We start from the raw sequence: 112,115 nt of genomic DNA, 5'->3' as shown, positions 1-112,115 counted from the left end.
CAACTTTTGTATCCTTCCCTTCAAGGCTCAGGGGTCCAAGATTATCTTCTGTGTCTGTGTTAATTGGTTTCCCTTTTCTTTATTGAAGAGGGTCTGTGTAGTCCTTCTGCCTAGTCTGCCATCTTGCCAGAACTCCGGAAAGCCGAAAATGAGTATTTTAAGATTAGAGTCATTTTCTTTACATGGAGGTATTCCCAACAACCCACACTGAAACTGCACAGATTAACTCCATTAACACCATGTCCTCTTCTTTAAACTCCCAGTTTTTTAAGATAGCAGCATTTAATCTGAATAGTTCAAAGTATAAGAGGATATCTCAAATGCTAATGTAAGTATCATTTAAGGATTCAAAATTGGATGCTGAGGTCAAGTAACTGGGTGCTGAGAGGTCGAGTAACACATTATTGGTCATATAGTGAGCTGTGGGGAGCTCTGGTGGTATAGTGCCTAAGGCATTTGACTGCTAACCAGAAGGCTGGCGGTTCAAACCCACCAGCCACTCCTCAGAAGGAAGACTGGGCTATCTACTTCTGTAGAGATAACTGCCTCAGAAATCCAAGGAGGAGTCTCTATGAATCAAATTGACTCGATAGGAGTGAGTTTGGTTTTTTGAGTTTAATGAGCTGTAAGTGAAATGGAAAACGCTGCCTGTTTTTCTCTCTGCCATTTAGTCTCCTAGTATTTTTTTTTTTTTTCTCTTAAATTTTATAGTGATTTGGGTGAAAAGTTTACAGGGCAAATTCATCTTCCATACAGCAGTTTACATACACTTTGTCTCATGACATTGACTGTAATCTCCCACAATGCAACAGCTCTCCTTCCACTTCCGCCCCATTGCCACCTCTTCCCTGTGTCCTTCCCTCTCATGCACTCTCGTCGACTCCCCCACCAGCTGTCTCCCTGAGCATACACAGCCCTTCTATTCTCCCATGACTGATCTCTCCTAGGAATGTATCTACCTAATGTAAATGTTCAGCTCATAAGCCTGTCTTTTGTTTGGCTGGAAGCCACAGGAGTAGGTTCAATTACAGACCTGAAGGGTAGCTAGGGGCCATAGTCTCAGGAGTTTCATCAGGCTCTATCAGACCAGCACACTTCATCCCTTCTTTTTACGATTTTGAGTTTTGATCCACATTGTTCTCTCACTTTATCCAGTTTCCTAGTCTTTTTGTAGATGATATTTCCAATCAAATTATATCTTAAAGGATATAATCTCTGTTAATCTTTCAAAGGCAGGAATAATATTTATTTTTGTCCTTCACATAGCATTTTGTAGAGTGTCTTTAACTTAGGGTCACTCAAGTATTTTTTTTTTATTATTATGCCATATATTTAACTTTGCTTTGTGACCTTCTGAAGAGCTTAGAAAACAGTTGAATTCATAGCACAGATATTAAACTTATAACTATATTAACTGCCATGGATGCTATTAAAATATACAATGCATACATTTGTCTCTCTGGGAATATGTTGACATGAGGCACCAAAAGCATTCTGAACAAATACAGTTCAAATCTATCATTTCCCCCACATTATCCTCTAAAAACGTAAGTAATCTTGAAGGTTTTTATTTATAAAATACAGAAATACACTCTTATTTAAAAACTTAAATATTTGAGACATGACCAGAGGAAAAAGAAAAGTCCTATTTTCCTCCCTTCCCCATATTGTCATGCAGCCTCTTTCCCTACCCTTATATAAATGCAAGAAACCTTTGCATTAAGGTATACAGACAGCTTCATTTTCTTTTGAGTGTCTTAATGGTAGTTCCCAGGGGGAAAATACTGGGGAACACTAACCTAGGCAGTTCTAAAAGATCCTGATTTGACCAAACTGCTGAATCCCCAGATTTAGAAATAGTTACTTCCACTTACAGGAAAAAAAAAATCTGAAAGTGTGCTGAACTACTTTACTTTATGCTAAAACGGAGTCAGACCAGAGTTGAAGAAAGTCATTAGCCATTCAATTACAGAACTTTCACCCAAGAGCACAATGAAATAATATTAAGTATAATAACACTAGCTGACATTGGCATTTATGAACACTTTACTAGATGCCAGACACCATTCTGTTTCATAGGATTTTCTATGTCAGTCCCTATCTATGAATTTTAACATGGCCTGTGGTCATCAGTACCTATTCAAAAGGTCTTGAATTTGTATATTTTTCCTGACATAATATTGTCTAGACTGGAAAATGATCACTGATATTATTTCAAACCTGAGAATACCATAACAGAGAAATTCAGTGGATTACTGAATTCATACACAAAGTCAGTGGTGCAGCCTTTCTCTGAGTTCAGGGATTGTCTAGTATACTTGTATTTCCCAAACTCCAATCATTCATACATTGCTGTCTTAATTACTACTATATTTACACTGTTGTTGTTGTTATGTGCCGTCGAGTCAGCCCTGACTCATAGCGACCCCTCCTTGGGTTTCCAAGGCAGTATCACTACGGAAGTAGGACTGCCCAACCTTCCTTCCGAGAAGTGGCTGGTGGGTTTGAACCGCCAGCTGTCTGGTTAGCAGTCAAGTGCCTTAGCCACTATGCTACCAGAGCTCCCATATTTACACTAGTATTGACTTAATGCCTTTAAATTTATTTCTCCTTTTTTGAAATTTATTTTTAAAGGAAACATTATGTCACTACATAAAAAAACAAAAGGATTATTTGTCATAAACAAATACATGAAAAAAAAATAAATTTAATAAAGGAAAGCAATGTTTTTATAGTCAGATATTATTGCCTGCTGATATTTCTGAGCCCAAGGCCTGCACTTTCTGTTAAAAAGATAAACTTGCATTACTGATAATGTAAACTAACATCAAACAACTTTCTCATTATCCTAAAGAATAAGAGGTCTAAAATAAAACTGGAAAAGGAGCAACTTTTTCACTAATATTGTACCACATACCATCTAAAATAACTTCCTAAGAATTATAATGAGTTTTCATATCATTGTGATACACAAAAATACTTTGGTAAATACCCCAAAATGATATGGGGATTTCCTGAAGGGCTCTCTTTGTCTCATAATCTCAAAAGGAATTTTGTTTTTTTCAAAACATGCCTCAGTAAAATGTCCATTAATCAATGGCAAGAAACATCAAGTTGATGGGCACTTACTCAACTATGCCAGGAAATTTGGAAGACAGCTACCTGGCCAACTGACTAGAAGAGATCCATATTTATGCCTATTCCAAAGAAAGGTGATCCAACAGAATGTGGAGATTATCAAACAATATCATTAATACCACATACAAGTAAAATCTTCTGAAGATCATTCAATAATGATTGTAGCAGTATACTGACAGGGAACTGCCAAAAATGCAAGCTGGATTCAGAAGAGGACATGGAGGAAAGGCTATCATTGCTGATGTCAGACATATGGCACAGTGAATTACTTGGTATGGCTTTTCTAACCAGTCTTTGTGACTCCTACCAGATTACTGGATGGGACCATAAAAATAAGGTATATGGAACTCTATTGTCAGAGTGGTTAGTTTTGCTACGCTGCTGGGCTTAAAACAAACTCTCCTAGAGGCAGAAGAGAGTATCCACTGCTATCAAGAGAGAAGAGCTGGAGGTGGAGTGGAGCACATCCTTGGACCCAACATCTCCATGCTAGACCTCCTTGGCAGAGACAACTGGCTGAGATGAGACAGAGCAAGATGATGCACGGAGCAAGAAAGTTGAGCAGAAGGCTTTCCGGCTGAGTGGGGTGCACCTAGATGTACCTATCAACAGAGCTAAAAGACCTTTGTAACATTTGCCAAAGCAGGGCAAAGGCCAGGCTGAGAGGGCAAAGGCCAGAGAGGCATGCCTGAGGGCACAGCAGAGGGGAGACTGTCCTGATAGAATTGTATCCTGAGTGAGTTCTTGAACCTAAATTGTAGCCTGTTACTTCCCCAATAAACCCTATAATCCTTGAGTATTGTCTATGAGTTCTGTGTGGCTACTGCGATTATGGAACCCAACAGAGAAGTAGTGAGTGCTGTGGGAGGGGCGGTTGGTGTCAGAGTTAGTAAAAAGGTTGAAGGGAGGTGGCACGTCTGGCTTCATAGGAATAAGCCTTGGGCAGATGATGGTGATTCTGTTTCCCTCTTGTGAAGTTAGAAGAGGTCAGATATGCTGTCCTCACGTACTTTTTTACAGATAAATCTTAGCTGAGAGCAAAAAATGCCAGAAAGATGTTTACTTGTGTTTTACTGACTATGCAAAGGCATTCAACTGTATGGACAATAACAAATTATGGATAACATTGCAAGGAATGGGAATTCCAGAACACGTAATCATGGTCATGAGGAAACTGCATATAGACCAAGAAGCTGTCATTCAAACAGAACAAGGGAATACTGAATGGTTTAAAATCAGGAAGGGTATGCATCAGAGTTGTATTGTTTCACCACACTTATTTAATCGTATGCTGAGCAAATAATCTAAGAAGCTGGACTATATGAGGAGCACAGCATCAGGAGTGGAGGCAGACTCATTAACAACCAGTGACGTGAAGATGATACAACTCTGCTTGCTGGAAGTGAGGATGACTTAAGGCACCTACTGATGAAGGTTGAAGAATACAGTCTGCAGTATGGATTACATCTCAACATAAAGAAAACAAAAATCCTCACAAGTGTACCAGTAAGCAACATCACAATAAATGGAGAAAAAAATGAAGTTGCCAGATTTCATTTTACTTGGATCTACAAACAACACTCATGGAAGCAGCAGCCAAAAAATCAGATATCATATTACACTAGGCAAATGCGCTGACAAAAACTTCTTTAAAGTGTTGAAGAGCAAAGATGTCACTTTGAAGACTAAGGTATGCCTAACCCAAGTCACGGTATTTTCAATCGCCTCATATTCACATGAAAACTGGACAATGAATAAGACCGACCAAAGAATTGGTGCCTTTGAATTGTGGTACTGGTGAAGAATACTGAACATACCACGGACTTCCAGAACAAACAAATCTATCCCATAAGAAGTTCAGACAGAATGCTCCTTAGAAGTGAGAATGGCCAGACTTCGTCTCACCTGCTTTGGTCATATTGTCAGAAGGGACCATTGCTTGGAGAAGGATATCATGCTTGGTAAAGTGGAGGGTCACAGAAAAAGGGGAAGATTCTCAACAAGATGGATTGACACACTGGCTGCAGGAATGGGCTCAGGCATAGCAAGTATTATGAAGATGGACAGGACAGGGAAGTGTTTCATTCTGTTGTACACAGGGTCACTATGAGTCAGGATCAACTCAATAGCACCTAACAACAACAACAAGTTTATAGAAATTGTATTCTATCAAAAATATGTTTTCAGAATGAAAATATTAGGTAGATGGAAATAGAATTGATCTAGGAACCACAACCAAGTTCAAACACTTACTGTCTGCATGATGATCAAGGCCGTCTGTCAACTTGACTGGACCATGATTCTCAGCAGTTTGGCAGTTATGTAATAATGTAATCATCCCTCATGATTTGATCCGATGTGATCACCCAATCAGTGTGATTGCATCTAATATGTATATGGATGTTCTGGCAAAGCTCACTGGCTTGCTCTAGATCCTGCATCTGGCTCATCATCATCTGACCTCTGGTTCTTGGGATTCATCAGCCTCTGCAGCCTAAGTCAGCTGCCTGCCATCTGACCTGCTGGTCTTGGATTGATCAACCTTGCAGCTGCATGAGTTGGGAAAAGTCTCCAGCTTGGGACTTGGGACTTGGGACTTTCCAGCCTCTGTAACTATGTGAACCATTTTCTTGATACACATACACACACACACACACACACACATTTCAATGCTTTTGCTTCTCTAGAAAACCTAGCCTAAGATAATCTGTTTAACTTCGAACAGATCAATAAACTATTCTGATATTTCTCATCTGCAAAAAGGTAAAATACTACCTACCTATAGAGTATATAAGAAGCTCTGGTAGTGTAGTGGTTAAGGCATTTGGTTGATAAGCAAAAGACTGGTGATTTGAACCCACCAGCTACTGCACAGAAGTATGAGACAGTCTACTTTTATAAAGATTTACAGCCTTGGGAACCTAATGGGGGTTTCTATGAGTTGGAAGCCACTTGATAGCAGTGAGTTTGGTTTGATTTGGTTTATAGGGTATGGTGGGAATGAAAATGAGACATGTGGAAGTGCTTGACATAGTAAGTGTTAGTTGGATCAAAAGTTACAAATGACTTTCAGTCTATTACAACTCACAAAAAAAAAAAAAATGTGTTTTTACCTTAATAAAAAAGCCCTTAAATCTGTTTTATCTTACTGAAATTGAGGCAGTATCACTGATAATTAAAACTAATCCAAACTTCATCCTTCTAAAGGCATTTTGATCCCAAAAAATTCTGGAAACTAAGGTGACTGGCATTCAGTTTGTCCAAAGTATATCAAAGTCCTTAAACTTAAAAACTAATAACAAGGCAAATAGTATTGGCATATAAAACAATTTTCCGTATCAATAACATCTGAATATGTTACATGGTGACTTGAAATACATTTAGTAATCCTTTCTTTACACATAGCCATAAACCAAAACCCAATGCCACTGAGTCAATTCCAATTCATAGTGACCCTATAGGACAGAGCAGATCTACCCCATTAGGTTTCCAAGGCTGTAAGTCTTTAGGAAATAGCCTGCTTCCTCTTTCTCCTGCAGAGTGGCTAATGGGTTTGTACTGCCAAGCTTTTGGTTAGCAGCTGAATGCTTTAACTACTGCACCACCAGAGCTCATTACATGGCCACAGTATTTACAAATAATACAAATATATATATATTTGATTTGGCTTCACTGAAATCTCTAAAATTACAGTGCCATCTACAGGTAATAAAATATATATTTTAATGATAGTATATTTTAATGCTTTCATATTTTCTAACTGCTACACAGCATATTAAAAAGACACCAGTTTTTAATAATTTATAACTACTCTTCTATTACATTTATAGAAACAATGCATCACAGTATATAAAGTTAAAACATTTTTTCTAAAATTTATTTTGTAACTACTTAATATAGCATCACTTAATTCTCAATAAACATTAAAACTATTTCTAATGTTTAATTTAAGGTAATTAAAAAAAATTAATAATACTAAAATCTCTAATTTTTGTGTCCTTAAATTTATTGTTAAAAATACATAATGCCAAAAGTGAAATTTTTAATATTTAGAAAAATCCTAACACCTGTCATCTTAACAGAACATTTCATTTTTTATGTTCCCTTCCAAACTTGTCATCTGCAAATACTTACATAACAATAACTAAGTGTCAGACACTGTTTGAAGCTGCTTTACATATACTGACTCACCAAATCCTCCCAATACACTTATGAGGTAAGTAATATTACCATCCTCATTTTATAGATGTTGAAACAGAAGCATACAAAGCTTAATAAATAACTTTTCCTAGGTCATACTGACATAAATGGCACAGGCAGGGCTCAAACTGGGGGAGTTTGTCTCTAACATCCATCCATGCCTTTAATAACTATGTTAAACTACCCTTTATTTATAAAAGCTGCATACACAGTACATTTGTATTACATATGTGTGTGTGTGTGTGTGTGTGTGTGTGTGTGTTTTCTTCTTTTGGGAGGGGACATTTTTAACATAATTAAAATCATCACCACTATTTTTAATAGCTACGTTTTTCCATCAAGTTCATCACCATTTACTTATCTAATGCTGGCCTTTGAAATTATTTCTAATTTATCCCATTATATATAAAAATGCTGCAATAGTAAATTTTGCATTGCATATAGCTTTTCTCCATCTTTGAATTTTATTTCCTTGTGCTAAAATCCAAGGAGGGGTCACTACGAATCAGGTCTGACTCGACGGCACATAACAACAAAAACAACAACATCCCCTAAAGGATTGGACTGACTTAAATATATAAAAATCCCAGGTTGCTGACATATAATACTCTACACTGATTTTTAAACTGCATCATGATAGAATGCTGCCAGCAATGAAAGAGTGCTCAGATCTTCTCTACCAATACCTATCAGTCTTTTTTGCCTCCAAATTTAACTGGTCTAAAAGGGTTAAGGATAATGATGTATAATGTGGGGCAGTGAAGGCAAATCAAATAAAATTTTCAAATGAGAAAAGTATTTTATCCCACTAGCAATACAAAAAGTAGAAGACAATCCTATTATTTGCTGCCTGTAAGGTTGGTATTTTCTTAGTTCTGCAAGGGAACCTTAAAAAGAATCAGAAATATACCCAAAGCTACTAGTAAATGTCAAAACTGGAGCCTGACCCATATCTAGCTGACTCTAAAGTCTGTGCTTAATGTAATAGAAAAAAATAACAGGAAATCAAGAAGCCAATGTATGTCAAGATACAGAAATTATATGAAAACACTGATGTCAATCTTCATCAAAGATTATCTACGTCAAGGTATAATGACCACATGGAGTAGCTATCATTAACAGGGGGATGATATTGCCCTTGTGTATTTTTTCAATCAATAATTTCAAAAATAGGAAAGAAAGACCATAATAAATTACAGTATGTTTCATCTCTCTTTCTCTACAATCATGTTTTTACTGTAACCTAATTTCACCTACATTTTAAGCAAGCAGCTAGAAGCTATAACCATTACTTAAATTTTTCTTCCTTAAATATTATTTTGGGGTACTATATGTTTTTGTTGTTGTTGTTGTTTGCCGTCAAGTCAGCCCCGACTCATAGCGACCCTTCCTTGGGTTTCTGAGGCAGTATCACTACGGAAGTAGGATTGCCCAACCTTCCTTCCGAGGAGTGGCTGGTGGGTTTGAACCACTAGTCTTCTGGTTAGCAGTCTAGTGCTTTAGCCACTATGGTACCAGAGCTCCTAATGTTTTTAGCACTATGTTTTTAGTGGTTCAAAAATGTTGTAGCTTTTGACACAGAATAAAGGTTACTAAACACAATATAATAGAAAGAGCTCAGGCTTTGGAATCAGGCAGACCTAAGCTTAAATTCAGATATGGCCACTTACTAGCATACTCCTCTGGAACGGTACAGCATCAAATTACTAATTCATCAAGATGCTGTGTAGAAGATAACAATTAGGAAGCTTCCAGCACATGCTAGATGCTCAAGCAATTTTACCTTCCTTTCCTTCAAACAGTAATATATATATAATTCTATCAAGGGTATTATCTTAAACATCATGCTTCATTATTTCCCTCAGACAAACAGTAGCATAACACGAAGAGTCAAGATCAAAAGAGACCAAAAGAGATGAAGTTGCTTCATTAATGTAAGAATCTTCTGTTTTGACATCAATATCATGCTCTTCTATTAGCTGGTAAGAGAGATTATGAGGATATTTCAGTATCTGTCTATAGCATCCTGGTGCATTCAATTTCAGAGCAGGTACTTTAAACCTACATGCCTGTAGTCCATCTCTGCTAAGTACTTCATGGTACCATTGTCCTACTTTGTTTGTTGGGTACTGAATATTGTATCCAAGTACTGGAAGAACCACCTGTCAAATGGGGAGAAGAAAAGATACATAATACAGCCTTCAGTTAGGTATATGATCATAGTTTAAATTTACTTTTATAGGTGAGATCTAGATCAATAAAAACAGTAAGTGTGGTGGTGAAGTTTGTGTGTCAACTTGGCTGGGCCTGGTTGAGTGGCTGGGCAGCTGGATGTAGTATTCCCTATGATGAGACCGGTAATCAACTCCATGGTGGAATCTACCATGAGCAGCTGAATAGCTGCCATAGGGATGTGGTCTACTTCCTGTATATAAGAAGAAACCTTGAGGAACTGTCTTTAGTTTATGGCACACTTGAACTCTGCATGTAGCTGAGTCATTGTTCAGGAGCCTGCCATGCTCTGCCGACCTTAGGACTTTTAATGAACTTGAATTAATGGTCTGCCATGTGGTTTGGTAACATCGGGACTATGCCCTTTTACTTGTCAACCTTGGGCTAGCCAGCCTCAGCAGCCAGCAGCTGTCTGAGTGAAGAAAAGCCTCTAGCTTCAGTGGGCTGGGAGCAGGAGGTAGAGCTGAAGCCAAAGGTTGCGGGGCTTTCACCCAGCCCCTAGAGCCTGGCACTTTGAACTTGGACTCATAGCCTCCAAACTGTAAGAGAATAAGCTGCTGTTTGTTCAAGCAACCCATTGGTGGTTTATTGCTGTCAGAGCAGCACTAGGTAACCAGAAGAGTAAGGTTAACAATTTAAATCAGATCTTATTTGGCAAATCACTATTAATACAGAAGAGATGAATCAAGAAGTTTAAGTACATTTAATTAGTCAACAAAAACTTAATCTTTACTCAATCGTGCAATATTATACACATATTCTTTCTGTAACACAAAGGGTAAACATTCTTTCTGAATGTAATGGGTATTTTGGTTGACAAATTTAAATTCTTCCTTATTTAAAAACAAGAAAGCAAACAAGTAGCACCAAATATAATGTTTATTTTCTCATCTACCTATAAGCAAACACTGCAGTCTGTGGGGTTTTAGTTCTCTGCTGCTGACTTCTAGATACTTTCTCTTGATTTGTACCAAAAAAAGTAGTCAGAAGAAGGAACAAGGTAAAAAAACTCAAATATACACAACAACATGAATGAATCTCAAACTCACTGCTAAATGAAAGAAGCCAAATACAAAAGGCTATATACTGTATGACTCCATTTATACAACATTTTTTCAAAGGCAAAACCATATGAACAGACAATAAATCAGTGGTTGCCAGATGCTGGGGATGTAGAGAAGGGTTAACTACAAAGAAACATGGGAAATTTTAGGGAGATGTAGAATTGTTCTATTGTTGATTTCAGTGGTAGTCACACAACTCAATAAATTTACCAAAATTCAAAGAACTATAAACTAAGAAGGGTGAATTTTATTATATATAAATTATTCCTTAAACATAATTTTTAAAAGGGAGTAGTCAACATTTTTTCTTTTGGGAATAAATGTCTACACTTAGACCTAAGTGATACTAATTTTTAAGCAAATTACCTGATGCATTGCATAAGTATTAGCTGATTCCTCTTCTTCAGTTACTAGATGAACCTATTTTAAAAAATAAATTAAAAATACAGTGATTCCCAAGTTTTCCAAATTCCCTCAATTTTTCCTGTTATGTTTAATTCAACTTCTACATAAAATATACACATACCTAAACAAGATCTTTGCACAATTTATCTCTGGAGGTGTAGACTCCAATAAAAATTAGAACGAGTCCTTCTACTTAACAACTAATGACTAAAGTGGTAATGCATCAAAAATGATGGGCAGACTAAGACTCTGAGGTGATACTTTAACCTCAGTCACCAACAATGTTTTTCTAAATTATGGAACTATACTTTATCATGCTAAGTCAAAAATCCGCTCCTTTGAAACAACTCTGCCCCTAATAAGATCATAATACACTATGCTGGAGTGGTGTTGGCTGCTAGCTGAAAGGTTGGCAGTTCAAACCCACCCAGGGGCCCTGTGGGAGAAAGATCAGACAATCTGTTTCTGTAAAGATTACAGCCTAGAAAACTCTGAGGCAGTTCAATCTGTCACACAGGGTTCCTGTGAGTCAGAATTAACTTGACAGCACACAACAACAGAGTATTAACAGGTGTTATGCAGGAGAAAAGATGTGTGATAAATTAAGTTTGAGTGATGTTCCTCTGAGATATTACAGAATAATCTGCTCTTTCTTCCACATGAGAGCTCAAGAGTAAAGGCAGCTCTCATCTTTCCACCAGGATGAACAGCAGCATCCCCTTACGTCTAAAGCATTCATCATTAATATAGTATCTAGACCCCCTCTACGTCTGCTTGCTTTCCCCTCAGTTCTCCTTACTCATATCACTAATGTCCCTCTTTGGTTTTTTATTTTGAGTTTGTTGGTTGGTTCGGTGGTTGGTAAATAACTACTCAAAAGTAGATGTAAAACCCCAGATGTGGTCTGACCAGGACAAAAATACATGACACTATGAGCTCTCTTGAATTATCACTTCCAGCTTTTTTGTCTTTTAAAAAATCATAGAAGACTACTTACTATTCAGTAAGTTTAGTAAATTTATAAAAATATTGAACAAAACATGGTCAAGTACAGGACACCATGAGTTGTCTTTAGAGAACTCCTTCCAGGTAGCTGTCAATCAGTTAATTAACAAAAATGTTTTGGCTTTATAGTTGCTCCCAAACTATGACTTTACATAACATTTTCACTGTCTAACCCACATTCCTCCATATGACCCACAAAAAAATTATAAGAAAATCTACCTAGTATCTTGAAATAATGATATACCTATCAGTCTAGTAATTTTGTCAAAAGAAAGAATCAGAGTATTTTCCTACAGTTTTCACTTGTAGATGCAAAATATTACATGCCCCATATACAACTTATTAAAAATCTTATTTTCTCCTTTCCGTTTTCATATTTTAAGTTTTGAGCCTCTAAATTCTGTTTTCCTTTTTCAGTGCTAAATAACATAATAAAAATGGCTGGTCTTGAAACACACAGATACTTCTTTCTGCTAATAAAAGGACACTTTTTAGTTATGAAGCTCCAAAAAGAAAAGCAGATACAATTTTGATCACAAAACTGTTCTTGCAAATGTATTTTGAACAAGGAAGTCTTATAAGACATGCACCTCTGAGACTGCTATTATGCCTTGTCAAAGTAACATTTAACCTCTAAAAATCTGACTTAGAAATGGCTTACTTAACAGTGTATTGCCCAGGTCATATTGAAATTGATAGCTGATTTCTACAAAGTATAAAAACCCATGATTTTTGATTATTTATCAAAAAGAAATCAATGACATATTTCTTTCTCCATTCACATGAAGGAAAATAAAACCATGATGGTGCTGGACTTCCTTTTCACAGAGTATGTGATTCTGTATCTTAATTACATTAACATTCTTACTAATTTATGTATGATCCATGGGTGGAACAAATGATTTATATTCAACTACTAACCAAAAGGTTGGCAGTTCAAACTCACCCAGTGGTGTGCCACTGGAGAAAGGACTGGAGATCTGTTTCTATAAAGATTATAGCCAGGAAAATTCTATGGAGCTCAGTTCTACTCTGCACACACGAGGTCACCATGTGTCAGAATTGACCCTATGATAACAGGTTTAGTAATTTATGCTGCCTCCTAGTGATCATTCCCTTTCTACATATTCATAAACCATTCATTTAAAGAAGTATTAAAGCAAAGTTCTATCGTTTTGGCTAGCTCAATCTTCACTCTCTTTTCTGGTAGTAGCACCCACATTTCCCATATGGAGCTTCTGCTCCTGATTCTCAAATGTGGTTTGGGTGGGATGGCACCAGGAAGTAACATAGGTAACATAAGCTTAGCCAATCATATACTCTGGTTCACAAGAGTTAGTCTGGGTCTAGACATGTGATCCACACCAGGCCATTTACTGTCACTAAAATTACTAGAGAAGAAAAGGCCTCTTTCCTGCAGGGGTTCTAAGAAATAAACATTAAAAAAAAAAAAAAAAAACTCACTGCCATTGAGTCAGATCCGACTCATAGCGACCCCTCCTTGGGTTTCCAAGGCAGTATTACTACAGCAGATTGCCCAATCTTTCTTCCGAGGAGTGGCTGGTGGGTTTGAACCACCAAGCCTTCTGGTTAGCCTTAGGCACTATGCCACCAGAGTTCTCAAGATATAATATAAACACAGAGTTATTAATATCAATCTTGCCAACAAAGGAATAAGCTACATCAAAAGTGGATCTAACACACAGGGAAGCAGAACTGAATAATAAAGAAAATAAGATAAATTATTTAGGACACTGGATACAGCTGTGCCTGGACCAATCATACACCTTCAGTTTTATGGGCCAATACATTCCTGTTTGTTTTTCCTTGTTAGTTTGAAACCAAAAAAACTTAATCCATACATCTAAACTGTTTCGTGACTTTACACAAAGCTGCTTTTATGTAGCTTCCCAGAGCCTATTTTTCTCTTATTCTGAAAAACTGGAACATGTTCTAACCAGATCCATGATTTCTCGAGTAGAAACCAATTTGGGGTATGGGTCAGTCCAATGGGGTCATTTTAGATCTCTTACCTATATGACTCTGAAGCTGTCTCCTCTATAATCTGGGTCTCAATTTTTGTTTCTATAAAATGCAAGTGAGAAGAGAAGGTCTCAAATCCTTCTCTTTTTTTTTTTTTTTGCTGTAGTAACCAATGATTTTTAAGATGTTACATATAAAAACACTACTTAAATTCCTTTTACAATTTTTTTAAATTAATTTGCAAGATTGATTTAGGATGATGTCAGAAAATAATTTGTTCTTTTTGCATTAAAATATTGTAACAAATTTTGAAGTTATTGGCTCAATAAAACTTGATACACTCATAGTATCAAAAACTATACAACAATTGAAAGGAATAAGCTAGATTTATATATAATATAAAGAGATCTCAAAAACACTGTGAAATCACATTTATATAAAGGAAACAAAAAATAACTTTTCTGTAGATAGTTACATAGCAAAAGCTCTAGAAGGGCACTGTCAAACAACAGACTCTGATTACCTAGAGCAGAGAGAATCACGATAGGATGCCAGCCTCATCTGTAATGTTTCAATTTTTTTTTTTAAGGGAACTGTTTGGTGTATTACTTATGCAATTTTCTTTAAATGTCTTTAAAGGAAGCTTTACTACCTTTGTACCTTTCATTTCATTCCAATGAAAATTTCCATTTGCTGATAAGCGTTGAGCCTCAGCTGACAGCAGAAAAGAAGCAGGAGAAAAGCAAATGTAAGTGAAAAAATAAAACATCTCTTTAGTTTAAATCTGTTTCTGAAGTAAGGCCTTCTGGTGGGAGGGGAGGGGAGGGAACACTGCCTCCCCAAAAAAACACATTGACTCATGTCACTTTAGTTTTGTGTATCTCACTGTATATAAATTATATTTCAATAAAATGTATTGAAAAAAATAAAGTACAGCCTTCAGAAAATTAATTACCAAAATTAACTCTGGGAACTACATTTGGAATTTATACTTACTTTACTATTTGAGAAATGCTCATTGTCAACATCTCCATCCAAATGGACCAAATCACCCTCCACTACTCTGGATCCATAGGTTGCAAGTCTGTAAGATACTGCTTCGTTCCAAATTTTGCTGCTATATGCATGCACGTAGAATATACGCATAGAATGGGGAAAAGAGAACCATGCCTGGATACAGCCTTCCTCTGTCATGCCAAAGCGATGCAATGACTCTAACATTGCTCTCTCCCGAACTTTGAATTCAGGCATCAGGGAGTGTGTGCCTTTAGCATCCTCTAAAATAAAGAGAAAATCCGTTATTAAGATCTTTGTTAAGCAATCTAAATAGAAGACCTAGAAATGTGTTAGTTTGCAAGCATGAACCTCAAGGTGATGCTCAACATCAATGATCAGTTAAACTTAGTGTGGTAGTTAAGGTTATGTGTCAACTTGGTTGGGCCTGGTTTTAAGTGGCTAGGCAGCTGGATGTAGTTATTCCCCCCGATGAGACTGGTAATCAACACCATGGTGGAATCTAACTATGACCTGCTAAGTAGCTGCCTTAGGGATGTGGTCTGCTTCCAGTATATAAGAAGAAGCTTTGAGAAAGGTCTTGAGCTTTTTGGCACATCTAGATCCTGAATTTGACCCAGTCATCAGTGGTCTGCCATGTTGTCTGTTGATCTTGGGACTGTTTAACTAGTGGCCTGCTGTGTTGCTTGATAATCGTGGGACTGTGCCATTTCACTTGTCAGCCTTGGGTTTGTCAGACTCAGCCACCAGCTACCTGAGTTAAGAGAAGCCTCTAGCTTCAGTGGGGCAATAGCAAGAGGCAAAGCTGAAGCCCAAGGTCAAGGGGCCTTCACCCAATTCCTTGAGCTGGAACTTTGAACTTGGACTTCTAGCATCCAAACTGTAAAGGAAAAAAAATCCCTCTTCACTGAAGCTACCCATTTGTGGTATTTTGTTAGAGTGGCACTAGTCAACCAAAACACATAGCTATGCTTAAAGAGGTTTTTTGGGCTGCTATTATGTTTTTTAAGCAAGAGATCATTTAAACATATGGTCTCCTTTCATTTTCTTCTCTTTGAAAACAAAAATAAAGTAAGTACATTAATAATGTCAGAGTTCCTCATTCTACAATAAGCTGGTATTAAACAAAACAAAATAAAAAATGCACAAAGATTTAAAGACTGACCTGATAAGTACTTGAGATTTTTTAAGCGCTTTTGTGGGCATTTTATAGAAAAATGGTTAAGCATTCAGCTGAAGTTCAGCAGTTCAAACTCATTTAGCAGCATGGTGGGAGAAAAGTCCTAGTGGTCTGCTCTGGTAAAGATTACAGCCAGGTGTACATCATCACTCAGGATCACTATGACTCAAAAGCAACTCGAGGGCATCTAACAACATGGACATGTGTAGACAGAAACTTTCTTAGCATGAAAGGTTTGAGATCTAGATCTTTCAAGTATACTATTGTTGTTGTTATGTGCCGGCAAGCCACACTGACTCATAGCAACCCTATGTACAACAGAACAAAACACTGCCCAGTCATGTGCCAGCCGCACAATCCTTGCCATACTTGAACCCATTGTTGCAGCCACTGTGTCAATCCATCTTGTTGAGGGGCTTCCCCTTTTTCATTGACCCTCCACTTTACCAAGCATGACATCCTTCTCCAGGGAACAGTCCCTTCTGACAACATGACCAAAGTAGGTGAGATGAAGTCTAGCCATTCTCACTTCTAAGGAGTATTCTGTCTGCACTTCTTCCAGGACAGGGTTGTTAGTGCTTCTAGTAGCCCATGGCACTTTCTGTATTTTTTGCGAACCCAACTTAAATGCATCAATTATTTTTCAGTCTTCCTTATTAATTGTCTAGCTTTCACATACATATGAGGTGACTGAAAACACATTGGCTCAGGTTAGGCACACCTTAGTCTTCAAAGACATCATCTTTGCTCTTCAGCACTTTATAAAGAGGTCTTTTGCAGCAGATCTGCCCAATGCAATATGCCATCTGATTTCTTGACTGATGCTTCCGTTGGATCCAAGTAATATGAAATCTTTGACAACTTCAATCATTTCTCCATTTCTCATGATGCTGTTAATTGGTCCAGTTGTGAGAATTTTCATTTTCTTTACATTCAGGGGTAATCCATACTGCAGACCATAGTCTTTAATCTTCATCAGTAAGTGCTTCAAGTCATCTTCACTTTCAGCAAGCAAAGTTGTGTCATCTGCATATAACAGGTTGTTAATGACTCTTCCTCCAATCCTGATGCCAAATTCTTCTTCATATAGTCCAGCTTCTTGGATTATTTGCTCAGCATACATACTGAATAAGTATGGTGTAAGGATACAACCCTGATGCACTCCCTTCCTGATTTTAAACCATGCAGTATCCCCTTTTCTGTTCAAACAACAGCCTCCTGGTCTATGTACAGGTTCCTCATGAGCACAACTAAGTGATCTGGAATTCCCATTCTTCTCGATGTTATCCATAATTTGTTAGGATCCACAGAGTTGAATGCTTTTGCATAGTCAATAAAACACAAGTAAACAACTTTTGGTATTCATTACTTTCAATCAAGATCCATTTGACATCTACAATGATATCCTTCTTTCCTTGTCTTCTTCTAAATCTAGCTTGCATTTCTGGAAGTTCCCTGTCAATATAATGCTGCAACCACTTTTGAATTATCTTCAGCAAGATTCTACTTGTGTGTTATATTAATGATATTGTTTGATAACTTCCACATTGTGTGCCAGAAGATGAGCCCCTCAGTATACTATTAGACTTTGCTAATGGGATGTTTTTTAAAATGTAGACTTACCACTGCAAAGATGCTTATTCAGAAAAGGCCTCAAAGCCAGCTTTTTAGTCATTCACCAGGTTTTTCTTATGCATACTAAAATTTAAGAATCATTGCCAAAAAGAAATTATCTTTTTAGGACTCTACAATAGATATAAGCAAATAAACCACTTAACAATTACTTACATTTAATATGTACATAATTAAAAATAATTAACATAGATATATGAAAAGTGATATCCTTTATTTCAAGATAACTGGAATCATTATACACATTTGTGGACTAGATACATGAATATCTTGAATAAGTCCGAAGTGGTATGGTTTTTATTATTATTTAAATATAAGTAATTTTATCTAGTATTTATTAATTTATTGAAATGTATTTTATCTAGTTTATGTAGTGTACCAGGCACTACTTTAAGAGCATTATATCTATTATTTCATGTAAATTTCATGACAATCTTTTGTTGTTGCCGTTGTTAAGTGCCAGAAAGTCAGTTCGAACTCCTAACGACCCCATGCACAACATAACAAAACAGTGCCCATTCCTATGGCATCCTCACAATTGTTGCTGTGCTTGAGCTCATTGTTGTAATCAGTGTCCTTCTGTCTCATTGTGGGTCTTCCTCTTTCGCTAACCCTCTATTTTACCAAGCATAATATCCTTCTCTAAGGAGCTCTGGTGGCTTCATGGGTAAGGCACTTGGCTGCTAACCAGATTTGTGGTTTAAACTCACGAGCTGCTGCATGGGAGGAAGATGAGGAAATCTACTTCCATGAAGATTTACAGCCTTGGAAACCCAATGGGGGTTACTATGAGTGGGAATCAACTCAATAGCAGTGGGTTAATATCCTTTTCTAGGGATTGGGCCATCAAAATAATATGACCAAATCACAAGAGATTAAATCTCACCATCTTTGTTTCTAAAAAGCATTCCAGCTATACTTCTTTCATGACAGATTCAGTCATTCTTTTGGCAGTCGATGGTATATTCAATATTGTTGGCTAACACTATAATTAGGAGCTCTGGTAGCACAGTGCCTAAGGCACTTGACTGCTAACCAGAAGGCTGGTGGTTCAAACCCACCAGCCACTCCTCAGAAGGAAGGTTGGGCAATCTACTTCCGTAGTAATACCGCCTTGGAAACCCAAGGAGGGGTCACTATGAGTGGGGTCCGACTTGATGGCACAGCATGTAACAGCAACAACACTGTAATTCAAATGCATCAATTCTTCTTTGGTTTTCCTTATGCATTAGCCAGCTTTCACATGTATATGAGGTGGCTTAATCTTCAAAGTGACATCTTTGCTCTTTAACACTGTAAAGAGATCTTTTGCAGATCTACCCAATGCGATACGTTGTATGATTTCTTGACTGCTGCTTCCATGAGGGTTGACCGTGGTTCCATGTAAAATGAAATCCTTCACAATGTCAATCCATTTATCATGATGTTGATTACTGGTCCAGTTGTGAGGATTTTGTTTTCTTTATGTTGAAGTGTAATCATACTGAAGGCTGTAGTCTTAAATCTTCATCAGTAAGTGCTTCAAGTCCTCTTCAGTTTCAGCAAGCAAGATTGTGTCACCTGCATAATGAAGGCTGTTAATCAATGTTCTGCCAATCCTGATGCCACGTTCTTCTTCATATACTCCAGATTTTTGGACTATATGCTCAGCATCCAGATTGAGTGAGCACAGCAAAAGGATACAACCCTGATACATACCTTTCCTGATTTTAACCATGCAGTATCCTTTGTTCTGTTCCAAAGATTGCTTCTTGGTCTATGTACAGGTTCCCCTTGAGCACAACTAAGGTTTCTGGAATTCCCACTCTTCACAATGTTATCCATTATTTGTTTTGATCCACAGTCAAATGCCTTTGCATAGTCAATAAAACATAGGTAATCATCTTTCTGGTATTCTCTGCTTTCAGCCAAGATCCATTTGACATCAGCAATGATATCCCTTGTTCTACATCCTCTTTTGAATTTGGTTTGAATTTCTGGCAGTTCCATGTTGATGTATGCTGTGGTTTAGTAAATTACCAGGTATGGCTTTTCTAGCTATAAGTCTTTGTAAACTCCATGGTGGAATTTGCCATGAGCAACTGAGGAGCTCCTGATTGTTAAAGTTATCCACCTGTTGAGAGTGGCACAAAGCAATGTTCTGGGAAGTTCGCTCTCTCTCAGGTGTTTAGAATTCTGATGTTATGATTGGTTAGTTTAGCCACTCTGCCAGGCTCAAAAGGAGCCCTCCTAGAAGCAGAAAGAGTCTTTCTGACTGCTGGCTAAGAAAGATGTGCTGCTGAGAGAAATGCACTCCTGAGAGACAAGCATTGCTGAGAGAGAGAGACACAAGAGACATACGTTGCTGAGAAAGAGATGCAAGAGACACACATTGCTGAGAGAGACACAAGAGACATGAATTGCTGAGAGTCACTGAGAGACAATCACTGCTGGGAGAGAGACTGAGAGAGACTGTTGGCTGAGAGACAGCAGGCTGAGAGAGACTGAGCATTGTTCCTGAACTTGAATTGTAGCCTGTGGCTTCCCTAATAAACCCCATAATCTGTGAGTTCTGTGTGGCCACTGCAGCAGGAATGGTTGGTGTCAGGGCTGGTGAAAGGGCTGGAGGGAGGTAGTATGTCTGGCCTCGCAGGAATAGGCCTTGGGCTACTGATAGTTTTTCTGTCTTCCTCTTGTGGGGTTAGAGGAGGTCAGAAGATGTGGCCTCCCTTTCCCTTTAGCATATGCCTTCATTGTTTTTTAATTATTTTCAGCAAAATTGTACTTGTGTGTGATACTAATGATATTTGTATTGGTTACCTCTGTGCTGCTCTAATAGAAAATACCATAAATGGAATCGCTTTAACAAACAGAAGTTTATTTTTACAATTTTTGGAGGTTAGGAGTCCGAATTCCAAGTGCCAGGTTCTAGCAGCTGTGTGAAAGCCCCTGAACCTTGGGCTTCAGCTCTGCCTCTTGCTCCTGGCCAATTGAAGCTAGAGGCATCTCTTCACTCAGGCAGCTATTGGCTGTTGAGGTTAACAAGCCCAAGGTCAACAAATAAAATGGCATAGTCCCAATGTTACCAAACAACGTGGCAGACCATTGATTCAAGTCCACTGGAAGTCCCAAAATCAGCAGAGCATGGCAGGCTACTGAACAACGACATGGCTATATGCAGGGTTCAAGTTTGCCATAAGCTAGAGACCATTCCCAAAGCTGCTGCTTATATACGGGAAGCAGACCACACCCCTAAAGCAGCTACTCAGCTGCTTGTGGTAAATCCCACCATGCAGTTGACTGCCAGTCTCATCATGGGGAATAACCACCACCAGCTGCCCAGCCATTCAACCAGGCCTAGCCAAACTGACACACAACTTTAATTATCACAATATTGTTTGATAATTTACACATTCTGCTGATTCACCTTTCTTTGAAATGGGCACGAACATGGATATCTTCCAGTCAGATGGCCAGGTGGCTGTCTTACATATTTCTTGGCATAGACGAGTGAGCACTTTCAGTGTTGCATGTTTGCTGAAACATCTCAGTTAGTATTCCGTCAATTCCTATAGCCTTTTTTTTTTTTTTTTCCAATTCCTTCATTGCAGCTTAGACATCTTCTTTCAATACCATTGATCCTTGATCATATGCTACCTCCTGAAATGGGTGAATGTCAATCAATTCTTTTTAGTACTGTGACTCAATTTCCTTCCATCATCTTTTCATACTTCCTGCATCTTTCAATATTTTGCCTATAGAATCCTTCAGTATTGCAACTCAAGGCTTGAATTTTTTCTTCAGTTCTTTCTGCTTGAGAAATGCCAATAGTGTTTTTCCCTTTTGATTTTCTAACTCCAGGTCTTTGCACATTTCATTATAACACTTTGCTCTGTCTTCCCTAGTTGCCTTTTGAAATCTTCTGTTTAGCTCTTTTACATCATCATTTCTTCCATTTGCTTTAGCTACTCTCCATTCAAGAGCAAGTTTCAGAGCCTCTTCTGACATCTATTTTAGTCTTTTCTTTCTTTCTTGTCTTTTTAATGACCTTTTGCTTTCTTCATATATGATATCCATAATGTCTTCCCACACTTATCTGGTCTGTTGTCACTGGTGTTCAATGCATCAAATCTATTTTTGTGATGGTCTCTAAATTCAAGGATAATGTAATCAAGGTTTTATTTTGGCTCTTGTTGACTTGCTTTAGTTTTCTTTAGCTTCAACTTAAACTTGCATATGAGCAATTGATAGTCTGTATCACAGTTGGCCCCTGCTCTTGTTCTGACTGATAATATTAACCTTCTCCTTCATCTCTTCTCACAGATGTAGTAGATTTGATGCCTGTGTATCCCATTTGGTGAGGGCCACATGTATAGCTGCCACTTATGTTGTTGAAAAAGGTGTTTGCAAAGAGTAAGTTGCTCTTGCAAAATTCTATCATGCTATCTCTGGTATAATTTCTGTTACCAAAGCCATTATTTTCCAAGTATGGTTGCTTCTTCCTTGATTCCAACTTTCACATTCCAATCACAAGTAATTATCAATGCATCTCTATTGCATGCTTGATCAATTTTAGACTGCAGAAGTTGCTAAAAAACTTCAATTTCTTCACCTTTGGCTTTAGTGTTTTGTGCATAAAGTTGAATAACAGTTGTATTACTGGTCTTCCTTGTAGGCATATGGGTGTTATCCTATCACTGACAGCACTATACTTCAGGATAGATCTTCTAACACTCCTTTTTGATGATGAATGCAATGCCATTCCTCTTTGATTTCTCATTCCCAGCATAGACGACCGTCTGTCTAATTTAAAATTGCCAATACCAGTCCATTTCAGCTCATTAATGTGTAGGATATCAATCTCTATGCACTCCATTTCATTTTTCACAACTTCCAATTTTCCTAGATGTACACTTTATACATTCTACAGTCCAATTATTAATTGATGTTTGTAGCTATTTCTTCTCAGTTTTAGTTATGCTACAATAGCAAATAAAGATTCCAAAAGCTCTACTCCATCCACATCATTCAGGTTAACTCTACTTCGAGGAGGCAGCTCTTCCCTAGTCATATTTTGAGTGTCTTCCAATCTGACAGGCTCATCTTCTGGCACTATATCAGAAAATGTTTCACTGCTATTTATAAAGTTTTCATTGTTCAGTTTCTTCAGAAATAGACTGCCACATCCCTTATTCTAGCAAGTCTTAGTCTGGAAGTTCCACTGAAAACTCTACCATAGTTGGCACTGCTAGTATTTGAAATACCAGTGACATACAGCAACATGCAAGCCACCACTGTACAACAATCTTTTAGGTAGCATTATTGGCCTCAATTTACAGATTAGGAAATTAATACAATTAGGTTAAATCCCTTACCAAAGACCATACTTGGGAAGAAAAGTTGAGCATGAAACCCAGGCAGTGTGACTCCAGAACCTACATTCTCAACCACTTTCTTCAGTGTCTCTCACTAAGCATTCTACATGTTATTGTTGTTAGATGCCATCAAGTCAATTCCAACTCATAGTGCCAAATGTACAACAGAACAAAACACTGCCCTGTCCTGTGCCATCCTCACAGTCCTTGCTACTCTTGAGCCCACGGTTGCAGCCACTGTGTCAATCCATCTCATTAAGGGTCTTCTCTTTTTTCTCTAACCCTCCACTTTACCAAGCATGAAATCCTTCTCCAGGGAATGGCCCCTTCTGACCACATGAACAAAGTTGGTGTGGGTCTGCATATTCTCACTCCATGGAGTATTCTGGTTGCACTGCTTCCAGGATAGACTCGTTTATTCTCCTGGCAGACCATGGTATTTTCAGTATTCTTTGCCAAACACCACAATTCAAAGGCATTAATTAATTCTCCATTGCTCTTCCTTATTCACTGTCCAGCTTTCACATGCATATGAGGTGATTGAAAATACCACGGCCTAGGTTAGGTGCACCTTAGTTTTCAAAGTGACATCTTTGTTCTTCAACACTTTAAGGAGGTCTTTTGCAGCAGATTTTTGTACTGCAAAACGACATCTGACTTCTTAACTGCGGCTTCCATGTGTTGATTGTCAATCAAAGTAAAGTAAAATCTTTGACAACTTCAATCTTTTCTCCTTTTATCGTGATGATGCTTACTGGTCCAGTTATGAGGAAGGATTTTTGTTTTCTTTATATTGTGTTATAATCCATACTTAAGACTGTAGTCTTTGATCTTCATCAGTAAGTGCCTCAAGTCATCTTCACTTTCAGCAAAGAAAGCTGTATCATCTGCATATCGCAGGTTGCTAATGAATCTTCCTCCAATCCTGATGCCATGCTCCTCTTCATTTAATCCAGCTTCTCAGATTATGTGCTCAGCATACAGATTGTGTAAGTATGGTAAGAGGATACAACCTTGATGCATGCCCTTCCTGATTTTAAAACATGCAGTGTTCCCTTGTTCTGTTCAAATGACAGCCTCTTGGTCCATGTTCCTCGTGAACACAATTAAGTGTTCTGGAATTCCCATTCTTTGCAATGTTATCCATAATTTGTTATGATCCACACAGTCAAACACCTCTGAGTAGTCAATAAACATCTTTCTGGTATTCTTTGCTTTCAGCTAAGATCCATCTGACATCAGCAATACACCCCTCATTCCACATCCTCTTCTGAATCCAGCTTGCATTTTTGGCAGTTCTCTATCAATATACTGCTGAAATTGTTTTTTTAATTATCTTCAGTTAAATCTTACTTGCATGTGATATTAATGATACTGTTCAATAATTTCCACATTCTGTTGGATCACCTTTCTTTGGAATGGGCATAAATATGGCCATTCAGTCAGATGGCCAGGTAGTTATCTTCCATATTTCCTGGAAGAGATGAGTAAGTGCCTCCAGAGCTGCTTCCGTTGGTTGAAACTACTCAATGTGTATTATTACACTAATTCCTGGAGCCTTGTATTTCAGCAATTCTTTCAGTGCAGCTTTGACTTCTTCCTTCAATACCTTTGATTCTTGATCATATGTTATCTCCCAAAAAAACTGAACACTGACCAACTCTTTTTGGTACAGTGACTCTGTATTCCTTCCATCTTCTTTTGCTGCTTCCTGCATCATTCAATATTTTGTCTACAGAATACTTCATTACTGTAATTCAAGGATTGAATTTTTTTTTTCTTCCCAGTTCTTTGAGCTTGAGAAATGCCAAGCATGTCCTTCCCTTTCGGTTTTCTAATTCCAGGTCTTTGCACATTTTATTATAATACTTTATCTTCTAGAGCTACCCTTTGAAATCTTCTCTTCAGCACGTTTATTTCAACATTTCTTCCTTTCGTTTTAGCCAGTCTCCATTTGAGAGCAAGGTCGAGTCTCTTCGGACATCCATTTTGGTCTTTTCTTCCTTTCCTGTCTATATAATGACCTTTTCCTTTCTTCATGTATAATGTTCTTGATGTCACCCCACAACTCATCAGGTGTTCAGTCACTGGTGTTCAGTGCATCAAATCTATTCTTCAGATAGTCTCTAAATTCAAATGGAATATACTCAAAGTCACATTTTGGCTCTCTCTCATGAACTTGTTTTAATTTTCTTCAGCTTTAACCTGAACTTGCATATAAGCAATTGATGGTCTGTTCCAGTCAGCTCCTGGCCTTGTTCTGACTGACGATATTGAGCTTCTCCATAGCCTCTTTCCACAGATGTATATGTAGCATTCTACATACATACCATTGTATCGACCAAAAGACTTCAAACTTGATAAACCAAAAAAACTCAAACTCATTGCCACTGAGTCAACTCCAACTCATGGCAACGTTATAGGATACAGTAGACCTGCCCATAGGGTTTCCAAGGCTATAAATCTTTATGGAAGCTGACTGCCTCATCTATCTCCTGCAGAGCAGCTAGTAAGTTTAAACCACTAAATGTTTGGTTTGCATCCAAATGCTCTAACCACTATGCCACCAGAGCGCCTTTCAAACTTAACAGTAAGGGCTAAATGGCAAATAGATGGAAAACAATTCACAAGCGATGAATATCAGAAATGAACTTTTATTTTGTTTAAGTCTCACCCAAGTGTCGTGAATCACGGCTATCAGTACCAGTTTAGAATTTAGAACCTCTAAGAAGCTCTGGTGGTGTAGTGATTATGGCATTTGGCTGCTAACCAGAAAGTTGGTATTTTGAACCCACCAGCTGCTCCATGAAAGAAAAATGGAGCAATCTGAATCTGTAAAGATTTACACCCTGGACACCCAACAGGAGTTGCTATGAGTCGGAATCAACTCAAAGGCAATGAGTTTGGTTTTTGTTTTTTTCTAAGAAGCCCTGGTATTGCAAGTTTAAGCTCCTGGCTGCTAACCAAAAGGTTGGTAGTTCCAACTCCCCCAGCAGCTCTGTGGAAGAAAGACCTGGCAATCTGTTATCATAAAGCTTACAGCCTATAAAATTATATGGGGTAGTTCTACTCTTGTCACATAGGGTCACTATGAGTCAAAGTCAATTTGAAGATACCTAATATTAACGTTTCCCCAGAGAATTTAGACCAAGAATAAGAAATTAACTCTTATCCCTAAGCTATTGCTGAAGGGTACAAATCACTTACTTACAGTAAGATTAAGGAAGAAGTCCCAGAGATCTGGCCAAAAATGCAGTGCCTTAGACATTTAATAAAATGATTAAATGTACAATGTACCATAATCTATTTCTTATTACAACATTTATATTGATATGTTCTCCTGCTTAATATTATGTATCTGCAGGGATATACATGAGGTAAAGAAATTTTTAAATACCAGTTTGAAGAAAATATTTCTTTGCTCTATTTACAGGATCATCCAAGTCTTCTGGTGTAAGAAATAATTTTACAGCCTTTACCTTTAAAAACCAAGAAAATAAACATGTGTTAATGAAAATGACAAATACCTTCTTTAAAATTTTTTTTTGAATCTTAAATAGATGAAAAAACATTCTTTAAAAAAAATTTTTAAATGGTATCTATACTTAGTTCCTGTATTTAATCACTGGGATTTATTTCTAAGTATTCATCTTAGAGTAAGAAGAATCTTAAAATAGGCCATTCAACCTAACATCCCACTCCATCTACTTTTATGGTACTCATGTATTCAACAAATATTTGCTAAGAAGCTGTTTCATTCAAATAAATATTAAGCACCTCCATATGTTACCTACAGAGTGTTGGATGCTAGGGACAGAGTGTTGAGCAAACAAGACATGCTCCCTGCCCTACCAAAGCTTACTGTCTACTGAAAAAGATTAAATAAGTAATAATAATGAAATGTTAATAAAACCTAAGATGAGAAGTCCAGGATGCTGCCAGGTCACAGCATAAGGAACATTCACTTTGTCTTGCGAAGTTGGGTGAGAATGTGTAAATTGAGACATAAAAACTATCATGTTTAGAACTGGAGGATGCTTCAAGCAAAGGAAAGAAAGAGTGGCTTTCTAGCTGCAGGAGCCAGCTTTTAAGATGGGCTCCAATCATCCCCACCTCCTGGTACCTCCACCCTTCTGTAGTCCCCTCCTACATGGCATCAGGGTTAGTCTATGTGACCAGTAGACTATGGTAGAAGGGAGGACATATCACTTTCAAGATTGGGTTTTTATTTAAGACACAGTGGTTTCTGTTTTGGTCTCACTCTCTCTCACTTTCTTGCACACTTAGACTCTTCTCTCTGGGGAAAGCTCTGTTGTGAGTAGCTCTGAGGCAATAAATGAAGCCTCCTGAAAAGAGCTACGTGAGGAGTCTGGAAGCAGATCCTCTAGCCTCAGTCAGGTCTTCAGAGACTGCACTCCTGGGCTACAGTCTAACTACAACTTCCGGAGAAACTCTGAGCCAGAATATACAGCTAAGCTGCTCTGATTTCTGATCTGAAAAAATTGTTTGAAATAATATAGGTTTGTTGTTTCAAGCCATTACAGTTTAGGGCAATTTGATACACAGCAGTAGATAACTCTAGATTATTATCACAGCAGTAGATAATACTCTAGCCAACTTTAAAAAAAAATTCAGGAGGGTAGAATATGAAGCTTGAAGAGGGGGGAGGGTGGCCTTTCAGCATTTGCTTAAAATGTTATGAAAAACAGGAAACTCTACTTCTTTGGGGAATGAAGTCCACTCCTTTGGACAATTGTTAGAAGAGCCTTTCTTATATGGCTAAAACTTGGCCTCTTAAACTTCTAAAACCAGAGCATTAACAGTCTAATCACATTTATGTCTCAAGTAAGTATGAAACACAAGAACATCTCAATCAATTTCCTTTTTAATAATGCGTGGCCAAGAATTTAGCAGCTGTTCAGTAAATGTTCAATGATATTATATACATGGCATATGTGTTTGTATATACAAGCGTTTATATGCTGGCATTGAGAAAGCAAGGAGTTGGCTGATGTAACAAGTACAAAATGACAAACAGGTAAGATCATATTTTAAAAGTCCATACCATTTCACTCTTCAGTAAAGCCAATCCAATTTGGTCTGTGTGAACTTTCCTTCCCTTCCCAAATCTCTGAGGTCCATAGTAATTCACAAAACCTTTACTCTATGAATACAAAATTTTTTAATTATTCAAAAGTATGTAATTATTGAGTCAAAAGACCCAAGCAAATCTTTCTCTTCATAATTATTTTAATAAAAGAATCTTGTAATCAGCAATATGCAGACAGGGACCAAATGGTTTGAGAAATGCTATACAGGTAGTTCCCGACTAACGGCAGGGTTCCTTTCCAATAACTCCGTACCAGTTCGGTTATGACGTAAGCTGAATGCCTCATTTTTTTTTTTTTTTTTTTAGTTTTGTTATCGCCTTATAAAAGGCAGTATCTTTTATAAATCTGGCAGTGTTCTGAACAATAAATCATAAAATTGAACATCTGTAAGTGAACATCTGAGAATGAGAACATCAACAAATTATGCAAAGCAACATATTACTAACAGCACATATATAAAAAAAAGATGGTCATAAGTCCAGGTCATCATAACTTGAATACATTATAACTCAAGGACAACCTGTATAGCTAAATAAAAAGAAGAAGAAATGATTAAAAGCTAGAAAATGAGAACAGTGAGGGTGCAGGAGAACCTAGCTGCCATCAAGTCAATTCTGACTCATGGGATGCTATATGTGAAGAGGACTTAAAAAATACATAAGTAGAGAAAGGAAGACACAGCACTTAGGGGACATGTCGCTTCTGTTAAGAGTGATGAAAAAATTTAGGGACAGTAAATGGTGATGGTTGAATAAGATGATGAATATATTTAAGATCCCTGGACTTTTCATATGAAGATTGTTGAAGAGGCAAATGTTTTGTTTCCTATGTATCGATCACAATTGAAGAAAGAATACTCTGCTTTCCAGTCACATCATTGAGAGGTTTTCTGAGATGAGGGATTTTCTGCAAGAAAACCAAAAAGTTCTGGGCAAACTGGGATGAGCTGTTCACCTAACACTTAGATGTGGTCTCTGCCCTGAAGTTCTGTTTTATTTTGAGAATTTTCTACTGTCTGGAAATGCTAAGAATAAAAAAACATAGTTTCAAACCTAGCAAGTCCCTTTACATACAACATTTCTGTCTTTAGTTCTCTGTCTTATCACATTTTATCATAGGTAGTGAAATGAAGCCAGGTGATACTTTCCATATTCTGCCTGGAAATCTCCTTACCCAGAACCATCACATTTCTCGGGTACATTTCCTATTTTCCACATCACTGCAGATGACAGTTGTTGCCTAACTTTCTGCCACAATAATAAAGGATCCATTTTCCCAGGTTTCAATAACATTTTTCTTCCTCTCCTTAGGCTCTCATCAATAGCTTCCTCAAGCTCTTTTAGTTTCTGCTAATACTCTCTTCAAGGCCCTTGGGCTTTCATTAACATTCTCCTGGAGGCCCTATAGACTTTGATTAACACATTCTTCAGAGTTCTTCTGGCTTCTGTCCATTGACTAGTCCAAAGCCAAATGTGCATGTTTTGGGTTTCTGTAACAGAAGTATTGTATTTCCAGGAAACAAAATCTGTTCCAACATCTATTACTCCATAACAAATCACTCCACAACTCAGTAACTTAAAATAACAAACATCTACTTTTTCTTTTTCCCTCAAATCTGTCAATTTTTGCAGGGCTAATGGGGACAGTAAGTTTCTGTTCTATGCAGCATCAGTTAACATGACTTAAGCAGACCTAGAGGATCCACTTACAAGATGAAAATCTTAAAACTCATATGGCTGTCAAGGTTATGCTAGCTGTTAACCTTTTCCACAGGGTGGCTTGGGCTTCCTCACAGCCTGGTGGCCAGTTTTCAAGAGTAAGCACCTTGAGAGAACTGAATGCTTCTAGCTCTTAAAGAATGGACTCAGACAATAGCATCAATTTTCTTGAATCTGTTATTGGACAAGCAATCAGTGTCTAGATTCAAGATAAAGGGACAAGGCCACCCCCTCTTAATAGGAGGTAAATCTTGAGGCTATGTTTTAAAACTGTCACATCACTCAGAAGAAGGAGAAAATTCTAATTTATTTTCACAACCATTAAAAAACTGGTTAGTGGTTAAATATGTTCTCATGAAGAAAAAACAAGCCCAGATGGTTTCTTGAAAGATGAGAGTCCTCCACACTCACTTTATGTGGTGAGTATACATTTATTCAGCCAACAATTATTACTGGGCACCAAATCAGGGACCATTCAATAAAAAATGCTGAGATGATCTGTTAGGCATGGTATAAAAGGAACTATACCCTTACTTCACATTATTCACAAAAAACAATTATAGAATAAGTACTTCTGTTTTAAGTATCATAAACATTTTTAATTATTTTAATTATTTCAAATTTAGAAAAATAATATCAGATAGTATCCTGAAATAGCCAATAAATCAAGCCATTTAAATTATATTGCGTTAGAGACAACCTAAATAATTTTAGGTTTATAACAATCAGAGTTTTAATCCTCTGAACAAAACTTCAAAGGACACCTTGAAGAATCATGATCAAAAGGGGGAAAATATTACCCTGAATAAACCTGAACCAACTATTTTAAACCTTAAATCAAATATATCCCCTGAAGTCTTCTGAAAACCAAATAATAGTTTAACTTAACCAGCAAAGAATGTCTGCCTTGAGCATTGTGCTGTTTGAAGTTCTGTCTACATGGGATCAAAGGGACAATAGCAACTTGAAAGACTAGATAAGAAACTTAAGGGGCAGTGAGTTTATGTTCAGGAGGAACAAATAAGAAAAGGAGAGTGAGAATAGCTGCACAATTCAAAGAATATAATCAATGTCAGTGAATTCTACATGTAGAAATTATTTAACTGGTATATGATCTGTTATACAAATTCTCAATAACAAAAACAACATAAATTAGATATTTTAAAAATTTCATGTTTTCCCTAAAAATGAAAAAAAAAAAATTTAAAAGACTCCTTGATTTGAGGGATTCTCAACTCCCTTTCCTGATTATGAAAACTAAAGAAAAGTTGGTTAGAGCTAAAATGATTCCTAATGGAAATTTTAAAATACATCTTTAAGTGCCAAATGAAAGATAGGTTTAGAGTTCAAGAAAAATCACCTCCCTTCATTTTTAAAGGACATCATTTTAGTAAGTTTTCCAGAAAAAGAAATTGAGAATTTTAGGGGGAAAAAAAAAAAAACGCCCTGCCATCAAGTTGGGGCTGACTCCTAGTGACCCCTCCTTGGCTTTCCAAGGCAGTATCACTACAAAAGTAGACTGCCCAACCTTCCTTCCAAGGAGTGGCTGGTGGGTTTGAACCGCCAGCCTTCTGGTTAGCAGTCAAATGCCTTGGCCACTACGCCACTAGAGCTCCCAGAATTTTAGGTAAGTTAAAGAAAAAAGCCTATGAAGTATATACAATCAGGGAATTCCTAAAAATAGGTGAACGTATTAGATTCAAAAGATCTTTTGTTGGGAGACATTTCTTAACTGTAAGATATAATATTGATTCAAAACAGTTTTTTGTGTTTATATAAATTGTGCAAAAGGTCTTTACGGTAAGAAACTCAGATCAACTCCATGTTGACTGCAGAAGAATCAATTAGGGAGTTTGTTTTTTAAAAAAAAATAAAATAAATACTAATCCAAAAGCCCCACTCTAAAATGTTCTTACTTAATTGGTATGGCAGTAGAGATTGACCACTGTAACTTTTAAAAGTTCCTGAGGTTGGTAGCTCTGGTGGCGTAGTGCCTAAGGCATTTCACTGCTAACCAGAAGGCTAGCAGTTCAAATCCACCAGCCACTCCTCAGATGGAAGGTTAGACAATCTACTTCTGTAGCGATACTGCCTCGGAAACCCTATGAGTTGGATCTGACTCAACAGCAATGAGTTAGTTTTTTTAGAACCTTTGGTCTAGATGATCAGGCTATGGTTATATGTATACACTTAGATGCTTGGCAAATATCATTTAAAAACAAGTTATTGCTTACAGTAAGACATAATGAAATATATATGGTTTATCATTTATTTACATTGAAAAAAATTGAAGTTCGATTAAAAAGAAAAAAGACTGTACATAATAATTCTAAAAAAGTAATATACACATTTACCAAAGGTTTCTGAAAAAAATTACTGAACACAATTTCAAAAAATAAGTCTCTCTGCCTAAAATTCTACTCTGATAGTGTTGTTGTTGTTGTTGTTATGTGCCATCATGTCGGACTGACTCATAGCAACCCATCCTTGGGTTTCCGATCTAATCCATTGTAAAGATATTTTTCCCTCTGACATACTCCATATGCTCTATTTTTAAAAAAAAATCAAATTACTGATTTGTTTTGTTTTATTTTAATGCAAAAATATATTAAGAAAATAAATATAAGCCATTTATCTCTAAGAAAAGGTAAAAAAGGAAAGCCTCTTTCTTGTTTCAATAGAAAGAAAAGGAATAAAGATTTTCCTATAACATTCTATTTTAAAATCGAGTTTTCTTACCTTAGCATTTTCTATTGCCTCCAAAATTCTTTCTTTCAGAAGTGCAGAATCATTGATTTGGTTTTTTAAATTTCTGATTATGATATCAAAGTGATTTCCTTTGAGCTGACCAAGTCTAAGGGAATCATTTACAGTCCGAATATTAAACACATTTACTCCTTTCTTTTCAATTTCTTTTTCAATATTTTTCAACCTATAAATGGTCAAATAGACTCAGTTAAATTCATATTTAAAAATAACTTTAATATAACTTTTTAAAATGACAATTATGTTTTGTTGTCAGACACCTACTTTCATCAGAATATTAATGCAAGATAGCAAAGTGAGTGGATGCTCCCATGTAGTCTTCCAGCAACTAACTCACCCAACAATGGAAAAAAAAACAAGCACTGACTGAGATTTCCAGACAGCAGCTGAGGTGTTGGCAAGTTGGGGTGAGTCTAGAAGCAAGGGAGACGAGAAGCAGGGATGGTACCGAAGCTTGGCGAACCTAACCGCTAACATTAGAAGCACTAATTCATTGCTATTTTGAGACCAGGCTGGGCAATACCACAAACAGGGAACACAAAAAGGGAACTAATCTGAGGAAGGTGTAGCCAGATTTTTTTTTAAGGCAGTGCAAATAAACCAAGGGAGTTCACCAACTACGCAACTGGGAAGAGTGCTGCTGAATCTTACTGAGCTGCAAAACAGACAACCACTAAGACCAAAAGGAACTGCATGAGCAGCAGGGTAAAGGGAATACCTCAGACTGGCAAGTGACCCAGAGGGAAACAGCTGGCTCCCTACCCACAGTGGGATACAATGGAAGAGCACGTGCATGCTCATGAGGAAAACGCATGGAGAAATCACCCAACCCTCACCAGTGGGAAGCTGTGCCCCACCATTTCCATAAACATCTGAAACCAGCTAAACCTCCTCTCCAGCGCATATTATTGAATTCTAGAACTCCTGAATCAGCACTAACAAAAACAAACACCTAAGGATAACAGTGCCCTCTAGTGGTTCTCAGAAGGTACCAAACCTACTGCTGCTAGGTCAATTCGGCCTCACAGAGACCCTGTGAGGCAGAGTGGAGCTGCCTGGAAAAGTTCCCAAGGCTGTGAGTCATTGCAGAGGTAGGCTGCTGCACTTTTCTCCTTCAGAGTGGCTGCTGGGTGCTGGCCCAGGCCTTTCAGTCCACAGCCAGGCACTTGGTGGCTGTACCACCAGAGCACTCAATCAGAAATGGTTCCACAGAAACCATAATATAAACTTTAAAGGAAAAAAAAAGAAATGCCCCAAGTTCAATAAAAAAACAGTAAAACACACAAAACCACAAGAGAAGAGCTACAAAAGCAAAATATGAAGAAGAGGAAATGTCTCCTATGGAGACCAGATTAACACAAATAATTGATAATTTCCAGACTATGGTGCTGAATATGAAAGCAAAAGCAGACAGAAAAATTAGCAGAGTCAGGAGCAAATGGAGGTCCAAATGAGATTTAACAAGGAAACTGAAAACATCAAAAAAAAAAAAAAAAAGCAAAGAGACTAATGGAACAGAAGAATAAAACAACTGAAATAGAAAAAAGAAAAACACTCAACAAGAGAGTCAAACCCACACCATCACTCTATGTATGTAAATCTTCTGACTTATCCTTGGGTTTCCGAGGCAGTATCACTATGGAAGTAGATTGCCCAACCTTCCTTCCGAGGAGTGGCTGGTGGGTTTGAACCGCCAGCCTTCTGGTTAGCAGTAAAGTGCCTTAGGCACTATGCTACCAGAGCTCCCAGTTCAAGTGCTAAAACCTCATAATTGTACTCCTGTTCTTCCTGCTCCTAGACACTGCCCCTTTCTTCCTCAGTTTCTCTTCCCCCAACATTACAGGAAAAAACATTAGCAACAGAGGATTGTCCTAAAATTCTGCTGTCATCACTTTCTTACTCAGACTTCCAATTGTTCCCCAACATTTGGAGAATAAATTCAATTATCTTAGTGTAATTTTTAAGATCCTCCAAGAACTAATATAAAACTTTCTTTACATTCATATTTCCTTTTCTTACGGGGAACAGTTTTTATTAGGTAGATTCTTTAATTTACTGACTCTCCAAATACACATTCAGCTTTTCTGCATCTACTAAAATTCTACATTATGTAAAGAGTAATTAAAATCCCATTCCTGTAAGGCTAAATAAAAGCACTCTGTCTTCCTAGGAATAATATTTATCATCTTTCATTAGTAAAACCCACTTTCATCTAAAATATCTTTTAACATCTAAAGGCCATTTTCTTTCACCTTAGTGAAATTCTCAATCACAAAGACAAAGACACATACATTTTTTCCTCCTTCACATAAGAGCCTAAAAGAGTAATACTTGAACATCTGGTGACTAAGTGTTAATATAGCAATATTACATCAAATTAGGCTGAATTTTGACTCAGTGATTTCACTTTTAGAAGTTTATCTTAAGAAAATTATCCAAAAGGCACAGATATAAGTAGAAAAACATTCATCACAGTATTATTTATAGTGAAAAACCTGAACAAATTCTGTATCCAAAAATAGAGGAACATTAAACAAATTAGTTTATACGATAGATTAAAAACCATGAATTTGAAATATTTCATGACATAAATTCTCATATTTATTATTTTCCTTATAAAAGTGAAATTTTAAAGAAATTAAAAAGAAAAATATAAACTACATATACAGTATGATATATAAACATGTCATTGTTGGATGTGTGTATGTATAGTATAATCTGGAAGGAAACAGATCAAAATATTGTCATGGTTATTTCTGAGTAGTAGTATTACTAGTGACTTTTCATTTCTTTTTTAGATTTTTTTCTATTTTCTAAATTATCTACAATGAACATATATTACTTTTACAATTACAAAAAATATTTTAAAAATCTGACTGAGCTGAGAAGGCAAGCTAAATCTGTATACTTTACATTCTATTTAATAAGGATTTCTTTTAAATTGTCAGCAACCAAGAAAACAAAGGTTTAAAGTTGTATGATTAGAGAAAAATTATCTATAAGACACAATCCTAAACATAAATATTTATTTGAATATAGTATGAGATGTTATATACAACTTAAGATCATTTAAATTGCTATTTCTTGAAGTCTTTATTCTGAAACTGCCCATATTTTAAATATGAATTTAAAACATAACTCTATTCAGAAGATGACTACATTATAAATGCAAAAGTACTGCTCAGTAAGCCTGTAATCAATTAATTAATATTAATAGCAAGGTTTATATGCTCTATATTATTCTGGGTTCTTAATGTAGTCACGTGATACAATATGAAAAGTAAAATTCTATTTTGTAAAACAATGTTTTATTACCTCTCTGGAGTCACTTTTCTAACAACCATTGCTTGATAGGTGATGGCTTTCTTGTCTTTAAGGCCTGCATAACTGAAATCTGAAGGAATCACACCAAGTTTGATGGCTAAAAGACTAATTGCCTCAAACATTTCCAGATTCTCCTTTCGCAGAGTGAAAGCTGAAATAAAAACAATCCTAGATTACAAACAAGAAAGCTACCATACATCAATTATATTTTAGCAGAATAACAGATTAGTTAAGAGCCCTGCCGGCACGGAGGTTAAGCACTTAGCTGTTAACTGAAAGGGTGCTTGGAACCAATCAGCCGCTCTGCAGTTGAAAGATGAGGCAGTCTGCTTCCACAAATATTTACCGTGTTAGATACCCTATGAGGCAGTTCTACTTTGTCCTATAGCATCTCTGTAAGCCAGAACCAACTCGACAGCAAAGGGTTTGGTTCTGGATTAACAGATTAGTATAACGAATCAAGTCATTAATCTAAAGAAAATATAGAGAGCATTTTTTAATCAAAGAAAACCAGCTTCACAGATTTCAGCTAATGTTATCTGAAATATTCTAATCAGTCATCAAAAGTTTACAGGGAAATCCAAATTCCTTGATTTGACATTCAAATTCCCTTTATTATTGGGCCCCAATTTACCATTACAGCCTCTGCTTGGGCCACTTTCATTCAGATATCCTATAATGCTCACACTGAAATTTTCTCACAATCCCTAATTGTGGTAGTTAAATTTGTACGTCAGCTTAGCTGGGCCCGGTTGAGTGGCTGGGCAGCTGGTGGTGGTTATTCCCCATGATGACACTGGCAATCAACTCCATGGTGGGATCTACCACAAGCAGCTGAGCAGCTGCCTTTGGGATGTGGTCTGCTTCCTGTATATAAGGAGAAGCCTTAGGACTGGTCTCTAGCTTATGGCACCTTGGACCCCACGTGTAACAGCTTGCCATGCTCTGCCGACCTTGGGACTTACAATGGACTTGAATTAATGGCCTGCCGTATGGTTTGGTAACATCAAGACTGTGCCTTTTTACTTGTCAACCTTGGGTTTGTCAGCCTCAGCAGCCAGCAGCTGAGTGAAGAAAAGCCTAGTAGGCCAGGAGCAGGAGGCAAAGCTGGACCCCAAGGTTGAGGGGCTTTCACCCAGCCCCTAGAGGCTGGCATTTTGAACTTGGGTTTAAAGCCTCCAAATTGTAATAAACTCCTGTTTGTTAAGGCCATCCCATTTATGGTATATATCCTTGTCAGAGTGGCACTAGGTAACCAGAATACCAATAGACTAGTATCCCACAGCTTTGTATCTTTGCGTATTTTCATCCCTCTGTAAGAAATATGCTCTCCATTACTTGCTAGTTGCCACTGAGTCAGCTCTGACTCATGTTGGTCCCATGTTTAACAGAGCCAAACTTTGGGCCAGCTGAACCATCTTCATTATTATTATAGGCTCTCAAAATGTGGTCTTCACATCAGCAGAAGTATCATTTGGGAATCTGTCAAAGGGCTACCCCAAACCTTCTGAATCAGAAACTCTGGGAATGGGCCTCAGAAATTTATGTTTTAACAAGCTCTTTGGATGACTATAATGCCTAAACTTTCAAAAATTTTTCTCTAAGACACCGACCCAGCCACGTGAAGGAATGTTCTGTAAAAGTTGTCAGGTTCATGCCTTACCTTGATTAGAGATGTTTAATTGTTTTGGATTATAAGATATTTTCTTTACTTTTCCAAACATAGCATACATATTCTGTTAATTTCCAAATATTGATTTTTAAGATGACTTTCAAAATATGAAAATAATGTTTACCTCCAAAAAAGCTTATGAGACACAAAAGAACTTCTTCAACTTTATATATTTGTAACTATGTTAATTGTACATGTCTGCGTTAAGCATACTTTGATCAGTAAGGCCAGTTTTTACATTTAGTATAATTTGAAAGGTCTTATCATCTATTAAATAATAGACCCATGTATTTTTTTCAAATATCTTTGTCCAAGTCCATTTCATTTTAAAATACTCAATTTTCACACAATTTTAAGCTTATCCAAGAAAATGATGATTTATTAAATTACCTGTATATGTAACTTTTCTTTCTTGGCATTCAAGAAGAGACCTTTTCCTGCGCTTGTGTGCTTTTTCTCGAAACTTCACTGTTATCACTACCTTTGGATTATCAGCATTGTAATTTAGTTCTGGAAAAGATTTAGTTTCCACAAGGTTTCCAAACTTTTTGTTGACAAAATGATGGACAGCTTTTCTGTGCTCTTTCTTTGTATCAGGTTTAAAGGTAAACTTGGAATTTTCTTTCTTTGCATCCAAATACTTAAAAAAGGCAAATGCTTCTTCTTCAGATACCAAGTGACAGAGTTCTTTATACTCAAGATTTGGTTTTACAACAATTTCACTGTTTTTTCCTACAGTTATTAAATAAGGAAATTTCTGCCTAACAGCACTATGTAAACTGGCCCTCTGTTCTTTGTCAATGATTCTGCCTAATGAGAATTCAGGAGATGGTCCCAGTAGCTCAGTTTTAGAATCCCACTTCTCTTTTATGTCACAGGCAAACTGATTCAGTAATTCATTAGTTTTTTCATCTAGTATGCAGTCTAATACATCAGCTGTTTCTTCTTCACCTTTGGAAATTTCATACTCGACAATGCCTTCATTTTCTAAACTAGACTGCTGATTTTGGTCACCATCAGAACACCTAGTTAAATCATCAAGCTCTTGGTTATGTACACCTTCAAAGGGTAAACTCTGAAGATCTAGTTTTGGGTTTTTGGCAAAATTATTTAGCTCAGGTAGTATGTTATTAATCTTGCAAAGATGTTCATCAGTGGCCTTGTTAACTAATTGTCCTTGCTCGTCGATCTCAATAACAACAAAATCACTTGGTGAGCTTTTTATAGTACCACAAAATCCAATATGATCACTAATATAACACAAAGAACTGAACCTGATTCTATAGTCTGTATCTTCTTCCATTCTTAAACAATAATGCCTACAAAAGAAACAAAGAGGCAGTCAGGTACCAGAAAGACAAGTTCTGGAAAACAAAGTAGGAATAGGTTTGCTGGATTTATTTAACTTTCTCCCTTTAGATCCTGAGTTCTCTTAAATAACATTAGTAATTTATGACTACATATCATGTGTTCTTTGACTCTTCTATGCCAAAATGAATGAACAGGCAAATGTTTTCTGATAATAATGGTGATTTGTAAGTTGATTCTTCATCCACCCAGACTTCCATATATTCTGTAGGTTTTAAATGGGTCAATTTCAAGCTTATCTCAAAAATACAATTTGTAGGCCCATAAAAAATAAACTAGAACAAAGGACAGTGATTTGTCCAAATTTTATAATTTCTGAGAACATAGTTGTGGTAGTTAAGTTTGTGTGTCAACTTGGCTGGGCCTGGTTGAGTGGCTGGGCAGCTGGATGTAGTATTCCCCATGATGAGACTGGTAATCAACTCCATGGTGGAATATACTGTGAGCAGCTGAGTAGCTATTTAGGGTGTGGTCTGCTTCCCATATGTAAGAAAAAGCTTTGGGAATTACCTTTAGCCTTTTGGCAAGCTTGAACGCTGCATGTAGCCAAGTCGTTGTTCAACAGCCTGCTATGCCCTGCCGATCTTGGGACTTTATCTGGACTTGAATTAGTGGCCTACCATGTTGTTTGGTAACATTGGGGCTGTGCCTTTTTACTTGTCAACCTTGGGCTTGTCAGCCACAGTAGGCAGCAGCTGTCTGAGTGAAGGAAAAGCCTCCAGCTTCAGTGGGCCGGAAGCAGGAGGTAGAGCTGGAGCACAAGGTTGAGGGTTTTTCACTGAGCCCCTAGAGGCTGGCACTTTGAACTCGGACTTAAAGCCTCCAAAATTTTAAGAGAATAAACTCCTGTTTGTTCAAGCCATCCCATTTGTAGTATATTCTCATCAGAGCAGCACTAGGTAACGAGAACAATAGGACTAGATTTTTATATAGTAGGTGGGCAGGGACAGAACAGGGGACAAGGAGAACATGCAAAGAAATAGTCTAAATTGATAAATAAATGCAGTTATAAATATCAACTTGCAATTTAATTATGCTTTAAATTAACCTTAATTTAGTCCCAGATCTTAAGCCTTCTCTGAAGCCCCCATTAGGACAGGCACAAACTTTTGAGGTTGACCCTGTGATTTCCAAGTGTTTTGGTTACCTAGTGCCACTCTGACAAGGATAAACCACAAATGGGATGGCCTTAACAAACAGGAGTTTATTCTTACAATTTGGAGATTTTAAGTACAATTCAAAGTACCAGGGTCTAGGACCTGAGTGAAAGCCCCTCAACCTTGGGGTCCAGCTCTGCCTCCTGCTTCCAGCCCGCTGGAGCTAGAGGGGTTTCTTCACTCAGACAGCTGCTGGCTGCTGAGGCTGAGAAGCCCAAGGTTGACAAGTAAAAAGGCATGGTCCCGATGTTACCAAACCACATGACAGGCCATTAACTTAAGTCCATTGTGAGTCCCAAGGTTGGCAGAGCATGGCAGGCTGCTGAGCAACAAGACAGCTACATGCAGGCTCCAAGGTACCATAAGCTACAGACCATTCCTAGGGCTTCTCCTTATATACAGGAAGCAGACCACATCCCAAAGCCAGCCAACTCCCACCATGGAGTTGATTCAGTCTCAACATGGGGAATAACTACCACCAGCTGCCCAGCCACTCAACCAGGCCTAGCCAAGTTGACACACAAACATAACTATCACACCAAGCATCATATCTTTGCCTACAGAGAGAAGAGACCCTTACATAACTTTCTGGGAGCAATACATAAGACATTAGTCCAAAGGAAGTGTGTATGTACTCTTCTCACAACCCAAGGCTACCATGCCATAGGTCCCCAGATTATCAGATCACTTGCCCAGGGCCCTAGATTATCAGAAACCCACACTCTCCAAGGAATGTATCATCATGAGGACCTTCATCCCCAATTACACAATGTATTTAGCTAATGTGAACCAATTTACCAACCTCTCCTTCTCAATCCTTTCCATTGTGCCATGTAGAAATAACAGATTTTCTATATCCTAATTTCCTATGAAATATATAAAGATATTTTTCTTAATTCCTTAATTTCCTGCACATTCCCTTCAGTTTCTTGCCCCAACTGGAACCTATTTCCCCAGACTACTACTTCTGAGGTCTTCTCAAACAATGGCTATTTCTCCTTTCACATACTACATGCCTAAGTTCTAGAGGATATAAGTATTTTGTTTCCCTCCATTCAAACTGTTTCTTCCTCCTCTACTTTCAAAATTCCCAGTAACTCTGAAGTTCATCAGGCTTTACTATCTACTGTCATCTTCATTCTGATCCCGAGGCTCTTCATTCACTGATGACGTTAACACTTGGCTTATCTGTATCCAGCATTACTTCCATGAACATCCATCCACATACATCTTCCATTTAACATCACTGTCCATCAGTTCCTCAAACTTACAGGTTTGCTTAACCTCAGTCATCTCTCCCATGGTCATACCCTTGGCTTTCTCATGTCTGCACTTCACAAAACATTGACTTTAAGCACGTGGCTTTCTGATCACCCCTGCTGTCTCTCCATCACTTCTACGTACTACTTCATTCCAGAGATTCTTAGACATCGGGAAGGCCTCTAGTCACTCCTTCTACTGCTGGCTCACTGTAGTCTATTCTCCACATAGCAAGCAGCCAGAATGATATTTTAAAAGGTAAAGTCCTATCAGAACCCTGCTTAAAGCACTCTAATGACACTTATAATAAAATCTAAATTCCTTACCCTATCTATTCTCCAAAATCATCCTGTACCATTTCTCCATTATCCACTACACTCCAGTTATACTAGCCTTCTTCAGTTCCTTTGTACTAACTGTTCCTTCTGCTTAAAATGTTCCTTCCCCAATTATATAGCTCCACATTTTAGTAATCATATGCTCAGAGAGGTCTTTCCTGACTGATAATCTAGAGAAAGGAGCAAATCACTCTCTTCACAAAGCCTTATTTTATTCAACTTTCTTTATAGGTTTTCTATTTAACATTTTTCTTCATAATTTAATCTCTTTCAGTAAAATGTTAGCTCTATGAGAGCAGGAACCTTGCGTATCTTATCCATCATTGATTACTACACATTTAGAAATGTCAAGCACATATTAGGCACACATCAATATTAGCTATTGAATAAATGAAGCAATGAGTAGAAAATAAGAGCTATAAGAGTGAGGAGGAGGAAAGAAGGGGTCACTTTGCCCGTGATAACAAGGAAAGGAATAATGGAAGAACTGGCTATCTCAGTATGGCTTCAAAAGGGTTCAAGAGATAAAGACACAGAGAGAGTATCACTAAATAATGTACAAACAAAAGCTGCAATGTTTTAGAGAAAAATAAACAGCCCAGATACAGAGAAGTAGGGAGGAAAGTCTGCTAGTAGAGTTCTGGAAAATACTGCTGGATTGGAGTCAGCCTATGGAAGACACTGAATGCCCTGCCTAGGACTTAGAATCCACTGAGTGGCCGGCCAATGGATGGCAACTGGAGATGTCTCAATTGAATGACATAATCCACAAGATGTTTTAGTAAGATGACTCTGATAGTCTGATCAGAATGCACTCGATGGAAGAATTAGGGCTTTGAGAAGTGATGTGATCAAGAGTGGGGCCGCAGAAATTGCAAAGAATAATGATCTTCTCTTTCCCCAGGAAAAAGAAGATATAAAGACATTTTAAGCTAGTAGAACAAGGTGTGTGTGTGTGGGGGGGGTAAGAACAGGGAATTCCCACCAAGCATCTTGGTAAAGGGTGGACAAATGCATAGATTAGAGTAGGTTAGGAATGTCAGAAAGGTTTGGAGGGGGGAGTTTGTAAAAGATTTAAAAGGTTTGTAACCAAACTGGAAGGCAGCCAAGGCGTCCACGTGGAGTGATGTATAGATGTGCAAAGTTCCTAAGCAACAGAGTTTGCAGATGAGGGTGCGGGGTGTAGAAGTGTAAGTTAATTTGGTTGACCCAAAGTTGGGGAATTGATGGTTGGGGAATTGACGGGTCCTAAGAATGTGGTAGAAATGGAGAAAGCTCCCTTTTCCACCATGATCCTCCTTCCCAGCTGCCCAAGATCCGCCAAACTCGCTCCCAAAGGAATAGAACTAAAACCTGCTCGTCCCTGAAGTATCCATCCCCATACACTACCAGAAGTTCCATTTGCTTCTTCATCCCTCCCTAACTCCCGGTACAGGCGAAGGATCGGGATAACCAATGCAAATTTTGTCATCTTCCCATACACAAGAACCACAACGTTCAAGCTGCAACACGCAAAACCTCATCTACCTCGCTTCCTGGCGAAGGCATTCCTGCCCACAACTCCCGGAACGCTTCTGCGCATGCCCGGAAGTCATACATTTGCCCGCCGATAGGAGCGTATTTAAAGGGGCAGGCTACCAGACCAAGAAGCTCTTTAACCAAAATTGAAAGTTGTTGGTGGGGCAGCCTGAAGGCGTAGAAAGTAAGATGCGGAGTTTGAAGAGGGCGGGGCCTAGGGCGGGGCCTGACGGGTTGTGCCCGCCCCGCCCCGCCCCTCCGCTTCCTAGTATGCAAGGTACACCGCCGCTGTCTCCACCCGGAGGTACTCTGCCGGCACCCTGTACCCCACGCCCAGGACAGGTAAGGTGTTGCCGCCGTCCGCGCCTCTTTCTATCGGGAGATTGTCCAGGGTCCGCGTCTTGGCTCCCTGTCTACTCCAGGCTTGTCGAGTGACCATGTCGGGACCCAAATCGCCCCAAAAAATTAGAGAGGAAGTAGGTGCTTAAGCTGAATCCAGCATCTTGAGCTGGGGTGGGTCCCATGTGATCCAAAAGTTAGGTCCACTCGAAGAGGAAGCTAAGGCGCTGAGGGCCGTCACCCAGCTATTCAGTGGCAATGTCGGAGCTTGCCTCAAGTTTCTCAACTCTTTGGCTGTTTGTTCTCTGAACCCGTTTACAAAATGAGACTTGTTTCCTGAGAACCAGGAAGTAGGCTGAGCACCCGGCACAAATGCTCGTGATGTGGGAGGCATTCAGAGCCTCAACAGGATTCTAATGAGCTTGTTTCTCCGGCTTCCAAGCTTCCAGGACATTAGAGTGAAGAGGGGTTGTAAGAAACAATGGTAAGTACACTGCCACATAGGAAAAGTGCACGTAACAACCTGGAAGCAAGGGAGGATACAATGGATAAAAGAAACCTTGAAAAACCGAGAAAGCATATAAGCCATTTGGAATGGCAACAAACAGCTCTAATAGTGCGTCGAAAATGTATCTGCCCAAGAAGTCCTAGTAACAGAGGATATTAAATTCTGCATTTCCTCTTTTCTAGGGCTAATTCTTGAAGTCTGTCAGAAATTTGGAAAAAATGTTTTGATGCTAAACATCTGATTTTGCTATCTGTTTAAACAGGAGTTCTGGTGGCGTAATGCCTAAGACATTTGACTGCTAACCAGAAGGCTGGCGATTCAAACCCACCAGCCACTCCTCAGAAAGAAGGTTGGGCAATCTACTTCCGTAGTGATACAATCTAAGAAACCCAAGGAAGGGTCACTGTTGAGTCGGATGCGGCTGGATGGCAGTGTGTTTGGTTTTTGGTTTTCTGTCTAAACACAGCTACTCATCTTCCAGGCCACACTTGCACCTTCTACAGTCTTTTCTCTATCTCAATAAAGTGGCAAATAACTCTTTTGTTCCAGCCTTAAACGTTGGTACTATTCTCTCACCCTCCACTTGAGGACATAGGATTCTATTGGCTCTACCTGAAAATAGATCCTTTTTCCAGGGACTTGCATCTTTTCTTCTACCATCCTAGCTAAACCTCCTACATCTCCTACCTGGATTGTTGGTGTAATCTAGTTGATCTCTCCCTGCTTCTCTGCCTTTAATCCAGTATAGTTTATTCTCAGCAGTTGTTCTAATGTCTTTTAAGACATGATTATAGAGGATGTCTCTCCTCTTCTCAAAACCTCATCTGTTTTCTCACTCAGATAAACCAAAGTCAATATAAATGAGAGCTGGAGACCTTACTTCACTAACCTCATCTGCTGTTCTCCTGTTGCCTGCCCTCCAGCCCCAAAGGGCCCACTTACAGGCCTTGGCATTTGCTGTTCCTTCTGCTCAGGTATACCATAGGCTGGCCACCCTGCTTTCCCAAACCGTTAATCAAATGACACCTTTTTATTGAGGCCTGCTCTGACTACCTTATTGAAAATTGCAACGTAGTTTTTTTTTTTTTCTCTCTCACTACCTTGACACAATCAAACCTATTACTATTATTGTCCCATTGTGGGGCAACTACCAATGACACAAATAATATGATAATGCCAAGGGCAACCTTATGCACAATGGCATAGGTCTGTTGTGACCTGTCGGGTTTTCATTGGCTGATTTTCGGAAGTAGATAGTCACTCATTTCCTCCTGGTTCATTTTAGTCTGGAAGCTCCACTAAAACCTGTTCAGCACCATAGCAACACACAAGCAACCACTAACAAATTGCTTGTGTGTTGGTGTGTGGCCTTCAAGTGCATTGGCAGGAATTGAACCTGGATCTCCCACTCTACACCTGAACCCCACTTCCCCTATAAACATATTTGAGATTTTATTTGCTTATTGCCTATCTTCTTCACTTAAAAAATAAGCTCCCCAAGTTTGGGTGTTTTTGTTCTAATTTGCCTAATGCTTGTAACAATGTCTGGCACAAAATAGATGGTAAATATTTAATGAGTGAATTATGTTATTTTTAATGTATCTAAAGTGTTTTAAAGTACAAGAGATCCAGAAGACGTCACCAGCTTTTGTTCATAATGATGAGTTGAATTGTATGAAAATAAAAGTTATTTATCTGGTATATTTTGCTTAAAAAGGCATGGATGTAAATAATGTATTTTAGGAATGTTATATTAAAAGTACTAAACTTGATAATTGAGATTGCCACCATCTGAAAAACTTGGCTATATTCGCAGATCTGTAATTTCTGCTCTCTCAGTGGGCTCTCACCTCTACTCTGAAAATTGCCGTTAAATGCAAATGTCTTGTGAATTTCGTTTGAAAAAGTGATAAAACAATAACTTGTCAGAAAGTAATAATTGCGCTCTCTCCCCTCTCTCTAGATATACGTATGTATGTGTATTTATTTATTTATTTTATTTTTTTATTTTTTAAAGGAGCCCTGGTGCTTAAGTGCTTCGCTGCTAACCAAAAGATCAGTGGTCTGAACCTACCAGCTGCTCTGCAGGAGAAAGATGTGACAATCTCCTTCTATAAAGATTACAGCCTTTGAAACGCTATGGGGCAACTCCATCCTATAAGGCCGCTGTGAGCCGGATCAACTTGACAGCAAGAGGTTGTTTTGTTTTGTTTTGTTTTCCCCCACATAAAAGGATGGCACACAACCTGGCAGTGTTTCATTCTGTTGTACATAGGGACGCTCTGAGTCAGAGCCAATTCGACAGCACCTAACAACAGCAACCTTGTATACCATGATTAAATGCTTTTCATTTGTTGATTTTAAATTTTATGGCAGCTCTTGATTTAGTTATTACTCTCTCTGTTATTTCAGCTAAGAAACAAAGATCCAAAGAAATTGAGTTATTAGCCCTGGTCACAGTTGGTTTGTGGAATAGCAGAGATGAGAACCCAAGCCCGTGCAACCCCAAAGTCCATCTTGCCCCCTTCCCTTCTACACTCTCTCCTTCTGATCAGAGTGCTAACAAAGCACTGTCTTAAAACGTTATTACTTCATTTGACAAGAAGCCATTGGGTTCCACAAGCAGATGCTGGTTTCAGTACATTCCCACATTGCTACTGCTCCATGTATGTGTGTCTGAGTTGTCTTATTTGAAAATGTGAATGGTTTTTCCTTACCAGGAGAATTAAGGATATGAGAAAATAGTCATGGAATTATTTATTTACTTACTTACTTGTTTGTAAGTAATATTTCTTGTTCCACCTCTATTAATCCTAAGAGTACATTAAAGTAAAATATTGAAAAATTTTATTGAAGAGGTGATATTTTTTAATTAAAATGTTTGCACTGATAATCTGTTTTCTTTGTTGAAAATCTAGGCAAACAAATTAAACTACCCATTAGAATTATCACCAGGAGATTTAAAAATAGATCACCAGGCCTTTCTTCTGTGGCACCTGTGGGTGGGGTTGACTCACCAATCTTTGGTTAATAATCAAGTGTAGGCCATTTACACCCTCCAGGAACCTCATCAAGAGATTAACCACTGTTAATACTTTGTTGTATATTCTTCTAAATACATGGTTGCAAGTAGTATATCAATGTATGCCTGAAGGAAAATTTTAAATTCTGAGATTTAGAACTGCTGGGCATATATTTGTGGAAGAGTTATCGGAAGGCCTTCACATCACCTCTCCTAGAAATCTGGTTACAGGAGAATTACAGAATTTATTCTTCTGGCCTCACGGTGTTGTGGTTATTAGCTGCTGTCAAGTCAGCCCCAGCTTATGGTGACCCTTGTATGATGGGATAAAATGCTGCCCAGTCCTGCACCCCCCACGATGGGTTGCAGATCTGACTGTTGTTATCCATAGGGTTTTCATTGGCTGATTTTAAATGTTTTGCTCCTCTATTAAATTTCACTCAGAAAAATACCCGTGTCAGAAGAAAAGTTCTTCATTTGTTTTTGATAGAGAAAGAAAGAAAACTCAGAGGACAATTATGCAAATAAATTATAATTTCTTCTTAGGATATCAACTAGATGACTTTGGAATGTCCTTTTATTATAGTGTAATAGATAACCATATTTTCACATGATTGGTAAAATGTAATGTGTAAGTTTACAGATACGATATCTGAAGCTACTGTAAAAGTTTAATGAGAATTTTCCATGTTTTAGAAATAGAAGATGAGCAAGCCTATAACTCCATCAACATATGTGCGCTGCCTCAACGTTGGACTAATAAGAAAGCTGTCAGATTTTATTGATCCTCAAGAAGGATGGAAGAAGCTAGCTGTAGCTATTAAAAAACCATCTGGTGATGATAGATACAATCAGTTTCACATAAGGTAACATATAAAACAATTTTAATTCTTCTTGTATCACAGTCTAGAATGATGAATAGGTGCTATGCAAAGTTGTAGTGTTGAGTAGAGCTCTGCAGTAGAGATAATGATAATAAGTAATTTTTTTATTTTTTTTTACTTTTTGCTTCATTCTCTAGTATTTCAGCTGGGCTCATACTTTGCTCTTGCAAGTAAGTTTTTTGTGTTAGAGAGGATGCCCACCTCTGTTCATGCTCTCTGGCACACACAAAAAAACCCATTGCTGTCGAGTCGGATCCGACTCATAGTGACTCCTCCTTGGGTTTCCGAGGCGGTATCACTACGGAAGTAGATTGCCAATGTTCCTTCTGAGGAGCGGCTGGTGGATTTGAACCAGCCTTCTGGTTAGCAGTCAAATGCCTTAGGCACTATGCCACCAACAAGGTAAGTGCAATTCACTCTTCCTCACGCTTCTCATTTCCAGGTTGTAGTAACATAAGAATGCTATAAAAATCACTAGTAAAATTTTGGAACCTCTAGGTCCAAGTGTGTGACTCTCTGGCCCACTCTAACAATGTACTTTGCTAATTTTCCAAATTGACATTTTAAAGCTTATAAATATATACGTCTATGAATAAAATTTTTGTTCTTAGCCAGGGTTGTTCAACACTTACTTTCAGATGATTTCCATTCTTTCTCTCTACTCTTCTTTGCTTGGTTTAATGTAATATAAAAGTACAGATTTTATTTTTGTCAGTCATTGCAGCCCCACACCTATGTCAAATCTTTCTTTGGCAGCAAGAGGAAAAGAAATTGAATTTGAAATTTGTGGTTTCCCATATTAACTTGCTAGAGAACCTAAAGGCTTAGCTGCCATATTAGTCCTTCGTGGAAGTGTTTTCTCATTTGAAAGGTGAGCTGCTTAAATTACAGGGAAGAGGCCCAAGTTTAACCCTTAAAAGCCAAGCATTAAATATATGTTGTTCCAATTACTATTCAAAAATTATGAAAATGATTGGGACAGTAGTGGCAGGGGAGGAAAAGCAAGGCCAGCAACTAATTGCTGAAAGAATGATAACCAGAAAGACGAAACTCACTGCCATCGAGTCAATTCCAAGTCATAGCAACCCCCATTGGGTTGCCAAGGCTGGAAATCTTTAACAGAAGCAGATTGTGGAAGCGGCCTGCCTCATCTTTCTTCCTGTAAATCTTTACGGAAGCAGACTGCAGAAGTGGACTGCCTCATCTTTCTTCCACAGAGCAGCTGGTGGGTTTGAACCAGCAGCATTTTGGTTAGCAGCCACATGCCTAAACCACTATACACCAGAGCTCCTTAAAGGAATGATAGAGAATTAAAAAGTTATCAGTTTGTAACCACAATGATCCACGCAAGACTCATCAGTGAATGCTAAGACCATAAGGTTGAAAGGTGGTTGAAGAACAAGATATTCCCAAGATTTCAAAGTATTACCCGTAGATAACTAATAAATAATGGAAGGGACAAAGTACTTTTTTCTCAAACTTGGCATCACTATTAATGGTACCAGCTGCTATGGTGTTGTACATAATGGATGTGATACAGTGGGAAGGACATGGATTAGCTATGTAGTGCATTGATCAAAAAAAATTAACCTAAATTTCATCATGAGAAAATAGACGATTTAGAGTGTGAGACATTCTATAAGACATCTAGCCTGGACTCTAAAATGTGGACACACACACAAAGTGAGAGGGCGAGTGCACAATTGTAACAAAATGTTATCAGTTAGTCATTTGGTGACTCTGGGTGAAGAGTAGATGTTTATCATTTTATTATTATTTCAACTTTTCTGTAGGTTTGAAATGTTTCAGAGTAAAAATTTGAAGAAAACAAAATCTTACTGGTTATGATTTTAAATGTTACTTTTTAAAACCAATTTTTAAAGAAATGGGAAAGAAAAACTGGTCTTTTCCTTTCAATTTAATTGAAGTATAGTTAAGACCAAAGGAATAATTCCCTAGGTTTATGTATATTCAGTTTCTTTAAGCAAGCTGACTTATTAAAATTCATACAACTAACAGAAGAATTAAGTTACATATAGAAGAACATAGCTTAGTCAACTGAAAGCACTTTTATATCAAGTGAGATACGAATTTTAATATCACCTTGTATATAGCTTGTTGGCTGCGTAGCCTTGAACAGATTACTTTACCTTTTCAAACATGGCTTTCTCATGAGTAAAATAGCAATGTATCTTTGAGAATTAAATGAATTCATGTGTGTGCATCCCTTAACTTACTAAGTACTCAGTTAAGTACATAGCAGATACAAACTTTTATTATTATGTTCATCTTAACAATATTTTTTCCTTCTAGTGTCCTCCCTGTCTCTTTGTAATTCTCACTGGTTCTCTTGCTGCCTTTTTCTTTATTATTATAGGTGATGGGGTAAGAGGGGTAGGGAGGAACAATTCCTATTTTCATATTAACTCTATTATATACTCATTTTGTTTCTTTGTTACTTGCATTTAAGGAGATTTGAAGCATTACTTCAGACCGGAAAAAGTCCCACTTGTGAATTACTGTTTGACTGGGGCACCACAAATTGCACAGTTGGTGATCTTGTGGATCTTTTGGTGCAAAATGAGTTTCTTGCCCCTGCAAGTCTTTTGCTACCAGGTAAACTGAGCATGACCAGGGTGTCAACAACTGAGCATGACCAGGGTGGAAAGACAGATGGCAGAAACAGGAACATTGCTTCTTACTTACTTTTTCTCATAGCAGGTGAACCTAATTTTCATCCATAGAGTTCTTTTCATTGTTTCAGCTCTCCCCAGCCCTCTAACAAGCACCCCAGACACAGGATACTGCAGACCCTGCTGCTCTGGTGGTGGAGGCTTCATCATGAACCTGACCCCATCATAAAGTCAGCTCATTTTGTACCAGTAGGAGTGGAGAAGGGTATAGACTTCAGAAACCTGGTTTGAGCTGTAGAAAATTAGTTCCTGATGAGACTTTATGATTGTGCCTTTCTTACGTTATATTTTGTTGTATTTACTTACCCAGTTCCCTTCTTCACAGCCTTACTTTTTTCTTTTGATGCCATTTGCACCAGTGGTTCTCAACCTTTAGAGTGCATAAAAGTCACCTGGAGTTCTCGTTAGACATGTAAGTTCTTGAGCTCTATTCCAGACCTAAGTAGCTCTGGTGGCACTGTGGTTAAAGCATTGGGCTGCTGACTAAAAAATCATGTGTGAACCCGCCAGCCACTCCATGGGAGAAAGATGAAGCACTCTGCTTCCATAAAAGATTTATAGCTTTGAAACCCTATCAGGCCATTCTGTCTTACAGAGTTGCTATCAGTCAGAATCAACATGATAGAAGTGGGTTTGCTTTTTTGTTTTGTTTCGTTTATTCCAGACCTAATTCATCAGAATTCTGGAGTTGAGTTCAAGCTGTGTGTTCTTAAACAAGTACTATAGGTGGTTCAGAGAACACTCTTTGAAAACCCTGCTTTCCACTCCTCACCTTTATCACAGCCTACAAATCCATACTAAGTACCTTCTTGTGTGTTCTGTGAGAGTATGAATCCAACATGAGGAAATTGGGATGATGTTAAATGAACTAAGTTCCTAGTTTAACTTTTTTTTTTTCCCTGCAGCCAGCTGGTGAGTAGCCTTCTTTTTTTTAATGTAGTTTCTTTTTTTTAATTGTGATTTGGGTGAAAATTTACAGAGCAAATTCATTTTCCATTTAATAGTTCATGCATACTTTTTTTCATGATGTTGATTGCAAACCCCATAATCTAACAGCTCTCTTCCCACGTCCATCCTATGATTACCTTTTCCTTTTGTCCTTCTTACCTGTGCATTCCTGTTCTCTGAGCTATCTCCCTGTGAAAACACTGCCCTCTAATCTCCCATGGTTGATTGTTCTAAGGAGTGTACCTACCTGGTGTATATACTCATTTCATATACCTGTCTGTGGTTTGGCTGGAAGCAACCGGAGTGAGTTCTATTCCAAGCCTGAAGGGTGACCAGGGGCCATAGTCTCGGGTGTTTCACCAGTCTGTATCAGACCAGTCAGCCTGGTCTTTTTTTATGATTTTGAGTTTTGTTCCATATTTTTCTCCCACTCTACCCAGAATCTCCTATTTTGATCACTTTCCAAGTGGTTGACAGTGATAGCCAGGCACCAACTAGTTCTTCTGTTCTCTCAGTCATGTAGGCTGGGGTTCACATGGTCCCCAGTCCCTTGGACTAATTGTTTCCATTCATCTTTGATTTTCTTCATTCTTCTTTGCTCTGGACAAGGAGAGGCCAATTGTTGCATCTTAGATAGCCGCTGGTAAGCTTTTAAGACCCCAGTTGCTGCTCAATGAAGTAGGATGTAGAACAGTGTTTTTGTCTAGTATGTTATGCCAGTTGAGTTTGACTTCCCCTGCAACCATGGCCCTGAGGCCCATGGGCCCAATGCTTCACTCACTCAGGGCAGTGGGCTGTGGCTAAGAAGTTATAACTTTGCCACCTGTTAGCTCTATGGTGTGTATGGACATTGTTATAGCACATACAAATATGTATGTGAAAATACCATCTGCCAAACTTATATATGGTCATGAGTATATTCCCTTTTGCATAGAAGTACCTGATTCAGTCTGTCTACCTGTGTATCCACCCATAGATTAATATTTGTTATTACTGATAATGCAGTATTGTGTAAGTAAAAGTGTTTATCTTTTTTATCTGTACCTCTTGTGCACCTCTTTTTGTCTTCCTTTTCCTTAGTGTTATTGTGTTAGTCACTCGCTTTTGGTATATTGTCTTTCCCTTCACTCAAATCAATACTTGGCTCTTACCTATCCAGCAGTTTTCTCTCCCCATCCATCTGTGGTATCTAACAAAGAAAATTTCCTTCCGTATGTGAACTTTTCTTTTGATTTTTTACAATAGCGGACTAATACAGTATTTGTCCTTCTGTGATTGACTTCATTCAGCATAATGTCCTCTAAGTTCATCCACATTATGAGGAGTTTCGCAGATTCTAGTTTTACTTTTTTGTAAATACTTTTTCTTGTTGAAGGACAACTAATACTACATTTCACATTTCATTTGGCAGATGCTGTTCCCAAAACTGTGAATACACTACCTTTTCGAGAACTTATAACAGCTCAGCAGGAACAGGTGGCTCTCTGTGACAAAGACAGGGCATCTGTGACACCAGTACAAAATTTGGAACTGAACTATATGCCACCTGACTCCTCAAGTACAGAAAATGAAAGTTTAGAAGTTAGTGACACACGTAAGTAACACTGTTGTACTTTGCACTGGTGAGTTTGTCATTACATCCGTCAGTGCTTTAGAATAAGTCTTTCCTTTCATTTCTGTAAGAATGAGAGGCACAGTGACAATAGCTCTTTGATGTTTTTTCCCCAGATTTATTAAGTACCATCTTCTTTGTGTTAGTGTATTATCAGTGAGCAGAGGTCATAGGACATGCAGATAACCACAGAAGCTATGAAGTTAATATTTACATAACTTGACAGGGTATTTCCCACCCACCCCCCAAGAAAATAGCTAGATAAATAGAGTTTGGGTAGAGGATGAGGGTTTTTTGTTTTTGTTTTTTTCTTTCTACTAGAATTATAAAGAACCAAACAGAATCCTGAAAATAGAGCTTAACATTTGTATTTTAAAAAATGTTTTTACCCTCTCCCATGTTGTCTACTCAAAAACTGTAAATATTTTGCATATATAATAAATCTTTCATTTGAGAAAATAGTGAAATAAGTCTCTTTTTTACCCACACACACTCTTTTTCTCGTTTTATTGACCTAGGTTTTCACAGTTTTTCATTTTATGAATTGAAGAATGTCACAAATAACTTTGATGAACGACCCCTTTCTGCTGGTGGTAATAAAATGGGAGAGGGAGGATTTGGAGTTGTGTATAAAGGCGTTGTGAACAACAGAACTGTGGCAGTGAAAAAGCTTGCAGCAGTAAGTTATATTTTCAGGAATAAAAAGAATTAAAGGGAGAACTGCTTCCTAGCATGCTATAAAAATTTTAAATGAATCTTTAGGAGATAGAATATTTCACTGTGAATTTTTTTTTTTTTTTGGTAGAAAATGTTGTTCTGATTTAATAGTTCTTAATTTTAAAAATCTGTTGGATTTTTATTTTGTTTAAATTTATATATATATATATATACACACACACACACACACATATACATATAGGAGCTCTGGTAGCATAATGCCTAAGGCACTTGACTGCTAACCAGAAGGCTGGCGGTTCAAACCCACCAGCCACTCCTCGGAAGAAGGTTGGGCAATCCTACTTCTGTAGTGATAACTGCCTTGGAAATCCAAGGAGGGGTCACTTTGAGTCAGGGCCGACTCGATGGCACATAACAACAACAATATATATATATATATATATATGTGTATGTATATATGTATATATGTGTATATGTATATGTATATAGACTTTGAGGATTCACTAAATAAAGTTAAGTTCTGCTCTTCACTGTTTCATACATAATCAAGATTAAGGGTAGCATATTAAGAAAAATACCTAAAAATTAATAACTTTCATTACTTTTTTTTTCTTTGTATTTTTTATTGTGATTTTGATGAAAGGTTTCAGAACAAGTTGGCTTTCTGATAACCAATTCATACACATTTTGTTTTGCGACACTGATAGCAGTCTTCACAGTGTAACGGCACTCTTTCTACTTCCTTACTGTTTACTGTTTGCATTCTTCCTCCTTTCCTGTCCCCCACTGCTTTCTGAGCTTTATCCCTGGGCCAATGCTGCCCTTTGGATCTTGTATGGTTGATTATATTAAGGAGTATGTACCTCTCTGGTGTTACTGTTCACCTTATTGGCTTATGGTTTGTAGCCTGCTCACCTTTTACGTATTGTTTTGTTGTATTCTAAATTTATTGTAAGGAACTCGAGCAGTGTACCAGTTAAGTACTCAGCTGCTAGCAAAAAAGTTGGCAGTTTGAACCTACCTGGCTACTCCACAGGAGAAAAGACCTGGCAGTCAGCTCTTATAAAGTAAAGATTGTTGTTGTTGTTATGTGCCGTCGAGTTGGCCCCGACTCATAGCGACCCCTCCTTGGGTTTCCGAGGCAGTATCACTACGGAAGTAGGATTGCCCAAATTACAGCCTGGGAAATCCTTTGGGGCAGTTCTACTTTGACACATGGGGCTGCTGCAAATCACAGTTGACTTGACACCTAACAACAACAACAAATCTATTGTTATATTCTAACAATATATGTATAATAAATATTTATATGGTAAAGGTAGTCACTTTTGTCATATATGTTGCAAATACTTTACTGAGTTGTTTTTCAGATTTGCTTCTGTTTCTGTTCACAGATCTTTTCCCAAAATGTGAAGTCTCATCATATATTATTTCATTTTGTCTCCACAACAACTCAGGGTTATATGGTTCTTTCCTTACACTAACCAGACGTGAGACTTTAAGCAGACTGCTGCTTTTTCTAGATCTTAGCTGTTCTGTGAAATGGAAAGAAATAATGCCTTTCTGTTTTAAGGAAAGAGCAATCAGCCAGCCTGTCTCTTGAGCTTAAAGCTTCTAGCTTTAGGAGACATGGTGTTACTATATGGTATTGTATTTTGTTTTATTTTTTCAGATGGTTGACATTAGTACTGAAGAGCTGAAACAACAGTTTGATCAAGAAATAAAAGTAATGGCAAAGTAAGTGTTAATTTGGCAGTGTAGTATTGTGGAAAAGAACAGGACAAGGAGTTTCTTACCCAGTGTGCCATGAAACTAGTGATCATTTCAAATATATGAAGTAAAAATACAGGGTTTAGAATAGAGGAACTGAATGTGCTTCCTAGATCCACAACTCTATGACTACATAGACTCATATGTATATTAAATAGCAGTCATGTTTCAAGTCACAACAAAGTGACACAAAATTTCAACTCCCAAGTATTGCATTCCATTATCATGTTTTCTGTTCCCAGAATTTATGGGAAATAAATTGTGAGACATTTTTAAAAAGAAAAACTATTTACAGAATAATAAGCCTTTCGAGATGATAGAAACCTGGTGGCTCAGTTGTTAACCATTTGGTTGTTAACCAAAAGGTCAGCAGTTCAAACCCTGTAGCTGCTCTGTGGGAGAAAGATGTGGTCTGCATCCATAAAACTTTACAGCCTTGATATCCCTCTGAGGCAGTTCTACTCTGTCCTACAGGGTCACTATGTATTGGAATCAACTTGACGGCTGGTTTTTTTTGAGGGTTTCTAGATATAAGATAGAGGGCAGTAGTGGTTCACTATTAGAATTCTCACCTTCTGTGAGGGAGTCCTGGGTTCAGTTTCTAATCAGTGTACCTCATGCACAGCTGCCGCCACCTGTCAGCAGAGGCTTGCATGTTGCTGTGATGCAGAACAGATTTCAGTGGCGCTCTCACACTAGGATGGACTAGGACGAAAGGCCTTGCAATCTAATTCTGAAAATCAGCCAATGAAAAATGCTAAGGCACTGAGTATTACAGTTAGGATTCAAATCTAGATCCACTTCTAGAGCCTGAGCTTTTGATCTGAATCATAATGAGCTTGGCTCTTTAAAACCAATTTACACACATTAGACTCCTTGCTCAAGATTGATTCTGTTACAGTGAAAATAAAGTACCTGGAAAAAATCAAAACTTTTTTTGTTGTTGTTTCAGTATTTATTCTCATCTCTACTCTCCAATCTGCAACCATAAAAGTCACCTGTTCAAAGTAAATAATCTGGGAAATACAGAAAAATATTTTTAAACAGTAAAAAGTATCCCTTAAATATATTAACCAGATATAACCATTGCTAAGATTTTGATATATTTGCTTCATAAAATATGTGTAGTATAATTTGAAAATACCTTATTACATAATATTCTAGCAATGCATTATATTTTATTTAACTGTTACACTATTAGGTTTGTTTCTGATTTTCAGTATGCCAAATTGAAGTTCCTATGAACATCTTTGTACATAAACCTTTAAAAGCTTCTGTAAAGATTACAGCCTTGGAAACCCTATGGGGAGTTCTACTTTGTTCTGTAAGGTCAGTAGGAGTTGGAATTGACTCCAAGGCACACAACAACAGAGGAAGTCTGATTTGATGAAAGGTTAAAATCATAGATCATTTTGAATGAACAAAATGAATAAGAGCTTGGATGGAACACTTGTAGTATACCAGGAGTATTTCTAGGTTGTCACATGTATTTGCTCCTTTAATTCTCACATCACCTGTGTGACATTAATAGGTATTATCCCCATTTAGCGGGTATAGGAGATGAGGCTCAATGAGATTGTTAACCTGCCATAGGTCACATATCCAGGAGGTGGCAGAGCTGCATTTTAAACTTAGAACTTTGTACCCAGAACCCAGTTTTCTTTCTGCAGTATCACAGGTGCCTGCAATTTTGTGACATTACAGCTCTCAGTTTTCTCACTCTCAAGTATATGAAGCAGCTGAGCTTAAGTTATAAGTGATCAGATGTGATTAAAGATCAGACATGTGGAAATTAAATCAAACTCACTGCACTGTCAAGTTGATGACAACTCATAGCGACCCCTTTTTGGGTTTCCAAGGTGGTGTCTCTACAGAAGTAGATTGCCTAATCTTCCTTCTGAGGAGTGGCTGGTGGGTTTGAGCTGCCAGCCTTCTGGTTAGTAGCTAAATGCCTTAGGCACTATGCCACAAGGAAGATTGGGCAATCTACTTCCATAGTGATACCGCCTCAGAAACCCAAGGAGGGGTCACTATGAGTCAGATCCAACTTAGCAGCAGTGAGTATGTGGAAATTAGGTATGTCTGCTAACCAGAAGGCTGGCGGTTCAAGCCCACCAGCCACTCCTCGGAAGGAAGGTTGGGCAATCCTACTTCCGTAGTGATACTGCCACAGAAACCCAAGGAGGGGTCGCTATGAGTAGGGGCCGACTCGATGGCAAATAACAACAACAACAACAACACATGAGATGTGATTAAGGATCAGATGTCTGCAAATGATTGACGTTGAAGTCAAAACACTTGAAAGTGTTTCATAAAAACCAAAAACCAAACTTCCTGCCATCCCATTTTCATAGACTTCTTGAAATCTTGTTTGTGATATCATTGAAGACTGTGATAAAAATGTCAACATCAGCCTAGTCCTTCACTAAACTATCAAGAGTTCCAATGATCTGAGTTATTGAACTTTTACTATAAAATAGAAAATGGTTTTACTTCTATCTTCAATCAATATTGCATGAAAAGAACTGTGTACAGTATATGATAATTATAATTAACATCGTTCTGCTGTGCCTGGGGTCGCTATGAGTCGGAAACGACTCGACGGCACTTAACAACAACAACAAAATTAACATCATATAATTAAGTATCATGGGAAGGTCTGGTGGTTTAGTGCCTAAGGCATTTGACTGTTAACCAGAGGGCTGGCGGTTCAAACCCAGCAGACACTCCTCAGAAGGAGGGTTGGGCAATCTACTTCCGTAGAGATAACACCTCGGAAACCCAAGGAGAGGTCGCTATGAGTCGGATCTGACTCAACAGCAGTGAGTTTTTGAGTTAATTATGTATCACAATAGTAATAATATGTAGCATACCATGAGTTTCTTGCTCTTTTTGTGTTAAAGCTCTAAAGTCAATTATTTTCCACCTAAAGCTAAGTATGTAAGTGTATATAATAACGACTTGGCATTAAAAGTTTGTGAAAACTGTCTTTCACAGGTGCCAACACGAAAACTTAGTAGAACTACTTGGTTTCTGTAGTGATGGTGATGATCTCTGCTTAGTATATGTTTACATGCCCAACGGTTCATTGCTTGACAGATTGTCTTGCTTGGTAAGGTGTTTCTCTATCAAATGTTTTGCTCTCTGTTTCTTTGTCAGAATACTAATACTAACTTTGTGACAGGATCATATAAACCACACTACACTTAATATTTTCCCTTTTCTGTGAAAACTATATGGTTGATGTATAAACAACTGAGATTTTCATTCTCTTAGGTAAGAATCCAAATTGTAAAATTATCAGTCAAGGCTAGACTTTAACGATGCTCTTCTATATTTTTGTCTGTAAAAAAGAAGTGCTAACCTCTATTTGATCTTATTTAGAGATTATTTGCTAACAACTTAAAACAAATATAGTCCTAAATTCTTAATTAGCAATAAACAGTCAAATCTGTGAAAGCCAGAACCTGCATAAGGCAGAAACCTGTCAGAAAAGGAGAAGTCAAGCATTTTCCACTAAACGAGACATAGAAAAGTAGTAAAACTGCACCCTATCAAAGGCAGGAAAGTTGTGAGATCCAAAAAACAAGGTAGTCCTACTAAGTTCTGGTTCTCACAGGTGTCCCTGTAATGCTACAACAATTTCAGTTGTTGCCTAGAAAAATATTTTGGGTTATATAGTTTCTACTGATATTTTTCTTTTTTTTTTTTTAATTGCTCTGTTTTTTGTTAAGGATGGTACTCCACCACTTTCTTGGCAGATTAGATGCAAGATTACTCAGGATGCAGCTAATGGCATCAGTTTCTTACATGAAAACCATCATATTCATAGAGATATTAAAAGGTAATGCTACTCATAAAAATCTTTCAAAAAACCATCTTTAAAGGATAATTTGCTCTCACTTTTTTCTATTCAGTCTCACATGAATGCCTTAACCTAGAGCAGCTGGGCTTTTTCCCCATTCACTCCATGAAATTCATAATCTCCTTTATTCCAAACACTGACCTATTTGCATTACTCATCATATTTGACCTTTATCTTATTTTTTGCTTTTTAATTGAAATATTTTTTTAAATTTATTTCATTTTGTTCGTGTTGTGGTTGAATATATACAGTAAAACAAACCATTTCAACATTTCCTACACATACAATTCAGTGACATTGATTACATTCTTCAAGTTGTGCAACCAGTCTCATACTCCTTTTTTGAGTTGTTCCTTCCTCATTAACATAAATCTGCTAAATTTTCCTATTTAATCTTTCCAGTTGCTGTTGTCAAGTTGATCCTGTATCTACAGTTCTTATACTTGATCTTTTTTTAATAGCAAGTTATTCTGTTCTTCCTGATCACTTTTGCCTTACCAGAATTCTTTTCTAAGTTCTGGATCACTATTCCTTTCTGAATCACCTTTATCTTTCATGAACACTTTTCAGTTTTTTTTTTCTTCTTGATTAGTTAAGGAGCTCTAGTGATGCATGATTAAAGCATTCAGCTGCTAACTAAAAAAATCAGTGGTTCAAACCCTTGAATCCACCAGCCACTCTGCAGGAGAAAGATGAGGCAGTCTGCTTCCATAAAGATTTACAGCCTTGGAAACCATGTAGGGTAGTTCGACTCTGTCCTGTAAGGTCGTTATGAATTGGAATCGACTCAGAGGTAGTGTGTTTGGTTTGATTTTTATAGAAAATGGGAGAAGAGCATTCCAGACAGGGAGTGCATTTGTGAGACCAGTGGTGAGAGGGAGCAAGGGGGCATGACAAATTACAGGAAGTGAAATAATTGCAGTAAGACTGAAATGCAGAAATTGAAGCAGTGATTAATGTGACAAAAACTGTAGAGGTAGGCAGGGAGCCAAGTCCTATGTGGTGTTTTAGACCAAGGTAAGAATTTTAGTCTTACCATAAGCGTAATAGATGCCATTGAGAAACGTTAGTAAGAATTGAAAAACACTTTGAAAGAAGAGGTATTTTGGAGGCTATCACAGGCATCTCAGAGGTGGCAGTTCATATGAAGAGAAGTGAGCATATCTGAAAGATTGCAATGACAGGACTTGGCTGCAGAGAGGTCAGGGAGAGGGAAGTGTCAGGAATAACTCCTGGATTTCTGGCTGCTAGAAATGCGTTGATAGTGGCATGATTCATTTATATGGAAAGCAGTGAAAGAAGAGGCAGCTTCAGCTGGGGTTGTGAACATGAGTTCTCTCTTCTGTACATTTGGAATTTGAGGTGATTTTAAGATACAGAAGTAGAAATGTTAAACAGGCAGTGTGAAGTACAGATTTGATGAGCAAAGAAATATGAGCTAAAGATACAAATATGTATGTATGTTATTTACATACAGGTTAAAATTGAAGTGCTAGATTGTTGCAGTCACTTAGAGAGAGAGACTAAGAAAAAGCCCAAAGATTAAGTCATGAGGAACCCTAAGACTTAATGGCCAAGTAAAAGAGAATGAGCCCAAAAAGGCATCTAAGAAAGTACAGACAGAAAGGTAAGATGAAAACCAGGAAGTGTAGTATCCCTGAAAATAAGCAAAGAGTATGTTTCCCAAGAGGGAGTAGTCAAAAGTCAAGTTTTTTTGAGGTCAGATTGAGGACTGAAAATCAATCATTTGATTTAGCGCTGTGAAGGTCATTTGTGACTTTGTGGAGACCTATTTTTCACCTTCCATGCAGGAAGCCTGGGTTCAGTTTCCAGCCAGTGTTATGCACAGCCATCACCTGTCTGTCACTGAAGGCTTGCGTGTAGTTTTGATACTGAACAGGTTTCAGTAAAGCTTTCAGAGTAATATGGAATGGGAAGAATGGTCTGCCTGTCTTCTTTGAAACCCCAACCAGCGAAAACCCTGTGGTCTGTACTTCAGCTGCTCATGGGGATGGTGCAGGACCTGACATCATTTCGACCAGACCATTGTGCATGGGGTTGCCATGATTTGGGAGCCAATTCAGTAGCATCTAACAACAGCATTTCATGTAGTGATTGAGTCCAAAGCCAGGTTGTAATTGAGGAGAGAGGAACTGACATGTGAGTATAGACAAGTCTTTTAAGACATTTAGCTAGAGAATGGTGGTAGCTAGAAATAGTTGTGTTCAGAAAACAGTTTTCTTTAAGATGTTGTTGTTAGGTGTTATCGAGTCAACTCCAACTCATAGTGACCCTGTGTACAACAGAATGAAACACTGCCCAGTTCTGTGCCAACCTTACAATCCTTGCTATACCTAAGCCCATCATTGCAGCCACTGTGTCAATCCACCTCATTGAGGGCCTTCCCCTTTTTTGTTCACCCTCCACTTTACCAAGCATTATACCCTTCTCCAGGGAATGGTCCCTTCTGACAAAATGACGAAAGTAGGTTAGATGAAGTTTGGCCATTCTCGCTTCCAAGGAGCATTCCGGCTACACTTTTTCTATCTTTAAGATACAAAAATAAAACCCAAACTCACTGCCATCAAGTCGATTCTGACTCATAGCAACCCCATTGGGTTTCTAAGGTAGTAAATCTTTACAGAAGTAGATTGCTCAGTCTTCCTTCTGCAGAGTGGCTAGTGGGTTTGAACTACTAACCTTCTGGTTAGCGGTCAAATGCCTTAGGCACTACAAAGATTAAAGCATGCTTATATGCCTATGAAAGGAGCTCTGGTGACATAGTCAGTAAGGCACTTGGCTGCTAACCACAAGGTTAGCAGTTCAAACTCACCACCTGCTCTGTGGGAGGAAGATGAGGCAATCTACTTCTATAAATATTTACAGCCTTGACAATGTAATAGGGGGTTGTTAAGAGTCAAAATCAACTCGATGGCAGTGGGTTTGATTTTTTTTTTTTTTTGGTTATATACCTGTGGGAAGGATTCCAATAGGACTGAGAAAGTACAGTAGAAGCATAATTTATATAGTAAGGTTCCTGAAAATGTAGGTGGGAACCCAAATGAGGAATTAGCCTTAGATAAGAAGAGACACTGTCATATGTTTTGGCATTCCCTTGTGTCTTAAGTTATTGGTTCTTTTGTTCATTCTACATGTTTTTGCTGAGTGATAATATGCAGACTCCAACTGCTATCTATATGTGGATAATTCACAAATTTCTGTCACATGCTTCCAGTCCTGTATTTTTAGTAACCACCTACCATAAACACCTTTACATGGATATCCCAAAGGATCCTTTAACTTAGCACATTAGAAACAAACTCATTATCTCTTCCAACCCACAATCTTCTGATCTAATTAAGTCACTATAGATCCACTTTCTCATTCCCCATATATTACAGAGTCCTATAAAGTGTGTCACAGTTTTCATTTCACACTTCCCAGTGCTCTGTCTGTAGACCCTCATTAGCTCTCATTTGCTCTATTATAAAGTTTCCTAACTGGTCAGCCTACAAAAAGTATGTGCCAGCACTCATCTGTTCACTACAGCACTGCCTGGATTATGGTCCTAAAATTCAAGTCTGATAACATCAGTTCCCCATTATGAAAACTTTAGTTGGTGTCCTGTTGCTTACAGGATAAAGGTCAAATTCCCTCCATTTCCCACTCACACCAGTTTCTTGCATTTGATCGTCTACTCACCATATGCTTTCATGTTTTTTTTATCATTTTGTGCATGCTGTCTCATTAGCCTGAAATGCCTTTATTTGCCTTCATTTACCCATCAACTTCTGATATCCTTCAAGATTAAACACACTTGTCACCTTCTCTGTGGAATTTCCCCCAATTCCTCCAAGCACGTGGTTGTTCCCTCAGCATTTTGTACCAGATATCTCCATTATGTAGAATTCATTGTTTGTTTGTTTGTTAATTATTTATTCACATGCCTTCATCACAGACAGGATTCCAGGATCTCTCTCCCCCCCCCCCCCCGTAGTTGAACTTAGATACTAATACACAGAGAGTCCTCAATAAAGTTCTGTGGAAGAAAAATAGTAATGTATGGAACATATATAATAAATGAAGATCTCTTAGCCATAGTCTTTCTCCTTTGAAAGATTTCAGATAGTACAGAAACAAAGGGTAGTTTAAAAAATAAATAGTTGAGATACTTTGGTTGGAAATTTGTTTTTAAATGAATTGAGAAACATTAGGAAAATAATTAAGACTGCTGGTTTAGAAGACTGAGGAAAATTATCATTATAGATCATATGTGAAATAATGAAAATACCTTTCACTATCATGGACAGATTGTTTCATTTCTATTCTCTTAATTATTTTCAAGAAACAAAAGAAGACAGTTATTTCTCTTGCAAAAATCTGAATTCTGGACTTATTTACACAAATATCAGGCTATTATGTATACTATAATATATTTATATGTGTATTCATATATTTACAGATGGATGGATGGAAGGGTAGACAGACTAACAGAAAGATATTACTGCTTAACTTGCTTGGAAAGGAAAACATTTTGTTTCTCCAAACTTTACATTTTTTTCAGTGCAAATATCTTACTAGATGAATCCTTCACAGCCAAAATATCTGACTTTGGGCTTGCACGTGCTTCTGAGAGGTTTGCCCAGACAGTCATGACTAGCAGAATTGTGGGAACAACAGCTTATATGGCACCTGAAGCTTTGCGAGGAGAAATCACACCCAAGTCTGACATCTACAGCTTTGGTGTGGTAAGTTTCATGTAGGTGATTAGTAACCGTATTCATTCTGGTTATAATTGTGAAACTGAAGTGAAATATTCTTAAATACACCTGTATTTTGCTTAGCTCTCTTATGTAAAGCTAATAAATTGTTCACTTTAATTCATTCCTAATTAGGTCAAAAAATTTAGAATAATGTCCAATCTGTGAAACTTCTGAAATGATTTCTCAGACTACTACAAGAAATGATTTCCTCACCACAATTTTCTCATGGATTGATACGAAGCTTAAATAAGTACATAAAATAAATCATGTCATACAGTATGTACTTTAGTCTCACATTTTAAAAATGTAGTATTTTCTTAAGGAAGTATACCAACATTTTGTGATTACCAGTCTGTTCCTATTAACTTGTATTTCAAGTAGCACTGTGAAGTAAGGCACTGGGATATATTACACCCTTCCCTTGTTGTTGTTGTTATTCCATCAAGTCTGCCCTGACTCATGGCAACCCCCATGCACAACAAAACAGAACACTGCCTCGCCCTCTGCCATCCCTATGATTGGTTGCTCATCAAACCATTGTGGTCCATAGGGTTTTCATTGACTGATTTTTGGAAGAAGATTACCAGGCTTTTTTTCCTAGTCCATCTTAATTGGGAAGCAGTACTGAAACCTGTTCAGCATCATTTAGAAAATAATATTCTTGTGAAGAATCCCCTATAGGAAATAAAAGGACTGGGAATTCCCAGAATACATGTTGAGTAGAACTGATTCTTCATTAAGCTGCCAAATAAAGAGCTTATGAGTATGGGTGGCATCCAAGATGTTCATGAAAGAAGGGTGGGGACATGTGCCCATAGCTCATGTTCTTTCTACTTTTATAACAAAGTTATACTTTTTACAGAAACAGTTTATCACATTTTATTGTCAAGGTCCATATGTCCTAATTTCTCAATGTTGTCCTGAGTGTTAAAGGATTTGTTTTATATTCATAGGTTTTACTAGAAATAATAACTGGACTTCCAGCTGTGGATGAACACCGTGAACCCCAGTTATTGGTAATTGACGCATTCTTTTTTCTGATCTTTTTTCTTTGGATTTATAGTCTAAATTTATATGGGTAAGTTTGGCCATCTAAAAAAGGAATTTTCTATTGGCATCTTTCCACTGGCAATTGCATGATATTATATGGAAAGAACATTAAATATTTCTAATCTCAGCTCTGGTAGCATAGTGGCTAAGGCACTTGACTGCTAACCAGAAGGCTGGCGGTTCAAACCCACCAGCCACTCCTCGGAAGGAAGGTTGGGCAATCCTACTTCCGTAGTGATACTGCCTCGGAAACCCAAGGAGGGGTCGCTATGAGTCAGGGCTGACTCGACGGCACATAACAACAACAACAATCTCAGCTCTACCGTGAAGTATTTGTGAGTCTTGAGAAGTCAATTATATATTCTTCATTCTACCAAAAACCAAACCCACTGCCATCAGGTCGATTCCGACTGACAGCAACCCCACTGGATTTCCAAGGCAGTAAATCTTCACAGAAGTAGATTGCCCAGTCTTGCTTCCACAGAGTGGCTGGTGGGTTTGAACCACCAACCTTCTGGTTAGTAGTCATATGCCTTAGGCATTATGCTACCAGAGCTACTTATTCTGTGTTGTAGTTCTTTTAGAATGAAACTACATGATTTCTGAGGTTTTCTCCAGTTTATTTTATTACTTTCGGGATGGTTACTAATGGCAAAATAACTTGTCTTCCGTTCTAATTTTGTCAGGATAGAATTGATAGTAAAAGTTTTCTCTCCATTTTTATTTTATTTATAAAATTATATAAAACTACCTAGTTTGTTTGATTAGGCATCTATTGACAGTTACATATTTTGAAAAAAAAAAAAAAAACAGTTGTCATAAAGTTGATTCCAACTGATAGCAACCCCATGTATGCCAGAGTAGAGCGGTGCTTTATAGGGTTTCCTTTGGCTAACTTTTTGGAAGAAGATTGCTAGACCTTTCTTCTGAGGCACCTCAGTGAACTTGAGCCTCCAGCTTTCTGATTAACAGCCAAATATATTAAGGAAAACACAGAGATTCTAACAGTTACATAAAATAGATGAACTGAAAGCTAAAATTATAGGAAAATTAAAGCAGCCCTTTTTTTCCTATGTAGTAAATTTTAAGAACTTAGATGGTCCTTTTGTAAAATTAAAAAATTACAGAATACCTCCACAACCCTATAGAACAAAGTAGAACTGCCTCATAGGGTTTCCAGCGCTATAAATGGATTCAAACCACTGACTTTTTCATTAGCAGCTGAGTGCGTTTACCACTGTGCCACCAGGACTCCTTATTAGCATGCATAAATTTTTCTTGTATTAGTTAAATAACTACACTGTCTTTCATTCTAATTTATGGTTTCTAATGAGACAAACTAGTGTTAACAAATTCAGGTAAGTACATATACCAGAATGGGTATTAGGAAGTCAAAAGGTATAATAAATATATCCACCCAGGCATCTCTTGGCATGTTGTTGTTATGTACTGTCAAGTCGTCTCCAACTCAAAGCAGCCTTATGTACAACAGAATGAAACATTGCATTGCCCTGTCCTGTGCCAGCCTCATGATCCATACTCGAGCCCATCGTTGCAGCCACTGTGTCAGCCCATCTTGTTGAGGGCCTTCCCCTCTTTTGTTGACCCTCCACTTTACCGAGCGTGACATCCCTCTCCAGAGAATGGTCCCTTCTGACAACAGGACCAAAGTAGGTGAGACAAAGTCTGGCATCAACTCTTCTTCGGTCTTCCTTAATACATTGTCCAGCTCTCACATGCATATGAGGCAACTGAAAATGCCAGGGCTTGGGTTAGGCGCATCTTAGTCTTCAAGGAGATATCTTTGCTCTTCAGCACTTGAAAGAGGTCTTTTGCAACAGATCTGCCCAATGCAATACATCTTTTGATGTCTTGACTGCTACTTCCATTGGCATTGATCGTAGAACCAAGAAATTTTAAGTCTTTGACAGCTTCAAACTTTTCTCCATTTATCATGATGGTACTTACTGGTCCAGTTGTGAGGATTTTTGTTTTCTTTATATGGAGCTGTAATCCATACTGCGGACTGTATTCTTTAATCTTCAACAGTAAGTGCTCCACGTCATCCTCACTTTCAGCAAGCAAAGTTTTGTCATCTCCGTATCTCGGGTTGTTCATGAGCCTTCCTCCAATCCTGATGCCACGTTCTTCTTCATATAGTCCAGATTCTCACATTGTTTTCTCAGCATACAGGTTGAGTAAGTATGGTGAACGGATACAGCACTGACTCACTCGCTTCCTGATTTTGAACCATGCACTATCCCCTTGTTCTGTTTGAATGACAGCCTCCTGGTCTATGTACAGTTCCTCACGTGCACAATTAAGGGTTCTGGAATTCCCATTCTTCTCAGTGTTATCCACAATTTGTTACAATCCACACAATCAAATGCCTTTGTGTAGTCAATAAAGCACAAACATCTTTCTGGTATTCTTTGCTTTGAGCCATGATCCATCTGACATCAGCTATGATATCCCTCTCTCCACATCCCTTTCTGAATCCAGCTTGCATTTCTGTAAGTGCTCTGCCAATATACTGCTGCAACCATTTTTGAATTATCTTCAGTAAGATTTTACTTGCATGCAATATTGATGATATTGTTTAATAATTTCCATATTCTGTAGGATCACCTTTTTTGGAATGGGTATAAATATAGATCTCTTCCAGTCAGTTGGCCAGGTAGCTGTCTTCCTAATCTCGTTGCATAGCCGAGTGAGTGCCTCCAGTGGGGCATCTGTTTGTTGAAACATCTCAGTGGGTATTCCATCAATTCCCAGAGCCATGTTTTTTGCCACTTCTTTCAGTGCAGCTTCGACTTCTTCCTTCATTACCATTGGTTCTTGATCATATGCCACCTCCTGAAACAGATGAACTTCTACCAGTTGTTTTTGATACAGTGACTTTGTGTATTCCATCCATCTTCTTGATGTTTCCTGCATCATTCAACATACTGCCTATGGAATTTTTCAGTATTAGAATTCGAGCCTTACAGTTTCTCCTCAGTTCTTTCAGCTTGAGAAATGCCAAGCATGTTCTTCCCTTTTGCTTTTCTAACTCCAGGTCTTTGCACATTTCATTGTAGTAATTGACTTTGTCTTCTCAAGCTGCTCTTTGAAATCTGTTTAGCTCTTTTATCCTGTCGATTCTTCCATTTGCTTTAGCTACTCCATTCAAGGGCAAGTTTCAGAGTCTCTTCTGACATCCATTTTATCTTTTTTATTTTTCTTTTCTGTCTTTTTAATGACCTTTTGCTTCTGTCATGGATGACATTCTTGATGTCATCCCACAATTCCTCTGGTTTTCAGTCATTGGTGTTCAGTGCATCAAATCTATTCTTTAAATATATGGTCTCTAAATTCAGGAGGAATATAATCAAAGTCATATTTTGGCTTTCATGGGTTTCTTTTAATTGTCAGCTTCAACTGAAGCTTTAACTTGCATATGAGCAGTTGATGGTCTGTTCCACAATCAGCTCCTGGCCTTGTTTTGGCTGAAGATACTGAGCTTCTCCATCACCTCTTGCCACAGATGTGGTCAGTCTGATTCCTGTGTATCAAATCTTAGGAAAGTGGTGAAGTCCACATGTATGGCTGCTGTCTGTGTTGTTGAAAAAAGGTATTTGCAATGAATAAGTCGTTGGTCTTGCAAAATTCTATCATGCAATCTCCAGTGTCATTTCTGTCACCAACGCCATATTTTCCAACTACCAGTGATTTTTCTTTGTTTCCAGCTTTTTCATTCCAGTCACCAGTCATAATTAACACATCTTCTTTGCATGTTTGGTCAGTTTCAGACTGCAGAAGTTGGCAAAAATCTTCAGTTTCCTCCACTTTGGCTTTGGTGATTGGTTTGTAAATTTGAATAATAGTAATATTAACTGGTCTTCCTTGGAGGAGTATAATATCCTATCACTGACAGCATTGTTCTTCAGGATAGATCTTGAAATAGTCTTTATGATGATGAATGCCACACTGTTCTTCAGTTTGTCATTCCCAGCATAGTAAATCATGTGATCATCTGATTCAATATGACCAAAACCAGTCCATTTCAGCTCACTGATGCCTAGGACACTGATATTTATGTGTTCCATTTCATTTTTGACAACTTCCAGTTTTCCTAGATTCATGCTCATACATTCCATGTTTGGATTATTAATGGATGTTTGCAGCTGTTTATTCTTGAGATGTGCCACCATCAGCAAATGGGGGTCCTGAAAGCTTTACTCTGCTAGCATACCCTTGAGAAAAACCATAAATACAATAACCTGTTGCCAAGTCATTTCCAACTCACAGTGACCCTATAGGTGAGAGTAGAACTATCTCATAGGGTTTCCAAGGCTGATAATCTTTAAGGAAGCAGATTGCCTCATTCTCTTGTGATGTGCCTGGGGGTTCAAACTGCTGACCTATAGGTTATTAGTCAAGCTCTTAACCACTGTGAAACCCTATAAGAACAATATTTACATGTTATATTGCATACAAGTACCCATTATAAAGCTGTGCATTGTAAAGCTGTCCATGATGTATAGGAAATATGATCATGTAATAGAATAATCAGATGAACATGTAGGATATAATGTTAAAGCTCTTGTGAAAAGTTGGCTAGAGCAGAGGCTCTGTGGCAGGCACTGTCCTGCCCTAGGAGGGAAAGCCCGCACAGCTGCTGGGTAGGTGAATGAAGCCAGAGGAGGAGAAGGAAAGATCCTGTGGGGATCAGGATATGCCCTGGAGTCCCACTACTTGTGCATTCTGAGGATTTGTGGTTAGGTTCCATCAAGTCAGTCCCAACTCATAGTGACCCTGTGTAGTACAACAGAACAAAACACTGCCCAGTCCTGCACCATCCTCACAGTCATTACCATGCTTAAGCCCCTCGTCACAGCCACTGTGTCAGTCCGTCTCATTGAGGGTCTTCTCCTTTTTCATTGACACTGCACTTTACCAAGCATGATATCCTTCTCCAGGGACTGGTCCTTTGTGACCACATGACCAAAGCAGATGAGTCAAAGTCTGGCCATTCTTGCTTCTGAGGAGCATTCCTGCTACACCTCCTCCAGGAAAGACTTGTTTGTTCTTTTGGCAGTTATAATAGTAAACATCCTAAAACTTGAGGGAGGTTATACACTTTCCTAAGATTTGAATATGGTATGACCATAAAGTAATAAGATTTTAATACAAATGCAGCTAAAAGAGAGCGATCGTTTAAAGAGCCTCCTAATTATTTGCTTCTGCTATTGCTCAAACACTTTCAAAATTCCTTTTATCAATGTTTTTGGAGTGTTTAACAGGCTACCTCACATAAGTCTTTTTCATCCTAGTCCTGCACCTCCCTCTTCATTCATTCTGTTTTCTCATCTTGACCCTTGCCTGTCCTACCCCCTCTCCCTTTTACTTTTTGGTTAAACAAACTGAGTACCCACAGCGAAGTTTTCTGAGTGCAGGGAGAGGGAGGCAGAGTTTTGAAGCTGGAAACACGTTATTAGACGCACATTAAGAAGCAGACCACCCTGTGCTGCCAGCCTCATAAATGCTACTAATAGAAACATGAAAGTAATTAGCTCAGTAACATAATTACAAAAATTAGGATCTAGGAGGCAAAAATTAATTAATATATAGATATTTAGGACTACTCTTGTATATACATTTTCAATTCTTAAGCCTATAAAGGCTGATGGTCAACTGAAAATACATGTTATTATGAAGAAGAAAAACCAAAATCACTGCCATCAAGTTAATTCCCCCCTTTGGGTTTCTGAGACGGTAAATCTTTACGGAAGTAGATTGCCCAGGCTTCCTTCCACAGAGTGGCTGGTGAGTTTGAACCACCAACCTTCTGGTTAGCAGTCAAATGCCTTTAGCACCACGCCACCAGAGCTCCTTTCTTTATGAAGTAGGTTAAATAATTTAAATTTATATTGTAACTTTTTTCACTTTTATTTGAAACTTGTAACAAAGTTTTAACATGCATTTTAAAGCTAGATATCAAAGAAGAAATTGAAGATGAAGAAAAGACAATTGAAGATTATATTGATATGAAGATGAATGACTTTGATTCCAGTTCAGTTGAAACTATGTACACTGTTGCTAGTCAGTGTCTGCATGAAAAGAAAAATAAGAGACCAGACATTAAGAAGGTATTAAATTTTTGCATTTACTTAAGAAGGAAGGGTATGGGGTTAGTTTTTACCTAGATGTATATTTCAAAACAATTACTTAATGTGGTTCTTTTTTCTTTCTTTTTTAGGTTCAACAGATGCTGCAGGAGATGACAAGTTCATGATTTCTTAAAACCTTATTGGAATAGACTCTTGGCTTTTAACATACAGTTATACAAACCATATTTTATAAACTAAATATTTTTGTAAACATTCTTCTTTACCTTTAGGCAACATGGTATAGTGTAGTGCTTTTCAAACCAAACGTGTAGAACAGGTCAAAGTAGCTATATTATCCACATTTAGCCCTACCTTCTTTAGTGTCACCCTCAGTTCCTACAGTAATTTCTGAGACATCTGTTTGGAACATTAGGGTTTCACCAAACACAGTTTGAAAACTTTAAGATGAGTAAAAAGAACACTGTAATATAGAGTCAAAAGACCTTGGCCTGAAGCCCAGCTCGGCTGCTAGTTTGCTGTAGGGCTTTGGGCAAGCTCAGTGCCTTTGAGCCATGGGTATTTTTTTACCTGTTGCTTTGGATAAATTAATACTTTCTTTGCCTCTCTGACAGGTAGTCATAAAAAATCAAATGAGGTAGAATATGTATAAGCACTTTGTAAAATGTAAAGTGATATAAAATTTAAAGATTATAAAGCTAGTTAATTGGATTACAGTCATGTGCTTGTGGAATCATTTTCAGAGTTTACTATTTTAAGTAATTATTCACAAACCAAATATCCCCTGATGATACTCCCAAGATATGGCTGTGATTAGATTATTTTATATGGCAATGGTGACAGAATTTTGCAGATGTAATTAAGGTCCCTAATCAGCTAACTGTGAATAATCAAAAGGGCTATTTTCCAGGGTGGGCCCTACTACCAAGACCACAAACTGATCGGTCCCTTATCAATACCTTCTCTCTTGGTCACAGGCACTTCATTTGCATAGTAGGCATGGATGGACTACTAGTCACATCATTTATGTAAGTCTGTTTACCAATTCCTATAAGGTGTATACCAGTCAAAGCAGGCTATAGCCCAAGGCCAGGCAGAAAGTATCAAAACAAGTTGTTTACACCTAGCCCAGGAAATGTCAATCAACCTGGACAAAAAGTTTTCTGGGTAGAAAACTAAGACAAAGGTAACTTCTCGGGGCTTAAGGGAAAAAAAATCTCTTAAGCTGTTTTTCCAAAGAACCAAGGCAAAAGTCTGTATGAACTCATTTTACGACAATCCCTCTCAGCATTAAGACTGGACCTTGATTCTTTTGAAGTTACCAATACAGTAAATTCAAGATACCAAGGCAGGTGTAAACAACAGTTACTTGTTACTCCCTTTGCCTGATGGTGTCTGATCTGTCATGGACTCCTGAACTTGTGTGACTCACTTAGCTATGGGAGTGAAAGATAGGGCTTGCCTTCAGCTTGCACCCAAGCTGACTTCCACAAAGATTGTGAAGGCATAATGGGCACTCCTTGCTACTGTTTCCCTCAAGGTAGATATTGAAGATCTGTGGTGACATATTCCTGAATTTTTTTTTAAAACTTCGTTTGTAATATGCTTCCCCACACATGGGGTTGCCATGAGTTGGAATCAGTTCTAGCAGTTGGTTTTATCTTTTATGGAAACAGAAAAATAACCATGATTTTTAAAAAAATGACAAGTTTTGAAAAACTGATGCTCTGTTTAATGTTGTCTGTAACTGACTGTGATAAACTAATGTGATGACAACATAGTTGAGAACAACTGGCCTTCCCCATTTCCAAAAAGAAAAACTGTTTTTCTGTATTTCTGACCCATTGGTTTGTTAGGTTTTTGCCAACTTAATATCTTCTATGAGGAACAAGCAAGTAGTGGGAACAATTGGTCAATGTTTATTTTTCCAACATAAAGATTAAGAGAAACAGAACTTTTTAAGGCATTTAGAGCTATGTACATGTAAAACAGCCATTGATCTCAGCTATAAATGGTCCTTTGGAGTTTGTAGTATTCCATTTCAAAAATGGAGACAAATCGGAATTGGTTTTCTAGTCATTAAAATTCCAATCTCAAAGATAGTCAATAGGGAGGCAACAGTAATTGATCTACAAAGAGAATACTAAGATGTCATTTTTCTGATGACATTAGGAAAGTCATCTCATGACATATTCCCACCTAAAACAGCAGTTAATAAATCAATTCAACAAATAGTTATTGACTATTTTCTATAGGTCAGGAACTTCTAAAAGTAATGCAGATACAATAATGAACAATACTGAGCTTGTTCTCTGGAGAAAGTCTTTCAAATGGAAATAGTAAACAATAGCAGGTAGTATTAAGTATATTATTAGAAACACCCAACTGGGCTGTTACAGAGATCACCTGGTTTTGAGAACCTTTGGGAACACCCAAGCTCAAACAAAAGCTACCCGTGTGTAGTCTCAGAGAGGAGTAACTAGAATGTACTGTAACTTGGAAAAAATAAAGCTTTATTTGTTGTGAGATGTGTTATCAGAAGGCCTTTGGGTGAATTGGCAAAAGAGCCAAGAATAACACTGTCATTAAGTTTCTACCACTGTCTTGGGAGAAGAAACATTGTGTTCCAGATTATGTGACACATTTTCTTAGATGCTTTTTAATCACGAATGTTGAATCTTTTCAAACAGTTCTTCACCTATTGAAAAGACCACATGATTTTTCTCCTTTATCGTTGTTATGTGCCGTCGAGTCGGACCCAACTCATAGCGACCCCTCCTTGGGTTTCTGAGGCAGTATCACTATGGAAGTAGATTGCCCAACTTTCCTTCCGAGGAGTGGCTGATGGGTTTGAACTGCCAGCCTTCTGGTTAGCAGTCAAGTGCCTTAGGCACTACACTACCAGAGCTCCAATTTATTCTATTAGTATGGTGAAATATATTGATATTTGAATTTTAAGCCAACCTTTTCTGGGAAAAATAATTTGGCTGTGCCATAATATCTTTTTAATATGTCACTAAATTCAAATGATGTTCATGAGAGAGACTCCTGTAATTTTACTTTATGCTAAGTCCTTGGCAGGTTTGCTGTCAAGGTTATGCTGGTTTCATAAAATGATCTTATGGAAAGTGTTCTTTTTCTATTATCTGGAAGAGTTTGTAAAATTAGTGTTAGTGTATCTTAAGTAGAATTCCCCAATAAGCTATCTGGGAAAGTCTTTAATTGCAAGTTCAATTTCTTTAGTTAAATTACAGGATATTTTAGACTAAAGAACACACACACACACACATATATTTGGTTGGTTTTGGCCTAAGAATGCATCCATTTCATCCAGATTTCTCACTTTGTGTCAAGTGGTTATGTAATAACCACTTAGGTCCTGCATCCTCCTAAATGATGTCCCCTTTTTCATTCCTGACATTCTTTGTTCTCATTCTCTCCATCCACTCCTTTCCCCTGCCTCTCTCTTCCTTTTTCTGTCTCACCAACCAAAAACCAAACTCACAGCCATCGAGTTGGATCCAACTCATAGCAACCCCTCCTTGGGTTTCCAAGGCAGTATCACTACGGAAGTAGATTGCCCAGTCTGCCTTCCAAACAGTGGCTTGTGGGTTTGAACCACCAGCCTTCTGGTGGCAGTCAAATGCTTTAGGCACTACGCCACCAGAGCTCCTTTGTCTCACCAGGGGCTTACATATTATTTCATTAAATTTTTCAAATATCCACTTGTGGTTTTATTGATTCTATTTTAAAGTGTATTTCATCGCTTTCTGCTCTTTTTTGGTCTTTAATTGTTTGTGTGTGTTGTGCTATTCCAGCTTGTTAAGATTGAATTCCCAGCTCATTAATTTGTGGCCTTTTTTCCTGATATATAAATAGAGACACATAAAAGGTTTTCTCTAAGCATGATTTTAGCTGCATTCCAAAGTTTGGATTTATAGGATTTTTATCATTGATTTCAAAGTACTTTCTCTTTTCCATTGTGATTTGTTACATGGATTATTTAAAAGTGTATTTCTTAATTTCCAAATATATAGAAAGTTTTAGTAAACTTTTTGATACTCATTTCTAGCTCAGTGGCACTGTAATCACAGACCATATCCTGTGATTTCAGTATTTGCTTGTGGCTCAGTATATACTCAATTTTTAATGTTCCATGTATGCTTGAAAACAGTGTTGTCTGTATTTCAATATACATATTCATTAGGTCAAATTGTTAATTGTTCAAATAACTGTTATTACTGATTTTTATCCTTTTCTATCCGAGGTTTTTAAAATTTTCCTCTGATTATATTTACCTTTTATCCTTTGTGATTTTGTCAAATTTTGCTTTTAACTTTATAATTGTTATAGCTTCTTAGTGAACTGAACTTTTGTCACTACAGAGTCTCCATCTTAATGCATCACTTAATGTTTTCTGACTTAAAGTCTTTTTGACCAATAGAACCATCTTTCTTTTGGCATTTATGTGGTAAATCACTTTCTTTACCTTATGTCTTAAATCTGTCTTTCATGTGCAGCATGTAGTTTTTGTAAATCCAGTCTGATAATCTATTTTACATCCTGTTCACCTTTACTTTCAGTGGATGGTTCTTGAACATCCCTGGCCATTATGTGTAAGGTTTACCAGAGCTCCGTCTTTGGCTGACCATAGAATTGTAACTTTTGCCCAAAGCCCTGTTTCTGGGCTGCTTGTTGTACAACCTCTCATTCTTAAAATGTATAGCTGTACATGTAAAGATGTATAAAAAGATATATACCAAATTATTTATAATACCTCAAGTACATTATTTTAGTTCTGAGTAGAAATGCCATAGAAAACTTAAAATTTTAGTAATACTCTTCAACTTTTAATTAGCACTTTTAAGGATATTGCATTATTTGTAAAACTGCTACCATTCATTCATTTTATAACAAAGCCCTAATAGAAAGGGTCCATTTGATATTACTGAATTACACACAATAGGAACACATTCAGTATTTGTTAGATGAATGTCTCAACAATTTATTGCCAAGCAGGTCACTCTTACCATATTGGAGTTCTTCTATCAGAGTATAAAACATGTAACAGCATTTTCATTACTGGTTCAGCAGTAGGGACGTTCTCAACTAAATTAAGCACTCTATTGTCACAACTACTCTTGGCTTGGCTCAGGTTTCCAACATAATAGATACATAAACACATACCTTAGAATTATAAACTACTTAAAATTCTTTTTGGACTTAAGCTAATAAATGAATAAATCAATGAGATTTTTAACCTATTACTGCATGTTGAATTATGCAGAATTATCCAAATATTAAAAAAAAGGGGTTATAGAAAACCAACTTAGAACATATAAAACTTAAAGAGAAAAAAAATTTTATTGTGATATAAAATGCACTTACAAAATGTACACAAGAAAGCATGTAATTCTTCATTGCTATATAAATTTATTGGGAATACTTTATTCACCATCTATTGTTATGATACCACCTAAAACACTGTAAACGATGACTATAACAAATGCATCACTGATTTTCAGCAATCATTGGTTCAATAATAATTAGTTTAAGACTATATACTCACATCTATATTCTGGAATGTCCATTTACTTCCATGTAGTGTAGTGGAATTTAAGAGTGAAATTGCACATGGATGGTGCAGAATAACATTCACTACTGAATTATTTTATACCATCATAATAGGTGAACAATTTTCCTGACTGAAAATAACAGCTGCAGCTATGGTCTGCCAACACAGCTCCAAGGTTCTCAATGCAGTAATTAGTGTGTATGTGTGATTGTGTGCACCTAAAGAACAACTTAAAGTATATATTTAGTAAACAAGTGCAACATTGCTGTCAATTATTTTGCATGTCTGAACATTATAGTCTGATTTTTGTAAACAAGCAGAACCTCACACAAATACTCTAAAGTCTACCTTTAAAAAAAATCTGTCAACCCATTATTCTAATATATTTTACTTACTTGAACACACACTGGATTTCTGAAAGGTGCATCTATTACCTTAGATAATAAGGTTTAGAAATGAGTGCTTCATATTTTATACTATGAAATGTGCATTTCTGATAGTTCTTTGCAGCATCAAGTTTAGATCAATAAATCCCAAATCCTGGATCCCTTCAGTTCACTAGAAAACAAGTACACAAAGTTCTGGCTCTTGCAGCAGTTTTAACAGGTTAAACATGATGAAGTGTTCTAGCTCCCTCTATTTCAAGTATCAGAGAAAAATGAGGCTCAAAATGTCTCTAAATTATAACGGAAAACACAGAGCTTTAGCAGAGTTAAGTGTTTTGAAATAGGATACAAATTCAAACAAAATTGTTAAGTTTTTATGTTTTTGGCTGATAAAAACTATGATTTTAAAATGATTTTATTAAATCTAGTATTTGCTCATAAACATGGTTTTGAAGGAAAAAACCCAATCTTAATGTTTAAAACTTTTCCAACCTTTCTGATTAGTTGTTTGATTTTGAATGATAATATAAAATAAAATATGAACATATATTTGGCCTCATAGTACTTATAATGAAATGGCTTACTTTTAAAATTTAAATTGTTTTAATGCACTAGAAAGAAATTTACTAAAACTGTTTAAACATGTCTTTCAACATTTTAAGAAATCCTGCAGAAATTATGTGGTACCCTCCAGGTTTTGGAAAAAGATCCCTGATGGTGCAGTGGTTAAAGCACTTGGCTGCTAACCGAAAGGTCTACAGTTCTAACCCACCAGCTGCTCTGCAGGAGAGAGATGTGGTGTCTGCATTCGTAAAGACTTAGCCTTGGAAACCCTATGGGGCAGTTCTACTCTATCCTATAGGATAAAAAACAAAACTCACTGCCATCCAGCTGATTCTGAGTCACAGTGACCCCTACTAAGTTTCCAACAATAAATCTTTAAGTAGATTTAGATTGCCTCATCTTCCTTTCATGGAGGGTTTGAATGGCCAACCTTCTGGTTAGCAGCCAAATGCCTCAGGCACTGCAGCACCAGAGCTCCTTGTCCTATAGGATAGCCGAGTCAGAACAGACTTGATGGCAATGGGTTTAATTTTGGTAAAGTTTGAGAATGATCTTCCAAAATATCAATGCCATTAAAAAACAAAAAGCCAAATAGAAAACACTGCTGCAGTAAAGCACTATGTTTCTAAAAGTTGCAGACATGACTGTCTGACAGCATTATTCCTCAGAAAAAGCAACTTTCTGCCTTTTCCAAGGCACACTAAATTTTAATCTTAGAAAATAATCCAACTTGGTCCTTAATGTACTCAGTAAGTAGAATGAATAATTTAAGGTATTCCCTCTTAGAAAAAAAAATATCTCCCTAAAGAGTATTATTCAGTATATCCTACTTTGAGACGTTAGACTTTCTGAAATTAGCCCAACTATAAAATTTTAAGAATTATGTGAAAGTGTGGAATCATCATTTTATGAAAAGTGCGCCAGAATTATACATATTATGTTGAATCCTTTCCTAGCTTTAACTCAAAATAGAAATCATGAATCTTCTATAACATTAATTTTAAAAACACACAAGTGAAAAGTGCTAATTTTGAAAAATTACAATTTTTTTCTACTATATCAACATGGAATGATTTCAGTTCTCCTGTACTAAAAGCTAGACTTTTAAAAAACTAGTATTGTAATGCTTAATATAATCATTTTAATCAGTAGAGGCTTCTGTTTCAGCTGGACCCCTAATTAGTCTTCGAATTCCTCTTTTTCCTGCAGGACCTTTTGGTTTTGCAAAACTTTGCTTATGTGCATGCTGCTTGGGATGTACTTCTTCATAAAGGAAGTCTGCAGTCAATTCATCTCCATTATCTATCTCGATCTGTAAAAGATGAGATTAATAATGTAATGCAATATAAAAAAGTGTAACATTCAATATAAGCACAACCTAATACAAGGAACAAGTCAGTTTTGAAGTGTGAAATGAATACAAATGCTCATAAATAAATACAAAACACCCATTCCAATCAGCATCATACATAAGTAGTTTGTTTTTGAAGGGTGGGGGCTACATGAGTTACTTGAATAGATAATCAGTTACAACCAATTCTATTTGGTTTCTTCATACTGCTTCAATTTAATCTTTAAAAACAGAAGCCATCGCTATATTCTCAAGTTACTTGGTGTGGTGTGATTGATCACTTTTATATGGCCTTTCTTGTCATGATCTTGTAACTCCCACAGAATAACTGAATGAACTACGCAAATAAGGTGTATAGAACCCTTGCAAATGGTACCATGCAAATATGGTATATGAAACTCTAATGAGATTGGTCAGTTTGGCATCCTGCTTGGCTTAAAATGAGCCTTTCCAGCGGTAGAAAGAGAGGGCCTCTCTACCACCAAGAAGCAGAGCCAGGAGCAGAGCAATCTTTGGATCCAGGGTCCCTATGCTGAAAACCTCCTAGTCCCAGGAGACAAAGAAAGAGCTGTAACACCAAGACAGCAAAGGCTCTGAGGAGCACTGGCAGAGAAATGGTGGCAGCAGAACCAGGACACCAGCGCAAGATGGCATGGTGGGCTTCCTTGCCCATGAAGCAAGGTGGCTACAGTTGACATGCTGACCTACTGAGCCAAAGAGCTGAGTGTGCCTTGGAGCAAAAGGCTTACTAGTAGAGCAGGGTGCCTCTAGCACTTGGCGAAGCTAGGCTCCTGACACACAGTGAGAGAGAGCTTAGTGCCTTCAGGCCAAGGCTTACTGGCAGAGCTAAAGAGCTTTGCCCAGGTATAGTAGGGACCAAGGGGACAAGAGCTACAGAGGATGGCCCTCAGGCACAGTAAGAAGAAGCTGACCTCACTGAAGAACTATATCCTAGTCGTACCTAATCCTGAATTGTAATCTGTTGCTTCCCAAATACATCCCATAATTTTGAATATCGTCTGTGAGTTCTGTGTGGCTATTGCAACGAATTATCAAACCCAACACAGAAGTAAAGGGTGCCATGGGAGGGATGGCTGATGTCAGAATTGGTAAAAAGGTTAGAAGGTATGTTTGACTTCTATTTCACAGAAATCAGCCTTGGGCTGATGCTGATGCTGATTCTCTCTCCTCATGATGTTAGTGGAGATCAGAAGCCCCCACCATGCCATTTTTACATTCGGATATATAATTAAGAAAGGCACCCAGGTGATGCAGTGGTTAAAGCATTTGGATGATAACCAAAAGGTCAGCAGTTTAAACACACCAGCCATTCCATGGATGAAAGATTTGGCAGACTACTTTCATGAAGATTTATAGCCTTGGAAACCTTATGGGGCAGTTCTACCCTATCCTATAGAGTTAGAATCAACCTGAAGGAGTTTTTAGGGATATATTTAAGAAACATTACTCATGGTCTTTTCATCACCTGAGATCACTCTAAACAGGGGTCAGCAAACTATGACCTGCAAGACAAATTCAACCAAAAGTAAGCATAGTTTTTACATTTTTTTAAGAGCTGTGAAAAAAACAAAATGAAAACAAGGAATATACAACAGAACCCATGTGGTCTGGCAAGGCCCAAGATATTTACCATCTGGCCCTTCGTAGAAAAAGTCAGCTGACTGCTGCTAAGTTGATTCAAAGAATACCAGAGAGATGTTTACTTGTGTTTTACTGACTATGCAAAGGCATTCGACTGTGTGCATCATAACAATTATGGATAACATTGAGAAGAATGGGAATTCCAGAACACTTAATTGAGCTCATGAGGAACCTGTACATAGGCCAGGAAACTGTTGTTTGAACAGAACAAGGGGATACTATTGCATGGTTTAAAATCAAGTCAGGGTTTTATCCTTTCACCATACTTATTCAATCTGTACGCTGAGCAAATAATCTGAGAAGCTGGACTATATGCAGAAGAACACAGCATCAGGACTGAGGAAGAATCATTAACAACCTGTGATACGCAGATGACACATAACCCTGCTTGCTGAAAGTGAGGATGACTTGAAGCACTTACTGGTGAAGATTAAAGACTACAGTCTGCAGTATGGATTACACTTCAATATAAAGAACATGAAAATCCTCACAACTGGAACAATAAGCAGCATCAGGACAAATGGAGAAAAGATTGAAGTTGTCAAAGATTTCCATAATTACTTGGCTCCATAATCAACACCAATGGAAGCATCAGTCAAGAAATCAGTATTAATTACATTGGGCAAATCTGCTGCAAAAGACCTCTTTCAAGTGCTGAAAAGCAACGCTATCTCTTTGAAGAGTAAGGTGCACCTAACCCAAGCCATGGTATTTTCAATTGCCTCATATGCATGCGAAAGTTGGACAATGAATAAGGAAGATCAAAGAAGTATTGAGGCTTTTGAGTTGTGGTGTTGGTGAAGAATACTGAAAGTACCATCGACTGTCAAAAGAACTAACAAATCTGTAGGGGAAGCAGTGCAGCCAGAATGCTCCTTGGAAGCGAGAATGCCACACTTCGTCTGACCTACTTTGGTCATGTCAGAAGGAACCATTCCCTGGAGAAGGATATCATGCTTGGTAAAGTGGAGGATCAACGAAAAACAGAAAGGCCCTCAACAAGATAGATTGACACAGTGGCTGCAGTGATGGGCTCAGGAATAGCAAGGATGTGATGCTGGCACAGGAGCAGGCAGTGTTTTGTTCTGTTGTACGAAGGGTTGCTATGAGTCAAAACTGACTCTACAGCACCTAACAAGAAGCGGATTCTTGAGAACTTAAAAAACTAGAAGGGTTCAGAACTTAAAACACTGGTAGTTTTAAGTGTTAAAGGACTTAATTTTTCAAAAATTAAGAAAATTGATATTTAGGAGTTCTGGTGGTGTAGTGCCTAAGGCATTTGACTTCTAACCAGAGGGTTGGCAATTCAGTCCCATCGGCCACTGCACAGAAGGAAGATAGAGCAATCTGCTTCCATAAAGATTTACTGCATCGGAAAAATGCTTTCGCTATTTCACCCCCTTCCCCAACAATTAGTAAGACTCCCAGTCATCCTATGATTCATACAGTTTTAAGTGGAGACTGTAGATCTTATTAACATAGGAGTCCAGAAATAATTACAGCACACTGTCCAGCAGAACTCTCTGCAACGACAGAAATATTCTATAAATCTATACTATCCAATATAATAACCACTAGACACATGTGGCTAATGAGCACTTGAAATGTGGCTAGTACAATTAAGGAACTGGATTTTTAAATTTTATTTAATTGGAAGTAATTTATATGTAAGTAACCACATGTGGTTCATGGCTACCATATCTACTGGGAGATGGACGTCATGACAGATTATCCCCAGGTACCTAGAGTAACAGAGATTATAAGGATTTATGACCTGAACAAGAAAGATATATACTTTTATTTATAAATCACAATATATCATGAGCTACATGGAGAAGAAAAACTCTAATAAATAATGAAAATTTGTAAATAAATAGATTGGTCTACCTTTCTAATTACATCCATTTGTAGTTCTCGTTCTACGATTTCTAGCAGAGGACTCTTGCAGCTGGAATACAGCATCCGTTCTCTTATACTGCATGTGTATCCAGGCATTGAATAAATAAAAACTAAATAAAAATAAAATTAAAATTAGCAGTATATCAATTAAAGCAAGCATTAAGCCTCATAAAACATCTAAGCCCTCTGGGCAAGAAATCAGTAAGGATATCTTGCTGAAATACAAATTAATTGAAAGTAGCATGTTAAAAATAATATATCATATACCTATGGACTCCAAATAGTCTCCCTCATGGGAATGTTTATACAGAAAGAAATGATAGCGTGCTGAATCCTTGGGAATCCTCTTTGGCAAATCTTTTAGCTCTGTATTTGTAGTGTTGGCCAAAATTATAATTTCATTTTTAATATCTATTTCCTGTCAATAAGAAAATATTCATTAAAACAGATACACAGAATTCATTTTAAAAATGTGTATTAAATGAGGAGATAACACAAAGTGTTCTGTATTATTTGATTTTTAGCAAACAAAACACATTTTTTTTTATAATTTAAAAAAAAAAATTCAAACTTGGTTGAAAATAAACCTTATACAAGCCTATTAGTAAGAATAGGCATTTCTAAATAATCATTCCGTCTCTTACCAACTGCACATAGTTGAGCTGTCTGTTACTCAACTTTTCCAAAGCCTGAAAAGCTTCTTGAGAAATAGGAAATGCTACTCCTTGTAGTGTTTGATGCTTAGTGTCCACACTCACATCAGTTTGTACCTAAATATGATAGGATATTTAATTTACTGGTAAGGGTTTAGCATTTTTCATTGTCATATGGCAAAGATAATAAGAAAACCCAATCTCTATAAAGTAAACATCATTTAAAGCTTGCCCAAACTATAATTAAAAGAAACACTTAAAACACTATGAACTTAAAAAGAAAATTCTTGTTCACATTTGTTCATGGTCCTGCTAGCAACTGGTCAACATGCAGAGTGCATGACACATCTTCATGAAAATGTCTGGAGTGAAGGTTTAAATGAGTGTGCTGTGGTCATGGGGCTTTGGGGATTTTGTTTGCTTATATATTTTGTTTTGGTAAAATTTCAATGATACACAAAGCTCTTTAAAGTGTTATCAGATAACAACAATAATTACAAAACTTGATAAAAATTTATGAACAATGTGATATACATACACTATTGTATAAAGCTTCACTTTGTTCTTTTTGACATAAAATGCAACACAGACACCATGCACTGAATTGAAAGGAGTACAAACAGTATACAAGGACACAGTACAGCTCAACAAGTTATACTACTGCAGAAGTTCCAGACAGAGAGCTTTCTTTACTAGAACACAGGTGCACATGTACTGGAAGAGAGAAGGATACTTCAAGAAAGCTTTCAATGCACAAGTTTAAGATTTATGTATATTCGATAAATGATAGCTAGTTTAGGGTCTCATTTGCAGTGTTCCTTCCAACAGAGAATCAAATAGAAATTTTAATTAAAAAAAAAACATGAATGGAGATTCTACAGCATAAATGATATTAGATAATGAAACATTATAGAATATATGCAAATGCATACCCCAATATGATCCTCTGGGTTCTGATTGCAAAGAATAAAACAAACTATCAAACTTGTAAAAATATTAATAAAAGTCCTACTCAAATAACTCAAGTTAAATAGTATAATGACAGATCCTTGCTACAGGTTAGTATTAAAAAATTTTCAAACACTTTCCAAACTGATTTCCCTCTAATAGTGGTGACTGCTACTTGTTTTCTTTTCTGTAAAACTGCAGTAGAATATAATAGCTATTCTGACTCATAATTAGATAAATGAAAATATGATATACTAAAATAAGGTTGAAATTCATTAACTCTAATGTGTTAAGTAATCAAATAACTGTTCTATTATATGTTCACTGAAACTAATTTCTAGACCTTCCACAGATCCTAAACATCCTATAGCAATTAGACTTTACTCTTTTTAGTCATCACTTGTCCCTGAAATAACAAAACAAAACAACCTGCTTCAGTCAACCTTATTATAATATTCTTCACATCAAACGGGTACTTTTCCCATTTCTTCAAAGTACAAGGTTAAAAACAAGTGTATTCCCAAAAAGAAGATATACTACTACTCTGGCACATACATTATAAAGAGAGAAAAAAGCTATTTATGGAATTGATAAGAGGTTTAATATTCATTCTTAACATCTTTTTCCTGAAAACACATTAAACACAGCCTCGTTTCTATACTAAGCTGAACAAACCCAAGCTCCCTCCCTCACTCATTTATTTTCTCGTTACCTATCAACATTTATCAATGGTATTTTCAAACACTAAAATCTTCCGAGTGTTTCAAAGCTGTAATTTACCTCATTAATTTTAATCTGTCGTAATTCTTCCTCAGCGGCAGTCAACGGGGCAGGGGAAGATTGTGATAACAAATATTTTTTATATCCATGTAGTGATACATCTTCCTGAAAGTACAGAAATGGACAGTTATCAATTATTGTCTAAGTAAAATCACAGTGAGAGTACTTTAAGAATTTTTTATCTTTTCTTATACTTAACTCTCTATTTTACAGGTTTCAAACCTTTATGAGAAGTATCGACTCTTCATTTTCTAGTTTTATAATGAGTAAATCTTTTCTGTGAACACGAAGTTGGAGAGTTCAGCTACATGATGAACCTGGTCATGCTTCAAATCTACAGGACAATTACAATTAACTAGCTGGGGAAACCTGCCTTATCATTATTCATAATCAACATACTCAGACTATGAATCCTATACTACAATGATTTATGTGATTCTTCTACAATTCTTCATATAAAATTATTACAGTTCTTATGTTGTTGTTGTTGTTATTTGCCGTCGAGTCGGCCCCGACTCATAGTGACCCCTCCTTGGGTTTCCAAGGCAGTTATCACTACGGAAGTAGGATTGCCCTACCTTCCTTCTGAGGAGTGGCTGGTGGGTTTGAACTGCCAGCCTCCTGGTTAGCAGTCAAGTGCCTTAGGCACTATGCTACCAGAGCTCCTACTCAAAGAAAAAAAGAAATACTCCAAAGAGGCCTACTTATCCCTATAACTTTGTGGTCTGGAAGACCAAAACTCATAGAATTGAGTCAGTGTCACAATTAATGGTGAACAAGCAATGTATCCCCATCAAGTCTTGTGCTCTTTCCACAAGATTATATTAGTTTCTGAATTAGAATAAAAGTTCCAAAAAAACCTGTAACAACTCAAAAAATGTATTTCCATTTTCTTAATTTGAGTGTATATGTATAAATAAATATATTTACCTTATAAATTTTGTGACAAAGAATTCTTTACCTTAATTTATTTATCTTAATTGACTGTCTCAATTATTTTATGAATTATTTAAATTAATTTAGCCATTAATTTACATGCCTTAATATTTTAGCTTGATATAGTTACTGCTTCTAGAAAATGGGTATAACTGCTCAAGGTATGTAAAAATTATTGTCTCTTTCAAGCAGCCCCTCACTTTTCTATCTCTCCATCCTCCTACAATTAAAAATTGTGAACTAGATGAAAGGGTTGACCTAAGGTGTGTTTCAGTTTTTGAAGTCTATGACCTATGATTTAACAAAGAACACCCCAACATATTTTAAAAGCCTAAGTATAATTTTTCCATTTTACTTGTTACGTTAAATAGGTACAAATTAATAAATTCAAAGTAATTAATAAATTACAAACTCACTGGTAAACTTCAAAAAATCCTCAATGCCGTGGAGTCAGATCTGACTCATAGCAACCCCTACTTGGGTTTCTGAGACAGTATCACTACAGAAGTAGATCACTCAATCTTCCTTCCGAGGAGTGGCTGCTAGGTTTGAACCACCAGCCCTCTGGTTAGCAGTCAAATGCCTTAGGCACTACACCATGAGAGCTACATATCATTAAATATAACATTATTTTCTCTTATCCTTATGCTTATATATTAATCTGAGTTCATATTATTTATTACTTATCTATTACCTAGAAGGTCTATTCAAAGTATTTTAACTGCAACATGAAAAAACTCACTGCTGTCAAGTCGGATCTGACTCATAGAAACCCCTCCAATGGTTTCCAAGGGAGTATCACTACAGAAGTAGATTGCCCAATACTAATAAATACTTAAGTTTTGTACCTTTACTGTTCCAAATACTTCATCTTTAATGTGACCACCTCCAAATTCCTTTTTCAAAGTTGCTCTTGTTGCTGCATACAACATTTTTTGACGAACCTATATAGTTGTGAAAGTTTACTGAGTTTACAAATGAAAACATATTACAAAAGAAAGCATTAAAAATAAACTGTGAAAAGCTAAAACCTACTAATATGCTAAAATGTTTATACAAATAATCATAAAATGAGCATCTAAGTACTTAAGAAATCATATGCCATATTCTGCTGGACAAATCTGCTGCAAAAAACCTACTGAAAATATTAAAGAGCAAAGATGTCACTTTGAAACCTAAGGGGCATCTAACGCAAGCCTTGGTATTTGCAATAGTTTCATACGCATATGAAAGCTGGGCAATGAATAAGCAAGGCTGAAGAACTGAAGCATCTGAACTGTGTTGTTAGCAAAGACTGCTGAAAATACCATGGACTGCCAAAGGAACTAACAAATCTGTCTTGGAAGAAGTCCAAGAGCCTGAACGCTCCTTAGAAGAATGGCCAGACTTCATCTCACACACTTTGATCATACTGTCAGAAGGGACTAGTCCTTGGAGAAGGATACAATGCTTGGTAAATATAGTAGAGGGTCTGCGAAAGAGGGGAAGACCCTCAACAAGATGTATTGACACAGGAGCTGCAATGATGGGCTCAAGCATGACAAGGATTTGGAGGATGGTGCAGGGCTGGGAAGTGTTTTGTTCTGTTGCACACAGGGTCACTCTGAGTCAGAACTGACTCAATGACACCTAACAAGGAGGAGTTAGTTACATCAATGGCTATTAAAGCAGATTTCAATTTATAGTGTAAGTCTTATTTTTCAAAAAGGGGAAAATTCTAATTTTAAAAAAATTTCGCATTTTTCAAAGAATAACATTAGCTGAAGAATAAAAAACTACTTTAAAAGATGGGGGAAAAAACATCATTGAAATGAAGTAACCTAGATACTGACATTTTACTCAAAGCAAACCCAGGTACTACAAATTAAGCTGTTCAAGAATCAAATATTCTTGTTGTACCTATGGCATCTACGATTCTATGAGGGGCATAAAGATGAAAAGAAATATATATTATTATTAAAGGGTCTACTAACATCTACAAAGAATTACTAAACATAATTATCAACCAACAGAAAGAATTTCATAATCCTACATAGGCAAAAACAATATTTCTTTCAGATAGAATGTGAGGAATTAAAGAGGGCAAGATGATCCTTTGAGAAAGACATGGAGATTAACGTTAAAAAAAAAAGTTATTCTATAACAAATACAGGAATTAATCTTCAAAATAATGGACAATATTCATATATCAATGCAGTTTTTTTTATCTATTTATCAATTTACTAACCAACTTTTCTAAAGAAATACATGTGTGACGTGCCTATTTCTTGAACGGTTGTTGTTGTTGTTGTTATGTGCCGTCGAGTCAAACCCAACTCATAGCGACCCCTCCTTGGGTTTCCAAGGCAGTATCACTACGGAAGTAGGATTGCCCAACCTTCCTTCCGAGGAGTGGCTGGTGGGTTTGAACCGCCAGCCGTCTGGTTAGCAGGCAAGTCTCTTAGCCACTATGCTACCAGAGCTCCGGTAGCTACTAGTAATATATGGTGAATATTAATAATATTTAGTATGATGTGCAATTAGCCCTCAGAATTATTGTAATTACTATTCTCAGAGCAAAGTAGATTTTTTTTAAAGAGGCCCACAGAAGTCACTTAAAATTGCCACATTTTTAAGTTTAAAATAAACAATTATTTTGATTTCAAGAGCAAAATTTCTAACTCCTAGAATATTAGTCCTGATTCCAAATTACCAATCCAAGGATTTTTCTTCCCCTATGATCGTTCTTTTTTTATGGCAAATGATTTTTGCTTCTTAATCTTCTTTTGGCCTAGGACATTTTAGGAAAAAAAAAAGAATTCTTTCTAACATTTAATATTAAATGTATTACAAAAAATTACTTACATGAGAATGATCTGGAGACCATGCAATGAATATCCACTCATATCCCTGGGCATTCTGAGAATCTAACCTGAATAATATATAGCATGGTTGTTTTTCTTCCAGCAGGGGTAGAACAAAGAAATCATAATCCTTATCCCATGAATCTGAAGGTTGACTACAGGAACCAATCACAAGTTGCTCTATGAAGAATAATTTTAAAAAATACAGGAACAGTTTGAAATGTCAAATGGCAGTGAGCTGAAAAGTACTATAGTTTTAAAAAGTAGTTATTTAATAATTATTATGATTCCTATTAAATAATTAAAAGGAAAAAAGTGGTAGAACAGAAAATACTTACAATATAAAACAGAATTAAAAACTGTTTTAATATTACTTGATCACAATAATGTTATATATATGGTAATGATACACAAAAGGAACATAAAAAAATGATCATATTAGTTGAGCTGGATGGCCAAATAATGAATGATTCTATTTTCCAAAATGTCTATAAATTTTCAACAAATGATACTTACATAGATGTACTACCACTCAAAAGTGAAACTTCTAAAATTAACATGGATAAAAACAGTTTTAGCTCCTATTTTTCCATAATGGTATAGATTAAAAATTTGTGTAGAAGCATAAACAGAGCCACTTCGAAGGTCTATTTGGCAGAATCAAGTAAAATTGAAAATACACTCTGCATAAAGAATCTGCTGCACATATGTACAGCAATGGATAACAATGAAAATTGGAAATAGACTAAATGTTCATCAATAAGGGAATAGGTAAATAATATCCGTATGGCATATCTCATGTATCAAAACTAATTCCAAAAGGAACATTTAGAGAAAACAGAAAGATGTAGAATAGTCATTTATGGAAACTTAAAATAATGCTGTTATTTGGGGATACATGTAACAACAAAACAAAATAATTCTTAATGTAGTTGCCTTAGGGAAAGGAAGTCAGTAAACAGAATTGGTTAATTTCAGAAAAAAATATTAAATTAAAAAAACACTTGAAGCAAGTATGATAAAATATTAGCATTATCAATTTAAGGGGAAATACAGGTATTTGTTGTATTATAGGTCTTTTTAGTTTCCTTATTTTAGAAATCTTCCCAAAATAAAAAAACAGAAAATAATAGTTTGAGAAATAGTTGTGTTTTCCCTCCTTAAAGACGACAGTTAGCTAAAAAATGATAAAATAGAAATTAGAGCTCATTTAACCAGATCTTTAACGTTTATCTACGTTCCTATATGAGAAAAACAATTTTTCAAATGCATGGTATTTTTACGGCACATTTTACAAAGTATTCCTGATAATTTTAATATATAAGCAAAAAACGGAAAGCAAATTACATTTACTTCCAGTTTATGAAAGAACTAGGTATCTTTGCAAAGCAAAAATATTTTAAGGTACTTAACTAAATTAGGCCAATGGACTATTTTAACATTATTCATTTATGATCAAGTAGCTATAATATTAATTACTCAAATTCAAATCTCCCTGAAGTAGTCATGGAAAGATTCTTTCCAACCATTTTCACTGCTTACAGAATTATTTTAAAAGAATCACAGAAGTTTGTTACATCCTTAGAATTGTCCCTGAATAACATATAAAGTAATCATTTCGGGAGCTCCAGTAGCGTAGTGCCCAAGGCATCTGACTGCTAAAGAGAAGGCTGGCGGTTCAAACCCACCAGCCACTCCTCTAAGGAACATTGGGCAATCTACTTCCGCAGTGATACTGCCTCGGAAACCCGAGGAGAGGTCGCTATAAGTCAGATCTGACTGAAAGGCAGGGAGTTTGCTTTGGGCTTTCTTTTTCAGTAGCGTGGGTTACGATCAGGTGGAAAAAAATAGGAGAGTCTGAAAAATACTTTTTCTACTTTAAAACTAACTTTACTGAAAAACAATGAACATGTAACTATATTTTTGGATGTTTACTGATTTCCATTCCAGATATGGAAACACTGACATTAGAAATGAAATGTGATGCAGAAACTGAGACACAAAAGTAAAATAGGAAGGCGTCATACTGAAAAACATGTTTCTATATCCCTGATAGTCTGCTACACAATTCAAAGGTAAGCATGGGCCCATGGGAACTTGCCCAAAGTGTGCAGGTCTAAGTTACCTTAAAGGCTGATAAGTTTACCAACAGAAAGCTTTGAACTTTTCACATTAATTTGAAATACGATACCCAATAATCCAGGGACAAGAGATAATTTTAAACGTTTAACTTACCATTTTCAATAGATATTTTCAGAAGTCTGTATTTTCCATTTCTTGCTCTGGCAAAGATATCTTTAACATCTTCACTAGCTGTGATAAAAGATAAACAAAAGTAAAACTATTTTTTTAAACATATATGTTAGTACTTTGCTTTGCTACTTAGAAAGGAATAAACATAATACAAAGAAAAAAATCCTGAATGTGTAAAAATTTTATACTCTTACCAATAATTTAAATGATAAAGCTTAAACGCATAACATCATTACAATGTATAATCAAGAAATAAAAAAATGTCAATATCCTTTTAAAATATAAATATATATATCCTAATCTGCTGTAGCCAGATAATTCCATAGCAGAAACAACACTGGAGTAAATATATTGAAGCTACTCAAATTCAATAATGGACACACGACAATTTGAAGAACAACTTTCATTCATTTGAAAATGTTAAAAATTTGGTTTCATTCTTTTAGTCCAATTGTAATCCTACGATAGCCACCTCCTGTACTATATTTTCTAAATTTTCCCATTAAAAACAACAGTAAATATCCTCTAGATTAAAGTCAATAAAATGCATTCTACCTTGTATTTCTCAAAAAGCTGGAGTAAACTCACTGAACAAATATGTTTAATAACATAATCCTTGTGTTCATTCTTTAATTTAGAAAGCTTCAATTTCCTTCTAGTTTGATTCCTGTGCTACTTTTCTGACAGCAAGAATCACATTATGTAAGTCGTGCCTGCTGTAAGGTATGTAGTCAATACATACAGTCAAGCATGTAGTCAATAATTACATAATGAAATGTCAAAATTAATACACACAAATAAAATAATGCTTTTAGGTTTAGACTGTTTTACTTGTGTCGCGGTGGTGGTGGTGGTAGTGGTGTTAAAGACCCTTTTAAAACACACGATTAAATGTCCATCTGGGAAAGGGAACGGCTTAGTTTATATTAGAACTCATTAAGTGAGTAACCTCAGGTTATATGATTTTATTTTGACGAGGTCAGCTCTTATAGACTGCCCATTTTCAAACCAGGAAATAATGGACGTCAGATATAATTGCACATTCAACTGCCTGCACGAGATGATTAAATGCAGTCACATACATTAGACTTTACAGTTTCTCCGGGGAGTACCCTGGGAAAAAGGTCGAAACACACCTCAGGGTTTCTCAGAACACAATTCATATTCCTATTTTAGAAGAGGATGCGTTAAGAGTTCGGAGAGTACCCTTCTATATATACACAAGATTCTGGAATCGTTCTTTTTATGGTCAAAGTCTCTAACAATGTCTTTAGATCGTGAAATGAACTCCCCCGTTTGTCGACAGCAGTACCAGCCCCAGTCGCCTCCACCGTTCCAGCTCTTCCCTACCTGATGAAGAGAGAGGGAAAGTTGGACTAATGTCGGGGGCAGTGGAAGGCACGCCCCTTCAACCCCGCCGCTTCAGAAACCAATTTCCTCCGTTCCTCTAAAAGTCGGGTCTGTCTGCAACGTGGCGGCGTTCGAGCCGGGGCTGAGACGGACGCAGGCCGGGAGCGCCGGGACACGGGACCGTGGAGACGCGAAGAGGCCAGGCTCGCCCCGCGGGACCGACGCCCCGCGCCCAGAGCCCGACTCAGGCCCTGCCCATCCCGCAGCCCAACTAGCTCTGCTGGGCCTCCCGGGAGCCCCTTCCCCGCGGGCCGCGCCGAGCGTCGTTACCTTGGATGCCGGTCTGGTGGGACATGGCGGCGGCCGTGGGCTCCGGCTCCGGCGCTGAGTGCAGCGAGCGGCCCCGGCCGGCGGCTCTAGGAAGTGGCTGCTTCTCCGCCGGCCCGGGTGCGTCATCCACCTGCGACTCGTGGCCGCCCCGCCCCGCCCCGCGCAGCCGACTGTGTCCCCGAGCGCCCTCGCTGCACTGGCGTTCTCTGCCTGCGGAGCCACCAGCCGCGTACAGACGCGCAATAGTTGGTCCACCGGGAGCAGAGGCTTCGGGTCTGCGCCCGGGCCCCTAGCCTCCTGCTCTCAGCCAAGGGTCATTATCACCAGCCACAGCCGCTTTCTCTCCTCTGGGGGAAAACACCACAAGGACTGGAGGCTCGTTGCGCGGTCTGTCCAGTGTGCCCTGCAGTGCCCCCTCCGACACCGCCATTCACTGGCTCAGCAAAGAGATGCTCAGAGACGGAAATGACAATTTTACGGAATATGTATTTTCCATTTTAAAAAGACTGCACAACAACAACCTTCTTGATTCTTTAACCAATTTAAAGAAGTCACTTCCTGCCCCCACACACACCTTTTTTGTTGTTAATTGTACTAAGGATGCATTTCCCTGGGGCAGGTGTTCAGTTCCTACTTAGACTTGTCTATCGTTTTGCTGAGAGTGAAGCCACCTGAGATCAATTCCAGCCCCGAAGGGTGACTCCAGGCCAAAGTTTCGCGGGTTTCAATCAGTCTCTATCAGTAAGCCTGGGTGTTTTGTTTTATTTTTAATGGTTTTTGAGTTTTGTTCCACATTTTTCTCCAAGTCTATCCAGGATCTCCAATTCTGATCCCTTTCTAAATGGTTGGCATTGGTAGCCGGCCACCATCTAGTTCTTCTGGTCTCTGAGTCATACAGGTTGAGGTTCATGGTCCACTAGTCCTTTGGATTATTTCCAGGCTTCTTTAATTTTCTTCCCTCTTCTTTGCTCCACACAAGGAGAGAACCATAGTTGTCACTTAGATGGCTGCTGACAAGCTTTTAAGACCCCAGTTGCTACTCACTGAAATAAGTAAGATACAGAACAATATTTTTGTACAACCTGTTGTGCCAATTGAGCTTGATGTCCCCTGTGACATGGTCTCCAGCCCTCAGGACCAGTAACCTACTCCCTCAAGGTGCATGTTTGTGGCTAATAAGTTATCCTAACTTTGCCTCCTGTTATGTTTAAGCTGCATGTGGACATTTTTATAGCACTGCAAATACATATGTAGGAATATCATCTGCTAAACCTATGTATGGTCACAGATATATTCCCATTTGCCTACCCATACTTATCTACCTATGTACCCACCTGTAGGTTAGTGTTTGCTGTTACTGATAATGCAGTATTGTGTCTGCAATAGTATTTGCCTTTATTGTCTACACCTCTCCTTGTCTTCCTTTTCCTTAGTGATATTGTGCTAGTCACATGCTTTTGTTATATTGCTTTTCCCTTCACCTATATCAAACATTCCCCATTTTTAAAATGAGAATATGGAAACTGTCTCCCATCCAATTTACTCATTATTTTAAATTAAATGATCACAATTAACTTTTATTATTATAATTATTAGTCGCATTTAGAGATCAAGTTTTCCTTTCTCTTAATTCCAAAAAGAGAGCCAAAGAGAGTGACACAGTTGATTTGAGTGACTCCTCTCTGCTCATTTCCACCATTGCAATCTGATACCCTCGCCCCATTCTGAAAGTAGAGCATTCCTGTGAAATTTTCTAAGCCAGAATGGGTGTAAAACAATACCATTAATGATAGACACGAGGGCAGTGGTTTGGCTTTACATGGGAAAAAGTTTGAGCATTCTCATACCTAAAAGATAACCTACTAAATCATACCAAATAACACATCAAACCTTCAATAAGACTTAACTTATAATGTTCACACACATAGTTCAAAACTAAGGTGACTTGATGCTGAATATGTTGTTGGTGTTATTATGTGCCGTCAAGTTGGACCCGACTCATAGTGACCCCTCCTTGGTTTTCCGAGACGGTATCACTATGGAAGTAGATTGCCCAACCTTCCTTCCGAGGAGTGGCTGATGGGTTTGAACCGCCAGCCTTCTGTTAGTGGTCAAATGCCTTAGGCACTACGATACCAGAGCTCCTGAGATGCTCAGTCTAGTTCCCCTAAAGGAGCTCGGCAACGCTGGCAGCGCCACTCCAGCTGCTCCATCACTGCAAAACACACGCTCAACACTAGTTTCACTTTTCACCTTTTTTTTGTAAGAGCAAAGATCTTTGGATAAGTGAAAAGAGGTACTAATATAGGTCTTTTATATAAGCAAGTGGCATCAAGAGAACTTTTGAAAAGCTGGGGATACCTGTATTGGTCTATTTTATGTTAGCTCTTTGTTGGTGGTCAGAACCTACACAGCAGTGTCATAGAAGGGCCTGGTGATCTGCTTCCCTAAAGATTACAGCCATGAAAACCTTACGGAACAGTTCTACTCCGTAATACATGAGGTTGTCCTGAGTTCTGATGGGGTTTGATTTTCTTTGTTGTTGTTTATTGTTAATCATGTAATTATTCAACATTCACATGAATAAATTTATAAGATGACAGCCAGTGATACTAAAAAATAAAATTTCCCACTGTCTGCCTTTATAAATGGTGTTTACCCTCCTAAAAGTAATTTTTGTACTCCTTTTCTGCCACTCTAGGTTAAAATATCCAGGTAGAAACGGTTTTGGGAGGTCTTGACATGACTAATTTACAAAATTACAATCTACTATTCAAAATATACTATGTCCAGACCAATAATCTAAGTGCAAGTTAACAAAATTACTCTTGAAATGCAATGTATTTTTAATTAGTGATTAACTAGCAAGTTGGCTAGTTCTTTACAAGGATCACAACAAACAACATTGCTATGTTCTGTTCTTTGCTGTCTATGCACTATTTCTCAAACAGGTTTTCATATTCAAGAATAAGCAACATTTATCTGTGTTTTTTGACTTGTTTGGATTTAAGAAATGGGAGCTCTGGTAGCATAGTGGCTAAGACACTTGCCTGCTAACCAGACGGCTGGCGGTTCAAACCCACCAGCCACTCCTCGGAAGGAAGGTTGGGCAATCCTACTTCCGTAGTGATACTGCCTCGGAAACCCAAGGAGGGGTCGCTATGAGTCGGGGCCGACTCGACGGCATATAACAACAACAACAACAACAAGGGAGGAGTTTCAGTCTAAACAAAAATTTCCTGACACAATAGTTCATTCACCCTGATTTACCAGCTCTGACCGCATTGTTGAACACAGAGATAATTGCAGAGCTCACCTGCACTTTTTTTTAACTGATTCATGGCCTGGTAGTTAGGGAAAATTGCTTAAGGAAGCTGGCATTGCTCAAAAGTACTGATGAGAAAAAATACTCTTCCATATGCATGCTTAGAAAGTACCACTGTCTATTCAGGCCTGAAGAAGAGCAAAGTCCACTTCAGTTGAGACCAGGCTAGCTTCCATGGGAAAGTGCTCATTTTTTACCAAGATAGTATTTTGACTTCAAAGTTGCAAGGGCCTTAGGTACATTGTTTTTGAAACAGCAAGCTTCCTCTGAGCAAAAGAGGGAATCTGAGGAGAAATGTATTTCTTAAACTATCCAGAGCATAGCCAATGAAATCTTTCTAATGTCCACAAAAATTTATCATAAATAATTTCCTGTATTTTTCTATATTCTATGTATGTACAAAAAGTGAATTCTTAATACTTTCATAAGATGTATGTTATGAAAATGTGTATCATCAGTTTTGACAATACATTTAAATCTATTTATTGTGTAAGGCTTATTCCAGATAGAGTTAAAGTTTGGAATTGTATTAACTTTGGAGAAATGGCTTTTTTGAGCAGATTTTAATTTTTTAAAAATTGATTTAAAGGTAAAACTATACATAACAAAACCTATACTCATTTGACAATTTCTGTGTGTACAGTTTAATGACATTGGTTACATTCTTCATGTTATGTCACCATTCTCACCATCTCTATCCATATAGTTTCACCACCTTTAGACTCAAAATAACAAAAAAAACAAAAAAAAAACCCAAACCCGCTGCCATCTAGTTGTTTCCGACTCACAGTGACCTCCATTGGGTTTCCAAGGCTGTAAAGCTTGGGAGCTCTAGTAGCATAGTACCTAAGGCACTTGACTGCTAACCAGAAGGCTGGCGATTCAAACCCACCAGCCACTCCTCGGAAGGAAGGTTGGGCAATCCTACTTCCGTAGTGATACTGCCTCGGAAACCCAAGGAGGGGTCGCTATGAGTCGGGGCTGACTCAAGGGCAACTAACAACAAAGCTTTGGGGAAGTAGATTCCCTTATCTTCCTTTCATGGAGCAGCTGGTGGGTTTGAAACACCGGCCTTCTCGTTAGCAGCCAAATGCCTTACCCACTGCACTACCAGTCCCCTAAATGTTTCAGCTATGCTTTACAGTTGCTGTTGTCAAGTTGATCTCATATAGATAACCCTTTTAAAGAGCTTAATATTCAAGGCAAACATTCTTTATTAGTTGAGCTAAATTGTTTACTTTAAGGATCATGGTGGTGAAGTGGTTTAAATACTTCGCTGCTAACTAGATCAGTTGTTTGAACCCACCAGTTATGGGGATTCCTATGGGGCAGTTCTACTCTGTCCTACAGGGTTGCTATGAGTTGGAATTGATAGCAGTGGGTTCGTTTGGGGTTTGGGGATGTTTAGGGTAAGATGACTTGTGGAGATAATTTTGGTTCATGGTTTAACATTATCTCATGGCAGTAGATTCAGGGCTCCCTCCAATTTCAATGTGTCCAGTAAGTCAGGTTTCCATAAGAATTTAAAACTCTCTTCCACCTTTTCTTTCTTTCGTATTTTACCTTTTTAAGAGAACAAATTGAGGTAGAAATTCTGCTCCTTAGTGAATCCCTCTTGTTTATATCTTAAAGTTGCCACCCATAATGGAATATCTCCCTTTTACCTTTGGATGCTATATTTGCTAATATTTGGATGATACCTTCTAACTTTCTTTCCTTATGTTTCTACTAAACTTCTTATAAAAGGCTTCTATACTTTCTACATACACTTTTCACCTCTCACTCCTTAACTCCACGGTTCCTAAACTATGTTTGAGGTGCTTCAGGGACCACAGTAAATCAAGGGCCTGACTCGGCATATTGTAAATTGCTGAGGGAAACACAAAGAACTTGACATCTTTGTGATACTGCACAAACTATTAGTTGTAGGTAACAGTTTCAACATTAGATCACTCTCCATCTCTTCCTTTAAGTTCCTGTCTTTGCAAAGCTGGACTTTTAGTGGTTGTGATAAAAAGCAAGTACTGGGAGAAAGTCACTGTAGAAAACGAAGTGTTAGCCTGTTAGTGTCTAATAGGTACAGGCATTCCTGTTACTAAGTAACTATGCTTACTTAAAAACAGAATTAAGTACCTATTTTCTTTTGATTTATGTGTTGTTGTTTTTTTTTCACACTGTGAGGACAGCTATTTCAAGGTTGCTAGGACAAGTACTAAGTGAGTTGTTTGGAGCTGACTAGTTTCCCACCAGCCACTCCTCGGAAGGAAGGTTGGGCAATCCTACTTCCATAGTGATACTGCCTCGGAAACCCAAGGAGGAGTTGCTATGAGTTGGGTTTGACTCGATGGCACATAACAACAACAACAGTTTATAAACTGAACTATTAGTATTTCTTTTAGTTTAAGAGCACTATTTCAAAAAATTACAAAGATTCTAAGACAGTATGAACTGAGAAAGTTTGGGAAACTGCCTTACATCTTTGCATATGACTTTCCCTATACCACTCTACTGAAACTGCTTTCTTGAACATCAACGGTGTCTTCCTTCTTTCCTTTCATCTCTCTCTCTCTAATATAAGACAGACAGCTTCTTTCTTAATAGCAAAATCAATTATATTATTCTCAGATGTTGAATTAGCTTCCTGGGGCCGCTGTAACAAATTACCACACTGGTTGGCTTAAAACAACAGAAATTTATCCAGAAGTTCTAAATCAAGGTGGAGATTTTGCAAAGAGAATCCATTCTATGCCTTTCCCAGCTTCTGATGGGCATCCACATTCCTTGATTTGTGACTGCATCACTCCAATCTCTGCCTCAGTGGTCAATTGCTTCCACCTCTTCTGTTAGTCTCAAATCTTCCTGTGCCTTTCTTTTATAAGGATACTTGTCATCTGGTTTAGGACTCATCCTGATAACCCAGAATAATCTCTTTATCTCAAAATTCTTAAATTATTTACATCTGCAAAGAACCTTTTCCCACATAAAGTAAGAGTAACATGTTCTGGGGATTAGGACATATCATTTGGGGACTACCATTCAACCCACTACAGATGTCCGTGTGGCTTTTGATACTCTTAATCATTATTTCTTCTTGACAGACTCCTTTTTCTCTTTCTTTGACTCTTAACTTTTAACTTCCTGCCTGTCTTCTTTACCTTACTATCTCACTTTGTCAACTCAACATATGTAAAAACTCAACTCATTATGCCTTCAGCAAACAGCTGTGTTCTAGACTTGTATTTCTCTATATTATATCACTACCTAAAAGCAGGCCCTTACAGCCTGTCACATAGCTGCCTCCAGACTTGGGAGATCTCACTTACATCACATGTAAAAATGACTTTTATCATAGGCATAACATGCTCAAGTTTGAAACTATGAGAAATGACCACTTCCATTTGTTGTTGTTGTATGTGCCGTCAAGTCGGACCCGACTCATAGCGACCTCTCCTTGGGTTTCCGAGGCAGTATCACTACCGAAGTAGATTGCCCCATCTTCCTTCCGAGGAGTAGCTGGTGGGTTTGAACTGCCAGCCTTCTGGTTAGCAGTCAAGTGCCTTAGGCATTACACTTCCAGAGCTCCTGACCACTTCCATATTCATTCCATATTCATTCCATATTCAGTAAGTCACTCTTGCCAGTTGTTAAGTCCATTGAAACATTAACGTAACAGCAGTTGAAGTTAAATAAAATAAACTATTCCATTTACCCAATTACTTATGCCTTCTTTTAATCCTCATATTTCAATATTTTCTAAATCTTATAGATTCAGCTGATATTGTTTCTGAAAGCAAAACCCTTCTTTGTGTTCTCCTTGTGCTACTCTCCTTTTCTTCTTATATTCTTCCATCTATCCTGGAAGAAGTGCAGCAGAATGCTCCTTGGAATCGAGAATGGCCAGACTTCGTCTCACCTACTTTGGTCATGTTATCAGAAGGAACCATTCACTGAAGAAGGATAGCATCCTTGGTAAAGTGGAAGGTCAACAAAAAAGGGAAAGGCCCTCAACAAGATGGATGGATGCAGCGGCTGTAACAATGGGCTCAAGTATAGCAAGGATTGTGAGGCTGGCACGGGACTGTGCAGTGTTTCATTCTGTTGTGCATAAGGTCACTATGAGTCCGAGATGACTCAACAGCACCTAACAACAACATTTTTACCCCACACTAATGAATCTAAACTCAATTGTCAAGCTAGCTTATTTCCAGAAATGATAATCTAACTTGTTATCCTCCTGCATGTTGACCTTCATTGCTTCCTTACTACCTAGAGAATGTGATCCAAGCTCCTCAGCTTGGCACCTAAGATCCTCTGCATTGTTACCATGACTTGGCTTTTCTAATAAGATCTAATGAAACTGGAAAGTCTTCCCTTAAAATACACTGCATTGTTTTTGTCATGCTTTTCTCCTAGTCTGGGAGATAACTCCTCACTCCCCTAGCCACACCCTCAACTCTATTTTTGCTTTCTCTGTTTTCCACTATTTAACCATCCTTAAGAGCTATATCAACTTCCATGAAACCCTTCTTCAATCTCAATCATATATGAAGACTTATTTCTCCAAATGCCTTTGGCATTTTGAGTACCTATTCCAACAACTGTCTTACTCTCTCCTGTGTTCACAGATGTATGTGAACTATCCCCATTTCCCTATTAGATTGTGTAGTCCTTGATATAAGGAACTTTATCTTGCTCCTTTTTGCATCTCATGCATATTTAACTCACTCATTCATACATTAAGTCTTTAAATCATGATCACAAAAACCAAACTCACTGTCGTCAAGTCAGATCTCATTCATCACTACTACTATAGAAGTAGATTGCCTAACCTTCCTTCCAAGGAGTGGCTGGTGAGTTTGAACCACCACCCTTCTGGTTAGCAGTCAAATGCCTTAGGCACTCTACCACCAGAGCTCAGTAACTACTTCTGGGATTTTAAAGGTCTTATTATTTTAGTTTTGCCTATATAAATGGATATTCCTTTTTCACTTAAGCTTTGTGGAACTACAAAATAAGGGTGTTGAACTGTTTTCAAAGAATAGCCAGTTATCAAATTCTGTGATTCTTTAGTAATTGACATGAATATATATTCTCTTAGTAAACCAACTGCTTGGAAATAGTTCTAATTAGTTTAAGCAATTAAGCTGAATTTCTTTTGGAAAGTTTTTATTGCGAAATTTTTTCTCTATTGATATATTTAATGATAATTATGCTTTTAGAAATGACTGCTCAGATAGTTATAAAAATTTTATCCTCTAACCCTTACCTCTTAGGAAATTAACTATCCCATCTACATACTCTTATTTCCTCTTGCTTCTGTGTATGAATCCTCTGCTCCAATCATGAAAATGTTCCCACTTTGCCTCATCTACTTTGTCTCCAGTTGCTGAACATTTTGCCAGAGCTTACAGTTTTCAAAGAATATGTATAGTCTCATTAGTCTCATTTGACACTCAACATAATCCTTACAGGCTGACTGAGTGATTAACAGATTTTTTTTTTAAAAGAGATTTGTAAATTAAAGTACAGAGAGGGGAAGTCAGCAGATTTAGAGGCTTCTAAATTGAAGTGTAGAAAAGGGAAGCCAGCAATTTCCAAGGCTCTTAAATTGAGGCACAGAGAGGGGAGGTCAGCAGGTTTCAAGGCTAGGACAAGTGTTTGTAAGAGACTGAACCCATTTAAAGACAATGCATGCAAATAAAAGGATTTGCTATAGGCATGCAGGGGAATTTCATGGATCCCAAGAAGCTGACTTCTCTGTTTCTCTCTCTCCAAATGGGATCTCGCTATTCAGTCAAAATGGCAGAATAGAGCTACCCTATACTTCCCAAATTGACACTCACAGTTCCAGCTACATGCAAAAATTAAATAATTGTTTCTAAGTCCAAGTGACAAATTCTAAGGAAAGAGAATATGAATTACCCTGCTTGGCTCAAGTGTCAAATCATCTGTGGCCAGGCAGGTGTAGGTGGATTTACCCAGTACGCTCTGGCCCATTAATGAAATACAATTTCCACGGAGAGAGAATGGACTCTGGGTTTAGGAAAGAAGCTTACAATTCTACTTTCTACAATTTTATAGAGACAGTGGAACCTAGGCTAGAGGTCACAAACCCAAATGAATACAGGGAATAGTCAAATTTCATAAATGAATGAAGGTGACAGATGGAGACTGTAGCACCCAGAGGGAGCACAGACTCCATCTAAAGGGAGCCACTATCTCTCAGCTCCTGCTGACTGATGCTTGCTGGAAATTTGGGCCTTGTGTGAACTGATGCATTTGAATTATGATGTTGGCAAAGAATATTGAATATACCATGGACTGCCAAAAGAACAAATGTTTCTTAGAAGGGAGGATGGTGAGACTTTGTCTTACATATTTTGGAGATGTTATCACTGGGGACTAGTCCCTGGAGAAGGATATCATGCTTGGTAAAATAAAAGGAAAAGAGGAAGACCGTCAATGAAACAGATTGACACAGTGGCTGCAACTTTCGTTCCGTTGTGTGTAGGGTTGCTATGAGTCAGAACTGACTTGATGGCACCTAACAACAACAGCAACTTATTTAAAGGTTGGCAGTTTGAACCCACCTGGCAGTATGACAGAAGAAAAGTTTGGAGCTCTGCTTGCATAAAGATTACAGCCAAGAAAATCCCATGGAGCAGTTCTACTCTAACACATGGGGTCGCTATGAATTGGACTCTATTTGTCACCAACAGTATTACCTCTATCCTAAGCTACTCTTTGCAACTCCATCAAAACTATAGCCTCATGGTTGGAATTCAAAATGGATTATCCTTTCACTAAGTATGTCATAGTACCTAAGGCATGTGACTGCTAACCAGAAGGCTGGCAGTTCAAACCCACCAGTCACTCCTCTGAAGGAAGGTTAGGCAATCTACTTCTGCAGTGATACCGCCTCAGAAGCACAAGGAGGGGTCGATATGAGTTGCAATCAACTCCACAGCAGTGAGTATGGTTTTTTTGGAAGTACTGCTCCATAACAAAAATTCAGTGTATCTATTCTGGATTTTAGGGGCAGACTAGATCAGTGTAGTAATCTTCATATACAGATGTGGGATAAGAAAGTTAAATCTTACATTTTATATGTTGTGAAGGAGCTCAAAAGAACTAGATGCTTGGCCCAGGAATAGGCTTCTGCCAAAAATGCAGGCCAGACTCCATTTTTGCTGTTGACTTATTCTGAGCTGACTTTCAAAAGTCAACTAGCTAGCAACCCTCAGAAAGCCTGTGGGCTCCCTTCCTCCCTCTTCTTCTCACAGCATGATCCCAGGAAAGATTCACTCAGGCTGATCCATGAAATATCCATAGATTAACAAGATTTTAATGGACACAATCTTTATGATTAACAAAACAGTGCTTACTGGGTCTTAGAATTGTCTACTCTCTGTTAAAGCATGATTTTGTGAATGCCAACCAATCAGACATTTTTCCTTGCAAATTCCTCGATGTTCTGTACTTAAGCTCTGAAAATTTCCTCTCCCCCCCCAATACCTTTGTGAATACTCATGAAGTGTTGCCCTATATAGATCATACTATCCTTTAGTAAAACTCTTTGCTTTAATTTTGACAGAAACCCTAGTTTGCTCTTTGACAGTGTTAATAATGAGACCACTAGTAAAATGAATCCCAGACAAAGGATTATCCGAAAGTCATTAAAATAATTATATTGGAGTATATGTATTTTTAAAGCTTTAATAATAGCTTTTGGTGAGATTGATAGTTACTTATATAACATTCTTATTCCTTAACAACAGAACTCAGATTTTACATGGTATGGCAATGTACCCAGCTAAAAGTGTGCATTTCTGCCTCTGTTGCAGGTAGATGCAACCATGTTGAGACAGGGACATAAGGAATGGAAGCTGCTCCAGCTACATTTTTTGTAACAACTACATTTTTTGTAAATTGCTTAAATTAGCCCTGCTGATAGGCACTGGAAAATCGCAACATATACTTAAGTTAGATATTAGATTGTTTAAAAGCCTTTGCTGATAACAATTACAAAGTATAAGAAACTGTGAAGTAATGAAACTGCTATAGGAAAGTATGAAATCGCCAGGTGGTTTACTGCAGATTCATGGTTATGGGGTCAGCACATGAGACCCCGTGACAATGTCCATCTTGATCTGCAGACAAGCAGATGCCTGGACCAATCTGGAAGACAGAAGCACAATGAGCTGAGAATCCAAATTAAGAAGATTTGAAACTTGAGCACCTGATTCACCAACTGTATAGCTTCCACAATCTGTCCCCTTATAATTGCTGTAAGCTAACCAGAAAGCATAGGCAGTCCAGCTAGCATACTATACACCTAGTTGCTGTCCCAGTGTACAGTCTTATGCAGTGTTTCATTAAGGTTTGCTCTCTATAAACCACCTCTATCTCTGAGAGCGATTCTTTCTTGCCAGAAGACAAGAGCCCACCTGTTGGGCCTTGCAGAGTGCCCATCTTGTCACAATGTGATTAAGTTCTGGGCAATGAGATGGGGTGCTGTTGGATGAGTCTTAGAAAGCCTCCTTTAAACAGTACTAGATATCTTCTGAGCACCCTTTTTTATTTCCCTATAACACTTCTTCCCGTTTCCTACCAGTATGAAGATGTGATGGCTGGAGTGATAGCTGTTGTCCTAGACCATGAAGCAACCTTGATGCTAAAAGCGGCAAATTTGGATGATAGAAAAGACAGACAGAAGGAATCTGGGTCCTCCTAGACTGTGGTGCTCTCATCCCAGACCTGGTATGCCCACTTCCAGATTTCTTTCAAATTCAAGAAAATTAAACTTGCATCTTATTTAAGCCACTATTATTTTTAGTCTCTGTAACTATCAGCCAAATATAATTTACAAGTTGGATATTTTGCTTTACCAAAAGAGTTATATGTAAATATCCCTCATTATACAGTTCTTTCCACCACTCATCTGTATCTGTCAGTTTGTCTCACGTACTTTTGTGGCTTGTGTGTTGCTGTAATGCTGGAAGCTATGCCACTGGTATTTCAAATGCCAGGAGCATCATCCATGGTGCACAGGTTTCAGTGGATCTTCCAGACTAAGACAGACTAGGAAGAAAGAACAGACAATCTACTTCTGAAAAAAAAAAAAAAAAAACAAACTATTGAAAAGCTCATGAATAGTGGTAAAACACTGTCAGATATAGTGCTAGAAGTTGATCCATCAGGTTGGAAGGCACTAAAAATATGACTGGGAAGAGCAGCTTCCTCAATGTAGAGATGACCTTAATGACATAGATGGAGTAAAGCTTTCAGAACTTTCATTTGCTGATGTGGCATGACTTAAAATGAGAAGAAACAGCTACAAACATCCATTAATAATTGAAACATGGAATGTATGCATCTAAGAAAATTGAGAGTCATCAAAAATGAATTGGAATGCATAAAGATCAATATTCTAGGTGTTAGTGAGCTGAAACAGACTGGTATTGGCCATTTTGAATTGGAAAATTATATGGTCTACTGTGCTGGGTGTCTTAGTTCTCTAGTGCTGCTATGAGAGAAATATCACAAATGGGTGGCTTTAACAAGCAAGGATTAATTCTCTTACAGTTTAGGAGGCTAGAAATCTGAGTTCAGAGTGCCAGCTCTAGGGGCCAAGTGGAGGCTCCTTGACCTTGGGCTTCAGTCTGCCTCTTGTTCCAGGCCCAGGAAAGCAAGCTAAATGGTTCTTCTAATTCACATGGCTACTGGCTGCTGAGACTGACAAACCAAAGACTGAGAGGTAAAATGGCACAATCCCAAGATCGGCAGGCAACACAGCAAACCACTGGAAGTCAAACCACCATCACAAATGATGACTTGTTCAAGTCCAGGAACAATCCTAAGATCAGTCAGCAAGATGGCAGGCCACTGGTTCAAGTCCAGGAATTGGAGATGAAGACTCAGCCAAAGGCAGGATCCAAATGTACCAAGAGCCTAGAGACTTTTTCCCAAGGCTTTTCCTTATATACTGGAAGCAGGCCACACCCCAAAGGAGCTCTCTGTCTTTTGATTAATGTCTCACAGCAGATTTCATCATGGAGGTGAATACAATCTCATCATGGGGTATAACTACATCCAGCTGCCCAGCTACTCAGAACCATGGCCCACCAAGATGACACACAATCTTAACTACCACACCAGGAATGACAAGTTGAAGAAGAATGGCATCATATTCATTGTCAAAAAGAACACTTCAAGAACTATCCTAAAGTATGATGCTGTCAGTGATAGGATAGTATCCATATGCTTACAAGGAAGACCAGTTAATACTGCTATAACTCAAATTTATGCACCAACTACTAAAGCCAGAGGTGAAGAAATTGAAGATTTTTATGAACCTCTGCATTCTGAAATGGGTCAAATATACAATTAAGATTGTATTGATAATTACTGGTAATTGGAATGCAAAAGTTGGAAACAAAGAAGTATCAGTAGTTGGAAAATATGGCCTTGCTGAGAGAAATGATGACAGAGATCACATGATAGAATTTTGTAATACTGGCAATTTATTCTTTGCAAATACCTTTTTTCAACAACATAAATGGCAGCTATAGACATAGACATTGCCAGATGGAGTACACAGGGATCAAATCAACTACATCTGTGGAAAGAGACCATAGAGAAGTTCGATATCATCAGTTAGAACAAGCCCAACATCTGATTGTGGAACAAACAATTAATTGCTCATGTAGAAGTTTAAGTTGAAGCTGAAGAAAATGAAAATAAGTTAGACAGAACCCAAATATAACCTTGAGTACATCCTGTCTGAATTTAGAGACCATCTGAATAGATTTGACACATTGACTGAAGACCAGGCGAGTTGTGGGGTGATGTCAAGAACATCATAAATGATGAAAGCAAAAGGTCATTAAAAAGACAGGAAAGGAAGAAAAGACCAAAATGGATGTCAGAAGAGACTCTGAAACTTTCTCCTGCATGTAGAGTAGCTAAAGCAAATAGAAGAAATGATGGAATAAAAATCTGGACAGAAGTTCTCAAAGGCAGCTTGAGAATACCTAGGCTTTCTTTCTCAGAGTGGAGTGGCTGGTGGGTTTGAACTGCCAACCTTCTGGTTAGTAGTCAAATGTCTTAGGCACTATGTCACCAGAACCTTAGCTTGAGAGTAGAAAGTAAAATACTATAATGAAATGTTCAAAGACCTGGAGTTAGAAAATCAAAAGGGAAGAGCATGCTTGGCATTTCTCAAGCTGAAAGAATTGAAGAAAAAAAATCAAACCTTGAATTGTAATATTGAATATTACAATTGTAATATTCTGTTGGCAAAATATTGAATGATGCAGGAAGCATCAAAAGAAGTTGGAAGGAATACACAGTCACTGTAGCAAAAAGAATTGGTTGACATCCAACCATTTCAGGAGGTAGCGTATGATCAAGAACCAATGATACTGAAGGAAGAAATCCAAGCTGCACTGAAGGAATTGGTAAAAAACAAGGCTCCAAGAACTGACATAATACCCATTGAAGTGTTTCAATAAACAGATGCAGCACTAGAGGCACTTACTTGCTTATGCCAAGAAATTTGGAAGACAGCTACCTAGCCAAGTAACTGAAAGAGCTCCACATTTGTTCCCATTCCAAAGAAAGATGATCCAACAGAATGCAGAAATTATTGAAAAGTGTCATTAATATCACATGCAAGTAACATTATGCTGAAAATAATTTTTGAAAATTGTTGCAGCAGCATACCAAGAAGAAACTACCAGAAATTCAAGCTAGATTCAGAAGAGGACATAGAACGAGGGATATCATTGCTGATGTCAAGTGGATCTTGGCTGAAAGCAAATGCCAGAAAGATGTTTACCTGTGTTTTGTTGACTATGCAGAGGCATTTGACTGTGTGGATCATAACAAATTATGGATAACATTGCAAAGAATGGGAATTCCAGAACACTTAATTGTGCTCATGAGGAACCTGTGCATAGACCAAGACGGAGATGCTCAAACAGAACAAGGCGATATTGCATGCTTTAAAACCAGAAAAGGTGTGCATCAGTGCTGCATGCTTTCACCACAGTTATTCAATCTGTATGCTGAGTAAATAATCCAAGAAACTGGACTATATGAAGGAGAGTGTGGCATCAGGACTGGAGGAAGACTCATTAACAATCTGTGATATGAAGATGACACAACCTTGCTTGCTGAAAGTGAAGAAGATTTGAAGCACTTACTGATGAAGATCAAAGACTACAGTTTTCAGCATGGATTACATCTCAACATAAAGAAAATAAAAATCCTCATAACTGAACCAATGAGCAGTATCATGATAAATGGAGAAAAAATTGAAGTTGCCAGGGATTTTATTTTACTTGCATGTACAATCAATGCCCATGGAAGTAGCAGTCATGAAATCAAATGACCGAGTGTGCTGGGAAAATCTGCTGCAAAAGACCTATTTAAAGTGTTTAAGAGCAAAGATGTCACTTTGAAGACGAAAGTGTGCCTGACCCAAGCCATTGTCTTTTCAATAATCTCATATGCTTGGGAAAGCTAGACAATGAATAAGGAAGATAGTAAAGAATTGATGCATTTGAATTGTGTTGGTGAAGAGTATTGAATATGCCATGGTACATGCTAGAAGAATAAACAAATCAGTCTTGGAAGAAGTAATGTCTGGGATGGTACTTAAAAGGGAGGATGGAGAGACTTTGCCTCTCATACTTTGACATGTTATCAGGAGCGACCAGTCCCTGGAAAAGGACATCATGCTTGCCAAAGCATATGGTCAGCAAAAAACAAGGAGACCTTCAACAAGATGCACTGCCTGTGGCTGCAACAATGGGTTCAAATATAGCAACTATTGTGAAGATAACTAAAGACAGCTTCCTTCTTTTGTACGAGGTTGCTATGAGTCAAAACCAACTCGACTGCACCTAACAATGACAACAGCACAGTTCTTTAGAGTGAGAATTTGGATAGCAGGTTTGTAAAATGGGGATGCTGTGTTATCCAAGCTATTTAATTCCTGAATTTTGGATCGTAAGAAATGAGAATGTGGATAGAATGGAACACATAAGGTTTTAAATGTGGAATTACAGCTAGTTGATATTCTACATCCTCAGCATGTAACAGGATAGTTGCAAAGGTTCTTAAGAACTTTGCTAAATAAGAGAAATAATCAGCTTAGACCCGAAAATTTTCATAAAGGAAGATAGATACGCACTGTTTAATAGATTTAGAAATACTGTAGATCTTTCAAAATACAGAAATATTTATCTATTATTTTAAAAAGCATTTTAAAACTTTAATGAGGTTCTTTTCTATAGTTATTGGAAACATTGTAAGAAATATATATTTATGAATTTCAACATTTTCCTAATGTCATAGTTGTATAAGAATTAAAGTCTTCACCCTCTTAAAAATATATATTTAGGATTCCATTTGCTAACTAGCTGTGCTTACTGGTCTTGTGAACAGACATCACTTTTCCATCTCTGAATTTATAGTATAATCTTAAATCCTGGTTTAGTCTTCATTCTGTTACCGGTAGTCTTTGACTTCACATTGTCTTGTCTGTTCTCTGTTGAGTTCTCCTCAAAAACCAAACTCACTGCCATCTAGTCAATCACAACTTGTAGCAACCCCCATTGAGTTTGCAAGGCTGTAAATCTTAATGGAAACAGACTGCAATCTTTCCTCTGCAGAGCAGCTGTGTAGGTTCGAATTGCTGACCTTCTGGTTAGCACCCAAATGCCTTAACCACTATACAACAAAAGCTCCTTTAAGTTCTCTTAGATAGCTTCTAACAGAGGAAACTCTTGAGAACAATTACTCTCTGGTGTTTCACTTAGTTATATTTGACCTCTTGTCAGCGGAGAATCAAAGGTCATGGATGAGGGCTGGGTAGGATGGAAGCAAGGAAGATTCCAGGATCGTGGACTTGTCCTACCTTTTCTTTCTGTTTACTCACTGAAGTGCAGCACATTTTACTACACTTGTGTGTCTTAGTTTTATAACAGTAAGAGAAAAGTGAAAGATGTATTTCTGTAGCAGTGAGAGAAATAGCAAATTCTTATTTTTATGCTATACAATTATTAAGTCAGCAAAGTTTTCCAAAGTTCACCAGATTCTTCCAGGTATTTCTTGTTTCTGCCACCATTCCATGTCGAGCTATTGCACTTGGAAGTTGTGATCAGTCCTATTAAACCAACTAACTTGCATTCTAGGATTAGGCTTTAATGAGAAGCTAATTCTGCCAGTCTGGTTCCCAGGTCCAGTGCTATTTGGCCTCACTCTAGAATTGTTCTGCTTGGAGGCCCTGACTTACTGACTCGGTGAGTCCATCCCACAGTGCTCATAGGAACACTTTAACCAGCCTTCCTGGTGATGCTGGGTGCCTAGTGTCTCATTCAGGTTTTCTGAATGGGTTTTCCCTTCCCTCCTAACATCCTGGGTTCTGTTTCTTTCCCTGAAATCACCTCACAGCTTTTTCCTTCATATTCTAGCCCCTTGTGATGGGCAGCCCATGTGGGTCTCATCAGTCCACTTCCCTTATCAGGGTTCAGCACATACCCTCTCAGGAAAGCTCACTTCAGGACACAGAACAATAACACAGTTTCAATTAAATCACAATTTACTTTATCTAACTCTAGCCATATAACTTCCAATCCACTTTAGTTTTATATGCTTTTAAAGATCTTTTGCCCTCCCTCTCGTCTTCCCTCACTCCTTTCTTCATTCTTTCCCACCACACCCATTGTCAGTGCCCTGGTATTTGCCATTTAACTATTATGGCTTATTAACAGTGAAACAGAATAGAGGGTGAGATCCCCAGTGGACGCTCAGGTTTATTCTTATTGCTGCAGCACATCTTAGCTGTTTTTGATGGAAAAGGAATGAAGCGTTCAAAGGGATACAGATCTTTCTGTTCTACAGCTCAGGTCTGGAACAGAAATGCATTTGAGATAATGGTAGTATCTGTGAGGAAAAATACAGCTCAAAGTAAGGTAAATTGAACTTTTAAGAGTTTAAAATTTAAAGTGCATACAAAACGGCAGTATTTCCCAAAGGGAAAAGCTCTGAGTTCTAATCTCACTTTTGTGACTGCTTCTCTGTAGGATGTTGCATGAGAGAAGGCAAAGTGGAGTGATGGGATGATAACAGCAACATCTTCCCTGAGCAACATTGTTAGCCCAGAATTGTTTATTGTACTTCTTTATCTTTACTGTGTTTCTTCTTTCTATTCTTTTTAGTGTCATCTCTCTACGCACTGTAGTATTTTTTTTTTTAATTTTTTCCTGACTTTTCCGGAAGTTGCCTCACCCAGGCCTGCTGGTGCTAGGCCCTCTACTCTGGACTGCACCTTTCCTTCCTTCTACCACAGCTAATTTTCCCAGCGTCTCATTTACTCCAAATACTTGCCACGTAACAGGAAGCCAATCTGGTAAACTAATTCACAGCAAGGTGCTCATTCACTGATTCATCAAACATTTATGGAGGACTCCAGGAGGCGGGGCAAGATGGCGGACTAGGCAGAAGGATTGCACAGACCCTCTTCAACAAAGAAAAGGGAAACCAATTAACACAGACACAGAAGATAATCTT

At 37.7% G+C, this 112,115-nt stretch overlaps 3 protein-coding genes across 3 annotated transcripts; 1 reads left to right on the top strand and 2 right to left on the bottom strand.

Moving 5' to 3' along the window:
- Positions 1-9,173: 9,173 nt before the first annotated feature.
- Positions 9,174-39,113, bottom strand: PUS7L (pseudouridine synthase 7 like). Its single transcript, XM_007937923.2, has 8 exons — positions 38,189-39,113; positions 36,118-36,277; positions 32,776-32,968; positions 28,273-28,371; positions 26,605-26,686; positions 15,024-15,304; positions 11,001-11,054; positions 9,174-9,500 (listed from the first exon to the last, which is right to left on the bottom strand). The coding sequence occupies exons 1-8, from the start codon at positions 39,099-39,101 to the stop codon at positions 9,174-9,176; spliced, it is 2,109 nt and encodes a 702-aa protein (XP_007936114.1). The 5' UTR covers positions 39,102-39,113.
- Positions 39,114-48,013: 8,900 nt separating this feature from the next.
- On the top strand, positions 48,014-71,848 carry IRAK4 (interleukin 1 receptor associated kinase 4). The gene is made up of 11 exons (XM_007937922.2): positions 48,014-48,174; positions 50,663-50,808; positions 53,245-53,427; positions 53,964-54,124; positions 55,796-55,860; positions 58,891-59,005; positions 59,628-59,737; positions 64,323-64,506; positions 65,475-65,537; positions 71,544-71,702; positions 71,813-71,848. Exons 1-11 carry the CDS (start codon positions 48,014-48,016, stop codon positions 71,846-71,848), a joined length of 1,383 nt encoding a protein of 460 aa, XP_007936113.1.
- Positions 71,849-79,347: 7,499 nt separating this feature from the next.
- On the bottom strand, positions 79,348-93,236 carry TWF1 (twinfilin actin binding protein 1). The gene is made up of 10 exons (XM_042780538.1): positions 93,212-93,236; positions 91,514-91,591; positions 89,280-89,458; positions 87,284-87,379; positions 85,500-85,604; positions 84,704-84,724; positions 83,763-83,888; positions 83,386-83,536; positions 83,107-83,228; positions 79,348-79,518 (listed from the first exon to the last, which is right to left on the bottom strand). The coding sequence occupies exons 1-10, from the start codon at positions 93,234-93,236 to the stop codon at positions 79,348-79,350; spliced, it is 1,074 nt and encodes a 357-aa protein (XP_042636472.1).
- Between the last annotated feature and the right edge of the window lie 18,879 nt (positions 93,237-112,115).

The sequence above is a fragment of the Orycteropus afer genome, unplaced genomic scaffold (genome assembly GCF_000298275.1).
Source record: "Orycteropus afer afer isolate SDZICR_OR568_19922 unplaced genomic scaffold, OryAfe1.0 scaffold00045, whole genome shotgun sequence".
In the NCBI taxonomy this organism is placed as follows: Eukaryota; Metazoa; Chordata; class Mammalia; order Tubulidentata; family Orycteropodidae; genus Orycteropus; species Orycteropus afer.
This window is presented reverse-complemented; position numbering and strand designations above follow the sequence as displayed.

What these genes read in the sequence shown, in the direction of transcription:
- PUS7L (XM_007937923.2), bottom strand. Translation starts at nt 39,101, where the DNA reads ATGGAAGAAGATACAGACTATAGAATCAGGTTCAGTTCTTTGTGTTAT. An exon ending in AAGAAAAGTTACATATACAG is followed by an intron (nt 36,278 to 38,188) that starts GTAATTTAATAA and finishes TTTTTATTTCAG; the next exon opens with CTTTCACTCTGCGAAAGGAG. An exon ending in AGAAAAGTGACTCCAGAGAG is followed by an intron (nt 32,969 to 36,117) that starts GTAATAAAACAT and finishes GACCATTTATAG; the next exon opens with GTTGAAAAATATTGAAAAAG.
- IRAK4 (XM_007937922.2), top strand. Translation starts at nt 48,014, where the DNA reads ATGAGCAAGCCTATAACTCCATCAACATATGTGCGCTGCCTCAACGTT. An exon ending in TTGACAGATTGTCTTGCTTG is followed by an intron (nt 59,006 to 59,627) that starts GTAAGGTGTTTC and finishes TTTTTTGTTAAG; the next exon opens with GATGGTACTCCACCACTTTC. An exon ending in ACCGTGAACCCCAGTTATTG is followed by an intron (nt 65,538 to 71,543) that starts GTAATTGACGCA and finishes TGCATTTTAAAG; the next exon opens with CTAGATATCAAAGAAGAAAT.
- TWF1 (XM_042780538.1), bottom strand. Translation starts at nt 93,236, where the DNA reads ATGTCCCACCAGACCGGCATCCAAG. An exon ending in AAGTATTTGGAACAGTAAAG is followed by an intron (nt 85,605 to 87,283) that starts GTACAAAACTTA and finishes CTGTACTTTCAG; the next exon opens with GAAGATGTATCACTACATGG. An exon ending in AGCTCAACTATGTGCAGTTG is followed by an intron (nt 83,537 to 83,762) that starts GTAAGAGACGGA and finishes TCTTATTGACAG; the next exon opens with GAAATAGATATTAAAAATGA.